General features: G+C 45.6%; 1 protein-coding gene across 1 annotated transcript; it reads left to right on the top strand.

Annotated features, from left to right (window-relative positions):
* The first annotated feature begins 27,501 nt into the window (after positions 1 to 27,501).
* LOC147109624 (uncharacterized) lies at positions 27,502 to 131,080 on the top strand. The gene is made up of 21 exons (XM_086003698.1): positions 27,502 to 27,564; positions 27,803 to 27,845; positions 35,012 to 35,049; positions 40,575 to 40,627; positions 40,997 to 44,500; positions 45,568 to 45,712; positions 78,967 to 79,025; positions 79,509 to 79,607; positions 82,329 to 82,444; positions 92,081 to 92,171; positions 92,561 to 92,677; positions 96,471 to 96,558; positions 109,868 to 109,963; positions 115,992 to 116,031; positions 117,318 to 117,398; positions 121,197 to 121,297; positions 122,784 to 122,852; positions 125,082 to 125,191; positions 126,723 to 126,841; positions 127,428 to 127,550; positions 129,166 to 131,080. The coding sequence occupies exons 1-21, from the start codon at positions 27,534 to 27,536 to the stop codon at positions 129,302 to 129,304; spliced, it is 5,262 nt and encodes a 1,753-aa protein (XP_085859824.1). The 5' UTR covers positions 27,502 to 27,533; the 3' UTR covers positions 129,305 to 131,080.
* Positions 131,081 to 144,179: the final 13,099 nt, after the last annotated feature.

Here is a 144,179-nt window from a genome sequence, read left to right as displayed (position 1 = left end):
TCCATGGAAAGGATGGGCACATGCATGGAGCAGCTAATGCGCCACTCACATGAGCACATGCTATCTATGGAGAATAGATGGCAGAGGCTCATAGACCTCCTCTGCAGGAGGGATGTGAACATAGACATGGGTCCTCATGGCTCCACTGATGTGCAGCAAGGCGCTCTCTAGGGTGGCCCATGAGAGGGATGATGGTGAGAGGGGACATGGAAGTGTGGGCTCCTCTCAAAACGCTTACACTTCTCCCCCGTTGCCATCTCCTCAGTGTAGAGCCCCAGATGCCTCCTCGGACAGCGATGGCCGTGTCTGCCCCTGCACAGTCGCAGGAGGAGCAGACTTTGGCAGGGCCATCAGAGGCTCCAAAACCCAGAGGACAGCCGCCAAGAGTGTCTAAGCAGTCGCAGCAGGGAAGTGAGCAGGCTGCCACTACCTTGGCTGAAGCCACAGGGTTAGCACCTCATAGAAGCACGCGGAAGAGAAAGATGACACACAAGTAGATTCACAAGGGTAGTCACTTGGGTGTTTAAGTCAATGTTAATGTCAAGTTTCCGTTAATCTGATCTCAACCATAAAACTCTATTTTCACTACTTTCTGGTCTTGGACAAATTTGTATGCACTTTTGGAAGTGGCTTAGTGAATTGCAGTGAATGGTGAGATATAACGGTACCTCCAGCAATGGTGGTCAGTGTGAAAAGAATGGCTTGATCATTGAAGGGATCCTTTATGGTGCTGCTGTGGGATGGTGCCAACCTGGCGCAGCATGTGGCAGCCATATGGGTGTACTGCGTAAAGTTAAGTGAATCTGGCCATGATGAGGCCATCCCTGGCCTCCCGGGCAGCAATGTGCTTGGGTGCTGGTGGGATGTGGGCCATGGGTTCCTCCTGCTCCTCCTTCTCCTCGTCTTCCAGCTGATGCTCTGCTTCCTCCTCCTCTGAAGAGGCTGTGCACTGAGAGCCTTGCTCCTCATGCAGCGCTAATCCTCACTGCCGCGCTATGTTGTGCAGGGCGCAGCTGACCATGATGATTCTGGAGACCCTGGTTGGTGCGTACTGAAGGGCTCCTCCAGATCTGTCAAGGCATCTGAAACGCATTTTAAGCATTCCTATTGTCTGCTCTGTGACACATCTGGTGGAAATGTGGCTTTCACTATATCTCTCAGTACTTGGTCTCCTCAAGGGTGTCATGAGCTACATCTTCTGTGGATAGCCCCTGTCACCAAGCAACCAGCCGGTAAGTCTGTTAGGAGGAGCGAAGAGCTGAGGGAGGGTGGACTGGCGAAGGATGAAAGAGTCATGGCAGCTGCCAGGGAATCTTCCTATGGTTGCAGACCAGCTGCACATTGAGGGAGTGAAAGCCCTTGTGGTTGACAAAGACTCCTGGGTTATGATGGGGTTCCCTGATGGCCACGTGTGTGCAGTCGATGATGCCCTGCATCTGTGGGAAGCCAGCCAGAGTGGCAAAGCCGAACGCTCGCTCAGTAACACTGGCTTCATCAGTGGCAAAGTTGATATAATTGGCTGACTTGTCAAAGAGGGCATCGGTGACCCGTGTGATGCATCTGTGGGCGGCCGATTGCGAGATGCCGCAAATGTCTGCTGCAGATCCCTGGAAGGAGCCAGAGGCAAAGAAGTTGAGGGTGCTGGTGACTTTGACAGCCACTGGTAAGGCATGTCCACCCACTCCTCTGGGCTGCAGGTCTTGCTCCAGCAATGTACAAATGTCTGCGATGACCTGGGCCCCCTTTTGCACTGTTGCTCAGTCATGTTGAGGAAGCTCATCCTCTGCCTGTGTTGGGAGTGTCACTACCGGCATGGTGCAACCCTGCACTGATGCTCTCTGTCCTGTGCAGCATAAGGTGGTTGAGGAGAAGGTTGGTGGTGTTGATGGCATGCCTGGTGCTGCTGGTGTTGGGGCTCATTGTGGTCCGATTCTGATGGAATAGATGGCAGGTAAAGCAGAGATGAGAAAAGCAATCTGTCAATGGAGTGATAGGTTCTACCAATGAGGTGAGACTGGATGGCAACTTTGCTGGAAACACTTGAAGCTTGTAGAAAGCTAAATCTGTGCTGGGAATGCAGTCAGCAACAGCTTCTGCCTGAGGATAGTGATCAGCTGTGAGGTGGGAGCTTTTATAGTACATTTGATGCTGTCAACTAATCAGCTGGATCAATGGCAACTCAACTTCCACCTCAGGCTGACAGACGTGGTTCCCGAACTGTGTGAATCCCGTGGGCAGTCAGGGAAATTTGAAAGGTAGGCTGAAAAAGGAGCTTAAGGGTCTGACAACAAGCTGATAATCATTTATATTAGGTCGCCCACCTCTGCCGTTCGGATCGCTGCCGCACCAGCAAATGCGCCCGAGGGAAAGGCGTGTGGGAGCCGGATGACGTCGGGTTCCCGACCCACTCCAACTTATTTCAAATTTCCCACCCGACCCGCCTCTGCTCGCGCCCGCACGGACCCCAGAAAATTCCGGCCCATGAATTCAAATCCCATTATGGCAGTTTGAAAATTTGAGTTCAATTTAAAATAAATAAATAAGTGGCCATGCAGGATTATTCTAAAAACTGGTTCACTAATGTCCTTTAGGGAAGGAAACGTGCCGCCTAACCCTGCCTGGCCTATATGCAACTCCAGACCCGCACCAATGTGATTGACTCTTAACTGCCCTTTGAAGTGACCTAGCAACCCACTTGGTTGTATCAATTGATGGAAGGAGCATCACCACAGACTTCAGTGGTTCAAGAAGGCAGCCCACCACCACCATCTCAAGGACAGCTAGGACTGGGCAACAAATGCCAGCCTTGCCAGCGATGCCCACATCCCGAGAATGAATTAAAGACTATCCTTTATTTTGCAATGACAGTATGCGTTAGCTCCAGCCTCCTTCAGAGGACCATGCGACATTTCCATTTACTGCACCAGCTGATTTGTGCCTCATATTGAGACGTTTTGGCTGTGGAGTTGTGCCGACTAGGATGCTGAAATTACTGTGTTTTATGCCATTGCTTTGAGTCAGTTCCCTCGCAGCACGTCCACAGAACAGTGAATGCCAGATTTGGGTGTGTTTTTTTAAACTGCTTCAGTTGAGTAGCTATTTTCAGAAAACACTTTTTGTGGGGTTGGTGGAGCAGAAGGAACAAGCATGACCATAGAGTGATCAGTTAACAGACTGTCAACAAACAAATGGCCTAGTCTTAACACAGATTGGACACAGTGGGTAAATTTTCAGCTTGCCAGCTGATCATAAAACTGACGTTCGTTGCATATCGGGATGCAAGTCGGAAGGTTTGTATAACAGCAGCCAATCCGCAATGCCAGTTTTACGCCAGGGTGGCAAGTTGAAAATCTACCTGAACAAATAGTAGTCCTTGTGCTGGATGGTAGCTCCACTGAGGTGGATGTTCAGCCAGGCTGTACTTAGGATCATATTAAAGCCCAAGAAAAAATGAAAAAACATCACTGACAGATGAGGGACAGCCCACTCCTACACTAATGAACCTTAGCTATCCTTTTTGTCGCTATATCCTTTTAACATAAGAACATAAGAACATAAGAAATAGGAGCAGGAGTAGGCCAATTGGCCCCTCGAGCCTGCTCCGCCATTCAATAAGATCATGGCTGATCTGATCCTAACCGCCAATCCACTATGACAGGACTATCTCCTGAATCTAACAGAATTAGACACACGAAACAGGAGCAGGATCAGGCTACACGGCCCCTGGGCCCGCTCCGCTACCCACAGGGCCATGACCGATCCGCACCTAAACTCATGTCCAAATTCCTGCCCGCTCCCCGTAACCCTTAATTCCCTTTTCTTCTAGGAAACTGTCTATTTCTGTTTTAAATTTATGTAATGATGTAGCTTCGACAGCTTTTTGGGGCAGCATATTCCATGGACCTACCACCCTCTGAGTGAAGTAGTTCCTCCTCATCTCAGTTTTGAAAGAGCAGCCCCTTATTCTAAGACTATGCCCTCTAGTTCTAGTTTCACCCATCATCTGGAACATCCTCCCCGCATCCACCCGATCCAACCCCTTCACAATCTTATATGTTTCAATAAGATCGCCTCTCATTCTTCTGAACTCCAATGAGTAGAGTCCCAATCTACTCAACCTCTCCTCATATGTCCATCCCCTCATCCCCGGGATTAACCGAGTGGACCTTCTTTGTACTGACTCGAGAGCAAGTGTGTCTTTTCTTAAGTATGGACACCAAAACTGTATGCAGTATTCCAGGTGCGGTCTCACCAATACCTTGTACAACTGAAGCAATACCTCCCTATTTTTATATTCTATCCCCCTAGCAATGAAAGCCAACATTCCATTGGCCTTCTTAATCACTTGCTGCACCTGCATACTAACCTTTTGAGTTTCGTGCACCAGGACCCCCAGATCCCTTTGTACTTCAGTACTTTCCAGTTTCTTGCCATTAAGATAATAACTTGCTCTACGATTTTTCCTGCCAAAGTGCATAACCTCACACTTTCCAGTATTGTATTCCATCTGCCAAGTCTCTGCCCACTTACTTAGCCTGTCTATGTCCCCTTGCAGGTTTTTTATGTCCTCCTCTCTCACTACTTTCCCTCCCATCTTAGTATCATCTGCAAACTTTGATATGTTACACTCGGTCCCCTCCTCCAAATCGTTAATATAGATTGTAAAGAGTTGGGGACCCAGCACTGACCCCTGCGGAACACCACTGGTTACTGATTGCCAGTCTGAGAATGAACCATTTATCCCAACTCTCTGCCTTCTGTTAGATAGCCAATCCTCTATCCATGCCAGAATATTACCCCCAATCCCGTGATTTTTTATCTTAAGCAATAATCTTTTGTGTGGCACCTTGTCAAATGCCTTTTAGAAGTCTAAATACACTACGTCCACTGGTTCACCTTTATCCACCCTGTATGTTACTTCCTCAAAGAACTCCAGCAAATTTGTCAAACATGACTTCCCCTTCATAAAACCATGCTGACTTTGTCTTATTAAACTATGATTATCCAAATGTCCTGTTACTGTCTCCTTAATAATGGACTCCAAAATTTTACCTACCACAGATGTTAGGCTAACCGGTCTATAGTTTCCAGCCTTCTGTCTACTGCCCTTTTTAAATAAGGGTGTTACATTAGCAGTTTTCCAGTCTGCTGGGACCTTTGCTGAGTCCAGGGAGTTTTGGAAGATTATTACCAATGCATCCACAATCCCTACCGCCACTTCCCTCAAGACCCTTGGATGTAAGCCATCAGGTCCAGGCGATTTATCCGCCTTGAGTCCCATTATTTTACCGAGTACCACTTCCTTAGTGATTTTGATTGTGTTTATCTCCTCCCCCCCTATAGCCCCCTGCTTGTCCAGTGTTGGGATATTCTTGGTGTCCTCTACTGTAAAGACTGATACAAAATATTCATTGTGTTTTTGCCATCTCCATATTTCCCACCATTAATTTCCCGGTCTCATCCTCTAAGGGATCAACATTTACTTTAGCCACCCTTTTTCTTTTTATATAACTATAAAAACTCTTACTATCTGTTTTTATATTTTTTGCTAATTTACTTTCATAATCTATCTTCTCTTTCCTAATCAATCTTTTTGTTATTTTTTGCTGTCTTTTAAAGTTTTCCCAATCCTCTATCCTCCCACTAGATTTGGCTACCTTATATGCCCTTGTTTTTAGTCGAATACTATCCTTAATTTCTTTACTTAGCCACGGATGGCTGTCTTTTCTTTTACACCCTTTTCTTCTCAGTGGAATATACTTTTTTTGGAAGTTGTAAAATAACTCCTTAAATGTACACCACTGATCATGTATCGTCTTACCCTTTAATCTATTTTCCCAATCCACTTTGCTCAATTCTGCTCTCATACCTTCATAGTCTCCTTTATTCAAGCTTAGCATGCTTGTTTGAGATACAACCTCCTCACCCTCTACTTGAACATGGAATTCAACCATGTTATGGTCACTCATTCCAAGGGGATCCTTTACTAGGACATTTTTAATTAATCCTGTCTCGTTACACAGGACCAGATCTAAGGTTGCTTGCCCCCTGGTCGGTTCAGTTACATACTGCTCAAGAAACCCATCCCTAATACACTCAATGAACTCATCCTCAAGGCAGCCCTGCCCAATTTGATTTGTCCAATTAATATGATAGTTAAAATCCCCCATAATTATAGATGTTCCCTTATTACAAGCCTCAACTATTTCCTGATTGATACTCCGTCCAACCGAGTTGCAACTGTTCAGAGGCCTATAGACTACGCCCACTAGTGTTTTTTTCCCCTTATTATTCCTTATCTCCACCCAAACTGTTTCATTATCCTGATCTTTTGACCCAATATCATTTCTCTGTATTACAGTGATTCCTTCCTTTATTAACATAGCCACCCCACCTCCCCTTCCTTCCTGCCTGTCCTTCCTGATCGTTAAATAACCTGGTATGTTTAATTCCCAGGCATTGTCACCCTGCAGCCATGTTTCTGTAATGGCCACAAGATCATACCCATATGTAGCTATTTGTGCCATTAACTCATCTATTTTGTTACGAATGCTACGTGCATTCAGATAGAGAACTTTCAAATGTGTTTTTTGGCACTTAGTTCCTGCTTTTGCCCTTTTTATTACTTTACCTTTTACTCCATACCTTCTGCCCCTTCCTGACACGCTCTGGTTTTTCATTTCCCCACTGCTACCTAAGTCTATGACCTTCTCTGTTGTCATTTTTATTATTTGTTCTCTAGGAACCTCCCCCCCACTAGTTAGTTTAAAGCCCTCTCTACAGCCCTAGTTATATGATCCGCCAGGACCCTAGTCCCAGCACTGGCCAAGTGCAGCCCGTCCCAGCGGAACAGCTCCCTCCTGCCCCAGTACTGGTGCCAGTGTCCCAGGAAGCAAAACCCATTTCTCCCACACCAGTCTTTGAGCCACGCATTCAACTCTCTGATTTTTTGTCCTAGCCAAATTCGCTCGTGGCTCAGGTAATAATCCAGAGATTATTACCCTTGAGGTTCTGTTTTTTAATTTGACCCCTAGCTGCTCATACTCCTTTAACAGAACCGGCTTCCTAGTCCTATCTATGTCGTTTGTACCAACATGGACCACGACGACTGGATCCACCCCCTCCCACTGCAAGTTTCTTTCCAGCCCAGAGGAGATGTCCTTAACCCTGGCACCGGGTAGGCAACACAGCCTACGGGACTCTCGCTCTTGGCTGCAGAGAACTCTATCTATCCCCCTAATAATACTATCCCCTACCTCTACAACATTTCTATTTACTCCCCCCTCTTGAATGGCCCCCTGTTCCACGGTGCTGTGGCCAGGTTGCTCATCCTCCCTGCAGCCCCTGCTCCCGTCCCCACAGGAAGAACCTCGAACCTGTTGGTCAAGAGCAAGGGCTGCGGCTCCTCCAACACTACCTCCTGGTTCCCCGTACCTGCCTCACTCGCAGTCACACCGTCCTGACCCTGGCCATGGGCTACATCTGAATTAATTAACTTCATAGGTGTGACCACCTCCTGAAACACAGAGTCCAGGTACTTCTCCCCCTCCCTGATGTGTCGCAGTATCTGAAGCTCAGACTCCAGCTCATCAACACGGAGCTGGAGATCCTGTAGCAGCAGACACTTGTCACAGATGTACTCACCGTTAGCCTCAATGGGGTCTACCGGCTCCCACATCTCGCAACAGTAACACATCACCTGCTCCATTTTATGTAATTAATTTAAAAAAAAATTATTGTTAGTTATGGACACCCTCTTCCCGATTATAGATGCTAGTATCCCCTTTAATTAATTGGATTTAAATTAAATCAATCCCTCTAATTACACCAGTTAAATGGTTTACCAACTGTCTCCACTACAGCACAGAGACCCTAGAAAAAAACTGCAGAATTTAAGATTGTAATAAAAAGAAGAAATACTCACCAACCAATCCAACCAATCACTTACCTCCTTCCTGGTGACGTCACACTTCGATTACTTTTTACCTCTCTCCCCTGCTGTTGAATTGGTATGCCTCGCCTCGCCCCTCCTTTTAAAGTTGCCGCGCTGCCTCTACCTCACGCAGTTCCGCTCTGGTCGGGCGTCGCTGCTCACTGCACTCCCAGGTCAGTCGCTGTGGTCGGGCCTCGCCTCGCCCCTCCTTTTAAAGTTGCCGCGCTGCCTCTACCTCACGCAGGTCCGCTCTGGTCGGGCGTCGCTGCTCACTGCACTCCCAGGTCAGCCGCTGTGGTCGGGCCTCGCCTCGCCCCTCCTTTTAAAGTTGACGCGCTGCCTCTACCTCACGCAGGTCCGCTCTGGTCGGGCGTCGCTGCTCACTCTCAAGAAACTCCCCATATCACCTCTAGAACCAATTTTATATTGTGGGCTCTCCTGGTAACTTATACCGCAGGTCTATTACCCCGTGGGGCTAAAAGTTCCACTGGACATTCTTTCTTCTTCCTAACTTACTCAGTTTTTATGTGTGTTCCCTGGTATTTGAACTGAAGGAGGAAAAATCAAAGGGAAAATAGCTCAACTCAAGACTGAGATCGCTAGATTTTTGTTAGGTAAGGGTATCAAGGGATATGGAGCTATGGCGGGTAAATGGAGTTGAGGTACAGATTAGCCATGAACGGTGTTCTAATTGAATGGTGGAGCAGGCTCAAGGGGCTAAATAGCTTACTCCTGTTCCTATCTTCCTAGCTCCTGTCCAGAAACTGCAAGCAACATAGGCAGGGGCTTGGGGGCAGCTTGGCCATGAAAAGTGGGAAAGCAAATTTCTCTTAAGGGTAAAAGAGTCTTGTACATCCCATTATGCTCACTTTTAATCTTTGTCATCTTGAAACCCTCCATTTCTTATACTTAAGACAGTTAGAAAATCTTGACTTACTTCTGACGTCTCATAATCAGTGAGCTTCAACCTCGCATACTAGATACACCGTGTTTTACTTGGCATTCAGGCCAGTTATCGTTATACCTCCTTTACCTAGTATTGTCTCAGAATTCAATCTTGGATCTAGTGGTATAAATTCTATCTGCCTCTGCAGTTCTCAGAGATAAAACATTGGGCCGTATTTTCCGGTCGGAGGCTTCCCGCGTGCGGAGGCCTCCGATCTAGAAAAAATCTACGGACTTACCTGAGGGCTACTGAGGTCCGGACACTTCCGCTCCTGGGCCTCTCCAAACTGGAAATGCGCAGGGCCCACGTATCCCAGAGGCGCATGCGGTTCACAAGCGTCCGTGGGATCATGTGTGCCATGGGGAGCCAATAGCAGAAAGGAATCTCCCTTCATCCACTTGACAGATAGACCTGTCAAATAGATGAATGGAGATCACCCCAAAAACACTGTAAAACATTAAATAATAAAAAAAAAAATCACATTTTTAAGATTAGTTGAAATTACAATAAATTAAATATTTAAAAAAATTTAATTTTTTGAAAAAAATAATTCGTTTTTTTACAGGGCTAGAAATAAACACCTTTTTTAAAAAGTATTTTAAAATGATAAATGACTGAAATTAAAAAAAAAAATGTTAAACTGTTTTTCAAATCTTATGCTGGTAAAAGCAGGCCTTACGCCAGGCGTAAAATTTCTAAAGGTTTTCTGCGGGCGGAGGTTCTCCAGAAGGCGGAACTGTCCGCCCGCAGAGGCCCTTCTCCAGGGCAGGCGTGCAATCTGTCAAGAGGATTCTTGACAGATCAGAAATGCCGGTTTTCAGCGCATGCCTGAAACCGGCATTTCCGGTGTCCCTACGCGTGTGTACACAGCTCGTACACACCCGTAGGGATTGGAAAATCCGGCCCAATGTTAACTGCTTAGATGTTTCCAGAAATCTGGCATACTGCACCAATAGGACTGAGACATTTGCATAGGCCCCATACAGTTATTTATTTTATTTGGTGATTGCACTTTTGTGTAATGCACCTCAATGATTCAGTCTGTAAAGGCACTGCTGAGCCAGTAATAAGCCAGACAGACCTGGGATGCCCCAGATTTGATGCTTGGTTTGTGCTGCGACAGCTTATCTCAACCAGGGTGGCAATGAAGCATCGTATTTAGCCCCAGTGTCCTAGGATGGGGAAGGGAAAGGAAGTTAGCCAGGTTTCATGTGCAGATATTGGGCAAGGGCAGGATTGGGTGTGGTGATGATGCCCTCCATGGTCGAACAAACTGACAAGACACATGGTTGAGTCTTGCCCGTAAAGAATGGTCATTTGGGCGAGTTTCTGGAGGGCACCTGGCACCTTTGGAGTTGTATCTCGGGTCTAAACAGCCCCTTCAGGACAGAAGGGGTGGCAGCGGCATTACACAACAATGCCCAGTTATGAAATGTACATCTTTACACAATGATCAGGCTGATCGATAGCCACCAGATTCCAGTCATTCTATGGCTACTTCTTGAGCCAGCGCAAATGGAGTTGGTCTGGATTCCATTTGTACAGCACGAATAAGGAATAATCTTCGCGCCTTTTACTAAACAGCACCTGGACTTAAATTCTAAAGACGTTGGGCTTTAATATCAATCTGAATTATCTAATCCCAATACACTTCCGCAGGTGTATGGGCAATAAACACATGGGGAAGAGTATAAGATTGCCTATGGTACAGTCTTCCTCATGTTTGCAATGCAGTTCTTCTGAAAGCAATGACTTTTGCTGGGTGGCAGCCCACTAACTTGTCATTGTTCAAGTGTGAGCATTGATGGCAAACTTTGGCAGGTTGTTTCACCAGGAGGGTCCTAGCTGCAAAGGAAAAAGTTGCAAGGCGTTGGGGAAAGAGCAGGGGAGTGGGACTAATTGGATAGCTCTACCAAAGAGCCGGCACAGGCACGATGGACCGAATGTGCTGTAAGGTTCTGTGATTGCCGCTGAGCCGACATTTAAATGAAAAATCAGAATTGGCTGGGACCAATCTCTGGTTCCAAAGATAATTAAGCTGTATAATGACTGCAGCACTCAGTCCCTACTCTGCATTTAATGAAACAGTTCTACTCGGACCGCCGTGAGAAGCAGAAGAATACGATAAAGGACTGGCCGTAAATCTGAAGGTCTAACCCAGTTCTCATTGCCAGTTTACAAATTGACCGCAGTGAGATCAGATCGGAAACAATAAATACGACTGCACAATGTTAGTGTCAATGAATCCACTCAGACTTTAGCTCAGCTTAGCGTACGTGTTTGTCTACCATAAACTGATATTTAAAATAAATAGCTAATTCCTCTCCCCAGCTGCTTACTGTCACCCTTCACACTGCACTTTCCTTTCCTCCCCTCTTTGCAAGCAGCTGTTTCATGTGATTTTAATGGATGCAAAGTTTCCTGACTGGAAAGTTGGAAAGCATAATATCCCCAAGTTGACGCAAAATGGTCAGTGGTTTACTCTGTCCAGCTTGTTCCTGTACTCATTTACAAGAGCAATGCAGCCCAGCTGCCGGTGTTGTGCGGGTTCCCCTCACCTTCCATCCTTTGATGTCGATTCAATGGTCCGATTTTGCTTTCTGAATTGTAGTTCATGGCGATATGATCAGCTGGCTAGTACCCAGCCCTTAGTACAGAATTAGTGCATCTGCCAGCACTCCCTCATATGAGTGTGTTGTCCGCATGCCTGATACGAGACTCCCAAAACAAGCACTCTACTCGGAGCTCCGACACCGCAAGAGAGCCCCAGGTGGGCAGAGGAAATGCTTCAAGGACATCCTCAAAGCCTCCTTGAAAAAGTGCAACATCCCCACCGACACCTGGGAATCCCTGGCCCAAGACCGCACAAAGTGGAGGAGAAGCATCCGAGAAGGCGCTGAACACCTCGAGTCTCTTCACCGGGAGCAAGCTTCTCCCAAGCGCAAAAAGCGGAAGGAGCGCATGTCAACCCAAGCACCCCACCCACCGTCTGCCCCACCTGTGACAGAGACTGTAGGTCCCGCGTTGGACTCATCAGTCACCTGAGAACTCATTTTTAGTGTAGAAGCAAGTCATCCTCGGTTCCGAGGGACTGCCTAAAAAGAAGATATGAGTGTCCCTCCCCAATACACCTTCATATCTGTAGAAAAGCATGCAATAGGTGGGCAGCTATTGAAGTGGATTGACAACACATTACATCAAGTGAGACAAATGTTGGTCATGCATGGAGTTGTGTTGGAGTTGTGTTGGAGTGGCAGAAGGTGACTAGCAGGGTGTTCCAGAGATCAGTGCTGGGATCTTTTGCAATTCATGTTGTATACAAATAATTTGGAAGTGGGGACAGAGGCAAAATTTTAAATTCGCTAATGATGCCGAGGCAGGTGGCGGGCAGGGAGTTGCAAAAAACTAAGACCAGGAGGATCTGGGACACTGTCTACCTTGACCTGAGAACAATGAGGGGGGCATGGGATGAAGCACAGAAGAGGGAAGCTGAATGGACAGATCAGATAGAATTACTTCACACACGGTTGCAATGGGCATCCCAGGGAGGTGACTGAGCCAGATAACTCAGTCATTTTAAGAAGTTGGTGAAGCATTTGGTGAGAAAATCAATTGCTATAGGTTGTGAACAGTGTATCATGTTTTTTAGACCTCTGGGACCAGGCAGGTGGTCCTAAATGACCTTTTCCAGTACATTCCCATGTTCCTATTTATTCATTTGCTGTTTGTGGGACCTTGCTGTGTGCAAATTGGCTGCTGTATTTAGCTATATAACAGTGATTGGACATTGAAAAAATAATCTATTGCCTGTGGAGCACTTTGGGGCATTCTGAGGATGTGATAAGGCTGCTTATAAATAAATGCAGGTTTGTCTTCTCATTCTTTCCTTCCTTTCTTTCTCTTTAGCACTTGGAGATATTAATAAGACTGATTGCAATTGTTTGCATTCAATATCACAGCCTGCTTACTGTGAATCTTTCTGGGAAAACACCTTCAAGCCAAGTGCCAGGACATTCTTGGAGTTGCCTAGCGATATAAGAAAGGACAGAAAGAGGAATAGTTGTTTGGCCCACTGGGGTGACTCCTTCCCAAAGGTCATGCGCTCTGTATGCTCTCATGAAACCTCCACAACTTGTTTAATCTCCTAATGGAGATAAGGAACACAGGTACAATCTCCAATAAAGAGAATAAGCACAACCTCTAAGATGTTAATAGGGAATATTCAACCCTGTCGTGCACCAATGACATTTCTGTGGTTCCAATAGGACGATAGAGCCACATCTTCCATGGAGTTTTTGATCTGTCATGGCCTCAGGACATCCCAAAGTGCTTTACGGCCAATGAAGTACTTTTGAAGCGTAGTCACTGTTGCAATGTAGGAAACCCAGCAGTCAATTTGGGCATAGCAAGGTCACATAAACAGCAATGATATAAATGTCCAGATAATCTGATTTGGATGTTGATTGAGGGATAAATATTGTCCGGGACACTGGGGAGAACTCCCCTGCTCTTCAAATAGAGCCATGGGATCTTTTACCTCCACCTAAAAGAGCAGATGTGGCCACGGTTTAACATCTCATCCAATATATGGCACCTCTAACAGTGCAGCACTCCCTCAGTACTGCCAGCCTGGATTATGTGCTTAAATCACTGGAACGGGCTTGATCCCACAACCAGAGGTGAGAGTACTACCAGTGAGTTGAGGCAATTTTAGATCGGTCCATTGGAATACTACACCACGGAGTGAAGGGGAAGTGCTTTGAATAATCGAAGTTCCATGCACAATGTTCGGATCTCAATTCTATGAGGATATTGGACACAACCTGGCTGCATAATGAATGAAAAATGCAGCAAAAACAATATATGTTCTGCAAAATGGAGTTAGACACTATTTTTTTTAATGTGTGATGGAAATTATAAGCCACAGACTTTGTGATCTTACACAACAGGGAATCTTATCTCTCACCAAACTGCCCAGCAGCTCCCAAAAATCCCCTTAAAAGGACAAAGCTCCTTTTGCTTGTCTTCTCAGCTGTCTGGAGAGTTGGTGTTTTATATTTAGCATTCCTCCACACATGGAATCCAAGGTAGAGGAGTTTCTGACAGTTTGGCAGGAGATTGTGCTTCCCACACTGACTCTCTCTCAGTTTTAAGCGCCTGCCACACTCCATTCATCCTCTCCAACAGCGCTGCCCTGTCAAGCTCCATGATATGTTTGCACTCCTCTGCATGAGAAAACATGCTACATTCTTGTCTGATGGATTTTGGAGACTGTTATTTCTCTACTATCAGCCATGCTGTTGTCATTTGCAATTCACTGTCAGATTATAAAACGTTTCCCAGGCGACTGCAGTTTTCAAGAATCTCAACAAGTATGCCAGTCAGGTTTTCTTTTTTAACTGCCGCACACACACTGCCCCCCCACCCCTGCCCCACTTACTTTCCTGTAATGCATTGCCCCTGTGCTCCCCAGATACTCAGACTGTAAAGCAGACAGACAGTTTCTGTACATAACATCACAAGTGCTCCTTAGTTATCCATCCAGGAAAAATGATTGAGCGATTCGGGAAGAGACTGTCTGCTTCGCCCTGGAAGTGTTGGTTAGCTCCCTTCCCCCGCAGATGATGTTATGGAAACCCCCGACCATTAAGTGTTGGCTATGGCTGAGTCAGGAGGTTGTGGGTTCATAGTCCCACTCCAGAGACTTGAACATATAATCTAGGTTGACACTCCAGTGCAGTGCTGAGGGAGGGCTACACTGTCGGAGGTGCCGTCTTTCAGATGAGATGTTAATCTGAGGCCCCGTCTTCCCTCTCAGGTGGACGTAAAAGATCCCATGACACTATTCGAAGAAGAGCAGGGGAGTTCTCCCCGGTGTCCTGGCCAATCTTTATCCTAACATCACTAAAACAGATTATCTGCTCATTGTCGCATCGCTGTTTGTGGGAGCTTGCCGTGCTTAAATTGGCTGCCACGATTCCTACATTACAACAGTGACTGCCCTTCAAAAGTACTTTGCTGGCTGTAAAGCGCTTTGGGATGTTGTGAAAGGTGCTACAGAAATGCAAGTCTGTCTTTCTTCTATCAGGGTCATTAGCACAGAGTTGTAGCTAAGGCACTCTCACTTATTCCTTTCCCAAAGGAATCTAGCGTGGCCTCTGTTTTCATGTGTGAATCTAGACTGCAAAAAAAGTATTTACTAAATGTTTAATTAGTGTTTTTTAATTAACCCTACATTCTCATAGGAGGGGAAGTAATTTCTGATCTGAAATCAGCCGAAACTGATGGAAACACCCTAATCACGTTATTGAGCAGTGTATAATTTTTTAGGTGAAAAAGTGTTTCATTCCTCAGGCCTGGCATTCCTCACACCTTGTTGAGCACAGAATTAACCAACCTCCAGAATCACAGAAGGCCCCAGGTTCATTCTAATCTCCCGGCTGGAGTGGCAGTGGGCGTGTCACAAATGGCCTCAGCATCCTGAGTCTGGGAGGGAGGCCTCTGATCCTTGAGGTTTATGCAGTGACCCTCTCCAAAGGAATGGTGGAAGGGAGGACAGACCTGTGCAGAGTGGTGACGCCCAACCTTGACATTGACTGTCTGGGCTTGCAGAAGAGAATAGCCCCTTGGGCAAAGTGGCAACTGAGGGAACGTACCTCGGCAAACATCAGTGCCTTCAGGCAAGGAATGTAAAATAAAGGCCAAACCTAGGTCTCAATCTATCAAAAACAAAAGTTCCTATAAATTGAAAAGTACAGCACTAGATTTATATTCACTTTAAGTGAATAGAAGGTAATTGTGGTTTCTGCGGTATACAGGCCCTTTAAATTAGTGCCATCTGCGTAACTGGTGCGTTAAGAGGTTTGCAAGTTGAGATGTTCAGTAACTGCTCGTCAATTGAATAAAACAAATAGGAGGCGGCTCACAGTGAAGCAGGCAAAATACCTGACCGGGAGGGGGAGAGAGAAGACAGCAATACCCCTAAGGACTGCAATACGAGGAATGTTATTAGCGTGGAGTCTGCAATGAAAGCCCTGTGGGTGAGTGTTGAATACCCAGTGCTGGATTGGCTCCATAACTACATGGTGACCGGAACCCCAGAGGACAGAGAGTCGACCTGATAAATTACATGTGTATAATACGGTCCAAAATATAACAGTCTCTCAGCAGCCAGCCAGAGTAAAGATTCGCACAGGCAGTCTCCACCAACTCTTTAAATCCTTTTTATTTCCTGTCCAGTATTATCCCCTCAATAACAATAACAACATGCATTTATATAGCACCTTTAATGTAGTGATATGTCCCAATGCGTTTCACAGGAACGTAAATCAGACAAAAATTGACACGGACCGAAAGGAGGAAACATTAGGGCATGTGACCAAAAGCTTGATCAAAAAAGTAGGTCTTTTAAGGAGCAGCTTAAAAGAGGAGAGGTACAGAGGCAGAGGGGTGTCGGGAGGGAATTCCAGAGCTTAGGTCCTCGGCAGCTGAAGGCACGGCCACCAATGGTGGGGCAAAGGAAATCGGGGATGCGCAAGAGGCTAGAATTGGAGGGGTGCAGAGGTCTCAGAGGATTGTAGAGCTGGAGGAGGTCAGAGAGATAAGGAGGGGCGAGGCCATGGAGGGTTAGAGCTTCCATGGATGCTGGAACCCTCTTTTGCATCCAGTACCTCCCCATCTTTAAGTCTGAGGCTAGACCATAGGTCTTCGGAGAGTATTTGACACTCAGCGAATTAGAGTCTGATCAGCCCTCACCTGGAGCATACACGTGCTGGATAATGTTGAGGAGCCAGATCACTAGCTCATTTATTTTGCCCCCTCTAACCCAAAGGGCTAGAAATTCATTATAGCCCAGGAATGGGCGGTATCATTAGAAAAGTTGTAGAATTAGCACCAGGCGCTAATGCTTAACACTGCATGCAAAATTCATTCTCACTGCTCAAAGAAATGATTGGAGCGCTAATTCAGTCCTTAAAGCCCAAGCTCATTGGTGTAACACTCAAAGGGTGGACCAATATTGTGTGCAGTCTAATCGCAAGTCATCCTTGCCACAGTCTATTTCCAGTTCTTAAAGGGCAGGTTCGTTGATGCTACAGACCCTCATTCTCAGCTTTGCTGGCTGTGCAGCTGCCTCAGCAAGTAGCAACAGGACAAGGAGAAGGAGCCGGACGACTGAAGCAGCTGTACTCATGGCAGATCCACGCCCCAGGGAGAAACCTCGCAGATTCTGCGATCAAGCATTGGAGGTGTTGGTGTTCACTGTGGCGAGACGGAGGGCGGTGATCTACCCAGCAAGTGGCAGGAGGCCCTTGCCGCAAGTCTTCCGCACCATGTGGAGGGAAGTAGTGCAGCACGTCTCGGGCAGCACTGTGGTCCCCAGGACACCCCCCACAGTGCAGGAAGAAAGTTAACAACCTCACTCGGGTGGCCAAGGTGAGTCAATGCCTCAACAAATGCTACATACCACCATCTGAACCACAGTCTGCACACACTGCCCAAAGCACCACACCCCCAGCACTCACTCACCAACAATCTCTACCTACCACACTCACACCCACATCTCACACCTTGCACACAATGACAGCTATTCAACTATGGCAGGCACATCACCCAGACACATTGCTCCACACTCACTCACACACTTTCCTTTCTCTTGCAGGCCAAGGTGGCTCACAACAGGAGGGAGCAGGAGTGCACAGGCGGGGGACAAGTCGACACCCAACCATTGTCTGAGCTAGAGACTCAAGTGCTGCAGGTTATTGGGCGCCAGGTGGTGGGCGCTGTCCCCCTTGGGGACAACAATGGTAAGTTCATCCCTACTCCTTCTCACATCCCACTTCCTCCTCACCCCACAAGCATTTCGCACTTTCCAGCTAATCATGCTGTATGCAGCATTTCTTCCTTCCTGCCCCCTTCCCCTCACCTTAACCCGACTCTTCTGCCTTTATGCTTTCAGATAATCAGCAAGCACCTGAGCAGCCTGTCCCTGAGGGCACCGTAGAGAGTGAGGTGGGAGAAGAGGAGGAGGAAGAACACACCGCGTCACTGCACCACTCACCCGCAGGCACCAGCTCAGATACTGACGCTACGCGTTCTTTAGAGGCTAGTATAGTAGCGGGGTCTGCACAGGGTGATGTACCTCATTGATGGATTAAACCCATATCTGAGCACCAAGATGTATTGTTAGGTTGATGTATGTGCAAATTAATAGAAACATGTGTTTAAACTATATATGTGGTCTGCAGAACGCCATGGTGTGCACAGACAAAGTTTGAACACTCCTGGATTAGTATAAGTGTGCACTGGGTTATGATATGGAATTGTCCCATAGCAAAAGTAAAATGCTGGTATATTTCATGTCATTTTCAAATAAATGTTTTTCTCCACGTATTTGAAAAAAAAATTTACTCCGATTTTCTGAGTTTCATAAAAATTGCATGCCTCAGTGTATCAAAGCTTCTTACTCCACCTGTGATACTGTAATGCATACTCAGTGCTTTGAGTTGTCCCGAGTATCTATATGCATCAAAAAATATTGGATGCCAGGATAAAGGAGCACAAGATGGATTTTAAGCCGACACATTCTCATTTAATCAGGATGGCCCTGACTGAGTCAATTGTCAATTCCCAATTCCATCAGGTTAAATTGTTTGTGCAGGCTGTACAAAGATGTACAATGACTGAAAACTGCTCCATATCAAAGGCTTAAAAAGCAATATTGTTTAGAATTGCTAAAACTTTAGTGACTTAATGCATAGTTACTCCCTAACAAATGTTGACCCGTGTCTTATACGGTTTGTGCCAAAATAATTACCATTTTTTTTACTCAAGATTTTGAAAGTTTCCAGGAGTCCACTTAGAACTCTGAAAGAAGCTGAAATCAGCAAAAAGGTAACAAAGAATTACTGAAATAAGTAACCTTTTAGAACTGTTTAGACTACAAATAATACAAAACCCAACAATATATGCTATGTGTCCAATGCATCGCAGATGAGGATTGTAGGCAGGTCTGAGCTTTATGCAAAGGGTGACTGAATGGGTAAATTGGGAAAGGAGATATCAGCCCTACATGTACCAATTAATTGATTGTTGAACAGTTTGAACAGTTGGACAGGAAACTGTTCAACCTCCGTCGCCTCCAGTCCAGGTCCAAGGTCGTCCCATCCTCTGTCGTTGAATTACAGTATGCAGATGACGCTTGCATCTGCGCACTTGGAGGTCGAACTCCAAACCATCGTCAACACCTTAATCGAAGCGTACGAGAGCATGGAACTTACACTAAACACCCGTAAGACAAAGGTCCTCCACCAACCTGCCCCCGCCACACAGTACTGCCCCCCGATTATCAAAATCCACGACAAGGCCTTGGACAACGTGGACCACTTTCCATACCTCTGGAGCCTACTGTCAACAAGGGCAGACATCAACGACGAAGTCTAACACCGCCTTCAGTGTGCCAGTGCAGCCTTCGGTCGCCTGAGGAAGAGAGTGTTTGAAGACCAGGACCTCAAACCCGGCACTAAGCTCATGGCCTACAGAGCAGCAGTGATACCTGCCCTGCTGTATGCCTCAGAGACATGGACCATGTACAGCAGGCACCTCAAAGCACTGGAGAGCTACCACCAACGCTGCCTCTGCAAGATCCTGCAAATCCATTGGCAGGATAGGCGCACCATCATCAGTGTTCTTGCTCAGGCCAGCATCGAAGCTTTGACCACGCTCAATCAGCTCCGATGGACGGGTCACATTGTCCGCATGCCCGATACGAGACTCCCAAAACAAGCGCTCTACTCGGAGCTCCGGCATGGCAAGAGAGCCCCAGGTGGGCAGAGGAAACGCTTCAAGGACACCCTCAAAGCCTTCTTGAAGAAGTGTAACATCCCCATCGGCACCTAGGAATCCCTGGCCCAAGACCACACAAAATGGAGGAGAAGCATCCGGGAAGGCGCCGAACACCTCGAGTCTCTTTGCCAGGAGCAAGCGGAAGCCAAGCGCAAACAGCGGAAGGAGAGCACGTCAACCCAAGCACCCCACCCACCCACCGTCTGCCCATCTGTGACCGAGACTGTAGGTCCCGCATTGGACTCATCATTGACCTGCGAACTCATTTTTAATGTGGAAGCAAGTCATCCTCGGTTCTGAGGGACTGCCTAAGAAGAGAAGAATTGATTGTAAGAGATAGAAGGTGTTACGAACCATACTGAAACCCATCTATAGTGACTATAACAGGTGCTGAAATACAAATGTAAGCCTGATTTAATTTTATTGTTGGGAGAGAGGCATAGTTTTAAGCTGGACTAAATGACAGATAGAAAAAAAAATGACTGGATATATTTGCTGATGCAGTATTTTTTTGAGATTTTATTTTGAAAATAAGAATGGGCAGAAGTGGTTTCAGTGCTTCACGTATGGCAACATGCTAATAATGAAAATGCGAAATATAGAGGTGTTGTAAACCCTGGATTCTGATCATTTTTCTGTTTGTTCTGCTTGGAGATGGAGCCGGTGGGAATACTTCGCAGGAGCTCTCGCAGAGTCAGCTTTGCAGAGACCAAAGAAGCCAAGTAAGTGAAAGAAGTAGAGCTTCATGTATTAGAATTCCACTTAACTGGAGCAGAGTGCAGGAATGTGCTTCTCGGTGATCCACTTGGGTCTCGACAAATTGAGCCCTAAGGCTGTCTGTTGAGACCACCTGGCAATGGTTAGAGGGAAGGGGAAAGAAATGTTGTCAGTTGTTGGGATTATTACTGTTCTTTTTGTTATTATTGGAGAAGCAGGTAAGTTGTTAAACTTAATTAAGTTAATAAAAACAGAAACCGCTTGCGCTTGTGTGTTCTGTGATTTAAAAAAAATAATTAATTAACGGGATATGGACATCGGCGGCAAGGCCAGCATTTATTGCCCATCCCTAATTGCCCTTGAGAAGTTGGTGGTAAGCCGCCGCCTTGAATACAACTGAGTGTCTTGCTAGGCTATTTCAGAGGCCAGTTACGAGTCAACCACATTGCTGTGGTTCCTGGTGGTGGTCTCCTGCCGCCCGATTTTTACCAGCCAGGCAACTGATTCCGGCTCTTTTACCGCGGTTCAAGATTCAATTCACCCAAATCAGGCCCCGACCACAACATTGGCCAGGCCCCCAGGTCAGAATTGCAAGATTCTGCCAATGTCGGAAGGCTCTTCAAATTGCACTCATTTTCTTAGGCATGTGAGCACCAGTAGACATGTTTATTCATATCAAAAATATTTAATTTTAAATGCTGCATTTTGTCATTTTCAGTTATTTTAAATCAGTTTACTCACAGATGAAGAACTGGACACCCTTATTAAAATGCTTATTTTTTTGTAATAAACCATTTTCAGCTGCATTAATAAAATTGCACCAGGTTACCACTGTTAAATACGTCAAGGAATACTTTTGAATGGAAAGAGAAAAAAGAAACTATTGCCTTATATTACGTTGCTCGATTGCGCTGGTTCACGGAAGATTTTAAGTTTGTGGTTATGCCAATATATTTTAGTGGAAACTTGAAACCTAATCTAACCGGTGCAATTTAAGAACCTTTTTGGCGCAATTTCCTGAAAACTCTACCAGCGTGTTTGTCGGTTAAGGAGAGGGTTGAGCTCAGCTGTGATGCCCTTGATTGTTGAATAGCCTTTGCTGACTTTCCTAAGCTCACATGTGAAGAATTGACTTGGACCAGGTACTGGAGCGCTGTAGCCTAGCAACAGTTGGCACCTTCAGGAGAGGCAGGTGAGAAGATTGTGGGGTAGAAGACAACCCTAAAACTCCTTGACCCATCCAACTTGTATAAATACAGTCAGGCAGTGGGAGTAATTTTAAATCTCCACCCCCCCCCCCACCCCCTGTCTCCAGGTTAGTGAAAACCAGGTGCAGGGGGGTGGGTGGGAGGTAGTTAAAATAGAGGGGGGGGGACTTAGCCATTCCTTTCCCATCCCGATCTGGCAGACTGCAAATTATAATTGCAGATGGCAAGGACATTGCTCCAAGCCAGCTGGGTCCTCTTTAAATATGCAGGTTGCGCTCCGATGATTTCATCAGGGCCCGATCTGCTATTTTAGCCTGATGCCTGTTTGGGGGAGCAGTGGTAGTTTTCCAAACCTGCTGGGAACTGTGGCTGGGCCAGATGAGGCCCAGAATGTGGGTGTTTTTTTTCAATTATTTCTTTTTATCAGGTTTCCTTGTGGGGTAGGAGGAGCAGGAGTCCTCTAGTCCCCACCAAGAAACCTTTTGACCTCCCCTGCAACAGAATTCCCCTCTCTGAGCGCTTGTCCTACTGGGGACTGTTCCCCATGGTTCCTGATTGCAGTCCCCTGCAGTCTGATTTTTTAACAGCCAGACAACTGATTCCGCCTCTTGGTCGTAAAGTTGGCCAAGCCTGCCTGGTGCCTCGCCTGGACGCCCATGGCACTCGCTTTGCTGTGTTCCTGTCTGGGAGTTAAAATTGATCCCAATGTTTCTGTGTTTCCTTTCTGTTCAAAGGACTCACTTCAACCAGGTCACTGTGACCAGGGTCAAAAGTTGTTTTCAGACTTCTGCTACATTCACCTGTTTATCAGATAACTTTAAATTGAACAAGTGCAGTAGACATAACATTGACACTTTATAATGTGAGGTAGTTTTCCAGTACGTCTCAAAAATGTTTCATTATCTCTGTCTCTTCCAACCATAGCACGTATCTTTTTCATATCCTTCCAATCTGTCCCAGGATTTAATGACCGCCACTTATATTTAAAAGATTCTCACGTTAACAGTTAATGGCCCTGAAATTAGATCGGGGGCTTGCCGCGCGTGCAAGCCCCCGATCTGCACTCACCCTGCGCGCCGACATCTGAAGCCCGGGCCTGCTTGCATTTCCTTTCACAGGCCCGGTTCAGCTGTCGGCGCGCTGTGCTAACCTGATCCAGCGGCATAGTTAGTGCGATGTGCCGGCTGGGATCAGGTGAGCTCTGTGCAGCCAATCAGGGGAGGGGAAACTCATTCATGAGTTTGACAGTAAGAGCTGTCAAACTCATGAAAACTACGGGGGCCCAAAACACACTTTAAACTTTAAATAAAAATTTAAAAAACATCCCAATCATTAAATTAAGTATAAATAAGTTTAAAAAAATAATTTAAACAATTTTTTTTTTTGAAGAAAATAAATTTTTAATAAAAAGGGTCTAAAACTAAACTTACCTTATTGTAGATTCTTTAAAATAATAAACCTGTGGAAATTTTTTTTCTAAATTGCACTAAAACACCACTTACCTGTAAAAATAAATACTTACGTGTGCTTTTTACAAGCGTTAAGACCGGAGGCCTTTACACATGCGCAAATCCCCCAAAACAGAGGAAATCCAAGACGCATGCGCTGCCCCCTACAGCGCACACGCTAGCCTCTTCACCTCTTGGGTTAGAGGAGAGGAAATGCCGGTTTTCAGCGCATGCACTGTGCATGCTGAAAACCGGCATTTCCTCCGGCCAGACGCACGAGTACCCCTTCCATGCTAACGTGTTTGGGGAGGAATTACTGCCCCAATGTATAATGCTGAGTTAAAGGTGCTAACACAACCTGGTGGTGCAGAGGATAGTCACAAATTAAGTGTGAAATATAAGATTTTTAAGCCTTCAACTCTGTCAAGCCTTGTAACATGAAACAGTCAAATATTTTATTGGGGAACTTGAAGCTGAGCAAAAAAAAGAGATAATTGACAAAAAATTAGATGATGATGTAATGTCCAGAAAGTCTGTCTGGAATGAACCTATTTATTATACTTCCAAGTGCCATGCAACTCCTTTTAATGATTATGGTAAATAGCTCCCTTGGAAATGCAAAAGGCACAAAGAAATCTGAAGGCTTGATGGTGCCTGTAATTTAGCTGTCAGCTTCAGGAGAACGCAGTCAGAAACAATTGGGGGAATGGATGTATCAGTTTAGGAATGTAAACTTCTGTGTAATGTTTTGTAGAGTTGAGAAAGTCTAATCTAATAGTGGTGTTGGTTGAGGAATAAATGTTGCCCAGGACACTGTTCTTCCTTGAATAGTGCCATGGGATATTTTACATCTACCCAGGAAGGCAGACAGGGCCTTGGTTTAACACCTCACCTGAAAGACAGCACACCCTCAGTACTGCACTGGATTGTTCACCTAGATTATGTGTTCAAGTCTCTGGAGTGGGACTCTGAACCCACAACCTTTTGATGCCGAGGCGAGAGTACTACCACTGAGCCAAAGCTGACACTTAACAAGGATCATGTTCTGGGGTTATTCGTTTTGACATTGATTTTTTTAAATTTGTTTTTATGGGATGTGGGCGTCGCTGGCAAGGCCAGCATTTATTGCCCATCCCTAATTGCCCTTTAAAGGTGTTCATGAGCTGCCGCCTTGAAGCGCTAAAGTCCATGTGGTGAAGGTACTCCCACAGTGCTGTTAGGTAGTGAGTTCCAGGATTTTGACCCAGTGACGATGAAGGATCAGCGATATACTTCTAAGTCAGGATGGTGTGTGACTTGGAGGGAAATTTGGAGGTGGTGGTGTTCCCATGCGCCTGCTGCCCTTGTCCTTCTAGGTGGAAGAGGTCACGGGTTTGGGAGGTGCTGCCGCAGAAGCCTTGGCGAGTTGCTGCAGTGCATCTTGTAGACACTGCAGCCACGGTACGCCGGTGGTGGAGGGAGTGAATGTTTAAGGTGGTGGATGGGGTGCCAATCAAGCGGGCTGCTTTGTCCTGGATGGTGTCAAGCTTCTTGTGTGTTGTTGGAGCTGCAGTCATCCAGGCAAGTGGAGAGTATTCCATCACGCTCCTTATTTGTGCCTTGTAGATGGTGAAAAGGCTTTGGGGAGCCAGGAGGTGAGACACTCACTGCAGAATACATAGCCTCTGACCTGCTCTTGTTGCCACAGTATTTATGTGGCTGGTCCAGTTAAGTTTCTGGTCAACGGTGACCCCCAGGATGTTGATGGTGGGGGATTCGACGATGGTAATGCCGTTGAATGTCAAGGGGCGGTGGTTAGAGACTCGTTTGTTGAAGATAGTCATTGCCTGGCACTTGTGTGGTGTGAATGTTACTTGCCCCTTATCAGTCCAAGCTGATCAGGGCATGGACTGCTTGATTATCTGAGGAGTTGTGAATGGCGCTGAACACTGTGCAGTCATCAGCAAACATCCCCATTTCTGCCCTTATGTTGGAGGGAAGGTCATTGATGAAGCAGCTGAAGATGGTTGGGCCTAGAACACTGCCCTGAGGAACTCCTGCAATGATGTCCTGGGGCTGTGATGATTGACCTTCAACCACCACAACCATCTTCCTTTTTGCTAGGTATGATTCCAGCCAGTGGATTGCATATTAGTGAGTCTGGGCTACTGAGCATCCCTATGGATTCAAAGAATGTAGCCTAATTCCACATTTAGTGTGTGCACGAAGATTAAAATTAATTAACTAAAGCCAGTGTGCCCATATAATTAGTTTTACTTTTATGTTGCACTATTAATTTGTAACCATGTGCACAAATATTTGCTATATTCTAGTTTTCTGGTTGAAGTATGACATCGGAATGATTTTCTGACGTCGGAGAAGGTGGGAAAATCAGAATCTAAGAGGTCCGGTTCGGAACCTGCCTCCACGGGATTTTTGCCGGTGCCGGTTTTGGAGGTCAGGAGACGCTCCTGCCTCCAGCTGGCCATTGCGCTATTAAAGATCCTTAAATGCTCATTAAGGGCCTATCTAAGCCTATTTTGAGAGGCCCTCGTGATTTTTCCAGCTTTTCGGTGTGATCCACGCACCTCCTAAACCACGCCAGGTAAACCTGACAGGTTGACTCGTGGGTGGCCTCCTCACTGCTGCAGGTCTAACAAGACATTGTTTATTGCAGCAAGGATTACTTGCAGGTGCCAGGCCGTGGCTTTGAAAGGTCTCTGAGCACTTTTAGAAGACCTTCCGAAGTCGGAGGTGCTGCAGCTTGACTCCATCAACTGTGGGACCTCCTTGGAAGACCCTCTCCCCGCTTACAATGAGCGCTTCCCCAAAGGAGGCATCTACAAGCAGCATGGGAACCATTCATTTTCTTTCTGCATGGACCTCGGATGAGGAGGATCTGGAGGAGGAGGAGCAGGAGGAGGTCGAATTGCCGATGTATCGAGCAGTGGCAGCATGTGAGCACATGGCTGCCTGGGATGCAAGGGATGAACTTATGGCCAGATTTGCATAGGTTCCCCAAGTTGGCACATGTCCTTGGCTTCATCCTAGGACATCATTGACAAAGGACATGACTCTCTGGCTTCCTTTCACTAAGGCCAACAACCTGACAACGCAAGTGTGGTGGTGCCTGCAATGTGGAGCTGCCTAAGGCGAAAGAACAGATGGCATAATGCCAACATTTTAATGCTTTCCAACAGGGATGGCATTTCATCAATATACAGAAACAGTCTCCCAATCTGCACACCGATCTGGAGGTTATATCCCTTGCCAGCTGTACCCACGCAGCCTTGGTTTCTTTGGCAGGCCTCTTCCTCCGAGATGAGTGGAAGAGCACCTCTATGCCAGCTGTCACCCCCCTCAAACAACATTTGCAGCGCCTCATCCGAGAGCCTTGGGTAGGCCCTTTCCTTGGAATTGGACATAGTGGTTTCTCAAAAGATGTTGGTGGTGGTGCAGGAGATGCAGAAATGCTGTGGAATGAGCCAAAGGAGCAAGAAGCCAAAAAATCAGACTGGCAAAGTGCTGTCAACAGAAGCGAGTTTCAGCCCCAAAACACTAATTGAGCAATGGCATCTAACACCTCTGGAAACAAGTGGCCAATCACTGGTTTCAAAAATTTCGATTTTTCCCATCAGTGGAGGCGAGTTTGAAACCCACCCAAACTGAAACTCTCCTCCAGTGGGTAAATCCCCCCCATGGTGTCTGATAGCTTTAGACTGGGAGTCATTCCACCTGAGAAACTCTCTGGTACCTGATGCACTATCAACAACACCAAAGACTACGAGTTGAACTTATACGAAGTAGGCTTTTATTGACTAAGAACTGGAGCATGCCTCTGCTAGTGGATCCATCCTAAGAGCTCCCGGGGGAAGGGTGGTGAGTCACCTTTATACCCGGGCTTAGGGGTGGAGCCAGGGGAGGAGACATGCCCGGACTTGTACAGAGTTAACAGTGGTTTACCACACAGACATGTACAGAGTTAACAGTGGTTTACCACAGTACCTAATTCTGTTTTCCACTTGAAGTCAATCTCTTGTCTGTGGAATCTCTGGTGTTTGGGTCTCATGGCTGTGCAGATTTGCTAGGTACCTGCTAGAGACCAAGAGGCCCACACTTTTTCAGGTGCTAGTAGGCTCCTTATTGTTTTTGTCAGGATAGAAAGTGGTAGGTTTTCAAAATGACCTGAAGGTCTAGCTGGCCTGGAGTCATTTATGCTCATTGAAACTTCCATTTATAGAGTACATTTGTAATGAAACTTCATTGCTTATAATAGTGAAGATGCTTGCAAGCAGTGAAAGAAACACTTTTAAAGGATAGAAGGGACAGACATTATATTGAATGCAAAGATTGGTTTGTACGATTAGATCAGCAGCTGACAGGTTTGCAGCCTTCGCACTTCAATGTGTTTTGAATCTCACTTTTTCTTTTTTCTCTTCAGGGAGTTTGTGACTGATAAAATGATGATAATGCAAGATGATGTGGAAAATGGTAAATATAATTGCATGTCAACACACGTAATGTGCAGATTCATAATTCAATTATGTGGCTTAGTTGACTTTTTTCTTTTACAAGAGAGTTCAAACAAAAATGACTAGGAACAAGGATTTTCCACTCTTTGCATGAAATATTTTCTGTTAAATATTCGAAATTGAAGTAATTTTGGAAAAAACTTCACATGGCCATTGTTCATTTTGATTTGTAATTATTGAAATATTTTAATTTTTAGGGAAAGACAGCCAAAAGGAGAACCAGCAGGAAGAGTTAGAAAGGTAAAGTGCTACTTTTATTTTTAAAATTTTTTGTTAATTCATTCATGGGATGCAGACGTCACTGGAAAGGCCAACATTTATTGCCCATCCCTAATTGCCCTTGAGTAGGTGGTTCCAGGATTCTGACCCAGTGACTATGAAGGAATGGCGATTTATATTTTCAAGTCAGGGTGATCTGTGACTTGAAGGTGGTAGTGTTCCATGTGCCTGCTGCCCTTTTCCTTCTAAGTGGTAGAGGACGCAGGTTTGGGAGGTGCTGTTGAAGAAGCCTTGGCAAGTTGCTGCAGTGCATCTTGTAGATGGTACACAATGCAGCCGTGTGCACAGTGGTGGGGGAATGAATGTTTTAAGGTGCTGGATGGTGGGTGGGGTGGCGGTCAAGTGGGCTGCATTGTCCTGGAAGGCATCGAGCTTTTTGAGTGTTGTTAGAGCTGCACTCACCCAGGCAAGTGAAAAGTTTCCATCACACTCCTGACTTGTGCCTTGTAGGTGGTGGCAAGGCTTTGGGGAGTCAGGAGGTGAGTCACTCGCTGCAGAATACCTGGCTTCTGACCTGCTAGGAACATAGGAACAGGAGTAGGCCATTCAGCCCCTTGAGCCTGTTCTGCCATTCAATGAGATCATGGCTGATCTGCGACCTAACTCCATATAACAGCCTTTGCCCCATATCCCTTAATACCTTCGGTTAGCAAAAAGCAATCAATCTCAGAATCATCAATTGCCGTTTGCAGAAGAGAGTTCCAAACTTCTACCGCCCTTTGTGTGTAGAAGTGTTTTCTAATTTCACTCCTGAAATTTTTAGACGATGCCCGAGTCCTAGAAACCCCAAACAACGGAACGAGTTTCTCTCTATATACCCTATCTGTTTCCCTTTAATGTCTTGAAAACTTCGATCAGATCACCCCTTAACCTTCTAAATTCTAGGGAATACAACCCTAATTTGTGTAATCTCTCATAACTTAACCCTTGAAGTCCGGGTATCATTCTGGTAAACCTTCGCTGCACACCCTCCAAGGCCAATATATCCTTACCAAGGTGTGGTGCCCAGAACTGCTCGCAGTACTCCAGGTGTGGTCTAACCAGGGTTTTGTATAGCTGCAGCTAAACTTCTATCCCCTTGTATTCTAGCCCTCTAGATATAAAGGCCAGCATTCCATTCTTTTCTGTCCCTGTTCATGGCATTTTAATGATCTATGTACTTGGACCACAAAGTGTCTTTGGACCTCCACTGTTTTTAGCTTTTCACCATTTCGAAAGTACCCTGTTCTATCCATTTTAGGTTCAAAGTGGATGACCTCACATTTGCTTACATTGAAATCTATTTGCCACAGTTTTGCCCATTCACTTAATCTATATCCCTTTGTAATTTTATGCTTTCATCTACAATGCCGTCTGTCTTTGTGTCATCGGCAAATTTGGATATATGACTTTCTATGCCATCATCCAAGTTATTAAAAAATAGTGTGAATAGTTGAGGCCCCAACACAGATCCCTGCGGGACACCACTAGTTGCATCCTGCCAACTTGAGTACCTACACATTATCTCTACCCTGTCTCCTGCCACTCGGCCAGTTTCCTAACCAGGTCAATAATTTGCCCTCGATTCCATGGACTTCTCCCTTAGTTAACAGTCTCTTATGTGGGACTTTATCAAATGCCTTCTGGAAGTCCACATAAATAACATCCATCGACATGCCCCTGTCCACTACTTTAGGCACCCCTTCAAAAAATTCATTCAGGTTTGTCAGGCATGACCTACCTTTCACACATCCATGCTGGCTCTCTCTGATCAACTGAAAATTAGAGGTGTTCAGTCACTCTATCCTTAATTATAGGCTCTAGTAAATTTCCCGACAACAGATGTTAGGCTAACTTGTCTAAGTCCCTGGTTTCCCTCTCTCACCATTCTTAAAAAGTGGAGTGACATGTGCAATTTTCCAATCTAAAGGGATGGTTCCTGAATCTAGAGAACTTTGGGAGCTTATAGTTAGGGCATCTGCAATGTGCTCACCTACTTCCTTTAAACCCTGGGATGGAAACCATCTGGTCCTGGGGATTTGTCACACTTTCGTGCCATTATTTTCTTCATTACTGTTGTTTTGATTACATTAATTTTATTGAGTCCCTGTCCCTGATTCAATATTAGTTTCCTTGGGATTTCCGACATGGTGTCTGTAAAAACTGAGACAAAGTAATTATTCAACATGTTTGCCATTTCCTTGTTATCATTGACAATATCACCGCTTTGTTTTTAAGGGGCCAACATTGCTCCTGACTGCCCTCCTTTTCCTAATGTAATTGTAAAAATTCTTCAGATTGATTTTGATATCCTTTGCAAGTTTCTTTTCATACTCCCTTTTTGAGGCTTTTACTATTTGTTTTGTGACCCTTTGCTGTTCTTTGTATCTTTCCCATTCGCCAGAATCTGTGCTATTTTTTGCATTTAAAAAAAATGCTTTTTCTTTGTTTTATGCTGTCCCTTAGCTCATCCCAGGCTGGGTTTTTTTGGCAAGTAGAACTCTTGCCCCTCGGGTATAAACTGGTTCCGTATCACATTAATTTTTTTTTAAACAACTCCCACTTGATCTCCTGCCATTTTACCCATTGACAGATTTGCCCAGTTTACTGTGGACAGTCTCTGCCTCATCCTGTTGAAGTTAGCCTCACCTAAATCTAGAATGTTAGTAGCTGTTTCGCTTTTCTCCCTTTCAAATGCTGCGTTGAACTTTATCATGTTATGATCGCTGTTAGATAAATGTTCAACGCACAATTAGGCTGTTAACTAAATCTGCCTCATTACTCATTACTGATTTAATATGGCTTGCCCCCTTGTTGCCTCTAGGACATATTGTTGTAGAAAACTATCCCGGACTATCACTACCTTTCTGACAGGTGTTAGTCTGCTTATCCCAATCTATATGAAAGTTAAAATCCCCCATTAAAGCCACTCTGCCTTTGCTACACACTTGTCTAATCACTGTATTTATACAATCTAGCACTTCACAGCTGCTACCAGGGGGCCTATACACAACTCCCACTACAGTGTTAAATCCTTTCTTATTTCTTAATTCTCCACTGCCTGCTTACCTCTCTTTACATCTTCTCTTATCATTGAAGTAATTTCATCCTTAATCACTAAGGCTACTCCTCCCCTTTGCGATTTTCCCTATCTTTACTGTCGACCTTCTAACTTGGTACATTTAGTTAACAGTCCTGACTGTCTTGCAGCCATGCTTTTGTAGCCACAGTATTTGTGGCTGGTCCAGTTAAGTTTCTGGTCAATGCTGACCACCCCGCCCAGGATGTTGATGATGGGGGAATTCGATGCTGGTAATCCCATTTCATGTCAAGGGGAGGTGGTTAGACTCTCCTGTTGGAGATGGTCATTGCTTGGCACCTGTTTGCCGTGAATGTTACTTGCCATTTATCAGCACAAGCCTGGATGTTGTCCAGGTATTGCTGCATGCGGGCACTGACTGCTTCGTTATCTGAGGAGTTGCGAATGGTACTGAACACTGTGCAAACATCCCCACTTCTGACCTTACATTACATAGGATATACAGCACAGAAACAGGCCATTCGGCCCAACCAGTCCATGCCGGCGTTTATGCTCCACTCGAGCCTCCTCCTGTCTTTCCTTGTCTAACTCTATCAGCATAAACCTCTATTCCCTTCTCCCTCGTATGCTTATCTAACTGGCCCTTAAATGCATCTATACTATTCGCTTCAACCACTCCCTGTGGTAGTGCGCTCCACATTCTCACCGCTCTCTGGGTAAAGAAGTTTCTTCTGAATTCCCGATTTGATTTCATAGAATTGTTACAATACAGTAGGAGGCCATTCGGCATGTCGAGCCCATACTGGCTCTGCAAGAGCACTTCAGCTAGTCCCAATTCCCCCACCCTTTCACCGTAGCTCTGCAAATTTTTTTCCTTCAGGTACTTATCTAATTCCCTTTTGAAAGCCACGATTGACTCTGCCTCCACCACCCTTTCAGGCAGTGCATTCCAGATTATAACCACTTGCTGCGTAAAAAAGTTTTCCCTCAGGTTGTCTTTGGATCTTCTGCCAATCACCTTAAATCTGTGTCCTCTGGTTCTCGACCCTTTCGTCAATGGGAACAGTTTCTCTCTCTCGTCTCTGTCTAGACCCCTTGTGATTTGTGACCACCTCTATCAAATCTCCTCTCAATCTTCTCTGCTCTAAGGAGAACAACCCCAGCCTCTCCAGCCTACCCATGTAACTGAAGTCCCTCATCACTGCAACCATTCTTGTAAATCTTTTCTGCACCCTCTCTAAAGCCTTTACATCCTTCTGAAGTGTGGTGCCCAGAATTGGACACAATACTCCAGTTGTGGCCGAACCAGTGCTTTATAAAGGTTCATCATAACGTCATTGCTTTTGTACTCTATGCCTCTATTTATAAAGCCTGGGATCCCGTATGCTTTTTTAACCTCTTCCTCAACCTGTCCTGCCACCTTCAATGATTTGTGCACATGTACACCCAGGTCTCTCTGTCCTGCACCCCCTTTAGAATTGTACCCTTTAGTTTATGTGTCCTCTCCCCATTCTTTCTAACCATCACTTTGCACTTTTCTGCGTTAAACTTCATCTACCACGTGTCCGTCCATTCCACCAGCCTGTCTGTCCTCTTGAAGTCCATCCCTCTCCTCCTCACTGTTCACTATACTTCCAAGTTTTGTGTCATCCACAAATTTTGCGAGTGCCCTGTACACCCGAATCCAAATCATTTAATATATATCAAGAAAAGCCGTGGTCCTAGTACCGACCCCTGGGGAGCACCACTGTATACATTCCTCCAGTCCGAAAAACAACCGTTCGCCGCTGCTCTGTTTCCTGTCACTTAGCCACCTTTGTATCCATGCTGCCACTGTCCCTTTTATTCCATGAAAGTTTCTCACCATTTAAAAAATATTCTGTTTTTCTAATCTTCTTACCAAAGTGAATAACCTCACATTTCCCTACGTTATACCCCATCTGCCACCTTATTGCCCACTCACTTAGTCTATCTATACCCCTTTGCAGACTCTTTGTGTTCTCATCACAGCTTACTGTCCCACCTAGCTTTGTATCATCAGCAAATATGGATACATTACACTCTGTTCCTTCATCTAGGTCATTAATATAGATTGTAAATAGCTGAGAACCCAACACTGATCCTTGCGGCACCCCACTAGTTACAGCCTGCCAACCTGAAAAAGATCCGTTTATCCCTACTCTCTGTTTTCTGTCCGTTAACCAATCCTCTATCCATGCTACAATATTACCCCAACCCCATGAGCCCTAATCTTGTGTAATCTTTCATGTGGCACCTTATCGAATGCCTTTTGGAAATCCAAATATACTACATCCTCTGGTTCCCCTTTATCTACCCTGCTAGTAGAGAGGTGTTCCCCTGATTCCCATTGACTTCAATTTTACTACAAACCCCATCAGTGAGAATATTGAAACTAAATTGCCACCCTCTGTCCCATCACAAAACAAAAAACATAAATATATATGTTTAATTGTATAACTAATTTTTATACAGAAAAAATACTTCTGTTGTGTTACAGGGGGGGTTGTGGATTTTTTATAATATGGGAGGGGGTCCTCCGAAGCAAAAAGGTTGAGAACCCCTGGTGTGGTTGATGTTGTGTATATGGACTTTCAAAAGGCATTTGAAGAAGTATCGCATAATAGACTTGTTAGCAAAATTGAAGGAGTGACAATATAAACGAAATGGTACAATTTTGAAGTGGGTGCAGGAACAGAGACCTGGAAGTGTACGTACACAAGTCTTTGAAGGTGGCAGGAAAAGTTGAGTAAGGCTCTTGGCTTTATAAATAGAGGCACAGTCAACAAAAGCAAGGAAGTTATGCTAAACTTTTTATAAAACACTTGTTAGGGCCCAGCTTTAGTATTGTGGCCAATTTTGGCGACCACACTTTAGGAAGGATGGCAAGACCTTTGAGAGGGTGCAGAGGAGATTTACTAGAATTGGACCACGGATGAAATACTTCAGTTATATGAAGCGACTAGAGAAACTGGGATTGTTTTCCTTGGAGCAGAGAAGGTCAAGAGGAGATTTGATCGAGGTGTTCAAATTATTATGGGTTTTGATCGAGTAAATAAGGAGAAGCTGTTTCCAGTGGCACAAGAGTTGGTAACCAGAGGACGCAGATTTAAGGTCATTGCAAAAGAACCAGAGGCGACTTGAGGGGAAAAAAGTTTTATGCAGCGAGTTGTGATGATCTGAATGCACTGCTTGAAAGCGTGGTGGAAGCAAATTCAATAATAACTTTCAAAAGGGAATTGGATAAATGATTGAAGGGAAAAAATTTGTAGGGCTATGGGGAAAGTGGGACTAATTGGATAGCTTTCAAAGAATCAGCACGAGCACAATGGGTTGAATTGCTGCCTTCTGTGCTGTATCATCCTATGATTCTTTGGGGGTATTGGTAGGGTATGGGCCAACAGGTGATTGGTCATTCTGTCTCCAATTTTTCAGGCATACTGATTGGATGCAAGTGAATTCAAGGATGTTTACTTCCACATGTTTTGTGCACATCATAAATTGGTGAGATTTTATATTCTGGGGAAAACTACTTGTACAAAGTATTCCCTTTTGGCCTCCGATTTACAATTGAAATATTCGCAGGACACTTAGGTGCTCCAGCCACAATTAGTCATGTATATCACTATTCAGACAATTAACACCATATCTTCCTGAGAAACCACAAAGCCTGGAATCTCAACAAGTTCTCCTCATAGATGAATGCCTTAACGTTTCTCATCTGTTCTGAGGATTGTGACCAAAGCAGGACTTGATATTTATAGACTGCTGCCTTTGGACGTCTCTGAGGCCTCCTTTGCTGTTTTCTTGCATTCCAGAGTATGACAGCCTCCTGTGTTCATCACAATGGATATACCATAGTGAAAGTAGTAGGTAGTGTAATGTTCTTTAAAGGCAGCACAATTCTGGGCTTTCTGGTAGCTTGGTGATGTGCAACTTGACAATTTAAAAAGCAGAATATTGAAGACATTCCCAATTGTAACAATTAAAGCTAAAACTAAATTTGGTTGCTTAAAAATGATGCTAAACGTTGTCAGGCTGGCACTGAGTGTGTAAAGTAACACAACAGGAGCATGTTTTTATTCCACAGGGACATGATGCCACTAAATGCAAATTTCAGCATTGCTGGTGAGTAAGAACATCCACTTTCAGTCATTCCTTTGTGTTGTATACTTATAATAGATTATCCTTTCTTTTGGAAGGGCTGTTGTATCTGTCTCCATTTTAAGGTGACACATTATATTCGGATACAATGGAGAAAGCTCCACAGAACAAAAAAAAACTATAGAACCAGAAAAAAACCAATTCAACTTGTGCTTTTTGCATTCTACTTTCAGGATTTCCATTGACTTGACTTTATTTCCACTTCTCACCTGCCCTTATTTCAAGTCCATTTTTCTCTACTTTTGTGCTGCACATATCCTTGGCATGTGTCTAATCCCAAACCTCTATGCTCCTACTACTGCACAGTTATGACTTGATTTTAATTTGTCCTTTTGGACCCTCTGACCAACATCTTTGACCAGTTAGCTGAATACACCTTTCAGCAATTGTAATAGGAATCTATCTAGCCACTTGGTAAATATGGGAAAACACATTTGTTTATTAAGCAAGATTGTTGCACTTTGTTGCTTACTACATGGTAGTAGTGGATGTGTTACCCTCCGGTTGCCACAGATAAGATAAACAAGCAAATCGGATGTTTTGTCTCAATTGGCCAAAAAAAAAGTATTTGGAGTCTGAATTTAGTCTACTGCAGATTAACTTTTAGGGATGTGGTTTCTATTGTCAACTGTCTGCAGTGTTTGTCCTCTACATAGTATCTGTTGTGACCATGTCTTGATTTTGTGCTTGTTGACTGATTCATTGGCCCAGAAATTCGGGTCGGAGGCTTCCCGCGGGTGCAAGCCTCTGACCTGCACTTACCTAGCGCGCCGGCTGTTGAGCTGTGGGCCCGCGTGGGATTCCGATCTTGGGCCTCCTCCAACTGCCGGCGCGCAGTGCTTGCGTATCCCAGGGCGCAGTTAGTTAGATGTGTCCCCTGGGATCACATGGGCCATGCAGAACCAATAGTAGCAGGGAATGCTTCATTCATAAGTTTGACAGGAAGAGCTGTCAAACCTATAAATACTATAAGCCCCACAACATCACTAAAACTTCAAATAAAGTTTAAAAATCACATTTTTAAAGTAACTATAAATTATATAAAATAACTATTTTAAACAATAATTTAAATTTTTGAAAATTAATTACATTTTCTAACGGGACTAAAAATAAACTTACCTTTCTTTAAAGTATTTAACAATAATAAACCTGTGGAAAAAATGTTTTAATTTTAATTAATTCACCACTTACCTTGTTAAAAGCAGGCCTTGCGCCTGCTTTTTATATGTGTAACTCCTGGAGACTTGTGTTTTTTTCCCAGTTTTTTCCGGGAGGGTAATTTCAACGCGCACGCGCTGCCTCTCCGGTGCACGCGTTTCACCTCTGAACCCCTTCTTTCAGGGGAACGGAAGTGCCGGTTTCCCGCGCATGCGCAGTGCATGCACAAAACCGGCACTTCCAATGGCCTTACGGGTGAGTACCTCGTGCGTACTCACCCGTGGAGACCCGAATTTCTGGGCCATTGTGTTTCATTGACATTGCTGTGAATCAATGAGGTGAAAAACACGAGCCCAACCAATGGGGATGGATGGGGCAAAGCATATTTATAACACTACTCAAATTTATAGGGTTCATATTTAAGACATCTGTTTGAGAGGCTTTATCCTGAAGAAGCCTGCCATTGTATTTTTGACTCTCAAGTTGTCAGCTAACATGTTTCATTCATACCTCTGATAACCAGTGAACCGTCTGATGTCAGAGGGCCCAAGCAATATCTCTGCTTTCTAATCCATCCGACTTATTTCATTGACAGTTGGAGCTGGAACCTACGTCCCGAAGTGTGTAATAATAGCCCGTAATTTGTGATCAGTGGCGAAGCAAAGGCGCTTGCCGCTGGCCCTGAAGAAAGCTGCCCAATCTCTTTGGCGAGAAGTTTGCCTTTTTTGACGTTCAATTGATTTCAGCGCTCTAATGGGAATTCCTAGTGCGATGCTGCAGTGACGGCAGCAAGCTGTTTAAGCAGCCAATCACATTACAGAATTCTCAGACAGGAAATGAGAAGCTGCTTTTAGCCGGATTTTTATTTTAATTTTATGGAGAACGAAATAAAGATTGGGACCCTCAGGGGGGATAAGGTAGAAACTGAAATATCATGAACAAACTTTTTTGTTTAAAGTTTTTTTAAATTGTAAGTTTTATCATAATGGAGAAATTTGACACTCCACAAATTTAAAAATTAGTTTCAGGGCCAGAATGTTTACCAGTAAATACGCTGTTATAACCCAAGTTACACCTATTCCAACAAGGCTTAGCATTTATTGGGGTATTTAACAGCAATATTACTGCAGAAAAGCCCAAGTTTTCATCAGTTTCACTGATTACGCTGATTGCCGGCTATGGCGGGGGTGGGTGGGTCCACTGCACAGCCAGTGTCCGAGCAGTGAATGACTGACCGCAACTTCAGGATTTCCTCGTTTAGATGCGCATGCGCCAAATCTTGAAGTTGCGATCAGTTTCAAACGGATAATGACGGCCAACGCTGTTAGTTCGCCGTCATTACCTGCCACAAATTCCGGGCCAATGAGGGGAAAGACGAGCCCAATAAGTGGGGAAAAAAATATATACCATTAGACTCTAAACTACATTCAAATGCTGGTGACTATTTAAAATAACATTACAAACTCTAGTTGAATCTGAACTTTGGGCTGTTTTCTCATATAACCTTGTTCTGTGCTGTATGATTATTCGATCCATCATGCCTGTGTCGGCTCTTTGAAAGATCCAGTGAGGACACGAACATTGTGTATTCTAAGCCATTTACCTGTTCATGGCCTTCCTTTTGCATGTTCAGGGCCACACCTTCTGTTTCTGTTCTTCTAACTGCCGAGCTAAATGTTCTTTACAATAACAAATATGGTGGGTGGTGTGATGGAACCCTGACAGGACTTCTATCTTCACTTCAAACCATTCTGCCATTTTTCCTTCAAGTGTCTACCTTGACCCATTACCTTCTTCCCTCTGAATCTGAAGGTAATGGGTTCAAATCCCACTCCAGGGGCTTGAGCACATAATCTAGGCTGGCATTTCAGTGCAGTACTGAGGGAGTGTTGCACTGTCGGAGGTGCCGTCTTTCGGATGAGACGTTGAACCGAGGCACCGCCTGCCCTCAAGTGGGTGTAAAAGATCCCACAGCACTATTCAAAGAGCAGGGGAGTTCTCCTCGTGTTCTAGCCAACATTTATCACTCAGCCAACATTTTTAAAAGAGAACAGATGATCTGGCCATTTATTTCATTACAGTTTATGGGAGCTTGCTATGTGCAAATTGGCTGCTACGTTTCCTACACTTCAAAAGTGGGACGTTCTGAGGTCATGAAAGGGGCTATATAAATGCAAGGTTTTTTTTCATACAAGCTTATATTCCTTTCTCTCATAGCAGTCTGGTCCTTTTTCCAGCAACACTGAGTCATTCCAACCTGAGTTATACGCTTGCTTAAGGTCTATGTAACCGTGGTCTTCCTGCAGATTGTTTCCATCCCACAGCACTTCTGAATTGTATGTTGGCCTGAATATCTGATCGGTATTTCCATGTTAACTCTAGCTACATGGAGTTTCCTGCACCCTTCTGTTTAGGGGTGTCCATCACTCCAGTAAACATGTTCTGCCTGGCACACTAAGCAGAGAATCATAGGAAGTTACAGCACGGAAGGAGGCCATTTCGGCCCATTGTGTCCGCGCCGGCCAACAAAGAGCTATCTAGCCTAATCCCACTTTCCAGCTCTTGGTCCGTAGCCCTGCAGGTTAGAGCATCCCAAGTGCACATCCAAGTACTTTTTAAATGTGGTTAGGGTTCCTGCCTCTACCACCCTTTCAGGCAGTGAGTGCCAGATCCCCACCACCCTCTGGGTGAAGAAATTTCCCCTCAAATCCCCTCTAAAACTTCCACCAATTACTTTAAATCTGTGTCCCCTGGTTTTTGACCCCTCTGCTAAGGGAAATAGGTCCTTTCTATCCACTTTTTCTAGGCCCCTCATAATTTTATACACCTCAATAAGGTCTCCCCTCAGCCTCTGTTCCAAGGAAAACAGACCCAGCCTATCCAGTTTTCCCTCATAGCTACGATTCTCTACTCCTGGCAACATCCTTGTAATTCTCCTCTGTACCCGCTCTAGTGCAATCACATCTTTCCTGTAATGTGGTGACCAGAACTGCACGCAGATTAATGGTTCTGAAATTCTTGTACTCCAACCCATCCCCTTTCCAGTATCAGCATACTATTGCTGCCAGTTTCCAACTAGTTCCATTCTCTAGACTATTTTCATGAAGCATTTTCACACCACCTTAGCCCATTCTCCTTTTAAGTAATTCTGCAAGTGCCCCAGACCGTTCTTTCCATATGCCTCACTGTTGTTCTGCCATCTCCTTCTCTGTTTCTCTTGAAAATTCAGCGACCTCTAGAGTTAACTTTCTTGTCCTGCTGTGAGCTCAAGTCTGGATTTGAGTCCTCCATGACTAGCAAAGTTTACACTTTTAAGTAAAGGAGTACAGAAAGGACTATAGCTTATTTATGTATACTGTTGTATCCCGAAAAGTGGACCTGGTGTTGTCAGGTCGACACTTAACCCTTTCCCCCTCAGAGCGGACTAAGTGATATACAAAGTCGACGCTTAGCTTTGGTACAGATGACAGACTTCGAGTGAAGGATGGTTCAAAACGGTCTTTATTCACAGGCCTGGGGAGAACCTTCCGAGACCCCTCTCAGATCCGACTCCACCGATTCCCTAGCAACAATCACAGTTATACAAAAATCAAACTGCCCTCCCTAGGGGTGGGGATAAAGCTTATCAGCATATACAGAGTTGTAGCTAAATGGCAATTATAAACCGTGACATTTCATCTTCCTGCACTCTCAATCCCACATTTCTGTTATCAGTTAGTCCTGTCACCTCCTGACTATGGGTCTCATCTTTATTACTTTACAACCAGCCATTTTGCCCATAGCCAGGTGGTTTTGCTTGTTGAATGTTTTCTTAAGATAACAGACTTCGTTAAGGGTGCGAGGCCCATGCATTCGGCCTCGTCTCGAGTTACCTTCTGCAAAGCAAACACATCCTAATTAGACTTTGAAGACTGGAACCCTGTTGTTGTGATTTACTATCAGCCAGTTCTTTGGTGCGTTATCTGCATATGTGTTGCCTCGCCTGGCCAACCAACTCCCCCCCTAATCATCCTTCTGCAGTTTAATCTCTCAGCCTTGAAGTCATTTAATCATGTTTAAACCTTTAGCTGAATAAAGGAAATACAGACCTCTATATCGTTTAACTCAGGGTAGGGATTAACCCATTATCTCCACCTTGTACATTGGTGCTGCATTATACATATTCTAACATTAAAACTAAATTATGCCTATGGCTAACATACAAACTAAGGTATAATAGTAATTTGGCTACTTCATATACTGTACTTCTGTTTGTTTTAGTCTGACTAATTAGATATATCCATGTTAAGGGATGATGCAATACTAACTTGTAGTATTCTTTCTACCCAAAGGAATGGATGCACTGCTTCATGCACCTCTCCGAACCCCTTTGCAACAATTTGAGGTAAAGCAGCGTGTGTCTGTTGGTGCAAGTACTGAAGCCTGGTTCTTACAAATAATATGGGTGGTACTTAAATTGTGAAATGTAAGGCTTCCCTTCACTTCAACAAGAAGCGCTATGATCATATGTTTTATGTCAGAGACAAAATTTCCAAATGGATTTAATGGAAGTGTGGCTGTTTTAATTTGGCTTGTTTCTGGTATGCTGAAATTACAGGCACCAATTTTCCGGAAAGTAGGATTATTTTTTTTTAAATGGCAAATAATGTGTTCCATTTCCATTTTAGTACTTTAAATATAAGAAAAGCATTAAAACAAATTATCTGATCGTCACAGTGAGTTGTAATGTATTTATCTTCCCATTTTTAAACAGTCCTGTGAACACATTGAGACTGTCGGGTTACATCAAATCTTCCCCATCTCTGGGCTTGAAGTGCGAAGGGAAGGTCTTGAAGAGACGGTCATGACTTCTGAAACAAAAGTTACATCTGGGCTTCAAAAAAAAATTGACTTCAAATCTTTCTTGGCTGGACTTGATTCTCCAGAGCCAGCACATTCCAACCTGTGCCTTGACACTGGGGAGGAGGGTGTTGATAAGTCCTTCAGCTCTATCAGACAAAACAAGGTTCCTAAACCGCAAAAGACACTTGATTTTAAATCGTTCTTAAATAACATAAAGCAGAGTGAGGCAGATGAAAATAAGATGGTGTCCACGTCCTCCATCTTTGAGGAACAGGTATTTAAACAGACAGACTTTGTTACTTCAGCTTGTGGAGCAGGTAAAGACATTGAGATGACAAATAAATTGGTGCTGCAAAGAAACTCTATCGACAATCTGGATCCAAACAGAACTGTGATGTTTCTGGACCAGGACAATGATATGGAGTTCACCAGAAGCCACACTATTGCTATTGACCATTTTGCCGTGGGAAAAACTACCACTCTTCATTCATTAACAGAGCCTAACAATGTAGAGAGTCTAGATACTGGCGGGTCAATTCATTCTTCCATTCTTCAAGATAAAACTGTTGTGTTTTCTGGAGAAGATTGTATGGACATGACCAGAAGTCATACTCTACCTATTGATGTCAGGAAGATAGATCACATAACAAATCAAAATCAACTAACAGCTGTCACAATTCACAAAAATGATAGACCAAGGCTGCCCTCTTTTACCCCTGATGAACACAAGATATTCTCAGATGATGGCTATTGTAATAAAGTCAACCAAAATGAGGTTTTGTGTGCAACTAAATTGACCTCCAGATCAGTGTCTATTCTGTCATGCTTTCCCAGTGATAAGACCACAATATTTTCAGAAGCAAACGATATGGACATCACCAAAAGTCATACAGTTGCAATTGACAGTGGGAGCCTTGGACAAGTTACAAATGAAGCATTGAATTCAACTAGAATGACCTCCAGAGGGAGTGTACCTGGGTCTATACAAGCATCGTTTCCCAGTGATAAGACCATGGTGTTTTCAGAAGCAAATGACATGGACATGACCAAAAGTCATACAGTTGCAATTGACAGTGGGAGCCTTGGACAAGTTACAAATGAAGCATTGAATTCAACTAGAATGACCTCCAGACTGACTGCTGGGTCTGTTCGGTCGTCATTTCCCAGTGATGAGACCAAAGTGTTTTCGGAGGAAAATGATATGGATGTAACCAAATGCCATACAGTTCCAATTGACAGTGGATGCCTTGGGCCAATTGTAACTTGGACAGTGGGTTCGAGTACATCCTTTCCTAGTGATAAGACCACGTTTTTTTCAGAAGCAAATGATATGGATATAACCAAAAGCCATACAGTTGCTATTGACAGTGGAAGCCTTGGGAAAGTTACAAATGAAGCATTTGGTTCAACTAGAATGACCTCCAGACTGACTGCTGCTGGGTGTACTCTATCATCTTTTCCCAGTGATAAGACCATGGTGTTTTCAGATGCAACTGATATGGACATAACCAAAAGTAATACAGTTGCGATTGAGAGTGGAAAACTTGGGCCAGTTGCAAATCGTACAATGAGTTCAAATAAGATGACCTCCAGACGGAGTACTGCTGGGTCTATTCTGTCATCTTTTCCCAGTGATAAGTCTATGGTGTTTTTGGAGGAAAATGATATGGACATAACCAAATGCCATACAGTTCCACTTGACAGTGGATGCCTTGGGCCAGTTGTAAATTGGACAGTGGGTTCAAGTAGAATGACCTCCAGTGGGAGTGTACCTGGGTCTATACAAGCATTGTTTCCCAGTGATAAGACCATGGTGTTTTCAGAAGCAAATGATATGGACATAACCAAAAGTCATACAGTTCCAATTGACAGTGGAAGCCTTGGCCAAGTTACAAATGAAGCATTGGGTTCAACTAGAATGACCTCCAGACTGAGTGTAGCTGGATCGATACAAGCATCTTTTCCCAGTAATAACTCCATGGTGTTTTCAGTCGCAAATGATCTGGACATAACCAAAAGTCATACAGTTGCTATTGAGAATGGCAGCCTTGGGTCCACTGCAAATGAGGCATTGGGTTCAGCTAGAACGACTTCCAGATTGACTGCTCCTGGGTCTGTATCGTCATCCTTTCCCAACGATAAGACCCTGGTTTCTGAACAAGTTACACCAATTACAAAAATTAATCGAGTGCCCATTCGCAGTAAGCATGACGTATCCAGTAATCAGAAAATTACCCAGTTGGTGCTTGAAAAAGGGCAAAAGTGTTTTAATAACCATTCAGGCAATGTAGAATTTACCAGCATTCAAACCACTGTAGGAAACCCAATTTGTAACGTCAATCGTGGTGTCCATACACTTGGTACTTCTGCCCCTTTCACTGGGAGCACGGAGATTCCTCCAACAGTGGGGTTTGACGGTGATGCGGAGCACAAAGCCGAACCTGTTAGTTCTACATGTGTAACTGGGACATATGGAAAAGGAATGGAACAATCTGTTCTATACACAGAAAACTGTTTGGACTCGATTCTGACATGTAAAAATGACAAAACTCAGGAGAAGAGGACTCTGATCGATCAGAGCAGGGAGGCAGCTTCTGAAGAGTTTCTTCGATATCAAGGTAATGATGCTCAACCCGAATGTACTGCTAATGCTGCAAGAACTGAACCTGTAAGTACAGCAAATATAAATCTGGGATGTAATCAATCCAGAAACTCAAGTCTTGCTAATATGTCATCACTTCAAAAATTGAACTCCATGACCAATGTAACTTATGACACTGCATTAGAAAGGCCTCCGTTGAGTGGCAAAGGTCCTGCAGATGGTCAAACATGGGATGCAAAGACATGGTTCTCAAAACAAAATTCACTTATTAAGGATACATTTAAATCCAAAATATCTCTAGGCATCTTTCCTCCTAAACTGCCGAGTAGAGAAAATCTATACAAAGCTGTAAATTCAAATCAACAGGATGCAATAAAAACATCAGTAGAGCATCTCCGCTCTGGTTCACTTCTGAGTACCATGTACAAATCAAACAAACTTGAGGAAGATTCAAATGTATTTGAACCTAACGCTGACCCTCAAAAAGAACCAGATATCGAAAGCCAAGTAACTGATCGTGACCAAGTAGAAAGCAAAATGTTTGATCAAGTGGAGGCGTCTCACTGCTTGAAGTCTAGTGAAGTGGACTCTCTCGCAATCAGTCAACAGCCTGAAAAAGAAGCATTACTTACTGCTGAACAAGATGAGAACGTTACAGGTTATAGAGAGCAAGTTCTTGGAGGGTCAAAAATGGAACAAAGGCTTTACCAAAAACAGGCATGGAGTGAAGAGGAGGAAAATGGAAATGCATGCAGTAAAAGAAAAATGAGTAGGAATTTGAAGCACAATGTCACTGATTCTTCAAGACAAAAGGTAAGTGAAAGAAAATGTGCACACGAGCATCATAGGCAATTGTGAATGTGTTCATAATGTAGCATAACAATGATTGTACTAATAGTACAGTCCGTGTCCTAGACTTGGTTTTATCAGCCAATAAATTGGGTGAAAGGAAGAAGTGTTTAAACTCCAGACTGGAAATTGACCTTAAGCCTGTGACTGAAGCCACTGAACTGAAAAATGGACTTTCTGGTATATATGGGTTTAGCTGAGATCAACTTGATGTAGGTGGTTATCATTTTGTTCACCTTGTCTGCTCCATACAAGTCTGAGGTGGAATATAGACTCCACAATAATTGTTTGTAAATAGGGTTATTAGGAAATCCTGACAACTTCATCCCTGTGGTGTCGATATTTTGGCTTTTGGTCAAGGGGTTGTCGTATATTTTTTCCAGCAGTAGACACATTGAGGTCTAGGTTTATTGAGTTGTCATTTAGATTGTATTGGCAATACAGCTGCCTGGAATAGTTATCTCTGAACACCATGATTGCCTGGACTTGTATGAAAACAGTTGATAGAGGTGTAAGTTCCATCATGATGCTGGCTGCAGCTTGAGTGACAGCTCATCCTCCCTCCTGTCACCTTCCCCCTCCCCCAATAAAGTAGCATGAGAGATTGTGTTATGGTACTTATTGGAGTCCTCCTTAGTTGAATAAAGTTCTCTACATAGCAACTTTTGCTCTGTCTTGAATTGTTTATTTCCCCATGTACACAACCTTTTTACTTTTGTTTTGTGAACTCGGACTCCCAAATGCGGAATCCTTTCCTTAAGTTCCAAATGAGGGAGATAAGACAGTGAGTGCTTTGAAGAACTAATTCCTTTGAAAGAAAGATTAGGATTGCTGTTGCTCATGAGCAATCTACTCATTTAGTCAAGCTCCCTCAACTGTACACTCAGTACAATAATAGAGGAATTTCTACTGTTCTTTGAAATTAATATTTCTAAATATTTGTGGCATCAAGTTGACTTTTGTTCAGGGCCTATTATAGTTCAAGTGCTTAACCAGCATATGCTGTAATTTTGAAAGTATTTTTAACGTAGGTCAGCAATGCTCCTGCCGTGCAGTGTGAAGGCGTAGGGCATGGAATCATGGAAGAGAACCTATTCAGTATGACAACAAAGAGCCTGGATAGCAACAGCTCCTTAGATTCAACCAAAGGTGATGGGACCTCTGCTCATACTGTCGGTAAGTTGAGGCCTATCACTTTGTTCCATTTGCATAGGAAACATTTAGTTAAAAGGGGGGAAAAGCCATTTTAGACAAATGGCCTGGCCCACTTGACTCCAGTCCCACACCTACGTGGTTGACTCTTAATGCCCTCAGGGCAACTAGGGATGAGAAATAAATACTGCCGTGCTAATATTGCCCACATCCCAAGAACAAATCAAATAAAACTCTGCAACCGTAGACATCGATTATCCTGTCGATACCAATTTGTTCCCATGTACTCTATGCAAGAAGAGTTTCCGTATGTTTTGAAGCAATTTGATTTGTACCTTAGTGAAATCTCCCCAAGAGTCATGAACTATTATTCCCAGAAGTGATCATATCCTCTGTGGTTAAATAGCCTGGTGATGCTCACGCTTGAACAGCTGCTTGGCACTCGTGGTACAGTACCCCAACATGGGCTTGTACCTTCTGTAGAGAGCAGGGCGGGGAACCTTTGACTGATCTGGAGATCAAGTTATTAAACTTATATAATATTATATTCCATCTGTCAGGTCTTCCCTGTACCAAGAGTTTAATATGATCAGTGCTATAGACAGAAGCTCTTTTTTTAAATGCTTTTCAGTAGCCTTGTACCCATTATTGATATTGCTACAACTACTTATTTCTGTATCACTGTCGATACCAATTTGTTCCAATGGACTCTACGCAAGAAGAGTTGAGAATGTTTTGAAGCAATTTGATTTGTACTGTAGTGAATTCCTCAAGAGTCATGAACTATGGTTCCCAGAAGTGGCAGGTTTCTTGTTTGCTGAATAACCGATTCAAAATTTCCATGGGTTACAAAAGAGCAGTTTGCAAATTGGGCACCATCAGTCAATGGTTTTTACTGTCTGTGCTAATGAAATAGGCCATTGGTTTAACATTTCCATGCAGAAAAGAGACCTTGCCTTGGAATGCAATCGCCAAAGCACCAGAAAAAGTCTCTGAATCTCGTGTAATAAAACAGAATATGACCTATTTGGATGCCACATAGTTTAAAGGGTTCAATTATGAAGACATGTTGCATAAACTTAGCTTGTATTCCTTTGCATATAGAAGATGAGTGATCTAATCGAGGTGTTTAAAATGGTAAAAGGATTCGATAGGGCAGATACAGAGACTATTTCCTCTAATGAGGGAATTCAGAACAAGAGGGCATAATCATAAAATTAGGGCTAAGTCATTCAGGAGTGAAATCTAAAAACGCTTCTTCACACAAAAGGTAATGGAATTCTGGAACTCTTCCACCAAAAAGGTCAATTGAAGCCTTCAAGACTGAGATTGATTTTTTTGTCAGTTAATCTTTCCTGCCTTCCACCCTATCACAGACCTTCCTTTTCCTTCTTTCTTCCCCTCCCCACTTTCCCTGCCTCTGCACTTGCTCAAAATCTGTATATTTCCAACTTTTTCCAGTTCTGATGAAAGGTCATCAACCTGAAATGTTAAATCTGTTTCTCTCTCCACAAATGCTGCCTGACCTGCTGAGTATTTCCAGCATTTTCTGTTTTTTATTGCAGATTTCCAGCATTTGTGGTATTTTTTGCTTTGGATTTGATAGATTTTTGTTAGGTAGGGGTGTCAAGGAATATGAAGTCGAGTTACAGATCAGCCATGATCTAATTTTTTTAAATTCGTTCCTGGGATCTGGGCGTCGTTGGCAAGGCCAGCATTTATTGCTCATCCCTAATTGCCCTAGAGACGGTGGTGGTGAGCCACCGCCTTGAACCGCTACAATCATTGTGGTGAAGGTACTCCCACAGTGCTGTTAGGGAGGGAGTTCCAGGATTTTGACCCAGCGACGATGAAGGAACGGTGATATATTTCCAAGTCAGGATGGTGTGTGACTTGGAGGGGAACTTGCAGATGATGCTGTTCCCATGCGCTTGCTGCCCTTGTCCTTCTACGTGGTAGAGGTCGCGGGTTTGGGAGGTGCTGCCGAAGAAGCCTTGGCGAGTGCAGTGCATCTTGTAGATGGTGTACACTGCAGACATATAAGAACATAAGAAGTAGGAGCAGGAGTAGGCCATATGGCCCCTCGGGCCTGCTCCGCCATTCAATAGGATCATGGCTGATCCGAACCTAGGCTCACGTCCTCTTCCCTGCCCGCTCCCTGTAACCCCTAATTCCCTTATCAGCTAGGAAACTGTCTGTCTCTGTTTTAAATTTATTTAATGTCGCAGCTTCCACAGCTCTCTGGGGTAGCAAATTCCATAGATTTACTACCCTCTGAGTGAAGAAGTTTCTCCTCGTCTCAGTTTTGAAAGGGCAGCCCCTTATTCTAAGATTATGCCCCCTAGTTCTAGTCTCACCCATCAGTGGAAACATCCTCACCGCATCCACCCGATCAAGCCCCCTCACAATCTTATATGTTTCGATAAGATCGCCTCTCATTCTTCTGAATTCCAATGAGTAGAGGCCCAACCTACTCAACCTTTCCTCATAAGTCAACCCCCTCATCTCCGGAATCAACCGAGTGAACCTTCTCTGAACTGCCTCGAGAGCAAGTATATCTTTTCTTAAATATGGAAACCAAAACTGTACGCAGTATTCCAGGTGTGGCCTCACCAGTACCCTGTATAACTGAAGCAAGACTTCCCTGCTTTTATACTCCATCCCCCTTGCAATAAAAGCCAAGATTCCATTGGCCTTCCTGATCACCTTCTGTGTTTCATGCATCAGGACCCCCAGATCCCTTTGTACTGTAGCACTTTGCAGTTTCTCTCCATTTAGATAATAACTTGCTCTTTGATTTTTTTCTACCAAAGTGCATAACCTCACACTTTCCAACATTATATTCCATCTGCCAAATTTCTGCCCACTCACTTAGCCTGTCTATGTCCTTTTGCAGGTTTTTTATGTCCTCCTCACTGCTTTCCCTCCCATCTTTGTATCGTCGGCAAACTTGGATATGTTGCACTCGATCCCTTCCTCCAAATCGTTAATATAGATTGTAAAGAGTTGGGGTCCCAGCACTGACCCCTGCGGAACACCACTAGTCACTGATTGCCAACCCGAGAATGAACCATTTATCCCAACTCTCTGTTTTCTGTTAGATAGCCAATCTTCCACCCATGCCAGTATATTACCCCCAATCCCGTGATTTTTTATCTTGTGCAGTAATCTTTTGTTGGCACCTTGTCAAATGCCTTTTGGAAGTCCAAATACACCACATCCACTGGTTCCCCTTTATCCACCCTGTTTGTTACGTCCTCAAATAATTAGAGCAAATTTGTCAAACATGACTTCCCCTTCATAAAACCATGCTGACTCTGTCCGATTAAATTATGCTTATCCAAATGTCCTGTTACTGCTTCCTTAATAATGGACTCCAACATTTTACCAACCACAGATGTTAGGCTAACTGGCCTATAGTTTCCAGCCTTTTGTCTACTTCCCTTTTTAAATAAGGGCGTTACATTAGCAGTTTTCCAATCTGCTGGGACCTTTCCTGAATCCAGGGAGTTTTGGAAAATTACTACTAATGCAGCCACAATCCCTACCGCTACTTCTCTCAAGACCCTAGGATGTAAGCCATCAGGTCCAGGGGATTTACCCGCCTTTAGTCCGATTATCTTACCGAGTGATACGCCATCAATTACTCAAAAGACTGAGGTTGAGCGAGTAACAACCAGGCTTTTATTAACTAAAGAATGAAGGTCTAGTCTTGAGTGGTCGACCCGTCCAGAATACTAAGGGACTGGGAGGTAGTCACTTATATACCTGGAATAGTGGGAGGAGTCAGCCGAGGCATGTCCAGACCTGTACCTAGTGGAATACACATACACGTACAGACAGGTATAACAGTGGTTTACCAGATTCACCCCTTGTTTAAAAATGAGTCCGGCGGGGTGAAGTGTATTTAAAAATTCGTGTATTGGAGCCTCTCCGGAGGTCTTGTCTGCCGCTGTGATCGACGTGGCGACGGCAGGGGTAGTGGAGCTTCCGGCGTCGCGTCCCGTGTAGGCTGGGGCACTGGAGTGTAGTCCTCGTGGGTGACGGTCCAAGGCGAGCCGGCTGCTGGGGTTGGATATCTGGTCGTGGCGGGGGGTGGTAATGGGTAGTGGGTTACAGCGGTCCCCGAGGGTGTCGTGGGGGGGGGTGGTAATGGGTAGTGGGTTACAGCGGTCCCCGAGGGTGCGAGGTCTCGTATGGAGACTGTGTCCTCCCGCCCGTCCGGGTACGCAATGTAAGCATACTGGGGGTTGGCGTGGAGGAGGTCGACCCTCTCGACCAGGGGGTCCGTTTTATTGGTCCTCACGTGTCTTCTCAGTAGTACCGGCCCTGGGGACGTCAGCCATGGCAGTAACGCTGTCCCCGATGTGGACTTCCTTGGGAAGACAAACATTTTCTCGTGAGGGGTGGCATTGGTGGCAGTGCAGAGCAGTGACCGAATCGAGTGGAGCGCATCGGGGAGCACCTCTTGCCAGCGGGAGGTCGGAAGGCCCCTAGACTTTAAGGCTAGTAGGGCGGCCTTCGAAACTGTTGCATTCTCTCTTTCCACCTGTCCGTTCCCCCGGGGGTTGTAACTGGTGGTCCTGCTTGTGGCTATACCCCTAGCGAGCAGGTACTGGCGGAGTTCGTCGCTCATAAACGATGAGCCCCGGTCGCTATGGATATAGCTGGGGAAACCGAACAGGGTGAAGAGGCTGTTCAGACATTTAATGACCGTGGCACTGGTCATGTCCGGGCAGGGGATAGCGAACGGGAAACGGGAGTACTCATCAATGATGTTGAGGAAGTACACATTGCGGTCGGAGGAGGGGAGAGGCCCTTTAAAATCGACGCTCAGGCGTTCGAAAGGGCGAGTGGCTTTTATCAGGTGGGCTCTGTCTGGTCTATAAAAGTGCGGTTTGCACTCAGCGCAGACTTGGCAGTTCTTGGTCATGGTCCTGACCTCCTCAATGGAGTAAGGCAGGTTGCGGGCCTTGATGAAGTGGAAGAACCTGGTGACCCCTGGGTGGCAGAGGTCATTGTGGAGGGCCCTCAGCCTATCGATCTGCGCGCTGGCGCAGGTGCCACGCGATAGGGCATCTGGGGGTTCATTGAGCTTCCCAGGCCGGTACAAGATCTCATAATTGTAGGTGGAAAGTTCGATTCTCCACCTCAAGATCTTGTCATTTTTGATTTTGCCCCTCTGCTTGTTGTTGAACATAAAAGCAACTGAACGCTGGTCAGTGAGCAGGGTAAATCGTTTTCCGGCCAGGTAGTGCCTCCAATGACGCACAGCCTCCACAATAGCCTGGGCCTCCTTCTCGACCGCGGAGTGTCTGGTCTCCGGGCCCTGGAGGGTTCGTGAGAAGAATGCCACAGGTCTCCCCGCCTGATTAAGGGTGGCGGCCAGAGCGAAGTCGGACGCATCACTTTCCACCTGGAAGGGGATGGATTCGTCCACTGCGTGCATGGTGGCTTTGGCAATGTCCTCCTTGATACGGTGGAAGGCCGAGCGGGCCTCTGCCATCAGGGGAAAAGAGGTGGATTTGATCAGCAGATGGGCTTTGTCTGCATAGTAGGGGACCCACTGGGCGTAGTAGGAAAAAAACCCTAGGCACCTCTTCAGTGCTTTTAGGCAGTGGGGCAGTGGGAGTTCCATAAGGGGACGCATCCGGTCCGGGTCGGGACCGATGACCTCGTGTTCCACAACACAGCCAAGGATGGCGAGGCGGTCTGTGCGGAATATGCACTTCTCCTTGTTATATGTCAGGTTCAGGAGTTGGGCGGTGCGGAGGAATTTCTCGAGGTTTGCGTCATGGTCCTGCAAGTCATGGCCGCAGATGGTCACATTGCCTAGGTAAGGGAAAGTGGCCTGCACGCGTTTTGATCGACCATCTGGTCCATCTCCCTTTGGAAGACGGAGACCCCGTTGGTAACGCCAAAGGGAACCCTAAGCAAGTGATAGAGGCGGCCGTTTGCCTCAAAGGCAGTATACTGGCGGTCTTCGGGGCGGATGGGGAGCTGGTGGTACGCTGATTTCAGGTCAATGGTCGAAAATACGCGGTACTGCGCGATCTGGTTGACCATGTCAGCTATGCGGGGGAGTGGGTAGGCGTCCAGCAGGGTGTAGCGGTTTATTGTTTGGCTGTAGTCGATGACCAGGCGTTGTTTCTCGCCGGTCTTAACGACCACAACCTGGGTTCGCCAGGGGCTGGAGCTGCCCTCAATAATCCCCTCCTTCAGGAGCCGCTCCACTTCGGTTTTGATGAAAACCCTGTCCCCGGCACTGTATCGCCTGCTCTTTGTGGCGATGGGCTTACAGTCGGGGGTGAGGTTAGCAAACAGTGGGGGGGGTGGGTCTCTGAGTGTGGAGAGGTTGCATCTGGTGCACGGCGGGCACTTTGGAGGCTGCTGGCTGCGGACTGTGAGTGGGGGGAGGGGGCCACCGTACACCATCGTAACGCTTTTGAAGTGGCACTGGAAATCCAACCCCAGTAGAACGGCAGCGCAAAGTTGGGGCAGGACCAGCAGTTTAAAATTATTGAACACAGTCCCGTCTACTACTAGTGTCACCACGCAGTAGCCGCCAATGTCCGCTGACTGGGACTCGGCGGCCATAGAAATCCGCTGGTGCGCAGGCAGGACTGGGAGAGAGCAACGCCGCACCATGTCGGGGTGGATGAAGCTCTCTGTGCTCCCGGAGTCAAAAAGGCAGTTTATTGCATGGCCGTTTACCTTAAAGTCCATTTTGGACCGAGCTAGTTGGTGCGGTCTCGTTTGGTCCAGCGTAACAGAGGCCAGCGTAGGGGTCGGTGTGTCGCTGTGGGTATCAGATGGGGGGGGGTTGGCGGCCTGCTGCGTCCCGGCTGGTGTCCAAGATGGCGGCGTCCATGATTCCCATGTGGCTGGAGTCGTCCAAGATGGCTGCTGCTGCGGTGGTTCGCACATGGCTGGGGAGGCCCAAGATGGCGGCCCGCACGGCCCACACGCGGCGCTGTTGGTGGCCCAAGATGGCGGCTCGCACGGCCCACACGCGGCGCTGCTGGCGTTCGGGGTGGCTTTGGCCTTGCAGACGCTAGCGTAGTGTCCCTTTTTTCCCGCAGCCCGAGCAGGTCGCATTCTTTGCCGGGCAGCGCGCTCTGGGGTGTTTGGCCTGGCCACAGACGTAGCATTTCTGGCCTTGGGATACTGCTGTCTGGCTTTGGGACACTGCTGCGGTGGTTGGGCTGTTGTTGGGCTGTGGCTGGGGTGGCACGGTGCTATGGGGCTGTCCTACCGTGTCCCAGGTTGTCGTTCCCCGCGGCGTCCACGGTGCAGAGGAGTAGGCATCCATGCCCCGGTAGGCTGCGTCCAGCGTTAGTGCGATTTCGGAGGCTTTGTCGAGGGTGAGGTCACTCTGCTCCAGCAGTCGCTGTCGGGTGTAGTTGGACCTGTGGCCCGCTACGAAGGCATCCCGGATCAGTTCCTCCGTGTACTTAGTGGGCGTTACCGCCTTACACCCACAGGCCCGGCCAAGCACGGACAGTGCTTGGAGGTATTCCTCAGTCGATTCCCCAGGTTGTTGCTTGCGACTCCCCAGGAGGTGCCTGGCGTAAACTTCGTTCACAGGGCGCGTGTACTGGGTCTTGAGGAGCTGGAGGGCGGCTGTGTACGAGGTCGCGTCCCGGATGACTGAGTACACTCGGTGGTTCACCTTGGAGATCAGGACAGACAGTTTGTCCGCATCCGTTGCGACTGCAGTGGAGGCAGTCAGGAATACCTCGAAGCACATGAGCCAGTGAGCAAACTTGGTGGAAGCGTCCGCTTCCCGACTGTCCAGGTCCAGGCATGCTGGTGTGAGGATCTTCTCCATTATAAAAAATTTAGTTAATAAAATTCATGCGCCATCAATTACTCAAAAGACTGAGGTTAAGCGAGTAACAACCAGGCTTTTATTAACTAAAGAATGAAGGTCTAGTCTCGAGTGGTCGACCCGTCCAGAATACTAAGGGACTGGGAGGTAGTCACTTATATACCTGGAATAGTGGGAGGAGTCAGCCGAGGCATGTCCAGACCTGTACCTAGTGGAATACACATACACGTACAGACAGGTATAACAGTGGTTTACCACACCGAGTACCACCTCCTTAGTGATTTTAATCGTGTTTAGCTCCTCCCCCCCCATAGCCCCCTGTTTGTACAGTGTTGGGATATTTTTAGTGTCCTCTACTGTAAAGACTGATACAAAATATTTGTTCAGCGTTTTTGCCATCTCCATGTTCCCCACCACTAATTTCCCGGTCTCGTCCTCTAAGGGACCAACATTCACTTTAGCCACCCTTTTTCTTTTTATATAACTGTAGAAACTCTTGCTATCTGTTTTTATATTTTTTGCTAGTTTACTTTCAAAATCTATCTTCCCTTTCTTAATTAATCTTTTAGTTATTCTTTGGCTTTTAAATGCTTCCCAATCTTTGATCCTCCCACTAGATTTGGCTACTTTATATGCCCTTGTTTTCAGTCGGATGCTATCCTTTATTACTTTACTTAGCCACGGATGGCTGTCTTTTCTTTTATGCCCCTTTTTCCTCTGGAATATATTTTTCTTGAAAGTTGTGAAATATCTTTTTGAATGTACACCACTGTTCATGTACCGTCTTACACTTTAATCTATTTTCCCAGTCCACTTTAGTCAACTCTGCTCTCATACCTTAATAGTCTCCTTTATTTAAGCTTAGTACGCTGGTTTGAGATCCAACTCTCTCACCCTCCAACTGAATTTGGAATTCAACCATGCTATGGTCACTCATTCCAAGGGGATCCTTTACTAGGACATTTTTTATTAATCCTGTCTCATTACACAGGACCAGATTTAAGATTGCCTGCCCCCTGGTTGGTTCAGTAACATACTGCTCAAGGAACCCATCCCTAATGCACTCATAAGAACATAAGAACATAAGAAATAGGAGCAGGAGTAGGCCAATTGGCCCCTCGAGCCTGCTCCGCCATTCAATAAGATCATGGCTGATCTGATCCTAACCGCCAATCCACTATGACAGGACTATCTCCTGAATCTAACAGAATTAGACACACGAAACAGGAGCAGGATCAGGCTACACGGCCCCTGGGCCCGCTCCGCTACCCACAGGGCCATGACCGATCCGAACCTAGACTCATGTCCAAATTCCTGCCCGCTCCCCGTAACCCTTAATTCCCTTTTCTTCTAGGAAACTGTCTATTTCTGTTTTAAATTTATGTAATGATGTAGCTTCGACAGCTTTTTGGGGCATCATATTCCATTGACCTACCACCCTCTGAGTGAAGTAGTTCCTCCTCATCTCAGTTTTGAAAGAGCAGCCCCTTTTTCTAAGACTATGCCCCCTAGTTCTAGTTTCACCCATCATCTGGAACATCCTCCCTGCATCCACCCGATCCAACCCCTTCATAATCTTATATGTTTCAATAAGATCGCCTCTCATTCTTCTGAACTCCAATGAGTAGAGTCCCAATCTACTCAACCTCTCCTCATATGTCCATCCCCTCATCCCCGGGATTAATCGAGTGAACCTTCTTTGTACTGACTCGAGAGCAAGTATGTCCTTTCTTAAGTATGGACACCAAAACTGTATGCAGTATTCCAGGTGCGGTCTCACCAATACCTTGTACAACTGAAGCAATACCTCCCTATTTTTATATTCTATCCCCCTAGCAATGAAAGCCAACATTCCATTGGCCTTCTTAATCACTTGCTGCACCTGCATACTAACCTTTTGAGTTTCGTGCACCAGGACCCCCAGATCCCTTTGTACTTCAGTACTTTCAAGTTTCTTGCCATTAAGATAATAACTTGCTCTACGATTTTTCCTGCCAAAGTGCATAACCTCACACTTTCCAGTATTGTATTCCATCTGCCAAATCTCTGCCCACTTACTTAGCCTGTCTATGTCCCCTTGCAGGTTTTTTATGTCCTCCTCACTCACTACTTTCCCTCCCATCTTAGTATCATCTGCAAACTTTGATGTGTTACACTCGGTCCCCTCCTCCAAATCGTTAATATAGATTGTAAAGAGTTGGGGACCCAGCACTGACCCCTGCGGAACACCACTGGTTACTGATTGCCAGTCTGAGAATGAACCATTTATCCCAACTCTCTGCCTTCTGTTAGATAGCCAATCCTCTATCCATGCCAGAATATTACCCCCAATCCCGTGATTTTTTATCTTAAGCAATAATCTTTTGTGTGGCACCTTGTGATATACCTATCAATTCATCCAATGAAAAGCGACGAGTTAAGAAAGTAACTATAGGTTTTTATTGGCTAAATAACAGAGCCCACCCTCGTGGGTGATCGGGTCCAACAAGGAGGAATACCAGCCAGTCGACCACCTTTATACCTGGGCAAGCAGGCGGAGCCATGGGCGGAGTCAGCTGAGGTCAGCCCAGGTATAACAGCGTGACAAGAGGTGACCTTGTGTAGTGATACAACAGTGTAAACAGTGATAACCATAGTGTAACGATATAAACAGTGATAACCATAGTGTAACGATAGTGAACGATAAAAGTGGTTTACCACATTCACCCCTTGTTTAGATTAGAGTCCGGCGGGGTGAAGTGTACTACCAGTTCGGGTATGTCAGTCTGTCCGGAGGCCTCGGAAGTCTTTCTGATCGTCGCAGCAGCGGCGGCGGTGTTGCAGTATCCGATGTTAATGCTGGTGTCTGCGTGGTCGGCGAAGGCTCGTGGGGTTCCGGCATGCCGTCTACCTGGGCTGGAGTAGGGGGGGTGGTGGGGGGTAACGGTGGTGTCTCAGGGGTGCCCGAGGGTGCAAGGTCTCATAAGGAGACTGTGTCCTCCCGCCTGTCTGGGTATGCCACATAGGCGTACTGGGGGTTGGCGTGCAGGAGGTCCACCCTCTCGACCAGGGGGTCCGTTTTATGGGCCCTCACGTGCTTTCGCAGCAAGACTGGCCCCGGAGAAGTCAGCCATGTTGGTAGCGAGGTTCCCGTAGTCGACTTCCTGGGGAAAACAAACATTCGTTCATGGGGGGTGGCGTTAATGGCCGTGCAAAGCAGTGACCGGATGGAATGCAGCGCTGCCGGGAGGACTTCCTGCCAGCGAGAGGTTGGGAGGCCCTTAGACTTTAAGGCTAAGAGAACGGCCTTCCATACAGTCGCGTTCTCTCTTTCCACCTGGCCGTTCCCTTGGGGGTTGTAGCTGGTGGTCCTGCTTGCAGCAATACCTCTCGCTAGTAGGAACTGGCGAAGTTCCTCGCTCATGAAGGATGAGCCCCGGTCGCTATGTATATAGTTCGGGAACCCGAACAAGGCGAAGAGGTCGTTCAGGCATTTGATGACCGTGGTACTGGTCATGTCCGGGCAGGGGAAGGCAAAGGGGAAACGGGAGTACTCATCAATGATGTTGAGGAAGTACACATTACGGTCAGAGGACGGGAGGGGCCCCTTAAAATCGATGCTCAGGCGCTCGAAGGGGCGGGTGGCCTTGATCAGGCTTGCTCTGTCTGGCCTAAAGAAATGCGGTTTGCATTCGGCACAGGTTTGGCAGTTCCTGGTCATGGTCCTGACCTCCTCGATGGAGTAGGGCAGGTTGCGGGCCTTAATGAAGTGGTAAAGTCTGGTGACCCCGGGGTGGCAGAGGTCGTTGTGGAGGGTCTGCAGTCTATCAATTTGCGCGTTGGCGCATGTACTTCGTGATAGAGCATCTGGGGGTTCGTTCAGTTTACCAGGCCGGTACAAGATATCATAATCATAGGTGGAGAGCTCGATTCTCCACCTCAAGATCTTGTCGTTCTTGATTTTGACCCTCAGCTTATTGTTAAACAGCAGAACCTCCTTCCTTGTCCTATCTATGTCGTTGGTACCAACATGGACCACGACAACTGGATCCTCCCCCTCCCACTCCAAGTTTCTATCCAGCCCAGAGGAGATGTCCTTAACCCTGGCACCGGGTAGGCAACACAGCCTACGGGACTCTCGCTCTTGGCTGCAGAGAACTCTATCTATCCCCCTAATAATACTATCCCCTACCACTACAACATTTCTATTTACTCCCCCCTCTTGAATGGCCCCCCTCTCCACGGTGCTGTGGCCAGGTTGCTCATCCTCCCTGCAGCCCCTGCTTCCGTCCCCACAGGGAGTAAGAAGCTCGAACCTGTTGGACAAGAGCAAGGGCTGCGGCTCCTCCAACACTACCTTCTGGATCCCCGTACCTGCCTCACTCGTAGTCACACCGTCCTGTCCCTGACCATGGGCTACATCTGAATTAATTAACTTCATAGGTGTGACCACCTCCTGATACACAGAGTCCAGGTACTTCTCCCCCTCCCTGATGTGTCGCAGTATCTGAAGCTCAGACTCCAGCTCATCAACACGGAGCTGGAGATCCTGTAGCAGCAGACACTTGTCACAGATGTAATCACCGTTAGCCTCAATGGGGTCTACCGGCTCCCACATCTCGCAACAGTAACACATCATCTGCTCCATTCTATGTAATTAATTATAATTTTTTTAATTTAATTAATTGGATTTAAATTAAATCAATCCCTCTAAATTACACCAGTTTAATGGTTAACCAACTGTCTCCCTTACAGCACAGACCCTAGAAAAAAACCACCGAATTTAAGCTTGTAATAAAAAGAAGAAATACTCACCAACCAATCCAACCAATCACTTACCTGTTTCCTGGTGACGTCACTCTTGGATTATTTTTTACCTCTCTCCTCTGCTGTTGATTTGGTATGCCTCTGGTCGCTGCCGGGTTATAGCTCCTCCTCCTGACCTCGCTGCTCACTCCTAGGTCCGATGCTGTACTCGGGCCTCTGGTCGCTGCCGGGTTATAGCTCCTCCTCCTGACCTCGCTGCTCACTCCTAGGTCCGATGCTGTACTCGGGCCTCTGGTCGCTGCCGGGTTATAGCTCCTCCTCCTGACCTCGCTGCTCACTCCTAGGTCCGATGCTGTACTCGGGCCTCTGGTCGCTGCCGGCTCCTCCAACACTACCGCCTGGATCCCCGTACCTGCCTCACTCATAGTCACACCCTCCTGTCCCTGACCACGGACCACATCTGAATTAGTTAATCTAATTGGTGTGACTACTTCCTGGAACACAGAGTCCAGGTAACTCTCCCCTTCCCTGATGTGTCACAGTGTTTGAAGCTCGGACTCCAGCTCATCAACACGGAGCCGGAGTTCCTCGAGCAGCCAACACTTGCTGCAAATGTGATCAACGTGAAGATCAATGGTGACCACCAGCTCCCACATATTGCAGCAGTAACACATCACCTGCTCTGCCATTCTATGTAATTAATTAAATTTATTATTATTTTTAAATACCCTCTGTCCCAATTCTAGATGATGAATATCACACCTCTATTTAATTGAACTTACCAACTTATAAAGGTTTAAAAGGGAAGGAAAAGTACTCACCAACCAGCCAATCACCTACCAGTTTGGCTGTGATGTCACTTTTGAATTCTGACCTCCCTTTGGAATGTTGCCTGTGGAGCCTGTTTAGGCTGCCTCGCCTCGCTGCTCCGACTTGACGCCCACTGCTGCTCCCGGCTGCCTCGACTGGGCCTCACCTCGCTGCTCTGCCTCCGCGATGTTTGCTAATCCTGAGGCTGGCAGGAAGAACAAACATAGAAACATAGAAGATAGGAGCAGGAGTAGGCCATTCGGCCCCTCGAGCCTGCTCCGCCATTCAATGAGATCATGGCTGATCATCCAAATTCAGTACCCTGTCCCTGCCTTCTCCCCATATCCCTTGATCCCTTTAGCCTTAAGAAATATATCCAAATCTTTCTTGAATATACTTAATGAACTGGCCTCCACCGCCCTCTGTGGCAGAGAATTCCACAGGTTCACCACTCTCTGGGTGAAGAAATTCTTCCTCATTTCAGTCCTAAATGGCTTACCCCTTATCCTTAGACTATGACCCCTGGTTCTGGACTCCCCGGCCATCAGAAACATCCTTCCTGCATCTAGTCTGTCCAGGCCTGACAGAATTTTATAGGTTTCGATGAGATCCCCTCTCAATCTTCTAAACTCCAGTGAGTATAAGCCCAATCGACACATTCTCTCCTCATATGTCATTCCTGCCATCCCAGGTATCAGCCTGGTGAATCTTCGCTGCACTCCTTCCATGGCAAGAACGTCCTTCCTCAGATAAGGCGACCAAAACTGCACACAATACTCAAGGTGCGGTCTCACCAAGGCCCTGTACAACTGCAGCAAGACATCTTTGTTCTTGTACTCGAACCCTCTTGCTACGAAGGCCAACATACCATTTGCCTTCTTAACCGCCTGCTGCACCTGCATGCTTACCTTCAGCGACTGGTGCACAAGAACACCCAGGTCTCTTTGCACTTCCCCTTCTCCCAATCTATTGCCATTCAAATAATAATCTGCCTTCTTGTTTTTGCCACCAAAGTGGATAACCTCACATTTATCCACATTATAGTGCATTTGCCATGTTTCTGCCCAATCACCCAACCTGTCCAAATCGCACTGGAGTGTCACGACATCCTCCTCACAGCATACCCTCCCCCCCAGCTTTGTGTCGTCTGCAAATTTGGAGATATTACATCCAATTCCCTCGTCCAGATCATTAATATATATTGTGAACAGCTGGGGTCCTAGGACCGATCCTTGCGGTACCCCACTAGTCACTGCCTGCCACTCGGAAAACGACCCGTTTATTCCAACTCTTTGCTTTCTGTCTGCCAGCCAGTTCTCTATCCAAGTCAATACCTTGCCCCCAATCCCATGTGCCTTAATTTTGCACGCTAATCTCTTATGCGGGACCTTATCGAAAGCCTTCTGAAAGTCCAAATACACCACATCCACTGGTTCTCCCTTATCTATTTTACCAGTTACATCCTCAAAAAGTTCCAGTAGATTAGTCAAGCATGATTTACCTTTTGTAAATCCATGTTGACTTTGTCCGATCCAGTCACTGCTTTCCAAGTGCTCTGCTATTACATCTTTTATAATGGACTCTAGCATTTTCCCCACTATCGATGTCAAGCTTACCGGTCTATAATTCCCCACCTTTTCTCTACCACCTTTTTTGAATAGTGGGGTAACATTAGCTACCCGCCAATCCATGGGTACCGTTCAAGAGTCTATCGAGTTCTGGAAGATGACCAGCAATGCATCTACTATTTCTAGGGCCACTTCCTTAGGTACCCTGGGATGTAGATTATCAGGCCCTGGGGATTTATCGGCCTTCAGTCCCATCAATTTTCCTAACACCATTTCCCTACAAATACTGATTTCTTTCAGTTCCACCCTTTCATCAGACCCTATGTTCCCCGGCATCTCTGAGAGGTTATTTGTGTCCTCCTTTGTGAAGACAGAACCAAAATATGTATTTAGTTGGTCTGCCATTTTTGTTTCCCATTATAAATTCCCCCGATTCTGACTGCAAGGGACCTACGCTTGACTTCACCAATCTTTTTCTCTTCACATATCTATAAAAGCTTTTACAGTCAGTTTTTATGTTTCCTGCAAGCTTACTCTCATATTCTATTTTCCCTTTCTTAATTAATCCTTTTGTCAGGGGAGATGTGAGGAAAAACTTTTTTACGCAGCGAGTGGTGAGGACCTGGAACTCGCTGCCGACGGAAGTGGTGGAAGCGGAGACACTCTATGTTTTCAAGGGGAGACTGGATAGGCACTTGAGGGAAATAAACTTGCAGGGTTACAGGGATAGAGTGAGGCAATTGGAGTGACTGGATTGCTCTACAGAGAGCCAGCACGGACTCAATGGGCCAAATGGCCTCCTTCTGTGCCGTTATGATTCTATGTCTCTAGGATGTTGATGCTGCAGTCGAACAGGGCCTTGGTGAGACCACACCTTGAGTACTGTGTGCAGTTTTGGTCGCCTTATCTGAGGAAGGATGTTCTTGCCATGGAGGGAGTGCAGCGAAGATTCACCAGACTGATACCTGGATTGGCAGGAATGACGTATGGAGAGAGATTGGGTTGATTAGGCTTATCACAGAATCACAGAAACCCCACAGTGCAGATAGAAGCCATTTCGGCCCATCGAGCCTGCACCGACACATATCCCACCCGATCCCCGTAACCCCTACACCAACACATATCCCACCCTATCCCCGTAACCCCACGTATTTAATCCCCCTAACACTAAGGGTCAATTTATCATAGCCAATCAACCTAACTCGCACATCTTTGGACTGTGGGAGGAAACCGGAGCACCCGGAGGAAACCCACGCAAACACGGGGAGAATGTGCAAACTCCACACAGATATTCGCTAGAGTTTAGAAGAATGAGAGCGGATCTCATTGAAACTTATAAAATTTTAACAGGAGTAGACAGACTAGGAAGGATGTTCCCGATGGCGGGGAAGTCCAGAACCAGGGGTCACAGTCTAAGGATAAGGGGTAAGCCATTTAGGACGAGATGAGGAGGAATTTCTTCACTCAGAGAGTGGTGAACCTGTGGAATTCTCTACCACAGAAGGCAGTTGAGGCCAACTTATTAAATATATTCAAGAAGGAGTTAGATATATTTCTTAAGGCTAAAGGGATCAAGGGATATGGGGAGAAAGCAGGGACAGGGTACTGAATTTGGATGATCAGCCATGATCTCATTAAATGGCGGAACAGGCTCGAGGGGCCGAATGGCCTACTCCTGCTCCTATCTTCTATGTTTCTATGTAACTGTATAAAACACTAGTTAGGCCTCAGTTAGAGTACTCCGTGCAGTTTTGGTCACCACATAACAGGAAAGATGTGATTGCACCAGAGAGGATACAGAGGAGATTTACAAGGATGTTGCCGGGAGTAGAGAATCTTAGATATGAGGAAAGACTGGATAGGCTGGGTTTGTTTTCTTTGGAACAGAGGAGGCCGAGGGGAGACCTTATTGAGGTGTATAAAATTATGAGGGGCCTAGATAAAAGTGGATAGAAAGGACCCAGTTCCCTTAGCAGAGGGGTCAAAAACCAGGGGGCACAGATTTAAAGTAATTGGTGGAAGGTTTGGAGGGGATTTGAGGGGAAATTTCATCCAGAGGGTTGTGGTGGTCTGGACCTCACTGCCTGAAAGGGTGGTAGAGGTAGGAACCCTAACCACATTGACAAAGTACTTGGGTGTGCACTTGGTCCATAGCCCTGCAGGTTAGAGCATCCCAAGAGCTGGGAAGTGGGATTAGGCTGGATAGCTCCTTGTTGGCCGGTGCGGACACGATCAGCCGAAATGGTCTCCTTCCGTGATGTAACGTTCCATGATTCTATGATTAAGATGAGCCAGAGGACATGTGGGATATATCACGGGATTTGGTTCTGAAAATTCCTCGAGAATCACTCATCAGCATGAGCACAGCACTCATTTCCTTATTTTTGGTATTCGTTTATGGGATCAGGGCATCGCTGGCAAGGCCAGCATTTATTGCCCATCCCTAGTTGCCCTCGAGAAGGTGGTGGTGAGCTGCCTTCTTGATCCACTACAGTCTGTGTGGTGAAGGCACTCTCAGAGGGGAGGCGGTGGAGTAGTGGTTATGTCATTAGACTATGTAAGCCAGAGGCTCAGTCAAATGCTCTGAGGATATGGGTTCAAATCCCACCACGGCAGCTGGTGGAATTTAAATTCAATTCAATTTTGGAATTAAATGTTAGTTTTAGTAATGGCGACCATGATACCATTGTCAATTGTTGCAAAAACCCATTTGGTTCACTAATGTCCTTTAGGGAAGGAAATCTGCTGTCCTTACCTGGTCTGGCCTACATGTGACTCCAGACCCACAGCAATGTGGTTGACTCTTCATGCCGTCTGAAATGGCCTAGCAAGCCACTCAGTTGTAAACAACCGCTACGAAAAACAATAAGAATAAAACCGGACGGACCACCCAGCATCGACCTCGGCACCGGAAACAACAACGGCAAACCCAGCCCTGTCGACCCTGCAAAGTCCTCCTTACCAACATCTGGGGGCTTGTGCCAAAATTGGGAGAGCTGTCCCACAGACTAGTCAAGCAACAGCCTGACATAGTCATAATTACCGAATCATACCTTACAACCAATGTCCCAGACACCACCATCACCATCCCTGGGTATGTCCTGTCCCACCGGCAGGACAGACCCACCAGAGGTGGTGGCACCGTGGTATACAGTCGGGAGGGAGTAGCCCTGGGAGTCCTCAACATTGACTCATGGTCTCATGGCATCAAGTCAAACATGGGCAAGGAAACCTCCTGCTAATTACCACCTACCGCCCTCCCTCAGCTGATGAATCAGTACTGTTGGAAGTACCAATTGGAAGAAGCGCTGAGAGTAGCAAGGGCACAAAATGTCCTCTGGGTGGGGGACTTCAATGTCCATCACCAAGAGTGACTCGGTAGCACCACAACTGACCGAGCTGGCCGAGTCCTAAAGGACATAGCTGCCAGACTGGGTCTGCGACAGGTGGTGAGGGAACCAACAAGAGGGAAAAACCTACTTGATCTCGTCCTCACCAATCTACCTGTTGCAGATGCATCTGTCCATGACAGCATTGGTGGAAGTGACCACCGCACAGTCCTTGTGGAGACGAAGTCCCGTCTTCATGTTGAGGTTACCCTCCACCGTGTTGTGTGGCACTACCACCGTGCTAAATGGGACAGATTTCGAACAGATCTGGCAACTCAAAACTGGGCATCCATGAGGCGCTGTGGGCCATCAGCAGCAGCAGAATTGTATTCAACCACAATCTGTAACCTCATGGCTCAGCATATCCCTCACTCTACCATTACCATCAAGCCGGGAGATCAACCCTGGTTTAACAAAGAGTGCAGGAGAGCATGCCGGGAACAGCACCAGGCATACCAAAAAAGGAGGTGTCAACCTGGTGAGGCTACAACACAGGACTACTTGCATGCCAAACAATGGAAGCAACATGCGATAGACAGAGCTAAGCGATCTCACAACCATCGGATCAAATCAAAGCTCTGCAGTCCTGCCACATCCAGTCGTGAGTGGTGGTGGACAATTAAACAGTTAACAGGAGGAGGAGGCTCCAAAAATATCCCCATCCTCAATGATGGTGGAGCCCAGCACGTGAGTGCAAAAGACAAGGCTGAAGCATTTGCAACTATCTTCAGCCAGAAGTGCCGAGTGGATGACCCATCTCGGCCTCCTCCTGAGGTCCCCAGCATCACAGATGCCAGTCTTCAGCCCATTCAATTCACTCCACGTGATGTCAAGAAACGGCTGAAGACACTGGATACTGCAAAGGCTATGGGCCCTGACAACATTCCGGCAATAGTACTGAAGACTTGTGCTCCAGAACTAGCTGCGCCCCTAGCCAAGCTGTTCCAGTACAGCTACAACACTGGCATTTACCCAGCAATGTGGAAAATTGCTCAAGTATGTCCTGTCAAGAAAGAGTTGGATATGTTTCTTGAGGCTGAAGGGATCAAGGGATATGGGGAAAAGGCGGGGACAGGGTACTGAGTTTGGATGATCAGCCATGATCACATTGAATGGCGGAGCAGGCTCGAAGGGCCGAATGGCCTACTCCTGCTCCTATCTTCTATGTTTCTATGTCTACAAAAAGCAGGACAAATCCGACCCGGCCAATTACCGTCCCATCAGTCTGCTCTCTATCATCAGCAAAGTGATGGAAGGTGTCGTCGACAGTGCTATCAAGCGGCACTTACTCAGCAATAACCTGCTAATTGACGCCCAGTTTGGGTTCCGCCAGGGCCACTCAGCTCCTGACCTCATTACAGCCTTGGTCCAAACATGGACAAAAGAGCTGAACTCAAGAGGTGAGGTGAGAGTGACTGCCCTTGACATCAAGGCAGCATTTGATCGAGTGTGGCATCAAGGAGCCCTAGCAAAACTGAAGTCAATGGGAATCAAGGGGAAAACTCTCCATTGGTTGGAATCATACCTAGCACAAAGGAAGTTGGCTGTGGTTGTTGGAGGTCATACATCTCAATCACATGACATCACTGCAGGAGTTCCTCAGGGCAGTGTCCTAGGCCCAACCATCTTCAGCTGTTTCATCAATGACCTTCCCTCCATCATAAGGTCAGAAGTGGGGATGTTCGCTGATGATTGCACACTGTTCAGCACCATTCGAGACTCATCAGATACTGACGCAGTCCGTGTCCATATGCAGCAAGACCTGGACAACATTCAGACTTGGGCTGACAAGTGGCAAGTAACATTCGCACCACACAAGTGCCAGGCAATGACCATCTCCAACAAGCGAGACTCTAACCATCTCCCCTTGACATTCAATGGCATTACCATCGCTGAATCCCCCACTATCAACATCCTGGGGGTTACCATTGATCAGAAACTGAACTGGACCAGCTATATAAATACTGTGGCTACAAGAGCAGGCCAGAGGCTGGGAATTCTGCGGCGAGTGTCTCACCTCCTGACTCCCCAAAGCCTTTCCACCATCTACAAGGCACAAGTCAGGAGTGTGATGGAATACTCTCCACTTGCCTGGATGAGTGCAGCTCCAACAACACTCAAGAAGCTCGACACCATTCAGGATAAAGCAGCCCGCTTGATTGGCACTCCATCCACCACCTTCAACAGTCACTCCCTCCACCACCGGCGCACTGTGGCTGCAGTGTGTACCATCTACAAGATGCACTGCAGCAACTCGCCAAAGCTCCTTCAACAGCATCTTCCAAACCCGCGACCTCTACCACTTAGAAGGACAAGGGCAGCAGACGCATGGGAACATCACCACCTACAAGTTCCCCTCCAAGCCACACAGCATCCTGACTTGGACCTGTATCACCGTTCCTTCACTGTCGCTGGGCCAAAATCCTGGAACTCCCTTCCTAACAGCATTGTGGGTGTACCTACACCATATGGACTGCAGCGGTTCAAGAAGGCGGCTCACCACCATCTTCTCAAGGGCAATTAGGGATGGGCACTAAATGCAGGCCTAGCCAGCGACGCCCATATCCCATCAATCAATTTTTAAAAAGTGCTGTTAGGTAGGGAGTTCCAGGATTTTGACCCAGCGACGATGAAGGATCGGCGATATACTTCTAAGTCAGGATGGTGTGTGACTTGGAGGTGGTGGTGTTCCCATGCGCCTGCTGCCCTTGTCCGTCTAGGTGGAAGAGGTCGTGGGTTTGGGAGGTGCTGCCGAAGAAGCCTTGGCGAGTTGCTGCAGTGCATCTTGTAGATAGTACACACTGCAGCCACGGTGCGCCGGTGGTGGATGGGGTGAATGTTTAAGGTGGTGGATGGGGTGCCAATCAAGCGGGCTGCCTTGCCCTGGATGGTGTCGAGCTTCTTGAGTGTTGTTGGAGCTACACTCATCCAGGCAAGTGGAGAGTATTCCATCACACTCCTTAATTGTGCCTTGTAGATGGTGGAAAGGCTTTGGTGAGTCAGGAGGTGAGACACTCGCTGCAGGATACCTAGCCTCTGACCTGCTCTTGTTGTCACAGTATTTATGTGGCTGGTCCAGTTAAGTTTCTGGTTAATGATGACCCCCAGGTTGTTGATAGTGGGGGATTCAGCAATGGTAACGCCATTGAATGTCAAGGGGAGGTGGTTAGACTCTCGCTTGCTGGAGATAGTCATTGCCTGGCACTTCTGTGGCGCGAATGTTACCTATCACTTATCAGCCCAAGCCTGAACATCGTCCAGGTCTTGTTGCATGTGGGCATGGACTGCTCCATTATCTGTGGAGTTGTGAATGGCGCTGAACACTGTGCAGTCATGAACCAACATCCCCACTTCTGACCTTATGTTGGAGGGAAGGTCATTGATGAAGCAGCTGAAGATGGTTGGGCCTAGGACACTGCCCTGAGAAACTCCTGCAGCGATGTCCTGGGGCTGTGATTACTGACCTTCAACCACAGGTATGATTCCAGCCCGCACCCCCACCCCCCCGCCACCCCCATTGACTTCAGTTTTACTAGGGCTCCTTGATGCCTGACTCGATCAAATGCTGCCTTGATGTCAAGGGCAGTCACTCTCACCTCCCCTCTGTAATTCAGCTTCTTTGTCCATGTTTGGACCTTGGCTGTAATGAGGTCGGGAGCCGAGTGGTTTTGGCGGAACCCAAACTGGGCATCAGTGAGCTGGTTATGGGTGAGTAAGTGCCGCTTGATAGCACATCGATGACACCTTCCATCACTTTGCTGATGATTGAGAGTAGACTGATGGGGCGGTATTTGGCAGAGTTGGATTTGTCCTGCTTTTTGTGGACAGGACATACCTGGGCAGTTTTCCACATTGTCAGATAGATGCCAGTGTTGTAGCTGTACTGGAACAGCTTGGCTAGAAGCGCAGCTAGTTCTGGAGCACAAGTCTTCAGCACGATAGCCGGGGTGTTGTCGGGGCCCATACCCTTTTCTGCATCCAGTGCGCTCAGCTGTTTCTTGATATCACGTGGAGTGAATCGAATTGGCTGAAGACTGGCTTCTGTGATGGTGGAGACCTCGGGAGTAGGCCGATATGGATCATATAGAATTTTGGAAGATGACCAGCAATGCATCTACTATTTCTAGGGCCACTTCCTTAAGTACCCCAGGATGTAGATTATCAGGCCCTGGGGATTTATCAGCCTTCAATGCCGTCAATTTCCCCAGCACCATTTCCCTACAAATACTGATTTCATTCAATTCCTCCCTCTCATTAGATCCTATGTTCCCCGACATCTCTCTGGAAGGTTATTTGTGTCCTCCTTTGTGAAGACAGAACCAAAGTATGTATTTAATTGGTCTGTCATTTCTTTGTTCCCCATTATAAATTCCCTTGAATCTGACTGCAAGGGACCTATGCTTGACTTCACCAATCTTTTTCTCTTTACATTTCTATAGAAGCTTTTATGTTCCCTGCAAGCTTACTCTCATATTCTATTTTCCCCCTCTTAATTAATCCCTTTGTCCTCCTTTGCTGAATCCTATCTTCTATGTTTCTAAACTGCTCCCAATCCTCAAGTTTGCTGTTTTTTCTGGCCAATTTATATGTCCTCTCCTTGGATCTTAAGCTATTCCTAATTTCCCTTGTTAGCCACAGTTGAGTCACCTTTTTTGTTTTATTTTTATGCCAAATAGGGATGAACAAATTCTGTAGTTCATCCATGCGATCTTTAAATGTTTGCCATTGCCTATCCATTGTCAACCCTTTAAGTAAAGTTCCCCAATCCATCCTAGCCAACTCACGGCTCATACCATCGTAGTTTTCTTTATTTAAATTCAGGACCCTAGTCTCTGAGTCAACTACTTCACTCTCCATTTTAATGAAGAATTCTGTCATATGATCGCTCCTCCCCAAGGGACCTCGCACAACAACATTGCTAATTAATCCTTTCTCATTACATAATACCTAGTCTAAGATGGCCTGATCTCTAGTTGGTTCTTCGACATATTGGTCCAGGAAACCATCCCATATACACTCTCGGAATTCCTCCTCCACAGTATTGTTACTAATTTGGTTAGCCCAATCTATATGTAGATTAAGTCACCCATGATAACTGCTGTGCCCTTACTGCACGCGTCTCTAATTTCCCATTTAATGCCATCCCCAACCTCAGCATTACTGTCTGGGGGTCTATATACAACTCCCACTAACGTTTTCTGCCCCTTGGTATTTCTCAGCTCTACCCATACAGATTCCACATCATCAGAGCGAATATCCTTCCTTATTATGTTCCTATTGTGTTAATCTTCTCTTTAACCAGCAATGCTACCCCATCTCCTTTTCCTTTTTGCCTGTCCTTCTTAAATATTGAATACCCCTGGATGTTGAATTCCCAGCCTTGGTCACCCTGGAGCCATGTCTCCGTAATTCCAATTACATCATATCCGTTTACATCTATTTACGCAGCTAATTCATCTACCTTATTACGAATGCTCCTCGCATTAAGACACAAAGCCTTCAGGCTTGTTTTTTTAACACTTAGTCCTTTTAGAATTATTGTTTACTGTAGCCCTGTTTGATTTACACCCTTGATGTCTCTGCCTTCCACTTTTGCTTTTTTCCTTCCTGTCTTTTGTTTCTATCCTTGCTTCCCTTTCCTCTGTCTCCCTGCACAGGTTCCCAACCCCCTGCCATTTTAGTTTAAACCCTCCCCAACAGCACTAGCAAACACTCCCCCTAGGACATTGGTCCTGGTCCCGCCCAGGTGCAAACCATCCAGTTTGTACTAGTCCCACCTCCCCCAGAACCGGTTCCAATGTCCTAGGAATTTGAATCCCTCCCCCTTGCACCATTCCTCTAGCCACGTATTCATCTGAAATATCCTTCTATTTCTACTCTGACTAGCACGTGGCACTAGTAGCAATCCTGAGATTACTACCTTTTGAGGTCCTATTTTTAAATTTACCTCCTAACTCCCTATATTCAGCTTTTAGGACCTCATCCCGTTTTTTACCTATATCGTGGGTACCTATATGCACCACGACAACTGGTTGTTCACCCTCCCCCTCCAGAATGCCCTGCAGCTGCCCCAAGACATCCTTTGACCCTTGCACCAGAGAGGCAACATACCATCCTGGAGTCTCGTTTGCTGCCGCAGAAACACCTATCTATTCCCCTTACAATAGAATCCCCTATCACTATAGCTCTCCTATTCTTTTTCCTCCTGTCCTGTGCAGCAGAACCACCCATGGTGCCAGGAAGTTGGCTGCTGCTGCCTTCCCCCGATAAGCCATCTCCCTCAACAATATCCAAAGTGGTATATCTGTTTGAGAGTGGGATGGCCACAGGGGACCCCTGCACTACCTGCCTGCGCCGACTACTCTGCCTGGTGATCACCCATTCCCTTCCTGCTTGTGCTGCCTTTACCTGCTTTGTGACCAACTCCCTAAACGTGCTAGCCACGATGTCCTCAGCATCGCGAATGCTCCAGTATGTATCCATTCGCAGCTCCAGCGCCGCAATGCAGTCTGTCAGTAGCTGCAGCTGGATACACTTCCCGCACACATGGTCGTCAGGGACACAGGAAGTGTCCCTGATTTCCCACATAACGCAGGAGGAGCATGCCACGGGGCCGAGCTGTCCTGCCATGACTTACCCTTTAATTAATTTAAATTAAATCAAATCAATACCACGAATTACACTACAATTAAATGATATACTCAAGGGCCCTTGGTTACTAGCACTCCCCGATACACAACAGAGACCTTAGAAACTATAACCACAAAAATTAAGACCTTCTAAATTTTGTAAACTATTAATCTTAACTGTCAAACTATAGAGTAGTATAAATACTTGTTAGATCCATGTGTTAATGGAGACATGGAATGCAGGAGTTGATTTAACAAGTGTTTACTGAACAAAGTCTGGAGGTGAACTAACAACACAAGACGCTACACAGGCTTATCTACCCGAGTGGTCACTACTGGTACTACAGTATACAGGGGCTTCAAAAACATAGTTCCTCTTAAAGGTACATACACTACAATTCCTCCCCTTTTAGATAAATAGTACATAACATTTTAAGTAATCATTAAATAACATTTTTACAAGAACAATAATATACACATTTGCTGAAGTTAATCAATTACAAATTCAGTCTCTCTGGAGGCTTCCTGACTCGGTCCGGATAACGCCTCGGTGGTGTAGTAGGTTCTTTTGGCAAGGTCGATTCGGCTTCAATGCTAGTGTCAGGTTCATCTGGTTCCAGTATCACCGGATCGGAGGTAGTTACTATGGGTATCTCTGCTTCATCACTAGGCGTATAGAGTTGTGGTGTAGGTTGTCCTTTTTCGGATGACTCTATGATCTGGTCAGCATGGCGCCTTATTATGCTTTCTCCAATGTCCACGGTATACATCAGCGGTCCTAGTCGTGTGCAAATAGTTCCAGGCTGCCATTTCTCGGTACGGTAGTCCCGGGCCAAAACTGGTTGACCTATCTGGAAGGTTCTAGTTGACCTTTCATTCATGCTTTGAAATTGCCGGTTCTCTACGTCCCTTCTGACGTTTGGCTTGACCAAATCCAGCCGGCATCTTAGTCTTCTATTGAAAAACATCATGGCGGGGGTTTGGTTTGTAACCACATGTGTTGCATTCCTGTACGCAAACAAGAAGTTATCTACCTTATGTTGTAGATTTATGTCTTCATTACCCATGGCCTTTATGGCCTTCTTGAAGGTCTGGACAAACCTTTCAGCCAATCCATTGGTGGCGGGATGGTATGGGGCGGACGTGTAGTGCTTAACCCCATTGTTTTTTAAGAACTTCCTGAATTCTTCGGATACAAATTGCGGTCCATTATCAGAACAGATCTGTTCAGGCAGCCCATTCCTGGCGAATATGGTCCTTAATACTGTGATGGTTTTTTCCGTGGTGGTGGAGGACATCTTTATTACCTCCGGCCACTTGGAGTGTGCATCCACCGCGACTAAGAACATTTGAGTCCATAAATGGACCAGCAAAGTCGATATGTACCCTTTGCCATGGAGATGAGGGCCACTCCCATGGATGTAGAGGGGCTTGTGGTGGGGCGTTTTGGACCTTCTGGCATCCTAGACAGCTCTTGGTCATTTCTTCGATGTCTCCATCGATACCTGGCCACCACACAAACGCTCTGGCTAAGCTCTTCATTTTCACTCCACCCAGATGCCCCTCGTGAAGCTCCTTTAGCACTCTATCCTTGAGTTTGGGTGGAATCACCACTCTGGATCCACACATCAAGGTTCCTCGGCACACTGACAGCTGTTCTCTTCTTTGCGAGAATGCTGGCAACAGTGGTTCGCCATGTGCTGGCCATCCCTTCACCGTTAAATCGTAGACTCGTGAGAAAGTCGGGTCATTTCGCGTTTTCTTTTCAATGGTAGAATTTGTCACCGGTAGATGATCGAGTGGAATATCTCCACTGGGTCCACTGTAGGCGCCTCTTCCACCGTTGGCAACGGTAGGCGCGATAACCCGTCAGCATTCCCATGCTGTTTTGATCCTTTGTATTCTATGTCATATTGGTGTGCCCCTAGGGAAAGGGACCACCTCTGTAGCCTTTGCGCTGTCATAATGGGAACGCCCTTTTTAGGGTTGAATATGGAGACGAGGGGTTGATGGTCAGTCAACAAGGTAAACTTTTGTCTGTGTAGGTAATGGTTGAATTTCTTCACCCCACACCAGGCTGAGTGCCTCCCTGTCGATCTGGGCATAGTTACGCTCAGCTGAGTTCAATGAGCGTGACGCAAAAGCTATCGGCCGCTCCGAGCCATCAGGGAATCTATGCGATAATACCGCTCCCACGCCGTAAGGGGATGCATCGCACGCCAGTCTGATTGGCAGTGATGGGTTGTAATGAACCAACACTTCCCTGGACGTGATCAAGCCTTTGCATTTATGGAAGGCACATTTACAGTCTTCGCTCCATTTCCAAACTACTCTCGTTTATAGCAGTGCGTTAAGCGGGTGCAGAACCGTCGACAAGTTTGGTAAAAATTTATGATAGTAATTTACTAATCCCAGGAACGACCTTAATTGTGAGACATTTTCAGGCACTGGGGCCTTTATGACCGCTTCAATTTTTTCAGGTGACTTATGCAACCCTTCTTCGTTAATGACATGGCCACAATATGATATTTGTTTCTGGACAAATTCGCATTTGGGGCGATTTGCTCGTAGGCCCCATTCTCTCAGCCTCGTGAGCACCTGCTCCAAGTTGGCAAGGTGCTCGTTGTCGTTTTCTCCTGTTACAAGGATGTCGTCTAGGTAGCATTGAGTCCCCGGAATCCCTTGCAGGACGTGCTCCATAGCTCTTTGCCAGATAGCCGGAGCTGATGCCACTCCGAAAACCAGTCGATTGTACTGGTACAGGCCTTTGTGTGTATTTATCGTGAGATACTTTTTAGAGGCCTCCTCAACCTCCATCTGTAGATATGCCTGTGCTAAGTCAATTTTGGTGAAACGTTTCCCTCCGGATAGTGAGGCGAAAATATCTTCTATCCTCGGAAGAGGATACTGTACCGTGTGAAGAACCGGGTTTACAGTCACCTTGAAGTCCCCACAGGTGCGAACTTTTCTCTGTTCTTCAGATTTATCATTATTCAATGCTTTTTTCATGATTGGAACGATGGGTGTTGCCCACTCGCTCCAATCTATTTTGGATAATACGCCTGCCTTTTCCAAATTCTCCAGCTCTGCCTCGACTGCTGGACGAATTGCGTATGGCACCGGTCTTGCCTTAAAAAATTTGGGAATTGCCGCATCTTCCACTTTTATTGAGGCGGTAGCGCCTTTCAGGGTTCCTAGTTCCTGTTGAAACACTTCTTTGGCGTTAGCCAAGATTTCTTTTAATCGTCCAGGTATGACATCATCATCGTTTTTCTTCTTACTAGTCACCGTCAGTGCCTGAATGGAGTGCCAGTCTAAACGTATCTTTCTGATCCATTCACATCCCAACAACGGCGGACCACCATCTTGCAGAACGTATAAATACAACTTCTGTATTTCCTTGCCGTTGTATACAACAGGCACCCTTATTTTCCCTCTGGGGTATACTTTCTGCCCCGTATATGCCTTCAAGACAATGGATGTGTCTTTCAAAGGTATATGCGGAAATAGCCGCTCGTAATCCCGTCGACTCATGACGGTCAGAGCTGATCCTGTATCTAGCTCCATTTTGACTGGGGACCCCGCTATCGTGAGGGTAACCCAAATGGTCTGGTAATCTTCTTTGGCAATTACATTATGTAATTTGAGACAGTTTAGTCTCTTGTTTCCGGAGTCGCTATCGCTCTTCTGGTCTTCGGAGCTACTGTCCGTCATCATTTGTACCTTTCTGTACTTTTCCTTATTGACCTTTTTACTGTCAGCGGATTTCTTTCCAGATCTGCATACACGTGCAATGTGTCCCATCTTTCCGCATTGCCTGCATGCTTTGTCCTTGAACCAGCAGTCCTTCTGGTCATGGGTGGATCTGCCGCAGCGATAACATCTCTCGAAACCCCGTGTCATTTCATGGGTGCCGAAGTCCTGTGGCTTTTGCTGTATCTCTGCAGCTCCTCTTGCTGCTGCTTCGTATGATACAGCCACACTGAAAGCCTTGTCCAGTGTCAAATCTTTCTCAGAAAGTAGTCTTTTCTGTGTTCCTTCGCTTAGGAGACCGCAGACGAATTTGTCTCGTAGAGAATCTGCCAGTCCTGCCCCGAATTGGCAGTGCTTTGACAGCTTTCGTAATTCGGTGAGGTAATCAGCGTTACTTTCATTCTTGTGCTGATTCCTCCTGAAGAATTTGAATCGTTCCGCTATCAGCAGCGGTGTTGGGTTTAAGTGCTCCTGTAAGGTATCAACAATCTCCTTAAAATTCTTGTCCATCGGTTTGGCTGGAGTGATCACGTTTCGTAACAGCCCGTATGTCCTTGCGCCCATCAGATTTAGAAGTACCGATGCCTTTTTATCATCCGCTACTTCATTCGCCTTGCAATATACCTCCACTCTTTCCACATATGTGGTCCAATCTTCTATATCACTATCGAAAGCAGTAATATTGCCAGTCTTCGGCATCTTGAAAATCTAAAATGGCGCTTCCCGAGCTTTTCTTTCTTCCCCACCGAGTTAAGATGGCGCCTCCCGTGCTTTCCTGCTGCTGCCGCTGCTGCCAACGCTGTTCTCCGCGGTTCCCGTTGCGACCTGCAGCTTTTCGAGGTATTTCTATTTTTTTTTATATATCGCTTCAATAGTTTCTCCGTTACTTGGAGAACCGTTCCCGTCGTGGAGCGGACCCTCTGGGACTTTCCCCTCCCTCTGCTCGGTCCAAACGCCGACCTGCTTTGCAGCACCGGCCGCGCCCTGAGTGCTCCACCCTCTCTCTCTCTTTGCTTCTGCTTCCCGACTCGCTGCCCGGCCCCGTTGCAGAGCCACCCGATCGAGCTCTAGCCCGCCGCAGCCCAGGAAGGATCAGTGCACTACCTGCCACCAGCCCGTTTAGCTGGGGAAACCACAGACTGGAGACCAAGCCTGGCCCTCGTTTTCGAGTTTCTTCGAGTTATTTTATTTTTTATTTTTTTTCTGGCTTCAACCTTCGTCTGAGGAATCGATCCCCTTGAGGTGCTGCCGAATTGCAGCTAAGTTCATTTCTAACTCGTCGCCACTGTTAGATCCGTGTGTTAATGGAGACATGGAATGCAGGAGTTGATTTAACAAAGTCTGGAGGTGAACTAACAACACAAGACGCTACACAGGCTTATATACCCGAGTGGTCTCTACTGGTACTACAGCATACAGGGGCTTCAAAAACATAGTTCCTCTTAAAGGTACATACACTACAATACTCACCCAGTCAGCTGCTTCCTCTTGCCCGCGTCACTTTTTGAATCGTGACGTGGCTCCGGAATGCCACCACCGGTCTGAGATTGGTAAGCCTCTGAAAGAAAGCCCGCAAAAGTGAGTTTAAGTACTCATTGTACCGCCGCTCTCTGCTCCTCCCGACACTGGCCTCTGTTGAAGCATAACCCCCCTGCTCTTGTATTCTCTGCCTCTACTAATAAAGGCAAGCATTCGTATGCCGCCTTAACCACCTTATCTACCTGGCCTGCTACCTCCAGGGATCTGTGGACATGCACTCCAAGGTCCCTTTGTTCCACTACACTACTGTGTCCTACCATTTAATGTGTATTCCCTTTCCTTGTTAGCTCTCTCCAAATGCATTACCTCACACTTCTCCGGATTGAATTTCATTTGCCACTGTTCTGCCCACTTGACCAATTTATTGATGTCTTCCTGCAGTCTACAGCTTCCTTCTTCAGTATCAACCACACAGCCGATTTTAGTATCATCTGCAAACTTCTTAATCGTACCCCCTATATTCAAGTCTAGATCATTGATATATACCATAAAAAGCAAGGGACCTAGTACAGGAAACTTTGTGATATCCGGCACCAACGGGACCGAGCTGTTGCCGTCCCATCAAAACTGCCGGACAAACCAGCGGTAATGTTAAAACATACGGAGCTCTGGCTCCGTATCTAGCAACAAACCCTACAGCTTCTAAACAGTCGGCCGTAGCTTGCAAGCGTCTCTGTAGCTAAGCAACAGCTTTAGCTAGACCTTGCAGAGCCTGACTGGTGAAAAAAAAGCAACGAAAAGAAAAAAAAACTTACTGAACCGACTCCTGAATTTTGCCGGTGGATCGAGCATTCCGGACAGTTAACCTCCGGATAAAACAAAGTTTCCTGTACTGAGCCCTGCGGAACCCCACTGGAAACAGCCTTCCAGTCACAAAAACACCCATCAACCATTACCCTCTGCTTCCTGTCTCCGAGCCAGTTTTGAATCCAACTTGATGCTTTGCCCTGGATCCCATGGGCTTTTAACTTTATGAACAGTCTACCACGTGGAACCTTATCAAAAGCCTTGCTAAAGTCCAAATACACTACATCAAACACACTACCCTCCTTGTTACCTCCAAAAATTCAATCAAGTTTGTCAGACACGACCTTCCGTTAACAAATCCGTGCTGACTATCCTTGATTAAGCCGTGTCTTTCTAAATGAAGATTTATCCTGTCCTTCAGAATTCTTTCCAATAATTTTTCCACCACCGAGGTTAGGCTGACTGGCCTGTAATTACTCGGTCTATGCTTTTCTCCCTTTTTAAACAAGGGTACCACATTAGCAGTCCTCCGGCACCACACCTGAAGCCAGAGAAGATTGGAAAATGATGGTCAGGGCCTCTGCTATTTCCTCTTTTGCTTCGCTTAACAGCCTGGGATACATTTCATCTGGGCCTGGGGATTTATCCACTTTTAAAGCTGCTAAACCCCTTAATACTTCCTCTCTCACTGTTTATTTCATCTAATATTTCACACTCCTCCTCCCTGACTGCAATGTCTGCTTTCCCCCTCTCCTTTGTGAAAACAGACGCAAAGTATTCATTAAGAACCTTACCGACGTCTCCCGCCTCCACACACAATGTGCCTGCATGTCCCCTAGAGTTTGCAGAGGTAGAGAAAGAACAATTACTTTTGTTTTCGGCAGAATGGATCTTTCTAAAAGATCATTACCTGGCAAAAGTTTGATCAAAAGGAACGTAAAGGCAGATAAATCGAGCAAGTCTGGCTATGAGCTTCCCCTCACTATCATACATTTGAGCTCGGGAATACCAGTGTGCTCTAGACCTTCAGAGGAAAAGCATTGTGCAGTTTGTTTTTCAATATCAGGGTTTTCAACACATGCTGACTTGGTCCTGTACCCTAGCTTAATCACCTGTCAATCTGTCACAAGCATGGTGCTGCATTCCATCGCAGGGCTATTCTTGTGGTTTTACCCTGGCTAACTTAACCAGAATATTTATTAAACAACGATCCAGTATTCACGAGAACAACCACGAGTATTCTACTCAATGCAGTTTTAAATGGGACAGAATGTGAACTGATCTTTTTAAATTAAAAGGTCGGGAAAGATGTTTGTCCAAATTATTTCATTTTAGCAGTTGAAGACTGAGCAGGAGCAATAAAACTGCATTTCCGCTACTATTTAAAAAAAAAAAAAAAAGTTTTCTCTTCCTCCTCTTACGGCACTGACTCCTTACTCCAATATGGTTGAACCAACATTCTCTAGTACCTCACTCAAATGGTCATTATTCATGAGTTAAACCATGTGGGATATTACAGCTGAAACCAATAACCATTCTCCCCCAATTGCCCTATGAGTCCACTTCCAGCAGGGATCACTCTCCAATCCCAAAGTGTTGAAGCCAATTGTGGCACCACTTTGCTGGCAGAGATCAGTTAACTCAGCACAGGACATGGATCAAATCTGGGACTTTCTGGTCTATCTCAGCCTGCTTAAACTAGGACTGCCATTACTTTAATATCCAACTTCATAACTAGCTATATTACTTTAGTTCTAGTGGCTTTAAGTGCTTATGGTACTTAGTGATGTACATATAGCATGTGAGAATCTACGATGTGCACGAAGACCATAGAAAATGAGGACTATTTTCCAATCTTATTTTAATAGTCTGTCATTTGTTTTGTTGGAACAATGCTTTTAAAATGCCACATTTTAATATTTTATTGTACATAAAGTAATTTTAGTCTAGCAGTGATGGGACGCATCCATGATTATATAGATTTGACCAGACTATCTTCTGAATCCGATTAGATTGATTGTATCACTTAAATAGTATTAAAAGTACTGCTCATGTGCTATCACTGCATGCAGTTAATGTAGGCGGGGGGGGGGGGAAGATAAAGAAAGCTTCAATTGAGGTAACGGCAGCCAGCTGAAAGCTTTAGAGGGTCTTGTAAACCAGTCACGTTGAATAGCTGTGTTGAAAGGAACATTGAGGTTCTGTTGGAAAATTCAAATGGCTGACCAATCTGGAGCTTCACTGTGCAATTTTTATCTTTTTTCAGCTCCGAAATGTAACCTGAATACATCCCTAGTGATTTTAGAAGAGTCTGAGTTGCATGAGGTATGCTCATTTTATTCTCTTGTTTGATCCATGACTTAAAATATAGTGATTTGAGGAGGGGATTTGGATATATGGCTATTGATCTACTGTGCCAACTCCTGTGTTCAGATAAATGTTAAAACTTTGCTTAGGTGGAAAGTTTCAAACTATATACTTATTTAACAATATTCTGCTACTTCACATACCTCAAGGGCACCCTGCAAGGGCTCATAACGTGAGCGTGTGTCCTTTATAACTTACTGTAGTTTAACAGACTAGAACAACCCAAGTGTTGCAACATGATCTACAGAATGGGGCCATACGTAATTTGGTTACAAATGTGAAAAATTGAAATTTGGCACTTAAATGTGAAAGGAATGTAATGGATGTGTGCTAAGGGGAGGTATAATTTCATATACTGGCTGGATCTGGTATGTGTTTATGTAGAATCTCTTGTAGTCAGTACAGTTCTGTACAAACTGACATAAGAACAATTTTTTGTAGAAATTGATGAATGGCCAGATTACAGTCCGAGAATTTTTCAAACTCTTGAAAGTTCAAACGCATGTTCAGAAATCTCGCCAGAGTGAGCTACAAGTCGATGTAAGAATGCAGCTACAGATATTCAGACTTTGATCTCGTAACATACTGAATGTCCTTCTAAAGCAGTGTTTCACAATTAAAATGTCAACCAATGAGTTGCCATTTTTGTGTGTTTTAAACCTTTGAATGCATTTTTGTTTTATTTTGTCTTGGTGGCTGTCCCTTTTTTAAAAATATCAATCACCGTATACAAGAATTTGAAATAGCTGCAGTTAAATGCCCCCGTCTAAATTGATATAGGTTGCAAGATTTTTACGGTTTTGTTGTCTCCAGGGTTATAGGTTTGAAAGAGGAGCCAAGCCGCATAATTCAAATATAAATAGTACCAGTCATGTGGTTTCCCAGCAGCCAGTGAGAGATGAAATAGTGCATGATCTGGTTGCCCAGCTTGGCAGTGAATAATAATAGGTGAAACATAGCAGTTATTTGGTTTGCTAATCAGACAATTGGAAATGGACAGTAAGCATACAGGTTTCTAAATAATTACACATTTCATTCATGTCAAATGCCGTGGCTAAAATGTTAATGCCACACTTTTATCAACAGTTTGGAAGCTGTTGACTGGTGGTTATAATTTCCCCATCTCCATCATTCCCAGGTGCAAGCCTGGTGGTTTCTCGATAGGTAGCCGCACTGATTGTGGGAGCAAGTGTCCCGGTATCAAAAGCAGCGACCAGTTTTTAGCAACTTCTAGACTGTGCTCCACACTCCACTTACAAAATTCTATTTGTAAAATATTTTATTATGGCCACATTTTAAATTGTACAGTTATATTTCCCCACACAATGTCAAATTCAAGCAAACTAAACTTGTTTTTAAAAAAAAAAAAAAAAAAAAGTTTTAAAAAAATTGGACAGCAAATTAGAGTATTTTCACCAGTGTATTGGTACCACTTACTGTAGGAAAAAATGTACTTGTGTGACATTCTTAATTCAGTAACTGAAATTGCTCCCACCTGCAGTGGCAGACCTGTAACTGCCAGTACTTCAACCCCCAGAGCTACTCAGCTCTAAAGCTCTCTCTCAAGTTTGGAAAGTGTAAAGCTAGAATTGTATGGCTGGATTTTTTTGCAGTTCAAATAGATAGAAAGACTTTATAGTTTCTTTTACAACTTCAGGACATCCCAAAGCGCTTTACGATCAATGAAGTACTTTTCATTGCTAGGGGGATAGAATATAAAAATAGGGAGGTATTGCTTCAGTTGTACAAGGTATTGGTGAGACCGCACCTGGAATACTGCGTACAGTTTTGGTGTCCATACTTAAGAAAGGACATACTTGCTCTCGAGTCAGTACAAAGAAGGTTCACTCGGTTAATCCCAGGGATGAGGGGATGGACATATGAGGAGAGGTTGAGTAGATTGGGACTCTACTCATTGGAGTTCAGAAGAATGAGAGGCGATCTTATTGAAACATATAAGATTGTGAAGGGATTGGATCGGGTGGATGCGGGGAAGATGTTCCTGATGATGGGTGAAACTAGAACTAGGGGGCATAGTCTTAGAATAAGGGGCTGCTCTTTCAAAACTGAGATGAGGAGGAACTACTTCACTCAGAGGGTGGTAGGTCCATGGAATATGCTGCCCCAAAAAGCTGTAGAAGCTACATCATTACATAAATTTAAAACAGAAATAGACAGTTTCCTAGAAGTAAAGGGAATTAAGGGTTACGGGGAGCGGGCAGGAATTTGGACATGAGTCTAGGTTCGGATCGGTTATGGCCCTGTGGGTAGCGGAGTGGGCCCAGGGGCCGTGTAGCCTGATCCTGCTCCTATTTCGTGTGTCTAATTCTGTTAGATTCAGGAGATGGTTCTGTGATAGTGGATTGGCGGTTAGGATCAGATCAGCCATGATCTTATTGACTGGCGGAGCAGGCTCGAGCGGCCGATTGGCCTACTCCTGCTCCTATTTCTTATGTTCTTATGTACTTTTGAAGTGTAGTCATTTATTGTAATGTAGGAAGCACAGCGGCCAATTTAAACATAGCAAGGTCCCACAAACGGCAATGAAATAAATGATCAAATCATCTGTTTTAGATGTTGATTGAGGAATGTTAGCTAGGACATCAGGAGAACTCCCCATGTCGTCTTCAAATAGTGCAGTGAGATCGTTCACGTCCACCTAAGAGCTTTAACGTCTCTTACAAGAGACGGCACTTTGGACCGTCGAGCAGTCCCACAGTACTGCACTGGAGTGTCAGCCTAGCTTATGTGCTCCAGTCTCTGGAGTGGGACTTGAACCCACAACCTTCTGACTCTGGGGCAAGAGTGCTAGCAACTGAGCCACAGCTGACACAACAGACATAATACAACTATTTCATATGCGCACCACTACATTAGTGACAGTACGTTGTTGGGTTAGTACTTCCAGTAAATCCAAAGCTTAACTCGGCAGTTACAAAGGCTTATGAAGTTACACTTTCTCCTCTAGGTGAAATGCAGGCCATTAACTTAAGACTTGGCAGAAAAATTGTTTTGAGATGTGGAGAGAATTATAGTAGGGACTCATTAATTCAGTGTAGCATTGTTTCTTGGAGTTGGTATGGTATGCTTTTTAGGAGGGGTGGTGTGTCCTTGCATTAAATCACCAGAATGGACCATTACCCCAGTGGTATTTTTCACTGTTTTACTAATACTTGGATCAGTTCTGTGAAACTATTTAAATTGTGTTTCACAACATTTCTTTGCCTGGTTATTAATGTATTTTGTTGATTTCTTGGTCAGCTTGAATTGGACAAGGCCTCAGCACTTGAAAATTGGCTGGCAGTGAAGTTTGTTCACCGACCAAAGCGGGAAGTCTATGAAGAGGACAGCAATGCTCTCTCTGCAGCCATAGCTGAGTAAGACCCTTGTAATGTTTAGATCACATGAAGGCTAAAAACTGTGGTCTGTGATTTATCATTGTTTCTACTTTGTACAGAAGTGTAATCCAGAAAGATCAAGTCTGTATACTCTGAGAATACGTCTTTTATTTTGCTAACCTAGTTATCACTGAAACATCTAATTAATAAAAAAAATTGAAATTCTCACATTTCAAAAAGTGGCGTTGCTAACGGAAGATATAGTTGAATATTTCTTTATCCTACTTGAAGCGCATTATTATTCATATACAGGAAACTTTCGTTTAACCGGAGGTTAAATGTCCGGAAAGCTCTATCTACCGGCAAAAGTCAGGAGCCATTTCCTATAAGTTTTTTTACTTCTCGTTGCTTTTTTTTTCCAGTCAGGCTCTGCAAGGTCTAGCTGAAGCTGTTGCTTAGCTACAGAGACGCTTTTAAGCTGCGGCCGACTGTTTTGAAGCTGTTGCTAAGCAACAGGGTTTGTTGATTCACAGAGCTCAAAAGCTCCGTATGTTTTAACATTAGCGCTGGTTTCTATGGCAGTTTTGATGGTACGGCACCAGCTCGGTCCAGTCAGTGCCAGATACCAGAAAGTTTCCTGTAGCTATATTAGACTGGTAACAAAAATGGATTGATCCAGATTACTCTACTATTTAGCATTAAAAGCTAATGTTGCTGATAACTCTTGACTGCTCTACCAGAACTGAACTAGTATGAATTTAGATGTCAGAATTGGGTTAATCTAACAGCCAGTAAATGTGACCTATTAATTGTAGGACTTTTCTGGTACAGTCGCCACCACTTTGAAAAGTCCACATTTAAAACAGGCAGTCACTTATTACAAAGAATTTACAGCACAGAAACAGGCCATTTGGCCCAACTGGACTGTGCTGGTGTTTATGCTCCACACGAGTGTCCTCCCACTCTACTTCATCCAACTCTCTCAGCATATCCTTCTATTCCTTTCTCCCTCATACTTATCTAGCTTCCTCTTAAATGCTTCTATGGTATTATCTCAACTACTCCATATGGTAGCAAGTTCCACATTCTAACACACTCTGGGTAAAGAAGTTTCTCCTGAATTCTTTATTGGAATTATTAATGACTAGCTTATATTTATGACCCCTAGTTTTTGACTTCCCCCCCCTGCCCCCCCACACAAGTGGACACATCTTCTCTACGTCTACCCTATCAAATCACTTCATAATTTTAAAGACCTCTATCAGGTCACCTCTCAGTCTTCTATTTTCTAGAGAAAAGAGCCTCAGCCTGTTTAGTCTTTCCTGATGGTTAAAACCTCTCAGTTCTAGTATCATCCTTGTAAAGCTTTGTTGCACCTTCTCCAGTGCCTCTATCTCCTTTTGTAATACAGAGAACAGAACTGTGCACAGTATTCTAAGTGTGACCTAACCAGGGTTCTATATAAGTTTCACATAACTTCTCTGCTTTTCAATTCTATTCCGATAGAAATTAACCCCCAGTGCTTTGCTTGCACTTTTTATGGTCCTATTGACCTGCATTGCTACTTTTAATCATTTGTGTATCTGTATCCCTAGATCCCCTTGTTCCTCTACCCCATTTAGACTCTTGCTTTCCAAGGAGAATGTGGCCTCCTTATTCCTTCTACCAAAATACACCACCTTGTGGCGTTGCCACATTGGGGAAACACTGTGTGCATGTAGATAAACCTGTATAATCCCCTTTTAACTGCTGTATTCCCCTCCCCCCGCAAGACAGTTGCAAGCTGAGAGGAATAAGGCACGTTCAGACTTGCCTGCTGCTGATTGGTTTTCCTTCTATCAGGTTCCAGCAGGTGACCAATCCGTGAGTCATCACAGGTTCGCGGGCTTCACGAATTCAGTACTGTATTGTGAGAGTTGGAGTAAAGACCTATTTCTTGTAGCTCGCTCTGTTGCCTAGTTCTTTACACGGGAGACCGTAGTCCCCCACATTGGTGACCCCGAATGTCGGCGGCCGAAGCCCCCGACTCACGCAGCCCTACAGAGGCCAGCAACGACCCGATGGCAACCAGCAGCAGCCTGATGTTGGCTGGCGCCGCGTCCTTGAAGCTCCCCACCTTCTGGGAACACCAAGCACCAGCTTGGTTCGTGCACTCGGAGGCCCAATTCACCCTTCGCAGGGTTCAAGACGATGAAGAAAGGTACCTCCACGTAGTCTCAGCACTAGCAAGCTCTACCGCCGAAGTTCTCGACCTGCTGGGGAACCCACCACAGACCGGCAAGTACTCAACCATTAAGGGCCGCTTGCTGCAGGCTTACGGCCTGTCCAAGGAGGAGAGGGCCCGCAGGCTTCTCTCACTACCAGGCCTCGGCGATTCTACCCCGACCCAGTTGATGAGCCGGATGCTTGTGCCCCTGGGCTCTGAACCGCAGTGCTTTTTGTTTCGGGCCCTTTTCCTCAGCCTGCTTCCTCAGCAGGTACAGACTGCCCTCGCGGGGTCCCCGATCACGGACTGCATACAACTGGCAGCCGCCGCGGACAAAGTTTTCGCCGTCGCCCAACTCGGCTGTGCAGCCGCGAGGCTCCCCGACACCACCGAGCGCGTGCCGCCACGCCAGGCCGCAGAACTATGCTACTACCATGCGCGTTTCGGCCACAAGGCCCAATGCTGCAGAGCACCCTGCTCTTTCGATCAAACCAAGATGGCCGCCCGGCCCTACGCACCAGCCCTGCGCCGCCGCCGAGGCCCGCTCGACCGCCGCCACGATGGCCATCGGCACTGCAGGTAAACTGCTGTACATAACCGACTCTCTTTCAGGGCGCAGATTCCTTTGCGACACCGGAGCCCAATACAGCATAATTCCTGCCTCCCAGCTCGACATCCAGGCAGGCCGCAGCGGCCCACCCTTCGTGGCGGCAAATGGCGCAGCCATCGCTACTTTCGGAAAGCGACGGGCCGAGGTTTGTTTCAACGGCCAGCGATTTACTTGGGATTTCGTGACGGCCTCGGTGGCACATCCTTTGCTGGGCACCGATTTTCTTTGCGCCCATGAACTCCTGGTCGACGTCCGCGACAGGCGCCTGATCGACGCAGCAACTTTCGCTTCACTGGCCTGCCAGCAGAGCAACAGCCCGGCCCTCGTCTGGTCCTGCTCTGCCCCGGCGCATGACGACTACGCCCGCCTACTCGCAGATTTCCCGAGGCTCACACAACCGACCTTCTCAGCCGCGGCAGCCAAGCATGGGGTCGAGCACCACATCGCCACTACGGGACCACCAGTGTTCGCTCGAGCCAGACGCCTGGACCCAGCCAAGATGGCGGTGGCCAAGGAAGAATTCGCCACGATGGAAAAACTGGGCATCATCCGCCGCTCGAACAGCCCTTGGTCGTCCCCCCTCCACATTGTGCCCAAGCCGGGCGGTGGCTGGTGCCCCTGCGGCGACTACAGACGGCTCAACAACGCCACCACGCCCGATAGATACCCCATTCCGCACATCCAAGACTTCTCGGCACATCTAGCAGGAAAGTCCGTCTTTTCCAAGGTCGGCCTGATTCGTGGCTACCATCAGGTCCCCGTCCACCACGCAGACGTCCAGAAGACGGCAGTCATCACCCCCTTCGGACTGTTCGAGTTCCTGCGCATGCCCTTTGGGCTTAAGAACGCCGCACAGGCCTTCCAACGGCTCATGGACTCCGTCCTACGGGACCTGAGCTTCCTGTTCGTCTATCTGGATGATATCCTCGTGGCCAGTACCAGCAAGGCCGAGCACATCGCGCATTTGCGCTCCCTTTTCCAGCGCCTCAGCCAACACGGGCTAATCGTCAACCCGGCCAAATGCCAGTTCGGAGCAGCCCAAATTGACTTTCTCGGCCACAGAATCTCGCCAAGGGGAGCCATTCCCCTACTTTCCAAGGTGCAGGCGGTGGCGGACTTTCCCCAGCCCACCTCGGTTAAGGCGCTGCAGGAATTTTGGGGGATGGTCAATTTCTATCACCGGTTCGTGCCCAAGGCCGCTGCACTTATGCGCCCCTTCTACAAAGCCACCAGGGGCAAAACGGGCAAAGAGCAACTCACCTGGTCCAGCGAGATGGCGACAGCCTTCCACCAGACCAAAAGCGCCTTGGCCAACGCCACACTACTGGCCCACCCCATCCCGGGCGCCAAGACCGCCCTTACCACGGACGCCTCGGATTACGCCATCGGCGCCGTCCAACAGTGGGTCGAAGGCGCGTGGCAGCCACTGGCATTTTTCAGCCGACTGCTGCGCAAGAATGAGCAGGCCTACAGCACGTTCGACAGAGCTTCTGTTCCTGGCAATCCGGCACTTCCGTTTCCTTCTGGAAGGCCGGCCGTTCACCGCATTCGTGGACCACAAGCCGCTCACTTTCGCCATGGCCAAAGTAACCGAACCCTGGTCCGCGCGCCAACAGCGCCAACTCAACTTCATCTCGGAGTTCACCACGGACATCCGCCACGTCGCCGGCAAGGACAATTTGGTGGCCGACTGCCTCTCAAGACCCTCGCTCCACGCAGTGCACCTGGGCGTCGACTACGCCAGCATGGCAAGAGACCAGGCTGCCGACATGGAGATCCAGGCCCTGAGGACGTCAACTACCAGCCTCACCCTGGCCGACATCCACTTCCACGCAGCCGGCACAACCCTCCTGTGCGACGTCTCAGTCCCCTCGCCTAGGCCGGTCGTTCCATCCGCCTGGCGCAAGCGAGTTTTTGACACCATCCACGGCCTTTCACATCCAGGGATGCGTGCGTCTCAAACTTATGTCCGCCAAGTTCGTCTGACCTGGACTCCACAAGGATGTGAGAGACTGGACCAACACATGCGTGCCGTGTCAGCACGCTAAGGTCCAGCAGCACATCAAGGCGCCATTGGAGTGTTTCCCGGTGCCCGAGAGGCGTTTCGACCACGTCCACGTCGATCTGGTAGGCCCCTTGCCGCCGTCGCACGGTTTTACACACCTCACGATCGTCGACCGCACCACCAGATGGCCCGAGGTGGTTCCCCTCGCCTCCACCACCACGACCGACGTCGCGCGAGCATTCGTCTCGACATGGGTGGCCCGGTTTGGCGTGCCGACCGACATATCCTCGGCCAGAGGCCCCCAGTTCACCTCCCACTTGTGGAATGCCATCATTGCCGGCCTTGGCACCAAGTTGCACAGGACAACAGCCTACCACCCGCAGGCCAACGGGCTATGCGAGCGCTTTCATCGTTCTTTGAAAGCCTCCCTCCGCGCCAGCCTGGCCGACACCAGCTGGATCGACAAACTACCCTGGGTTCTCCTGGGATTGCGTACCGCGCCCAAAGAGGACCTCCGCGCCTCTGCGGCCGAGATGGTCTACGGCCAACCGCTCAGAGTACCAGGCGACTTCCTCCCCCTGACAACGGAGCCGTGGTCGGCCGCCAGACAGCTTTCCCTGCACCAGGACGCGGCCCAGCAATTCCGTCCAGTGCCCACTTCGCAACACGGCCCACAGCCGTCCTACGTGCCTCGAGACTTACGACATGCGGAGTTCGTCTTCGTGCGCCGGGACGCGCACAGAGGCCCGCTGCAGGCACCATACACCGGCCCCTTCCCAGTATTGGAGACGGGGGACACAGCTTTTCTTATCGATGTCGGCGGGAAGCCGGACCTTATTTCAGTAGATCGCCTCAAACCGGCGCACCTGGACCTCAGCTTCCCGTTTCGGCCGGCTCTTCCCCCACGGCGGGGCAGACCTCCCGCGTTGGCGGCGGCCCCACAAGAGGACCAAGACACGCCAGAACCTTACTTCCCGGCCGCCGCCCCACCTTCGGCAGCCCGTCCAGCCAGCCCACCGGCAGACCAGCCGACGAACCAACCGGCCGACCTCCCAGGCAGCCCCCCTCGCACGCCAGATGGCTACTACAGCCGCTACGGCTACTACAGCCGCTACGGCCGCTTGGTCAAACCTCCGCAGAGACTGACTTTTACAGTTAACGAGGATTCTGGGGGGGGGGGGGGGGCGTATGTGACGTTGCCACATTGGGGAAACACTGTGTATGTAGATAAACCTGTATAATCCCCTTTTAACTGCTGTATTCCCCTCCCCCCGCAAGACAGTTGCAAGCTGAGAGGAATAAGGCACGTTCAAACTTGCCTGCTGCTGAGAGAAGGAAAACCAATCAGGTTCCAGCAGGTGACCAATCCGTGAGTCATCACAGGTTCGCAGGCTTCATGAATTCAGTACTGTATTGTGAGAGTTGGAGTAAAGACCTATTTCTTTACACGGGAGACCGTAGTCCCCCACAACCTCACACTTATCTATATTGAAATTCATTATCGGCCAAAAAGCGCTAACCATAATGCAAATGTATAAACGGCAATTTCAAAGTTGTCTGTTATAGCGTCTTACGGTTTATTTTGGTCAAACAACTGTGCTTACTCAACTAGTTCGCACCTCATTTAAGCTGAAGAACAAACATAAGTAAATAACATCTGTTAATGTTCAATGACCTTTATGTATTTAAACCCTTCTAATGCCCTCCAAGTGGTGTGGGGTTACAGTTTGTACTAAACACTGACACAATTTAAATAAAGCTGCAGGTCAGCGTGGAGCTGGAAATTGGGCAAAAGGTTTGTTATTTAGTAGAATACTGTAATAACACTACCATGTTCTACCAGCCATCGCATACAGCAGGCAAATCATGTTCGCATAAGCAGTGGGGACTGTATTAAACTAGTTTGTGTTTTGTGTCCTACTAACTAACATTTTGTTTTAAAGGATTACCCTACAAAAAAGACACAAAGACTTGCATTTATATAGCGCCTTTCATGACCTAAAGGAGGTCCCAAAGCACTTTACAGCCAATGAAGTACTTTTTAAGTAACTGTAATGTAGAAAACGTGACAGTCAATTTGCGCACAGCAAGCTCCCACAAACAGCAACGTGATAATGACCAGATAATCTGTTTTAGTGATGTTGAGTGAAGGATAAATATTGGGCAGGACACCATGGATAACTTCCCTGCTCTTCTTCAAAATAGTGCAATAGGATCTTTTACATCCACCTGAGAGAGCAGACAGGGCCTCGGTTTAACGTCTCATCCGAAAGACGGCACTCTGACAGTGCAGCACTCCCTAAGGACTGCACTGAAGTGTCAGCTTAGATTTTTGTGCTCGGGTCTCTGGAGTGGGACTTGATTCACGACCTTCTGACTCGGGCGCGAGTGCTACCAACTGAGCCACCGCTGACGCACACACAAGATAAAGAACATTTTATTACATTTACTTCCTGTCGTTAGATTCAAGGGATTATAAGAGTAGAATAATCTTGTCACAATATCATTGTACAAAGAACATTAATTTCAGACTATCCTGTATGTAAAGAGTTTTGCCAATAGGACATTTTTGATGAATTGTGCTTGCATTTGAGAGTGAGGATGTCCGTGCCATTTTGGGTAACCAGTATCAGCATCAAGTACTCCTATGTTTAGTATCACGCTGATTAGAATGCGGAGTTGAGATCCCTCTGCCACAATGCTGTGCCTTAATGCTGACTCCAGAATAGCCCTTCCCACTACCCTAATTTGGCATTCCCATTTCACAGCATCCACCCTGGGACCGTCTTGAAAAATGTTGCCAGTTGGTACTGAGTTGAGGGGCATTTACTGCTGTGCCTATTTGGTACTGGATTGAGGCTGCTCAAAACTTGTTTCCTGTAGGACCCCCAGATATTTTCCATTTCCAACATCTCCTGTGCTTTTGACCTCTCTGATTGTGATTGTTATTTAGATATCACAAACTGACCACTTTGTGCTATTTCCTCCAACTAATTATTGGGAAGACCAAAGCCATTGTCTTCAGTCCCCGCCACAAACTCCGTTCCCTAACCACCATCTCCATCCCTCTTCCTGCAACTGTCTGAGGCTGAACCAGTCTGTTGGCAACCTTGGTATCATATTTGACCCCAAGATGAGCTTCCGACCACACATCCATGCCATTACTAAGACCGCCTACTGAGGGAGTGCTGCACTGTTGGAGGTGCTGTCTTTAGGATGAGACATTAAACCGAGGCCCAGTCTGCTCTCAAGTGGACGTAAAGGATCCCGTGGTATTATTTCGAAGAAGAGCAGGGGAGATATTCCTGGTGTCTTGGCTAATATTTATCCCTCACTCAACATCACAAAAAAACAGAAACCATCATTATCACATTGCTGTTTGTGGGAGCTTGCTGTGTTTAAATTGGCTGCTGCGTTTCCTCCATTACTACAGTGACTACACTTCAAAAGTACATCATTGGCTGTAAAGCATTTGGGATGTCATGAGGTCGTGAAAGGTGCTAAATTAATGCAAGTCTTTTTTACTTCCACCTCTGTAACCTCACCCGACTCCACACCTGCCTCAGCTCATCTGCTGCTGAAACGCACATCCATGCCTTTTGTTACGTCTAGACTTGAGTATTCCAGCGCACTCCTGGCCGGTCTCCCAGCTTCCACCCTCCGTAAATTTGAGCTCATCCAAAACTCCTCTGCCTGTATCCTAACTCTCACCAAGTCCCGTTCACCCATCACCCCTCTGCTCGCTGACCTACATTGACTCCTGGTTGAGCAACACCTTGATTTTAAAATTCTCATCCTTGTTTTCAAATCACTCCATGGCCTTGCCCCTCCCTCTCTCTCTAACCTTCTCCAGTCCTACAACAATTTCTGTGCTACTCCAATTCTGGCCTCTTGTGCATCCCCGATTTTAATCACTCCACCATTGGCGGCCATGCCTTCAGCTGCCCAGGCCCTAAGCTCTGGAATTCCCTCCCTAAATCTCTCTGCCTCTCTACCTCTCTTTCTTCCTTTAAGACGTTCTTTAAAACCTACCTCTTTGACCGAGCTTTTGGTCATCTGCCCCAGTATCACCTTATGTGGCTTGGCGTCTAATTTTGTTTGATGCTCCTGTGAAGCGCCTTGGGATGTTTTACTACGTTAAAGGTGCTATATGAATGCTGCTTGTTGTTGCTGCGCCTCTGCCTCCCCCACCCAGAAGGAACTGGATTGAGTATACAAACTTATTTCACGTTGGATGCTTGCAGCCAGCAAGAGGAGACTTTCATCCCAGTAGTGTGGACTCGCTTCAAATCCATGAGCCAGAAGTAAAAGGACTGTTTTAGTCCACTGTGCCACACAGCTTCCCAGGAGTCTCTTTAAAAATAAATACATTTTGTTTCAGTTTTTATTTAATGATGAATATTCTTGACTCCATTGGGGTTACAACAATATAAACAATAGACAGGAGGTTATTTGGCCCGCCACACCAACGTACTGACCCTTCAGCTGGAGCTATCTACTCTAATCCCATTCCCCTGATTGGCAGAAGAACTAAGGAACATCTGAGACGAGAAAAGGCTAATTCAGCTCATCAAAGTTCACTGGCCCTAACAAGTTCATTCTACTGGTACATTATGGAGAAGCCGGCACTTTCTGTTGAAACATTTTAAGAATGGATTTGTAAGTTGCAGTTGTGCCTAAGGTTATCATTCAGCAAGAAGAGCCAATTGAATAATCTTTCTTAAGAAAATAAACTTTCACATTTTAAAATGATCAAACTTTAAAATGAAGACTTGTATGGGGGCGGGGGGAAGGCTGGATAAGCTAACGTTTAGTCCTTATTGACTAATGTTCTGGTTTCCTTTATCTTTACAGACTGAAGGACCAGTTGTTAGACCTTGATAAACTCCTGTCAGAGGTGAACCTTCCTCTGTGGAAAGAAGTGACGCAAATGACACAAGAGGAGGTAAGAAATTAATTAAAGTGCTTAAATTGGCCGATGTTCAGTTATTTATTCTTTCCTAATTAAAATTTGTAATTGCTGTTTCTTGCTCATTTTTCTTCGCTCCTGAAGAAGATAACTCATGTTGAAGTTCAGTTCCATGGCTGCCCTCAGCCCTCCATCATTGATGGTCAGTTCTGGCCTAAATTAGATTAGTTGTACCAACACATTTTTGCTGCATTTTAAGATGAGCTGTTGCGTTCGATTTGTTAAATTAGTAATCTCTGCAAAAAGAGGCTCATCTGAGGTTTACGGCAATGGAAGTAGATGAGCCTCGGAATAACTTGCAACAATGGAAAATGGCTCGAGAATCTTTAACTTGGCTTATAGTGACTTGTTCTTTTTCTTTTCAGTTGCAACAGTTTCGTTCTTGTCTGAGTGCCAAGAAAACCACTTTTGTGACAAGGACCAAACTGATCTGCCATGAACAAAAAGTTCAACTGTATTCGGCACAGTTGAATATGTTGAAGGTAAATGTGCTTTATGGAACTCTGTTTCAGCAAGATTAATGGTACAAGGATCTGGGTATGCAGAGTAAAGTTTGATTCTCCGATCCGCTGAAGCCAAATGACTCTCTAACTCAAATTCTTCCTCACAAACTAAGTTTTCTGTCAAACAATTAAATCTGGCATGGCTAACTTGGGGCTTTAATCGGCAAGTTGGGTTTCAAGGAGCAGATTGTTAAGTCATGGTTTAAACTTCCAGAAATCATGTTCTCTAAAGGAATGTAATTCCTGGTTTGACCATCACTTTGTGGCTATTAATTGGTGTATTCTAATGGTTTTGCTTTGCAGCAATTTGGTTAAAGTCGCAAACCTGGCTCCATTAGACTTAATGGGCTGGATATTTACTGGGGTGGGTTGCATAGGCGGGGAGTTGCGGAATTTCGGACAGGAAACCCAGAAGTCTTGGCTTCCCCACATGCCGTGGGGTTTTAACTCCACAGCATGTGACTTTTGGCCCTGACTGATTTCCTGCCCAGAAGTCAGCCTGATTGACAGGCTTGGCTTCCAGTCGGGCGGGGAGCACTCTGGAGGATGCCGCAGGACCAAGTAGCTCTGATCCCCGAACCCGCGTGGGGGTGGGTGGGAGTTTATTGGGGGAGGGAGGTCCGATGATCGGGAGCTTGGTGGAGCCGGGAGGAAGCACTCCTGGCTCACGAGGAGTGCTCCCTGAGGTTATGCTCGCCTCACTGCAGCTGCCGGGTTTCCGGAGGAAGGAAAACCCGGCTGGTTGCATTAAAAGCTGCTAAAGCAGGTTAAATCTGAGGCTTCCAGCCTCATTAACGTATTTAAAATGCCAACCCACCTCCTGCGAGCGTGTTGGCTGCCTGCCCCTTGTCCCGCCTCAGTAAAACCCGGAAGTCGGCGGGTTGGAGCCAGCTTCCCGACGCGGTCAGAATTTTTGCCCATTTAACCCCCTCTCACCTGCTCCCCCCTTGTTAAAATTCCCCCTCCCATGTAATGACCATATTGTAGGAACGTGGGTTCCTAACTAAAAGTCTGAGTTCTACTCAGGCGATCAAACAAAACGAACTTTAATGAAACAAACAGGCTTTAACAAGAAACTGCAGGATAACATCGAATGTAGGTCTGCTCTCTCTGGAGGCTCCACGAGGACTGCCCCTGCAGTCCCGTGGCTGACGTCATCACGTTTTAGCCACGCTGTTAAAGTAACCACACTCTGTACAGTTAAACAGCATAAATAAAGATACAGACTCAGACTGTAGCTAACATGTTGTTAAAGGAATTATATACAAACGATCCGAGTCCTTTGGTGGCTCCGCCACAATATCAGCTTTTCTTTCATTTGTGCACGCAGTGTATTAAGTTCATTATGGAAACGAGCAAGATTATGCCTTTTGTCTGACCCTCAATCATTTTATGGTGTCATTGTCTTCATTGATTCATTTGTCTTTAGATACTTTTGATCTTTGTTTTGGCATATTTGAGTGCATGAGTTTCAGGCTGTTGTCATAGATCTGATGTATTTTGTATGTCGTTTGCACAAAACTACCCTTAAACTTCATCCACAGTTTTTAACAAAATTATTTTGCATTCTCTTATTTTCCAAGAAAATAGTGGTCAGTTCGCATCTACATTCCTCTGATAGAATCGTGTTATGGATGTTACCAAACTAGACCAATAGATCTTAAATCACCAAAATAAAATGCAATAAAACTTTAGGCACCATCATCAAGTATATTGCTCAGTAGATCAACAACCATCAGAACATAGCATCTCATAATTATCTCGAGTTACTCTGGACTTAATTTATAAGGCAGCTAAGTGGAGCAGTTTTTGCAATTTTACTGAATACTGCTGTTTCTTGCAAAATTGTTCTTTTCAACAGATCAGTCCTCAAAGTCAAACTGTAGGCAGCTTACCCTATTTTAATAGTTGGCACTATGGTGACTCGAACCTATGTGAGGAATGAATAATCACAGTGTTTAAAATGTTTTTTAAACATTGATATGGTACATAGAGAGAAACTATTTCCTCTGGTGGGAGAATTGAGAATGACGTGACATAAACTTAAAATTAGAGCTAGGCCATTTAGGAGGGATATCGGGAAGCAGTTTTTCACAAAGTGTAGCAGAGATCTGGGGGTCGCTGTCCCAAAAGGCAGCGGATGCTGGGACAGTTGGAGCTTTCAAGACTGCGATTGATAGATTTTTGATAGCTAAGGATATTGGGATTTGTACATCTAAGTTTGCTGACTATCAAGTTATTTTAAAATTCTCATCCTTGTTTTCAAATCCCTCCATAGCCTCGTCCCTCCCTATTTCTGTAATCTCCTTCAGCCCCACAACCCCCCGGGATATCTGTGCCCCTCTAATTTTGGCCTCTTGAGCATCCCCAATTTTAATCGCTCGACCATTGGTGGCCATGCCTTCAGCTGCCAAGGCCCTAAGCTCTGGAATTCCCTCCCTAAACCTCTCTGCCTCTCTACCTTTCTCCTCCTTTAAGACGTTCCTTAAAACCTACCTCTTTGACCAAGCTTTTGGTCATCTGCCCTAATATCTCCTCGTGTGGCTCGGTGTCAAATTTTGTTTGATGACCCTCCTGTGAAGCGCCTTGGGACATTTTACTACATTAAAGGCTCGATATAAATGCAAGTTGTTTTGTTGGTGGCACAGTAAATAGTGTAGATGGGACTCATGGGAGCAGAAAGTTTTCAAGGAACATTGATTGATAGTTTGGGTGAGTGGGCAAAACTGTGACAGATGAAGTTTAATGTGGGAAAGTGCGAGGTCATCCACTTTGGACCTAAAAGATAGATCTCTTGGTATTTTCTAAATGGTGAGAAGCTAGGAACATACAAAAAAAAATGTTTTAAAGGTTAATGGAATGTTGGCCTTTATCTCAAGAGGGTTGGGATACAAAGGGGTGGAAGTTATGTTCCAGCTGTACAGAGCTCTGGTTAGACCCCATCTAGAGTACTGGGTTCAGCTCTGGGCACTGCACTTCAGGAAGGATATATTGGCCTTGGGTGGGGTGCATTGCAGATTCACCAGAATGATGCCAGGGCTAAAAGGGTTAAATTATGAGGACAGGTTGCATTGACAAGGCTTGTATTCCCTTGAGTATAGAAGATTAAGGGGCGATGTAATTGAAGTGTTTAAGATGATTTAAAGGAGTTGATAGGGTAGCTAGGGAGAAACTATTTCCTCTTGTGGGGAAATCCAAAAAACAAGGGGGCATAACCATAAAATTAGATCTAGGCCATTCAGGGGTGACGTGATGTCAGGAAGCACTTCTTCATACATAGGGTAGTGAAAATCTGGAACTCGCTCAAAAAGCTGTTGAGGCTGGGTCAATTAATAATTTTGAAATTGATAGATTTTTGTTAGGCAAGGGTAGTAAGGGATACAGAACCAAGGCGGCTAGATGGAGTTGAGATACAGATCAGCCATGATCTGATTGAATGGCAGAACAATCTCGAGGGACTGAATGGCCTACTCCTGTTCCTGTGGTAACCTGCCAACACGGGGTTACCAAAAGTGTTCCATTCCCTGCTGCCCCCATCTCTCAACTTGAGCACGAAACCTTAATACATTTATTTGCTCTATCTTTTATGGCGTAGTGTGTATTCTATACAATACACCAAGGCCTTGAAATTATACTGTGGGATACTCCCACACATTCAACTGAAATTCCCCTCTCCACTACCTTAAACAGAGACATTATTCATTACAAATAAGTTCAGGGCCATAGTTTTGTGCTGCATCTCGCATTTCCTGAGACGTTCCTGTTCTTTTAGGCACAACGTCAGCAGAGGAACGAATATGAGGATTCCTTGGACGATGTGCTACACAAAATGGACGACTGTCTTGCCTCACTAGATCTTGGTAAGTAATTGTACACTTATGGCTGAGAATCATTCCTTTCCCCCCCCCCCCCCCCACCCCCCACTCTAGCACGTAATATACGGCGAGGTCTTGTACATTATTTAAGAGGATAATTTAGTGCATGGTTTTTCGTAATTAATGGAAAGGTGTCTCCGTTCTCCAATATGGTGGTGACCTGAGAGACTTTTTCAAGCAGCACACCAGAACAATGTCCATCTCTCTGGACAGTGTCGGCTTGGCTCAGTAGTAGTTAGAAGGTCACAGTGGGAGACACAAAGTATACCAAAAATAGTGGGGAACCAGGGGGCTAATGAGAGTGAGGAACTTAAAGTAATTAAGATCAGTAGAGAAAAAATACTTGAGAAACTAATGGCACTAAAAGCTGACAAATTCCCTGGACCTCATGGCCTACATCCTAAGGTTCTAAAAGAGGTGGCTGCAGAAATAGTTGATGCATTGGTTGTGATTTTCCAAAATTCCCTACGTTCAGGAACGGTCCCAGCAGATTATAAGGTGTCAAATGTAACCCCGCTATTCAAGAAATATAGCGAGAGAGAAAACCGGGAACTACAGGCCAGTTAGCCTGACATTAGTTATTGGGAAAATGCTGGAATCCATTATTAAGGAAGTGGTAACAGGGCACTTGTAAAATCATATTAACAGAGTCAAAATGGTTTTATGAAAGGGAAATTGTGTTTGACAAATTATTCATTTTTTGAGGATGTAACTAGCAGGGTAGATAAAGGAGAACCAGTGGATGTAGTATAATTTGGATTTCCAAAAGGCATTCGATAAGGAGCCACATGAAAGGTTGTCATGCAAGATAAGGGCACATAGGGTTGGGGGTAATGTATGAGTATGGATAGAGGATTAGTTAATGGACAAAAAACAGAGAGTAGGGATAAATGGGTCATTTTCAGATGGCAGGCTGTAACTAGTGGGGTGCCGCAAGGATCAGTGCTTGGGCCTTGGCTATTTACAATCTTTATTCATGACTTAGATGAAGGGACCGAGTGCAACGTATCCAAGTTTGCTGACATACAAAGCTAGGTGGGAAAGTAAGCTGTGAGAAGTACATGAAGAGCTTGCAAAGGGATATAGACAGGTTAAGTGAGTGGGCAATAAGGTGGTAGATGGAGTGAAATGTGAGGTTATTCACTGGTACGAAGAATAGAAAAGCAGGATATTTTTTAAATGGTGATAAACTATTAAATGTTGATGTTCAGAGAGATTTTGGTGTGGTAGTGCAAGAAACACGGAAAGTTAGCATGCGGGTACAGCAAGCACTTAGGAAGGCAAATGGAAAGTTGGCTTTTATTGCTAGAGGGTTGGAGTATAAGAGTAAGGAAGTCTTGCTACAATTGTACAGGGCCTTGGTGAGACCACGCCTGGAGTACAGTTTTGGTCTCCTTATCTAAGGAAGGATATACTTGCTTTGGAGACTCACTAGATTGATCCCTGGGATGAGAGGGTTGTCCTATGAGGAGAGATTGAGTAGATTGGGCCTATACTCTGGAGTTTCAAAAAATGAGGTGTAATCTCATTGAAACATATAAGATTCTGAGGGGGTTTGAGACAATAGATGCTGAGAGGTTGTTTCCTCTGGCTGGCGAGTCTATAACTAAGGGTAATAGTCTCAGGATAAGGGGTCGACCATGTAAGACTGATGAGGAATTTATTCACTGAGGGTTGTGAATCTTTGGAATTCTCCGCCCCCAAAGAGCTGTGGAAAGTCAGTCGTTGAGTCTATTAAAGGATGAGAGAGATAGATTTTTGGACTTTAGCAGAATCAAGGGATATGGGGATCAGGCAGGAAAGTGGAGTTGAGGTCGATCAACCATGATCTTATTGAATGGCAGAGCAGGCTTGAGGGGCCATATAGCCTACTCATGCTCCAAATTCTTATGCTTATTTCTTAAGGTCATTGGTTCAAGCCCCACTCCAGGACTTGAGTGCACAATCTAGGCTAACACTTCAGTGCAGTACTGATGGCGTGCTGCATTGTCTGAGGAGCCATCTTTCAAATAAGCTGTTAAACCAAGGCCCCACCTGCTGTTAGGTGGATATAAAAGACCCCAGGGCACTGTCTTGAGGAGGATACGGGAGCTCTTCTGATGCCCTGGCCAACATTTATTTCCTGTGAAGCTAGGTACCCTCAACACAATGCAGTACTCCAGATGGGTCTGACCAAGGCTCAGAACAACTGAAGCATAACTTCCTTCCCAATGTATTCTAGTCCTGTTGAAGTAAAGGCTGACATTCCATTACCCTTTTTGATTACTTTTTCTACCAATGGACACCTTAAATCCCTTTTGCTCCTCCACAGTTCCTCTTTTGCCATTTAGAAAATGTTCTGATTGGTCATTCTTGGATCCAAGATGGATGACCTCACACTTCACCACATTGACCTCCATGCCACAAGTTTGCCCGCTCACTTAATCTTGAAACTTCCTGCTCCAATCTACACAATTTGGTGTCATCTGCAAATTTGGATATATAACCCTCTGTTCTTTCATGCAAGTATATGGCGAAAAGCTGAGGCCCCACTACAGATCCCTGGGGAACACTACTTGTCACATCCCGCCAATCAGAGTACATTCCCTATCCCTACTTTCTGGTCCTACCTCCAAATTGCAAACCCATGTCACAGATTTAACACAGAATAATCTCTTGTGCAGACTTTTATGCAATGCCTTCTGGAAGTCCATATAGACAACATCCATAGGCACACCCCTGACCACCAAGTTAGTCCGACACTATCGACTCTTCAAAAATCCACGCTGACTTTCTTTGTTCAGCTCATACTTGTTCAATTGCTCAGCCACTCTGTCCCTAATGATGGACTCCAGTAACTTCCCCACAACTGATGTTAAACTGACACGTCTGTAGTTACCCGTTTTCTCCCTCCCTGCCTAAGTAATCAAGTGGCATTTGCAATTTTCCAATCCAAAGTTACAATTCCCAAATCTAGAGCGCTTTGGAAAATTATGACCAACACATCGACAATTTCCTCACCTATTTTTACTTGGGGTGGAAACTATCCGGTCCTGGAGATTGTTTATCTTGTGTCTCATTATTTTCTCAATTACCATTTTTTTTAAACTTGTATTAAATCCCCTTAACTTATTTTAGGTTCACTTGTACCGCTGGTATTTTGTCCTTTTCCTCCACAATTGAAAACTGATGCAAAGTATTCATTTAACAAGCCTGCCATTTCCTTGTTATCCATTATAGTATCTCCTGAATCTGTCTTTAATGAGCCAACATTTCTTCTTGCCACACTCTCTGCTGTTAGTTTTGATATTCCTTGCAATTTTTGCACCTGTTAGTACTTTCTTTGTATCCCTTTGTTGTTTTTATAACTCTCCCTCCCTGATGAATTTCCACTTTTCCTTGCATTTGTGCAAGTCTTTTCTTTTCTTTTAGTTTGGTACTGTCTCTTACCTCGTTTGTTGACCAAGGTTGCTTATCTGAACAAGTGGCAAATTTTGCCTTTTATGGGGTATGTACTGCTTTTGTGTCTGCAGGTTTACCCTTTAACTGTTCAGCCCAGTTTACTGCGGTCAATTTATTTCTCACCTGTTCAAAGCTTGCCTCACTTAAATTTAAAACCTTAGTTTGTGACTCCCTTCTCCCTCTCGAACCTAGTATCAAATTCAGTCATATTATGGTAACCTTTCACAAAATGTTCCCTTACCGTCAACAAGCTAATTGTCGTATCATTGACTCTGCCATCCATCCGTTAAGTTTAGATGGTATACTCAATATAAACGGATGAAGTTCTACATAAGAACATAAGAAATAGGAGCAGGAGTAGGCCAATCGGCCCCTCGAGCCCGCTCCGCCATTCAATAAGATCATGGCTGATCTGATCCTAACCGCCAATCCACTATCACAGAACCATCTCCTGAATCTAACAGAATTAGACACATGAAATAGGAGCAGGATCAGGCTACACGGCCCCTGGGCCCGCTCCGCTACCCACAGGGCCATGACCGATCCGAACCTGGACTCATGTCCAAATTCCTGCCCGCTCCCCGTAACCCTTAATTCCCTTTACTTCTAGGAAACTGTCTATTTCTGTTTTAAATTTATGTAATGATGTAGCTTCTACAGCTTTTTGGGGCAGCATATTCCATGGACCTACCACCCTCTGAGTGAAGTAGTTCCTCCTCATCTCAGTTTTGAAAGAGCAGCCCCTTATTCTAAGACTATGCCCCCTAGTTCTAGTTTCACCCATCATCGGGAACATCTTCCCCGCATCCACCCGATCCAACCCCTTCACAATCTTATATGTTTCAATAAGATCGCCTCTCATTCTTCTGAACTCCAATGAGTAGAGTCCCAATCTACTCAACCTCTCCTCATATGTCCATCCCCTCATCCCTGGGATTAACCGAGTGAACCTTCTTTGTACTGACTCGAGAGCAAGTATGTCCTTTCTTAAGTATGGACACCAAAACTGTACGCAGTATTCCAGGTGCGGCCTCACCAAGACCTTATACAACTGAAGCAATACCTCCCTATTTTTATATTCTATCCCCCTAGCAATGAAAGCCAACATTCCATTGGCCTTCTTAATCACTTGCTGCACCTGCATACTAACCTTTTGAGTTTCGTGCACCAGGACCCCCAGATCCCTTTGTACTTCAGTACTTTCCAGTTTCTTGCCATTAAGATAATAACTTGCTCTACGATTTTTCCTGCCAAAGTGCATAACCTCACACTTTCCAGTATTGTATTCCATCTGCCAAATCTCTGCCCACTTACTTAGCCTGTCGATGTGCCCTTGCAGGTTTTTTATGTCCTCCTCACTCACTACTTTCCCTCCCATCTAAGTATCATCTGCAAACTTTGATATGTTACACTCGGTCCCCTCCTCCAAATCGTTAATATAGATTGTAAAGAGTTGGGGACCCAGCACTGACCCCTGCGGAACACCACTAGTTACTGATTGCCAGTCTGAGAATGAACCATTTATCCCAACTCTCTGCCTTCTGTTAGATAGCCAATCCTCTATCCATGCCAGAATATTACCCCCATCCCATGATTTTTTTTATCTTAAGCAAGGTTCCCCTTTATCTACCCTATATGTTACTTCCTCAAAGAACTCCAGCAAATTTGTCAAACATGACTTCCCCTTCATAAAACCATGCTGACTTTGTCCTATTAAATTATGATTATCCAAATGTCCTGTTACTGTCTCCTTAATAATGGACTCCAAAATTTTACCTACCACAGATGTTAGGCTAACCGGTCTATAGTTTCCAGCCTTCTGTCTACTGCCCTTTTTAAATAAGGGTGTTACATTAGCAGTTTTCCAGTCTGCCGGGACCTTTGCCGAGTCCAGGGAGTTTTGGAAAATTATTACCGATGCATCCACAATCCCTACCGCCACTTCCCTCAAGACCCTAGGATGTAAGCCATCAGGTCCAGGTGATTTATCCGCCTTGAGTCCCATTATTTTACCGAGTACCACTTCCTTAGTGATATTGATCGTGTTTAGCTCCTCCCCCCCCCCCCCCTTTAGCCCCCTGTTTGTCCAGTGTTGGGATATTCTTAGTGTCTTCCACTGTAAAGACTGATGTAAAATATTCATTCAGTGTTTTTGCCATCTCCATATTTCCCACCATTAATTTCCCGGTCTCATCCTCTAAGGGACCAACATTTACTTTAGCCGCCCTTTTTCTTTTTATATAACTATAAAACCTCTTACTATCTGTTTTTATATTTTTTGCTCATTTACTTTCATAATCTATCTTCCCTTTCTTAATCAATCTTTTTGTTATTTTTTGCTGTCTTTTAAAGTTTTCCCAATCCTCTATCCTCCCACTAGATTTGGCTACCTTATATGCCCTTGTTTTTAGTCGAATACGATCATTAATTTCTTTACTTAGCCACGGATGGCTGTCTTTTCTTTTACACCCTTTTCTTCTCAGTGGAATATATTTTTTTTAGAAGTTGTAAAATAACTCCTTAAATGTACACCACTGATCATGTATCGTCTTACCCTTTAATCTATTTTCCCAACCCACTCTACTCAATTCCGCTCTCATACCTTCATAGTCTCCTTTATTCAAGCTTAGCACGCTTGTTTGCGATCCAACCTTCTCACCCTCTAATTGAATATGGAATTCAACCATGTTATGGTCACTCATTCCAAGGGGATCCTTTACTAGGACATTTTTAATTAATCCCGTCTCGTTACACAGGACCAGATCTAAGGTTGCTTGTCCCCTGGTCGGTTCAGTTACACACTGCTCAAGAAACCCATCCCTAATACACTCAATGAACTCATCCTCAAGGCAGCCCTGCCCAATTTGATTTGTCCAATTAATATGATAGTTCAAATCCCCCATAATTATAGATGTTCCCTTATTACAAGCCTCAACTATTTCCTGATTGATACTCCGTCCAACAGAGTTGCCACTGTTCGGAGGCCTATAGACTACGCCCACTAGTGTTTTTTTCCCCTTATTATTCCTTACCTCCACCCAAACTGTTTCATTATCCTGATCTTTTGACCCAATATCATTTCTCTGTATTACAGTGATTCCTTCCTTTATTAACATAGCCACCCCACCTCCCCTTCCTTCCTGCCTGTCCTTCCTGATCGTTAAATAACCTGGTATGTTTAATTCCCAGGCATTGTCACCCTGCAGCCATGTTTCTGTAATGGCCACAAGGTCATACCCATATGTAGTTATTTGTGCCATTAACTCGTCTATTTTGTTACGAATGCTACGTGCATTCAGATAGAGAACTTTCAAAGATGTTTTGTGACACTTAGTTCCTGCTTTTGCCCTTTTTATTACTTTACCTTTTACTCCATACCTTCTGCCCCTTCCTGACACGCTCTGGTTTTTAATTTCCCCACTGCTACCTAAGTCTATGACCTTCTCTGTTGTCATTTTTATTATTTGCTCTCTAGGAACCTCCACCCCACTAGTTAGTTTACAGCCCTAGTTACATGATCCGCCAGGACTCTAGTCCCAGCACTGGCCAAGTGAAGCCCGTCCCGACGGAACAGCTCCCTCCTGCCCCAGTACTGGTGCCAGTGTCCCAGGAAGCAAAACCCATTTCTCCCACACCAGTCTTTGAGCCACGCATTTAACTCTCTAATTTTATTTGTCCTAACCAAGTTCGCTCGTGGCTCAGGTAATAATCCAGAGATTATTACCCTTGTGGTTCTGCTTTTTAATTTGGCCCCTAGCTGCTCAAACTCCCTCAGCAGAACCTCCTTCCTTGTCCTATCTATGTCATTGGTACCAACATGGACCTGTAGAAGTGCATCAGCATAGAAATATATATCCACACATATTAGTATAAAATAAGCACACATACTCTCTTATATTAAAATGGAGTCTGGAACTGTTTCAACAGCCCAAAATGGCTTCACACAGTATAACATAAGGGGAAACGGGCAGGCCCATATTAGGAAGCGGTTTAAGGAAGAGGATGTGACTCCTTTGTAGCTTGCAGGCTAAGCAGTTCCAGTAAACAAGATAAGCCTAGTAGAACAAAAGCATGATAACCGAAGGACATTTACTGTAAACATTCATATGAATGTCCAGAACCAAAGTGAGAGACAAACCGTCTCCATTGTATAAAATTAATTAACTTTATCTAACGGTATTCCTGCATCATGACTTTTGATTATCTATGGGCTAACCTTATCTTAAGACACCGAGGCTCTGCTGACCCTTTAGTCATCTTCTTGTTGACCTTAAACATTTCTTACTCATCTCTTCCTTAATGTTATTTAGTTGTGTCTCAATACCGTACCATGTGATAAAAGGTTTTGATCTTTGTGTATAAAAAGAGGTGTTTTTGACCATGTATTCGGAGAAGTCACGATAGCCTTTGCCTACGTGAAGCTCCCCTTGCTAGCAAGTAATTAAATAAAGTCTGCCTTTGACAATCACTTTGTTTCACAGAGTCTTATTGAACAGTCGAAACTTCGACAGTTTCTTGGAGGTTCCGCCGAGATCGCTTGCTGCCTTTTGGTAAGTCACGGATGAGGACACCATACTTTGCTAACGACAAATCCTGAATGGCCATAAGTGAGGTTTTCTCACAGAAAAGGATTTCTCTTTAGATACATAGTTGGTGTAGTCTGTTACTTCTGACGGGAGCACTGCGATCTGTTAAGACTCATGTGTGTTTGGAACTTGAGTTATCTTGACATTAAAAGGAGGAGGATACTGCCGGTTCAGGTTTCAAAACTATCGGACAAAGGGAGACAACAGAAAGGTCGCGACCAGGTTGAGTTCCGGAATATATGTGAGTGTACTGTGAAGGGATTAGCCTGAAGGATAGACACAAAGAAAGAAATAAGGGTACCAGAGGGCCTGTGAAGAGACTAGCTCGAAGGATAGGCAGAGAGTGCACAGTGACGTAATCTGTGAAGGGACTACCTAGTAATCCCGAAGGATAGATAGGCAGTTAGAGTAAGGATAAGTATAGAATAAGGATTCAGAAATAAAACACAACTGTTTTGTAAAATAACGCTTATATGCATATGTAAAATTTGTAAAGATTTAAAGGAAAACTGTTAGTGACTGAGTTGATCGACTAGGACAAGGAAGTGCCTGTCTCAAACGCGCAGCCTTAGACCGGTTGTTAAGAGGGGAAATCCCCCACGCGAAGGTCAGGACCCTGAAGTGGGCGGAGAGGCATAAAGGCACTTAGGATCGTGATACTCAGTCATTAGTTGTTAAAAGCTTGTAAAATAAGGCCTCGATCTGTAGAGCGTACCACGCAGATCGAGAAAACTGTCGGATTGTAATTTAGCTTTTGTAGAAAGCCTGCATAACTGTACTTACCCTATTTTATGTCTGAGTTGTTTTGTGTACCTGTTTGGACCTTCAAGTTATTCCTTAGTATTTTCTTGATTGTTATTATTGTATGTTAGTGTTCATCGCTCTCAGCACTTTGGTCAGCCTGTAGGGGTCGTAAGAGGGTTGAGGGTAAAACTTGCGACCCAGAACAAGTGCAGCTAGTGGAAATTGAAAACTAACTAGGATGGGAGTTGCACAAAGCAAGGTCCCCGAAAGGGGAACCCCAGCTTTCCATATTTTTCAAAATTGTGGCCGATCATCCACAAATGATTTACCTAAATGGTCTAATTGGACCAAGAATGACAAATACCCATTCCCTATAGACGGAACCTTTAATTTAGACAGAATAACATGTCTAGAGAATTGCCTAGTAACTAGAGACCCGCAGAGAAAAGGGAAAAAAAAAGTAAATTGGTCAGCCTTCTCAGATTGGAAAAAGGAAGCAGAGAGGCGACGCGAACGAAGTATAGAAGTTAGTAAACATAATAAAAAGAGGGATGAGATTAATCAGGAACAGAATAAACAACAAAAAGTTAAACAAATCAGGGTTGGCAGGGTCCACAAAATTTATCTGGAAACAGAAATACCCAAGCCCAGGTTCACACTCGTCCACAGACTAATTGGACAACTAGCAATCCCTGGGGAAATCAAAGTGGCCCAAACGAAGAGTTTGGACAAAATCCAAATTGTTCAGCATGACGTTACTTCGAGCCTACCCCAGACATTGCCCAGGAACAACAGGCTGTGGTACAATTGCCTGCAGTATCATTAAATTCTAAAGAAGAGCCATTTATAAATTTAAATATGAATGGAACACAAGTTCCATTTTTTGGTAGACACTGGAGCAACTAATTCGGTCTTGACTAAACAATATGCAGTAGGAGCATCTTGTACCAATCAGAGTGTCAAGTGTGTAGGACTTTCAGGAACAACCCAGACTATGGTATGGCCAACTCCATTGGATGTACAGATGAAAGACTTTCATGAACAGCATGCATTCTTATTATCTGAAGACGTTCCCATCAACTTATTAGGAAGAGATTTGTTGTGTAAAATGAAAGCAGTGATATCATGTATGGAAAAAGGACTGAAGGTATATGTTCCAACTGACAGATGTGGGATGTACCCATTGCAGGTCCACAATTCTCCTATTTTGTATTGTTGAACTAATCATGATGACAACCTCAGTAAACAATTACTGATGGCTGTGGGAGCATTGCAGTATGCCACAAGATCAGTATCAGAATACCAGAAGCAGTTTAATTTGGGACATTGGCATGATAAATTGCATTGTATAGCCTATTATGACAAAACGGGAGAAGATCTAGAAGTGGCAATTAATTACAAGCCCTTTCTGCATCAGAAATATTCACTTAAAATCCGAAGAATTTTAATTGGGCAAGAAGGAATAGCGTCACCAATCTTGTTGACCCAAACAGCATGGGAATTATTCAGGGTAAAAGACTCTAAGCCACACTGTACACTAGCAGTGGCGCATGAATTCAAACCTTCTGATCTAGGACAGATGGTCCTACGCCTATCAAAAGCTGCAGTTCAACAGGAGTGGAGAATAAGTCAGGGTTGGTTCAAGACCTAAGAGCAGTTAACGAGTCTGTTCTCCCTGCCTACCCGGTGGTCCCAAACCCAGCCACCATTCTGACCAGTATACCTCCTAATTCAAGGTATTATATGGTCATTGATCTCTGCTCCGCCTTCTTCAGCATTCCTATTCACCAAGATTCCCAGTTCCTGTTTGCCTTCACGTTCAAAGGAACCCGATACACATGGACCAGGCTGCCACAAGGCTATACAGAAAGCTGAACTCTCTTTTCGCAGTGCCTCAAACATGATTTACAGAACATTGTCTTAACCGATGGGTTAACCCTCATACAGTAAGTAGACGACCTGCTAATTGCATCACCTACCCAAGAGGCATTGTGAATCAGTGACTCAGCTTATCACTAAGCCTCGTATAGACATTGTAGAAACTCCTCTGGAGAATAGCGATTTTATATTTTATGTGGATGGATCAGCCCTCAGACGAAAAGGGCTCGCCAAAAAGTGCATATGCCATTTCCGATGATCATTCAATTATCCAAGTATGCTGACTACCATCTTTCTTTTCAGCACAACAAGCAGAACTGTTTGCCGTTACAAGAGCATGTATTTTAGCTACAGGAAAATCAGTGAATATTTATATTGACTCTCGGTATGCATTTGGAGTCACTCATAATTATGGTCAAATTTGGAAACTTAGAGGATTCCTGACTTCATCAGGATCTACAGTTAAAAATGCTGAACAAATTGATAACCTTTTAAAGGCTCTCCAGTGTCCTACAAAAATTGCTGTTATTAAATGCAAAGCATATACAGGCAATCAAGACCAGGCTTCTTTGGGCAATGATAGGGCGGATCGAGCAGCTAAGGCTGCTGCTCTTTCTGATACAGGGTCACAAGTGTCTGTATATGTTCTTAGAAATCAAGATCCAGACAATCCCCCACCCACAATTGATGAGGTTTTGGCCTATCAATTACAGGCCAGTCCGGACGAAGTGTTAGCTTGGGTGAATAACAGGACAACCGGACTATCGCCACAAGAGATTGTTATGGGACGACCCCTAAGACTGCCATTTTCAGCGTCGCTTACGGTTAAGCAAATGGACATCCATAAAATGGATGAGAACATGTTAAACTATTGTATTGCATTAACTAGATGTATTTCCAGCTTTCACCAGCAGGTAAAAGAGGCGCAAACGGAACCAGTGGAAGGAAGGTGCCATAACTTGGAACCAGGAGATAACGTATACGTAAAGGTCTTCAAAAGAGAGAACGGACTACAACCACACTTTGAAGGGCCATACCAAGTACTCCTGACAACGAACACAGCTGTTTAAAAACAAGGAAAGACCGACTTGGATACACGCATCCCATTGTAAGAAGGCACCAGATGGGGACATTTATATTAAAAAAAAAGGGACTTGAAACGATGACATTATTGTTTACGCTGTATGTAATCATCGAGATGGTATGCGTAAGCTGTCAGAGAGATAACGAAGAACCCCGAAAGAAACGAGGACCGACAAAAGGGACTGAGAGAATTAATGTGGGCTATATTGTCCTAGGTAGGACAAAATGGGGGAATGTAGAAGTGCATCAGCATAGAAATATATATCCACACATATTAGTATAAAATAAGCACACATACTCTCTTATATTAAAATGGAGTCTGGAACTGTTTCAACAGCCCAAAATGGCTTCACACAGTATAACATAAGGGGAAACGGGCAGGCCCATATTAGGAAGCGGTTTAAGGAAGAGGATGTGACTCCTTTGTAGCTTGCAGGCTAAGCAGTTCCAGTAAACAAGATAAGCCTAGTAGAACAAAAGCATGATAACCGAAGGACATTTACTGTAAACATTCATATGAATGTCCAGAACCAAAGTGAGAGACAAACCGTCTCCATTGTATAAAATTAATTAACTTTATCTAACGGTATTCCTGCATCATGACTTTTGATTATCTATGGGCTAACCTTATCTTAAGACACCGAGGCTCTGCTGACCCTTTAGTCATCTTCTTGTTGACCTTAAACATTTCTTACTCATCTCTTCCTTAATGCTATTTAGTTGTGTCTCAATACCATACCATGTGATAAACGGTTTTGATCTTTGTGTATAAAAAGAGGTGTTTTTGTCCATGTATTCGGAGAAGTCACGATAGCCTTTGCCTATGTGAAGCTCCCCTTGCTAGCAAGTAATTAAATAAAGTCTGCCTTTGACAATCACTTTGTTTCACAGAGTCTTATTGAACAGTCGAAACTTCGACAGTTTACGACAACTGGATCCTCCCCCTCCCACTCCAAGTTTCTCTCCAGCCCACCTCTTTGGATGTGGCTCCCGTAGCCTGGGTGTCCTGCAGCAAAATGAGCATAAAACTACAAGATTTTGTTACTGGAAAATGCTTGCAGATTGTGTTGTTGCCAGTACAGTAGTGGGCAGAGTTAGACAAACAGGGACGTTTTTATCAAAATCTGGTAGTTTTATGTTCCTTTGGCTGCAGGACAGCCAGGCTATGGAAGCCAGCAATCATCTGTTTATTCCCCTTGCCATAAGCAAGCCTTCATATAAAGCATTGTATTTAATAAAATTAAGTATGCTATTGGAAAAGAGCATTTGGCCCAGGGAGCCAAAAGTCCGTGTACAATTGTGAACTGTCCCTGATTTTTAACCTTTGGATGATGAATAATCGCAATTGGAAAAACTTGTTCCAAGATGATGAAGCTCAGCTTTTTCTTGACCCCTGAACATAATCCAGCAAAATGCCCGCCCATTCTCGGAGAGTCCTCTTACTGGCGATTGATGGCTAAATATGTATCTTGAAATATTTCTGCACTTAATATTTATGATATAACTTGCTGTTTCACAATGGGAACTGTGAAAATGAATGATGTGTCTTGTCTTGAATGCAGCAAATTTGGATCATCTGGAAGAGTGCAGTGTGGATGTCATTGATAGCGATGAGAGTCTGACGCAGCTGGAGCAGACTGTGGCCAACAGACACGAGGGTAAGAAACTGCACGGCAAAAGTGGCGGGCCTGAAGGAAGTTTCCCAGAAATCCTCATGGTTAGCTGGTTATCTAAAATAATTACAACATTTGTGTGGGTAGTTCTGATTTTAATATTTGGAAACTGGCATTAAAAACGGAAGTGTGGCGTGGGTACAAATCACAAACACTTCAGGTCTAGCAAGTTTAAACAGACCCTGTAGTAGCAGGAGTCGAAATATGTGTCTGTTTTGATCACTTGAATTTCATTCTTTTGGGAAGCCAGTCTAACATGGTTTCAAGCAGCTTTTGGCTAAATTTGTATTTTTAATTTAGTTGCACTTTTTTTAAACCCAAAATGTTTCTTAATTGGTTGAAATACTCTTAATACTTGTCTGACACAATTAAGTTTTATGCTGTGTGGAGTTGAAGGGGTAATTTTAATCTGACCTCTCTGTCCGTGTGTGTGTGTCTCTCTCTCTCTGTCTGCCTCTCTCTCGCTCTGTCTCTTTTCCTTCATCGACCTACAGTTTTTTCCCTTGGGGACTTGGTGGCCAGCTGCACTCGAACACATCTAAAACCTGGGTTTGAATGGAGTAGAGACTGATGGAAATTAAGTCTCTTCATTGGTTGAAAGCGAGCCACAACAAAATTCATAATTGCTGGTCCACAGCACACAAATAAACTGCTCCTAATGCAGCATTAAATTGGGGCCCTAAGTCAGATGCTGCAAGGACGTGAGGTAGGAAGCAAAAAGTTTACTGATGTGATTGGAGATGCTTTTGAGACTGGTGTGGCGGAGCCACCAAAGGACTCGGATCGTTTGTATATAATTCCTTTTAACAACATGTTAGCTACAGCCTGAGTCTGTATCTTTATTTATGCTGTTTAACTGTACAGAGCGTGGTTACTTTAACAGCGCGGCTAAAACGTGATGACGTCACGCCGTTCATCACGTCATTCCCCACTGGCGGGAAAACGTGATGACGTCATGACGTCAACCACGGGACTGCAGGGGCAGTCCTCGTGGAGCCTCCAGAGAGAGCAGACCTACATTCGATGTTATCCTGCAGTTTCTTGTTAAAGCCTGTTTGTTTCATTAAAGTTCGTTTTGTTTGATCGCCTGAGTAGAACTCAGTCTTTTAGTCAGGAACCCACATTCCTACATTGGTGACCCCGACTTTCGTGAACGGTTTTCGCGGAAGATCTTCAGCATGGACACGAACGCCGTGACTCTGAAACTGCCACAGTTCTGGGAGCAACAACCAGCCACATGGTTTATCCAGGCTGAAGCCCAGTTCGCCATCAGGAACATCGTCGCGGATCAGACCCGTTATTACTACGTGGTCTCCGCCCTCGATAGCGCCACTGCCTCGCGGATCGTCAGCCTCCTCGGTAGTCCTCCTACTGACCGCAAGTATGATACGTTAAAGGCATGATTGCTACAAGTCTTCGGGCTCTCGAAGTCACAACGCACTCGCCAGCTCCTCGCTATGCCCGGCCTCGGGGACCCAAACCGTCCAAGCTCATGAGCCAAATGCTCACGCTCTTGGGTGCTGAACCGGAATGCTTCCTCTTCCGGGAGCTATTCCTCTGCCAACTGCCGGAGCAGGTGCAGGCTGCCCTAGCCAGGTCCGAGATCACAGACTGCGCCGAGCTTGATGCCGAAGCACATAAGATTTTCACAGTAACCCAGCAGTGCTGCACGGCCACGAGGCGCCCATCCCCCACAGGCGCGGCTCCAGCTCCTCTTGCTGTGGGCTGGTGCACCTACCACGCCCGTTTTGGCGCAAAAGCACGACGCTGCTGCTCTCCCTGCAGCTTTTCGCCCCCAAAAAAAGACAAAGCTCCTGCAGCGTTCCTGGCGAAGGAGGACCAGGTCTAACGGGCGCTCTGCGGCTGCGATGGCCATCGGATCTACGGGGAAACTTCTTTACATCACCGATACCCTATCGGGTCGATGTTTCCTTTGTGACATCGGGGCGCAGTGTAGCATCCTACCTGCGTCGAATCTCGATATGCAAGCTGGGAACCACAGCTTTTCCCTCGTGGTGGCTAATGGCGCAGCCATTCGAACTTTCTGAAAGCAGCGGTCCAAGTCTGTTTCGGCGGTCAGCGCTTCCATTGGGAATTCGTCACGGCCACAGTCTCGCAGGCCATCCTGGGGTGGATTTTCTGTGTGCCAACGGCCTCTTCGCCGATGTCCAGCACCGCCGGTTGATCAACACGGCCACCTTCCACTCGATTCCGTGCCACCACGGTACCACCGTGGCGCGCTCTATCGCCTGCGCGTTCCCTTCTCCGGATGACTTCACTCGGCTCCTCAGAGTTCCCGGAGCTGACAAGGCCCACTTTCTCCTCTTCGGCCACGAAGCATGGTGTTGCACATCATATCACCACTACTGGCTCTCCGGTTTATGCACGGGCCAGAAGGCTTGAACCTGGCAAGCTCGCGGCTGTGAAAGCGGAGTTCGACACGATGGAGCGGCTGCGGATTATTCGCCGGTCGAATAGTCCCTGGTCTTCGCCTCTCCACATTGTTCCGAAACCGGGCGGCCATGCGGTGACTACCGACGCCTGAACGACGCCACTACTCCTGATCGATACCTGATCCCGCATATTCAGGATTTCTCGGCCCATTTGGCGGGAAATTCTATCTTTTCTAAAGTCGACCTCGTCCGGGGGTATCACCAGGTTCCCGTGCACCCGCAAGATGTCCCGAAAACCGCAGTCATCACCCCTTTCGGCCTTTTTGAGTTCCTGCGGATGCCGTTTGGTTTGAAGAACGCGGCACAGGCTTTCCAGCGCTTAATGGACTCCGTGCTCCGAGACCTAAACTTCATCTTCGTCTACCTTGACGACATTCTCATCGCCAGCGCTAGCAAGGAAGAGCACATCTGCCATTTGCGTACCCTCTTTACACGCCTCAGCCAGCACGGTTTGATCATCAACCCGGCCAAGTGCTAGTTCGGCCTGCAGCGGATCGATTTCTTGGGACACCGCATAACATCAGACAGCGCCGTCCCCTTACTGACGAAGGTGGAAGCTGTTACCTCTTTCCCGCGCCCGCCAGCCGTCGAGGCCCTGCAAGAGTTCCTGGGGATGGTCAATTTCTATCACTGATTCGTCCCTAAGGCGGCTCAGCTAATGCAGCCTTTGTACGGGGCCCTCGAGGGCCAGTCCGGTAAGGATCCAATCAGCTGGACGGCCGAGATGGACCAGGCGTTCGTCAACACCAAGAGCGCTTTGGCCAACGCAACCATGCTGGCGCACCCACTTCCAGGTGCCACCATCGCCTTTACCACAGACGCGTCAGACTACGCCATCGGAGCAGTGGGTGAACGGCACGTGGCAACCGCTGCCGTGTTTTAGCCGTCAACTACGGAAAAATGAAAGACAATACAGCACCTTCGATCGAGAGTTGCTGGCCCTTTTTCTAGCCATTTGCCATTTCCGGTTCTTATTAGAAGGACGTCCCTTCTCGGCTTTTGTCGACCACAAGCCTCTAACGTTCGCCATGGCCAAGACCGCCGAACCGTGGTCAGCTCGTCAACAACGTCACCTGACGTTTATTTCTGAATTCACCACGGACATTCAACATGTGTCTGGTAAAGACAACCTGGTGGCGGATTGCCTCTCCCGCGCGACAGTCCATGCGGTTCACCTGGGGATTGACTACGCCCTCATGGCTGCGGATCAGGCCTCGGACCCAGAGGTCCAATCATACAGAACCGTCCCTTCTAGTTTCCAAGGGACCGACGTCAGTTTCCAGGCCGCAGGCACCACGCTCCTTTGCAACGTCTCCATGGGCGTTCCCCGACCTATCATGCCAGTCGCATGGCGCCGGAAGGTGTTTGACGCCATACACGGGTTGTCGCACCCTGGTATGAAGGCTTCACAACGGCTAATGTCGGCGAAGTTTGTCTGGAAGGGTATGCACCTCGATGCCCGTGACTGGGCCAACACCTGCGTGGTCTGCTTGAAGGCCAAGGTCCAGCGTCATGTAAAAGCTCCAGTGGCTACGTTTGCTGTTCCGGAGCGTCGTTTCGACCACGTGCATGTGGACCTTGTGGGGCCACTTCCGCCTTCTCATGGTTATACGCATCTCCTCACCATGGTGGACCGCACCACTAGGTGGCCAGAGGCAATTCCTTTGGTTTCCACCACTTCGTCAGAGGTCGCTAGAGCTTTCATCTCCTGTTGGGTTGCTCGTTTCGGGGTACCGGCAGACATCTCTTCCGATCGTGGGCCACAGTTTTCCTCTGAGCTCTGGAACGCTGTAGCTCAGGGGCTCGGCACCAAACTTCATCGCACCACCGCCTATTATCCACAGGCGAACGGCCTTTGCGAGCGATTCCACAGGTCGCTTAAAGCCGCCCTACAGGCCAGTCTTCAAGGTGCGGGATGGGTGGACAGACTCCCATGGGTCCTTTTGGGTCTTCGTACGGTGCCCAAAGAAGACCTGCAATCGTCCTCGGCCGAACTCGTTTATGGCCAGCCGCTCCGAGTACCAGGGGATTTCCTCCCTTCTCCCATGGAGCCATGGTCCGCCTCCCAGCAACTCGTCAGCCACCAGGAAGCGGCCAGATGCTTCGCTCCGGTGCCTACATCAAATCACGGCCTACAGAGCTCCCATGTGCCAGCGGAGATGAAGAACGCCGAGTACGTATTTATCCGCCACGACGCTCACCGGGATCCGCTCAAGCCCCCTTACGCTGGTCCTTTCCGCGTCATCGAATCAGGAGACAAATCCTTTTCGGTCGACATCGGAGGAAAGCCGGATCACATTTCGGTGGACCGGTTGAAGCCAGCTCACCTGGACCTGGGCCGCCCAGTCGTCGTCGCTCAACCGCCAAAACGTGGCCGACCGCCTGCAGCCGCCGTGCCAGATCAACCACAGCTGCCCGCCAGCTCAACCACAACCGCCCGCCAGCTCGACCACCGTCCATCAGCTTCCTCTGCAGGGTTACCGAAGTCGCTCGGACAGACTTGTCAGGCCTCCTCAACGTCTCACTTTTGCTGTTAAAAACAATTCTGGGGGGGCGCATGTGGTGGAGCCACCAAAGGACTCGGATCGTTTGTATATAATTCCTTTAACAACATGTTAGCTACAGCCTGAGTCTGTATCTTTATTTATGCTGTTTAACTGTACAGAGTGTGGTTACTTTAAAAGCGCGGCTAAAACGTGATGACGTCACGCCGTTCATCACGTGATTCCCCACTGGTGGGAAAACGTGATGACGTCATGACGTCGGCCACGGGACTGCAGGGGCAGTCCTCGTGGAGCCTCCAGAGAGAGCAGACCTACATTCGATGTTATCCTGCAGTTTCTTGTTAAAGCCTGTTTGTTTCATTAATGTTCGTTTTGTTTGATTGCCTGAGTAGAACTCAGTCTTTTAGTTAGGAACCCACGTTCCTACACTGGATTTAAAGGCATGTTGTTGGGCTAGAGTAGAGGGAGCTGTACCCCCTGCTGTATTGTATCTAGTCTTGGTGTGCTTGGTGCTGACAGTGGGTACCCAAAGGAGTTTTATTCCCAAGCATTGGCTTCCTTCACATTTCGGTACAGAAAATGTTTTTCACTTGTTTTAACTGTGTTCAGTGTGAACGTCTTACTCTTGCACAGCTTCTAGAGAAACACGAGTAGTCTTGTGTGTGCAGAGTTGTTTTCAGTTTGTGTTCAGAGTGCATTTTATTGCTTTGTAAACCGCACTGTGATAAATCTTTTTGGTCTTGGGCAATTCTAGAACTGTGAAAACAGCTAACCGAGTCAATCAGGAAAAGTTATCCTTGTGCCTGGATTTGTAAATGATCAGAATGAATGGAAGTTTCACATTTTTATCTAGATTTAGCTGTGCCTTTTTTGTCACTGTCTCTTCCAGATTTATACTCTGGTGGCCATGGACTCTTATTACCACAGTAATAATTTTGGCTTGACAGCCCCCAGGAATAAAAATGCAAAAAACCGGCATGTTAACTTTACATAACGCAAATGTTATAATTCTCAACACTGCTCTGTATAACTTTGTGTTGTCCCTTTTTTCTGCAGAGCTGACGAAGCTTCAGGCAGAACACTGTGACGTGGAAAGGTATTTATTTTTTCATTAACAGTTGTTGATTTGTATTTTCTCTCTCTCTTTTGGTGCAATATGTTGAGCTTCTGTTGTCCCAGCAGAATGTTCCATAGTTCAGTTCTCAGGAACTGACATGAGTGAGGCTATATTTCCCAATGTTTCTATAGCTGAATCTTTAATTATGTCTACACATTTTGTATGTTCAATGTGTATATTTGATCATTTTACGGAGATATAAAGTGACTGATTTTCAACTTCAGATGTAAATCTGTTGTAATTTTCCTTGCACTGTTTTAGGATCCGCTTGAATCTCAAGTGCTAATAGCGCTTAAATTTTCAGTTTAACCTCATCTACATAATTATTCACAATTCTAGGTGCAAATTCCGGTAGGTCTAGGAATGATAGCACTGGTAGGAGAGGAAATTTATGTGTAAGTCATATTTAGAGGATGAGGCAATCGAAGGAGAGTGTAACAAAGAAGGGGACAAAAATTAGAAAGCTTTTGGTGAGCATTATAAGATATCTTAACCCATCAGCAGCCTTTACCAAGGCTGAAGGAGCAGGGAACTAAGTGGCAGGCCAGCATGAAGAGAAAGGGACCCCTAGATGCAGGGATGCATCTGCAGAAAAATGATCGGGTATCCCAGCACCTCGTTTCCTCTTTCTTAAATGCTGAAGTTGAGATGGTGCATGAGATGCTTGCAAGGAAGATTTTTCTTGTGCTACTCCACAGCACCATTCCATAGGTCAGCACTGCAGCATGCCCACAAGAGAATGCAGGCAGGTTCTCGGCCACAACTGACTGTTATCGTCCCTACACATGTACAAGCGCCATGCTGCACTGTCGTCATAGTTGTATTTGCAGAAGACGACACAATGCGGCATCTGCCTCTCTGCTGACCCTGAGAAGACAGGTTACTTAGTCATTCCCAGGTAAACTTGCCAGAGATCACAGATATGGTTGGTGGGATCTTGGCTAGTGTAACCAAAGGGTGATGCTGACTATTGATCACCCTGGCCTGCCTTCTTTCATGTAGCATGACATGTTGACCTAGAAATTAGTCTCGGACGGTATCTATTCGGCCGCCCATTAGATATCCAGCATGCTCATGGGCACCCTTCCCTGCCCCATTCTGCATAGGCCAGTGAAGGTGTGCCCACCATGTAAAGGTAGCACTCTTTCACCCGAGCTGCCCAGCAGCCCTCCAACTCAGTTTATCTAATATTTCAGCTAATTTTCATCCTATGTACTTTTCATTTTCCTCGTGTTTTATTTAAACCATTTTTTTTTCTTCCTCAGTCAACTCGCCAAAGTTCTTGCTGAAAAAGCACTACAGGAAAAAGCTGCCAAGTTGTGGGATCTTAAAGAAGAATTCCAGGAGTGAGTATTGAAACACACGCACCTCATTCACTTTTTAGTAGCTGATGTTCATGCAACAGGCTTGAAATGTATTGTGTACACCGAAGGGTGTGGGGCTTGAGGCGGAGAGTTGCAAATCTCTGCTGTGCTGCCAGAGGGCGATGCAGGGTGGCAGTTTCCTCCCTGATAGAAAACCTCCTCTGGCTGTGGGGCAGAGACCTGGAGCAGCTCTTCTCCTTGTCATCTTGGTACAGAAGGGGAGAATCAACTTGCAGAAAGTTTTCAAATGAGGTATGGGGGTCTTTGAGTCAATGCCTGAGTTCTGGAAGACTGTGCTTAAAGGGAAAGAATCACTCTAGATAAGTACTGCTGTTACATGTGTAGTCCCCACCACTTGTCCATGTTTAAAATGGCCAGTCACTTATATCAGCCAGAAAGCAATAATCATTATCTATTTGCATCAATGTCAATTTCAAAGTTGCCAGTTATAGTGTCTTAAGTGCTCAATTGATTTCGGGCAGAAACATCTGTGCTTACTCACTAATTCACACCTCATTATGGTTTCTTTTTCTTTAAATCCACATCCATAGCCAGTCCTTTCTTCTAGTTTGGCATACTTTGGAGTGTTGCACTCTGATATTTTTGCCTAATTCACATTCCCGCAGGTTTTACACTACCAGTCGTTGGCACTGAAAAGGCCATAGCTTTTTTTCCTGCAAGAGTCTTTCTAATTTCTGTTCCTCCAGCCTTCATTAGCTTTGTTGCGATGTGGAAAGAATTGTATTGTACAAATGGCGACCCCTGATGTAGTATAATGGCCGGTAAAAGCTTCTTGAAAGTTTCTTTTCTTTTTCTTTTTCTCCCTGTAACAAACCGCCCGCATCTCCTTGATTTCCAGCCCCTTCAGTGGGAGCAGATCAGATGTCAGCGAAAAGCCTTTGCGTCTGCGTGACCGGATATGTCCGGATTAAAAATGGAAATGTCAACTTTGCAAGAAGAACAAACTAACAGATGTGGAAAGAACATGTGACGCAAAACCAACATCTGTCTTCTTGCAAAGTTAACATTTCCACTTTTTTTTATCACCTTGATTACTTGCATAAGCCCAGTTAATGCAGAAATCACCCTTGGTTCACGACAGGCAAATTCTACACCTTCCTCTGCTGGCACCAGACTTTATTGTCAAAGAGCCAGTCTGGTTGCTCTTGCGTTTTGTTCCTTTGTTTGTAAAATTTGGATTCCTGTTGAATTGATATTTAGTTTATCCTGCATAAGGTGGAACTTCTGTTCGATATGTAGGAAACATTTATATTTCTGGTCCTAAAAGATGTGAATGGGTGGCGTGTTACACTGACACGCCAAGCTAACACTAACCATCCGTGTTTTTTTTTAAAAAGTAAAAATATTTCTGTTGATTTGCAAAAAAAAGTGCAAGATTAATTCTGCGACTAATATCAGATAAAATCAAGAAGCCTTTCAGCCAAACTCTTACAATGAAAGTAAACATGTTATTAATGACAGCAATATAATTATCTCCAAGATTCAAAAAGGATGTGCAGTTTAAACATAACTCTCCTTAATCCCCATGGTGTGCTCCTTTCAATAGTGATGCCTGTCATGAATCTTACCATCATGTAGAAATGACTCATGAGGTAACACTGGGCGGCCAGCTGGTGGCGCCGTCCAAGGAAAGTATAAATACTCGGGCGTGGGCCCAGCTTGCTCAGGACGTTTTTGTAACCAGGAACTAGTGATGTAACTAGAACTCATGATTGTGAAACAGTTGATTAAAGCCTTGTTTTATACTCCAACCATGTGCTTAGTAGTCTTCTTACGTCAATTCCCTCTTCTGTTTTGTATCAAAAGGCTTTCTCTTTAGAAATGAATACAATGCAGCAATAGTCACTAGTGTCATCTGGCAATGATTCTGTACAAACAGGGAATGGGATCCTCGCGCTAAAACAAATGGCTGTGTTTTCGTCCTATTTGCCGTTCAGTTGGCTGTAGTTCCCAATCACTGGGTTAATTTCACTCTCTAACCTGGGATACATGTTGCAGTTTTACAAACAAGGTTATGCTTCATAATTTAAAAAAAGACCTTTCATGAAAGCGTCTGAGGGATGTATGTACCTATTTAAACAATTAATCTCAGTGCGTCGGATGTTTCAGTCTAGTTTCGATACAGTCCGCACATGTTTTCAGACAACGAAAATGGGGCTTGTTACAGAGAGAGAGGAAAATAAATTTTCTTCAGATGTTCTATTGGTGATTGCATTTGCACGAACGTGCCTGCGAAAAGCAGTGGGGGGACTGTACGTCCCATTCTTTGTTTTTGCTAGTAGTTATTTGGCAGAAAGGCCCATTCTGTTGTGATTGATCTCGTAAACCACCAAAGATCGATCCCTGGTCTGTGTGGTGTAAGTACTGAAGGAGACCCCTCTTTCCCTGGCAGTATGTCCAGTCTATAGCAGCTCCCAGCAATGGTTGCTATCAGGAATCTGGAGAAGGATATAAATGGAGAACACTTTTGCTAGTTTTCTGCTGGTCATTATTGCAATTGCTGGGAGTTCTCCTAGTAAGAATTATTAATGATGGTACTTAACCAGTGGAGTTGCACTCTTTCAAGGTGGCACTTTATTCCACACTAGAATTTTATTATTCATTATAATATGACCGACTTATTTTCCTTAACACAGAATCTGACCTGATTCTCTTTCAGACCTGTTAAAATCTGTACAGGAATTATTCTCTTGACCACTGATTCAGTGAAATTATTCCAAGCTAGTGAATTATTTTTGTCCCTGGGCTATCTTTTACATTATAATGGAAGAGACAGAGACTGGGAGGTGGCAGTGAGGTGTTTCCTGAGAGTAGCCCTAGGAGGCATGGTCCGATGGCTGTGAGTAAATGCTCTAAGCTGTGTGGTACTGAGCCATTCAGACTAGGAAAGTCCCAGGTTCAATTCTCAGTCTGTGCTCAGTTAATTGATCTGGACCAGAGCACCAGTGAGGCACTATAATTGTTCTTGGTGCCTTGGCTAAGGAGGGAAAAGTCAGCCAGGAATCACATTCCTGACCACTGGCCAAGAGTATGTTTGTATGGATTTTGGGCAAAAGCAGGATCTGGCTAAGTTCTCCTGTGATGTCGCTCTCCGTCAAAGAGCCTGCTGCCACTCTGCCCAGCATTGCATGTAAAGAATGGATGAGATGTTGGAAGACCAATGGCATCAATGGAACCATACTCTGTCAAAAACTAGGTCAATAGTGGACAAATGGGAAGGAGGAAAGCAAATCATTGATCTGAAGCACAGGGATCTATATATTATATTTATTTTATGGTAGTTACCAAAAGAGGGAATCCATAGTAGTGCAACAGACCACCATCTGCATAGATGGAGGTTAATATATACAGGGAGAAATTGTTGGTAACAAAATTGAATTTTGTAATTATTCTTGCCAAAATGTTCCAATATAGGGGGCTAATTAACCTGGGAAAGAAGAAAATCTGAAAAATATATATGTACAGTATTACAGTAATGATTGAAAGATAAACTGGATATTCTTGCACTAATCCGAGTTTCCGTGCAAACATTTCATCACATTTTCTAATGTCTTGGATTTTTTTTTCAGCCAGTAACAGGAGACTGCAGAAGACTTTATTTATTTCAAATTTATCTTAAACTGCCTGCAGTCTTGCACATCTGAATGTCTGTTCTCTTATTGCTCCAATACTGCTCCTCTAAAAGGGGTTTATTTAAAACTCGGAATGTTTAATATTTGTTCTCGTAGTCTTATATGTTAATGTATTTTCTCTTCTCAGGCTGTTGGAGTGGACATTGTTCCTCTGCCAGGATGATCAGGCTGTTTACAGATTCCTGTACGAGTCCCTAGAGCTCACCTTGAAGTTTGGAGAGCCTGAGTGTAAGCATGTTATTTAATTACATGGAAGTACAAAGATATAAATCCATTAGTCTTTTACCAGTGCAATAGTAATTACTGAGATACAATTTTAACGTAAGCCATTATGATTTAGTGTGTTGGGTATGCTCCTGTGTGACTGTCTGCATTAATTGCCTCAGATTAGTACCACCAGTTGCAGACTTGTAACTACCAGTCCCTCACCCTTGTGTTATGCAAGACTCAACCCAAGTTTGGAAAATCAAGTGCTATAATCGTACTGCAGGTGTGTGTCTCGCAGTTACATCAAGTTACATAGAGTCTACAGCACAGAAAAAAACAGGCCGTTCGGCCTAACTGGTCTATGCTGGCATTGATGCTATACACGAGCCTCCTCCCACCCCTCTTAATCTTAATCTAACCCTATCAGCATATCCTTCTATTTCTTTCTCACTCGAGCTTATCTAGCTTCCCCTTCAATGCATTGTTCAAGTGGACTTGTGTGAAAACTCACATACCAACCATTGTGCTCCACTGAGGTCCTACTGACAATACTTGACTCTTGATCCTAAATGCATAAAGTAGTATAGCTGTACCTTTTGGTTTGTTCTGTTGTCAGCTTAACTCAATTGGTAGCAATCTCCCCTACAGGTCAGAAGGTTGTGGGTTTGAGCTTTATGCCAGGACTCCAGTGCAAGGGACTGCTACCTTGTCGGAGGTCCCGTCATTTGGATGAAATGTGAAACCGAGCTCCTATCTGCCTGTTGTCAAATCTGTGTCATGGGAAATGGTAGTGGGCTAAAGAACCTTATTCTTCTGAATCTATCTAATTTCTTCTATTATTTTTATGTTTTAGTAGAGCTAGTCAGAGCAGAGCTTATGTAATCAATCCTCTGTCCAGCGATGGGTCCTCCAGTGATATGAATTAGAGAGCAGTGTACTCCTCTTCATTAATGATTTTACTAATGAGAACATGATCTCACTGAGACTAATCGATACAAAACATTTGTTCTCCCTTCCCCCCACACCCTGGTTTACTTCAGCCAGCAGTACAAAGCTGTAAACAATAGCGGATTTGAAAATGTCAAAACTGAGCTTGATAATTTTTTGTTCGATAAGGGTTACGGAACACCAGTGGTGAATGGAGTTAAGATACAGATCAGCCAAGGTCTAATTGAATGGCGGAACAGGCTCGAGAGGCTGAATAGCTAACTACTGTTCTTGTGTACCAATTGAGGGTGCGAGCTCCGATTTTCCTTCTTACCTGCCCCCCACCGTCTCCAAATGTAATGCCAGGCCACGCTGATGGCTGTACTATCGGTAGTGTAGTCCCACTTCCAGGGGTGCACTTCAAAGGCAAAGGAGAAGATACAATGCAGCCCCGTTGTTTCAATTATAATTTTCAGTGGGTTATTTAATAAAGTTACTATTCTAAACTATTTCTGTTTTTATTTTAAGACCTGTTTTCCCCAAACTACTTTATTGACTTTTGTTTTGTTTTTAAATGCAGGTGCTGGTCTCTCTCCTGGTGAGAAGTGCAGGAGAATCCTTGACATTAAACTTGTATCTGAGTTGGACGGTGAGTTAAAAGATTGTGCAGTTGGACCTTTAAATGAGCATCCCAAAGATTTTCTGCTTTGAATTTCTATAAAATGACCAGTTTAAAACTAAATTTAGTTTGTGCCTTGGCCCCAATCTCCACTTAAAGCAATTCCAAGTTTTATTATCCTAGAAAAAATAATCATTAGTTTGCCATGGATGGCTAGTTTGTCCTGGCAACTTGGTGTGGCTTGAGGCAAAAGACTGATGGTTACTGAAAAAACAGGAATGTTCGCGGTTAGAATGGAAAGGGATGTGATGCACTGGAATGCTGTCATCAGTTGAAAGTTCTGCTTAAATTGGATATGGCTGCAGGATTAATTGTAGGAATCCAATGCAGTTGGTTTTAAAACCAATAATTGAAGTTATTTGGAACTATTATATGTGCTTTTTGATGCAATGGACAGATTTTGCAGTTAAGGAAAGAGAAGGCTGAGGGGTGACCTGATAGATGTCTTAAAGATTATGAAAGGGTTTGATAGGTTGGACGTGAGAAAATGTTTCCACTTGTGGGGGAAGATCAAAACTGGGGGCCATAAATATAAGATCATTAATAAATCCAATAGGGAATTCAGTAGAAACATCTTTACCAAGTGATTGGTGAGAATGTGAGACTCGTTACCACAGGGTGTAGTTGAGACGAATAACATAGATGCATTTAAGGGGAAGCTAGATAAACAGCTGAGGGAGAGAGGAATAGAAGGATATGCTGAGAGGGTTAAACGAGGAGTGGGAGGAGGCTCGTGTGGAGCATAAACATTGTATAGACCAGTTGGTCCAAATGTCCTGTTTCTGTGCTGTACATTATATATAATTAAAACATCAAAGCGCACAGAAACAGCTCATGGATGGCAACCTCCAGCACACATTCATGTAATACTAGCTGCTCAAGCAATCTTTAAATTATTACAAAGCAGCATTCAGACGTTTAGTGGTAACCTGGTTTTGCTTATAGCCTGTATACTTCAGGGAAAAAATCTCAACAAGTAAGTTAATTCAATTCATAAATTTTATCAAGTTCTTTGTGCTGTTAATCCTGGTTTGAAAACGAAACAGTGGGCCTGAATTTGCGATCGGATGCTTCCAATCATCGAATTTTCTAAGCATTTACCTGGTGGTCCAGGAGATACGGAGGCTTGCGATCCTGGGCCTCTCCTGGTAGAAATGCGTAGAGGCCCGCGTATCCCAGGGGCGCATGTGGTTCGCAAGCGCCCCTGGAATCACGTGGGCCGGCCCAACCAAAGAAAGAAGGGAATCCCCATTCATACTTTTGACAGGTCCGTACGTACGGAACTGTCTAAGTATGAATGGCGATGACTTAAAATACAGGAAACTTTGTGTTATCCGGAGGCTAAATGTCCGGCAAGCTCGAGCCACCGGCAAAAATCAGGAGCCGTTTTGTTAGGTTTTTTTTCTTCTCGTGGCTTTTTTTTTTCAACAGTCAGGCTCTGCAAAGTCTCTGTAGCTTAGCAACAGCTTCAGAGAGACGCTTCCAAGGCACGGCCGACTGTTTAGAAGCTGTTGCTAAGCAACAGTGTTTGTTGTCAGGTACGGAGATGAAAAGCTCCGTATGCTTCAACATTAACGCTGGTGTGTCCGGCAGTTTTGAGGGAACGGCAACAGCTCGGTCCCGTCGGTGCCGGATAGCACAAAGTTTCCTGTACATGAACACATGAAATAATTTTTTTTTAAACATTGCATATATAAAATTAATTAAATATTTTAACCTTTTATTTGGGGGGGGTGGAATTATATGTTTTAACGGGGCTAAAAATAAACTTCCCTTATTGGACAGGGATTTTAATGTATAAGTGAATGATAACATTTCATTTTTTAAACTCTTATGCTGGTAAAAGCAGGCCTTACGTCTGCTTTTACCAGGCGTAAGAATTCCACAGCCTTTCAGCAGACGGAAGTTGGACAAATAGCGCAACTCTCCACCCACAGGCCCTTTTCCCGGGGATGCGGAGGAGCTGTCGAAGATTCTTGACAGATCGCAGGTGCCGGGTTTTAGCGCATGCGTTTTACATGCCTAAACCTAGCACTTGCGCGGCCCCTACGGGCGTGTGCGCACCTCGTATGCACCCATAGGGGTCGCAAAATATGGCCTTATATTTCCAGTCGGATCTGCATGAAAAGTGTTCCTCTGTATAACGCACTGATTGCTATTCAAAAACACTCATTTTTAGTTTATTGATTTATTTTTCAGAGGAAGAAGCACCTTCACACTCTAAGCTTGTTCATGAGTTGATTATGACGTACTGGAAGAGTCGAGGCAGTTGGCATAGCATAGACCCAAATGAATGGCAGCTCCCTATGGTACGGATACAAGATCTGACTGGAGTGTATTGCACTATCATCCCTTTTATCATTTAATCACTCCTGCCCTCCACCCTATCACATATCTTCCTCTTTGTTCTTTCCTCTTCTGCTCCCACTTCTTTTCCCTGCCTCTGTACTTATAAACTGTTTAATCTCTAACTTCTTCCAGTTCTGATGAAGGGTCATTGACCTGAAACGTTAACTGTTTCTCTCTTCACAGATGCTGCCTGACCTGCTGAGTATCTCCAGCATTTTCAGTTTTTAATTTCAGATTCCAGTATCTGCAGTATTTTGCTTTTTTTGTTCTGTAGTTTATCAGCGGCTTAGTGGCACTGCCATCACTACAGCTTCCTTTTTTGAGGGGGAGGAAGCAAGTAGGTAGAATTCTTTGAAAAAACAGAAAGTGGAGCAATCTGTTACCTGTAACCCCAAAGGGTCAGTAGTTGAAATTGTAGTCTGGTCTGACTTTCATACTTGGCCTCCCCTCATTGGATGAGTTTTACCAGTTCTTGGGCAGAGTTCTTGTCAGAGCACTCTGCTGTTGGTTTGCAATTTATCAGAGGAGAAGGAAAGCCTTTTGCAATCAGCATGTTGCTGTGGAAGTGTACCTGGTGTCAGCTGACCAGGGCAACATGTTGGCAGCTATAGTGAAGTCTGTGACTGAACTGTCCCAACTTTTCAGATGGGGGGAGGGGGTGAGCACAGTGAGAGACTGCAGAGAAGGGTCTACGAGAGTACATATGTATTTTGATGAATTGACATGTTTCAGTAGTTTTCAAATATTTCCACTGGCTGTTTCATATCCAAGAGCGTAAGTTTAATATTCACCAAAAGAACAAAGAGTGGTTAAGAGACTTTTTTCATGCAGAAGGTATTTAGAACCTGGAATACTCTAACAGACAGTGGTAGAAAATGAATCTATAATAAGTTTATCTATAATAATTATCTATAATAATTATCTATAAGGGAGGTAAATAAATAGGTAATGGTTTTTTTTAAGGGTGTGGAGAAAGGATAGCGGAATAGGACAAGTGGATAGCTTTTTCAGACAGTCGGCACAGGCATGATGGGCCAAATGGTCTCCTCCAGTGTTATAACATTGTGATTCAGAAATGTCCCAAACCCTGATATAGCTGTTAATTGCTGAACCTTCAACTTGGTTTCTTGGTTAAACAAAAATCTTGTGTTGTAAACAGCAATTTAGGTGTAAAGTGTTCGTAAACCAATTTGATCAAGGACAGATTACCTCTTTCGTAAGTTTCATTTTGGCTATATTCTAGAAAACCTTAACCAGTAGGACGGAGTCTGAAGTGTGTCTGATTCACCGTATAACATACAGGGTGAAAACTATAATCTGTAGTGTGGCTGTTGGATTACTGATCTGTCTTCAGCTTTCTGTGCTTTAATACAGTTCACAGCCCAGGGCTCCTGAGTTTTTCCAGCCCTGTAAGAGATGAAGCACTCTGGAAAGGCTTGAGCAGTCCTTTCTGGTTTGGGTTACATTCTGCTTCTCTCTTTGCCTTTCTAGCTTTTACTTGACGTCTCGCTAGTGGTGAGTCCATGTCGGTTGCTTGGTGATGAACTGGAATATTTGCTGAACTGGGGATCAAAATTTGACCTTCTGAAGACTGAGATTCAGCACACCGAGTAAGTGTAGCGGTTACAGACTGCTTGGAATTATCTAGTAGTGGAATCATTGGGGGAGGGGGAGGTGGGAATGGAAGAGTCCAGATTTTGAAGCCTCTAACTTTTCTCTATCTCCCACTCCCTTTCCAAAGTGATTGGGCATTGTATTTATATCTGCCCCTCTAGAATTTAATGTGATTTAACTTTGTGTCCACGTGTGATCCCAGTCTGTCTGTGACATTATACATGGGTAAATGTCTGTGTTCCCAGGTCATGCTTAGACTTGTGCACCATATACTCCTAAATCTTGCCCCCCCCCTCCTCGACTGAAGTGACTGACCGACTGCACAGAGCAAAAACCGTATTCAAAAGAAAAATTGGGGCTAGGAGTAACATTTGAAAGCTTGACAGGAAATTGGCAACACAAAGTTTTGTGTATTAACTCAGGTTCCCATTTGCCTCCTTAAATACAGAAATCATCCCTAAATGTGGATTCACTGTTAAGGGGTCAGTCACAATCCTGTGTAATGATTTGAATTTGTGTTGTCTTTGCTGTATTCAGATTGGTCTCACTCCGTAATTGTTGCTTTTCCTTTGCCTTTCGCAGCGTGAAGTATCTTTTCTCAAGTTATGATGCACTGTCGAAGTTTGAACTTACATTTCATCTAAAGCCAGGCTATCCATGGCTCCCTCTACAGTTCACATTTAACTCTTGGTTTGGAAACATCAGGTGGGTCCACGAACTCTAGAAAATGTCTAACATTCCTGGCCCTGCTTTGGCAGAGCTCTCGGAACGGAACTAATAACCCCAGGGCGGGAACGCGGCCTTGGAGGAAGGTTGCACACCCTTTCCACAGGACCCGGGGGAAAGCATCAATATTCTTGGTGCACAAGGCCCGAAGAATTCTTTATCCAGCTCAGCATGGAATACAGTTCCACAGGTACTGACACCCAAGGAACAATCCAATGAAGAGTCTTGATGGTGGGTTTTGGCTGCCTATTTAACCATATGGGGCATCACAGCAAAGCCTGGTCCTGTCCTCGCTCAACATCAACACATGCGCACTTCATGCTGGGGTAATTTCCAGGCAGGAGCAGGGCCCTGACTTTTTTTTCCTTTCCCCCTTAAACCCTCCACTCCCTTTCACAATGCCCGACTCCGATGGGACTTGTAGTACCACTTACCATAGACTGGGGATCAAACCTGGACTGTGCGGCTTAGCTAGATAAAATCATTGCGCTATCGGGATTGCCCCAACTAGCCATTATTCAATGACGGAGAGACTTGGCAGGCTACATAAAGATGGAAGACTTTATTGCTGAGTACAATTCTAACCACACCCAGCATATGTATATTTCACACTTTACAGCCTGAGGTCACTTTAAAAAATGCTCAGGAGTGGGAATCCTGACTGATTTCACCCATTTTGTAGCCCAGCTATGTTTGGGCTGTTTTATAGTACCTGTACCATTGTTCTGACTGGGGATCAAACATAGGATCTTCTGGGATGTGTGGCTTAGTGTTACATGTCATGCCTTTATCTTCTAGGCCATTGTCATACAGACCATAAAAGGTTCCACATATCAAGTTAGCTGATCTTACCCAGAGTAACAGATCAGCCAAGGTTCTCTAACGTGGTCACTACCCAGCATCTCCTGCTGGAAAGTGCACTTGAGGACAGAGTTAGGCTTTGTGGTGATGCCTCCTGTGATTAATTAGCCTTCCAGCATTCACTGTCCAGTCTCTCAAACAAAGAATGACCAATTTGGTTGAGGTACTGCAGGGTGGCTGGAAACTGTGGAACTGTACTGCAGCAGAGTTATCACCTGCAGGAGAGAAGGAGACGAAGGGAAATCATGAGCAAGCAGTAATTTTGCAAGTGTTGGTTTCTGCAGTTCCTGTGACCCGTTCTGTAAATGCTGATGTTTAATTAAAGGAAAAACAACTTCTTAATAAAGGTCTGTAACTATTAAAAGTATAATACAATATTTCATGTGAATAACCTCTTAATCAAAAACTACATATAAAATAGTTCTATTCAAGAAAAAAATAAAGAACTTGCATTTATACAGGACTTCGACGTTCCAAAGCATTTTACAGCCAATGAAGTACTTTTGAAGTGCAGTCACTAATGTAATGTAGGAAACACGGCAGCCAAAATACGCACAGCAAGCTCCCACAAGCAGCAATATGATAATGACCAGATCATCTGTTTTAAGTAATAAAATAGTTCTATTAGAGAACTTATTATAGTTGCGAAGTTACTGACAGTAAAAGTTCACATTTCATGCTGCTGGTAAATTAATATTAAGGAATAATGTTTTAACCTTTTTTTTAATTGTAGCGATGAACATATTAATGAAGTCCTGCTGACCGTAAAACCAGGACACAAATACCTGACCAGGATCGTGAAGAGTCTCTTCCTGACGCTGCTCATCATACCAGGAGCGAACAGATTCAGGCTACGGCATGCATCTCCCTAACCAGGATAGGAAAGAATGAGCATTCAGCCATCTTTCTCAAATCGAGAACAACTTCTAATTATCATTCCTGTCTAAACTATTAGGCCTTTCGATGAGCTTTGTATAATAAGACAACAATGGATGGGAACTGGAAGTTGCAGTGAGTTAGCACCCAGTCCTTTCACCTCAGTGGGAGCGGGGGGAGACTGCATTTGAATACAGCTCAGACTGAAAAGATGAAAGTCTCCCTTCTTTGGCTGCAAGGAGTCTATGTAAATTGGGCAATTCCTAGTGGCCCTGGGTCAACAGAACAAAATCTGCCTACAGAGTTGGCCATCTTGTTCTAAGGCTGTAACGATGGCTTCAGTAACACTGGTGATGAGGTGCTTTTCTGGGGTTGGGGATTAAGTATGTTGGGGGTATTTTTCCCTGGTACACTGGTATAAATAACAGTTTTATGATGTTACATGCAGCACAGAAGGCGGCTTCTCCCATTGTCAGTACAGAGTACAAGGACACGTACCCCAGCACTTGCTTCTTTCACCTCGACTAGCACAAAATATAGTTTCTCTGTCTTTACAAGTGTGTAAAGTGTTGGTATCTGTCTTTATGTTTATCTTTTCTATTATAATTAAAGAATTTATATATCAGCCACTGATCCTGATACTTGTATTTTTAAATTCATCTCATAATGCAGTCACTGTTGTTATGTAGGTAGACACTGAGATAAACGACCACATAATCTGTACTTTATGGAGTTGGTTCAGTGATCAATGTTGCCCAGCGCACCGGCGGAAATCCTTTGTTCTTCCTCAAATAGTATCATGACATCTTTTCTATCCACTTGAACAGGCAGACTGGGCCCCAGTTTAATGTCTCATCCAGTGACAATGCAGCACTGCACCCAAGTGTCTGCCACAATTATGTGCTCAAGTTCTGGAATGACGCTTGAACCCACAACCTTCTGACTCTGAGCTGAGGCTGCTGCCAAATGAGTGAAACTGGAACTGGCATATGAACCCTTAAGTGAAAGGCAAAACGGATGGTCAGATCGATTTTCAAGAGATAATTTGAGTGATGTCATTGATTCCTCTTGTTGTATTATTGATGGCTGATGCTGACTTTTGCTTGGCTTTTTACATATCTCCTTGGTGGTACTTAATTCTTAGTTTTCACACCTGTCTGCTCATTGTTCATTGGTAAGTTCCATATCCGTTCCGTTGTGACCGTTTTTTAATAAATGATATTTAAGCCAAGAATGACACAATGGCACGTGTGAAGATCATGTGCTAGATGCAAGGTTTTTATATGCAAAGATCTAGATGAATGCTGCCATTATTAATATAACTATCAGGAAAAACTGAACAGGCTGGTGCTCTTTTCTGTCGTAAAGAGAAGGCTGAGGGGTGACCTGATAGTTCTTCAAAATTATGAAGGGCTTTGATAGGGTAGATGTGTAGAAGATCTTTCCACTTGTGGGAGAGTCCAAAACTAGGGGTCATAAATATGATGGTCACTAATAAACCCAATAAGGAATTCTGGATAAATGACTTAGTTGATTAGAATGTGGCACTCGCTACCACATGGACCAGTTGAGGCGAATAACATAGATGTATTTCAGGGGATGCTAGATAAGTAAATGAGGGAGAAAGGAATAGAAGAATATGCTATAGGGTCAGATAAAGTAGAGTGGGATGAAGCTCATGTGGAGCATAAACACCAGCTGAATGGTCTGTTTCTGTGCTGTACATTCTATGTAAAACATTGTATAAATATTAATAACAGCACTTAATTCTTTATTCCTGCATTCCTAATTATTTGTTACAAACTCCCTCTTTAAATCAAGGTAACTTTGTTGCTCCTCACTCGGGTTTTTATTCGTTCCTGCGATGTGGGAGTCACTGGCAAGGCCAGCGTTTATTGCCCATTCCTAATTGCCCTTGAGAAGGTGGTGGTGAGCTGCCGCCTTGATCCGCTGCAGTCCATGAGGTGAAGGTACTCCCATAATGCTGTTAGGGAGGGAGTTCCAGGATTTTGACCCAGCGATGATGAAGGAATGACTATTTCCAAGTCCGGATGGTGTGTGACTTGGAGGGGTACTTAGCGGTAATGCTGTTCCCATGTGCCTGCTGCCCTTGTCCTTCCAGGTGGTAGAGGTAGTGGGTTTGGGAGGTACTGTCGAAGAAGCCTTGGAGAGTTGCTGCAGTGCATCAGCCATGGTATGCTGGTGGTGGAGGGAGTGAATGTTTAAGATGGTGGATGGGGTGCCAATCAAGCAGGGGCTGCCTTGGCCTGGATGATGTCAAGCTTCTTGAGTGATTGTTGGAGCTGCACTCGTCCAGGCAAGTGAAGAGTATTCCATCACACTCCTGACTTGTGCCTTGTAGTTGGTGGAAAGGCTTTGGGGAGCCAGTCTCTCGCAGCTTGAGTGACTCTAGTTTAGTTCTTTACATATTATTTACGACTTTGCAAATAAAAAGAAAGCTTGATCACTCTTCTGGTAACAGCATGTATAGTCGGGGATCGATACTGTTCTCTGCAGCTGTGAAAGTGTGTCCCGAAGACTGTTGCCTGCCCAGTGCCAGGGTTAAGGATATCTCCTCATGGCTGGAGAAGAACTTGGGAGAGGGAGGATCCAATTGTCGTGGTCCATGTAGGAACCAACGACATAGGTGGAACTAAGAATGAGTTTCTGCTGAGGGAGTTTGAGGGGCTAGGGTCTAAATTAATGAGCAGAACCACAAGGGTAATAATCTCTGGATTACTACCTGAGCCATGTGCAAATTGGCATAGCGTCAAGCAGATCAGAGAGTTAAATGTGTGGCTCAGAGTGGTGTGGGAAAAAGGGGTTTCAATTCATGGGGCACTGGCACCAGTACTGGGGAAAGAGGGAGCTGTTCCGTTGGGAAGGGTTGCACTTAAACCGGGCTGGGACCAGTGTCCTGGCGAATCGAATAACTGGGGCTGTAGATAGGGCTTTAACTAAAAAATGGGGGGAGGGAGGGGTCAGGTGGGGGGAAATTTAGAAATCTAAAGAGAAAGGTCAAGGCAATAGAGCAGTATTGCGATTTGGGTAAAAATAAGCAGAGTGACGGGAAGGGATAGAGAGTTTAACGGTAGTGCAGCAGAGAATAAGATCAAGGTAGGGAATAATGGTAAAAAATTTAAAGGAAATGCTCTTTATCTGAATGCATGAAGCATTCGTAACAAGATAGATGAACTAGTGGCACAAATAGAGACGTGGTTGCAATGTGGCCAAGGTTGGGAACTAAATGTTCCAGGGTACTTGACGTTTTGAAAAGTCAGGTAGAATGGAAAAGGAGGGGGAGTAGCCCTGATAAGGATGACATAAGGACAGTAGCGAGAAAGGATCTCTGCTCGGAAGATCAGGAAGTAGAATCAGTATGGGTGTAGATAAGGAATAACAAGGGGCAGAAAACACTGGTAGGAGTGGTATATAGGCCCCCTAACAGTAGCTGTACCATTGGACAGAATATTAATCAAGAAATAGTCGGAGCTTGCAACACAAGTAATGCAATAATCTTGGGAGACTTTAATCTTCATATAGATTGGACAAATCAAATTGGCAAAGGTAGTCTGGAGGCTGAGTTCATGGAATGCATTCGGGACAGTTTCCTAGAACAATGTCATGGAACCAACCAGAGAACAGGCTATTTTAGATCTTGTACTGTGTAATGAGACACTTTACTAGCAATCTCATAGTAAAGGATCCTCTGGGGCAGAGTGATTATAATATGGTAGAATTTCACATTAATTTTGAGTGTGACTTGCCTAAGTCTAAAACTAGAGCCTTAAACTTAAATTAAAGCCAATTACAGAGGTATGAGGGGCGAGTTGGCTAAGGTAGATTGGAAATATAGATTAAAAGGTATGGCGGTAGATAAGCAGTGGCTAGCATTTAAAGAAATATTTCATAATTCTCAACAAAAGTACATTCCATTGAGAAACAAAAACTCCACAGGAAAAGTGATCCAACTGTGGCGAACTAAAGAAGTTAAGGATAGCATTAGATTGAAAGAAGAAGCTTATAATGTTGCAAAGAATAATAGTAAGCCTGAGGATTGGGAGAGTTTCAGAAACCAGCAAAGGTTGACCAAAAAATTGATAAAGGGGAAAAAAATAGAATGAGCGAAAACTAGCAAGAAATATAAAAGCAGATTGTAAGAGCTTCTACAAGTATGTAAAAAGGAAGAGTAGAAAAAGTTAATGTTGGTCCCTTAGAGGCTGAGACGGGAGAAATTATGGGGAATAAGGAAATGGCAGAAACATTAAACAAATATTTTGTATCTGTCTTCACAGTGGAAGACACAAAAAGCATACCAAAAATGGTGGGGAACCAAGGGTCTAATGAGGGTGAGGAACTTAAATGTAATTAATATAAGAGGAAAAGTACTAGAGAAACTAATGGGACTAAAAGCCGAAAAATCCCCATGACCTAACGGCCTACATCTTAGGGTTCTAAAAGAGGTGGCTGAAGAGATAGTGGATGCATTGGTTTTGATCTTCCAACATGCCCTAGATTCTAGAATGGTCCCAACGGATTGAAAGGTTGCAAATGTAACACCTGTATTCAAGAAAGGAGGGAGAGAAAAAACAGGGAACTACAGGCCAGTTAGCCTGACATCAGTCATCAGGGAAAATGCTGGAATCCATGGTTAAGGAAGTGGTAGCAGGGGACTTAGAAAATCATAACATGATTAGGCAGAGTCAACATGGTTTTATGAAAGGGAAATTGTGTTTGATAAATGTATTCATTTTTTGAGTATGTAACTAGCCAGGTAGATAAAGGGGAATCAGTGGATGTAATATATTTAGATTTCCAAAAGGCATTCGATAAGGTGCCACATAAAAGGTTATTATACAAGATTAGGGCTCATGGGGTTGGGGGTAATATAGTAGCATGGACAGAGGATTGGTTAATGGACAGAAAACAGCAGGGATAAATGGATTTTTTCAGGTTCACGGGCTGTAGCTAGTGGGGTGCCGCAAGGATCAGTGTTGGGGCCTCAGCTATTTACAATCTATATTAATGACTTGGATGAAGGGACCGAGTGTAATATATCCAAGTTTGTTGATGATACAAAGCTAGGTGGGACAGTAAGCTGTTAGGTGAACACTTAGTCTATCTATACCCCTTTGCAGACTTTGTGAGTGGGCAGTAAGGTGGCAGATGGAGTATAATGTAGGGAAATGTGAGGTTATTCACTTTGGTAGGAACAATAGAAAAACAATATTTTTTGAATGGTAAGAAACTTTCAAATGTTGGTGTTCAGAGAGATTTGGGTGTCCTCGTGCAAGAAACACAAAGTTAGCATGCAGGTACAGCAAGCAGTAAGGAAGGCAAATGGCATGTTGGCCTTTATTGCAAGGGGGTTAGAGTAAGGACGTCTTGCTACAATTCTACAGGGCCTTGGTGAGACCACACCTGGAGTACTGTGCACAGTTTTGGTCTCCTTATCTAAGGAAGGATATACTTGTCTTGGAGGCGGTGCAATGAAGGTTCACTAGATTGGTTCCTGGGATGAGAGGGCTGTCCTATGATGAGAGATTGTGTAGAATGGGCCTATACTCTGGAGTTTAGAAAAATATACAAGATTCTGAAGGGGATTGACAGGGTAGATGCTGAGAGGTTGTATCCCCTGGGATAATGCACCTTAATACATCCTCAGGATGTTCCAAAGTGCTTCACCTCCAATTAATTACTTTTGAAGTGAAGTCACCATTGTTTTGTAGGCAAACGTGTAAGGCTCGCAAAATTGCTCAAGTTCCCCCCAGAGTAAAGAAAAGAGATATTGGACTGTTTGAAGGAAATATTGGGCCAAAGGGATTTAAAAATCAAAACCCCAGGAAGATTTTGGCTGGTTTAAAAGGCATGTTCAGACCTGCGAAAAGCTGTGACAGAGGGGAGGTGGGATGGGCCCCCGAAGCAGACAGTTTGAGTATTGGGCCATCTGGGAATGTCCCTGGGCCATCTCAGCCTTTACATAAAGACAATAAAACCTGTTGCTGCCGAAACTCGCCAAGCCCCAAATAAAACAGTACATGCCCACAGCAAAACAAAAGAGAACATGGCCCAGCAGGAAACAACAATCAAACAGCAGTTCAAAACCAATCAGAGAGATTTCCAAAACGATTTGCATTTTTAAACTGGTTTCAAGGCAATCCCCAAACCAGTTAAAGGCCAATTAAGAATAGATGGGCCATCCCTGAAGCTTGTTAAAGTTTTAAAACATCTTAAAAATAACGAGCCCACCAAAACTTAACAAAGAAACCAGAGATTTGGCGGTCAGATAAGCCAAGCCTCAAACCAGTATAATTGAGGCCTGCTTGTCCAGTGAATCAGTTCAGTGCAGTTGGCTCAGTTGGTTCCTGTACTGAATGTACCTTTAAGGGGGGAACTACTTTTTACAGCTCATGTATACTGTAGTACCGGCAGTGACCACATCTGTAAATAGCCCTGAGTAATCTGTACAGATCAGTTGCAGTCTGAGCCACGTTGAATAAACACCTGTTCTACCGTTCTCCGCAGTCTGTGTCTCATTATACACAGACGTAACATTGGCGACGAGGCAGGTTCGAACCTACCTGCAACTCTGCATCACCTCCCGGGGATTCGTTCCTGGAGATCAATGGATTGGAGGTCAAGGCCAGAGACTCGGGCGTCGACCACGGGCAACCGCCCAGTCATCCAGCAGAGACTCGAAAATTGCAGGGGAGGCTGTCGAGAGCCGGGCTTGGCTTTCCAGTCGAGGTGGTCCAACGAAACGGGCTGGCAACAGGTAGTGCGCAGACCCTTCCCGGACAGCGGCGGGCTAGAGCCCGACTGAGCGGTACAGCAAAGGGCCGAGCAGCATCGACGGGAGAGAGAGAGAGAGGGCAGAGCGCACAGGGCGCAGCCGGTGTTCAGGGGCCGAGCAGCGTCGGAGAGAGGGAAAGAGAGACGCGCAGAAACCCGCGAGGCGCCGCCATTGCCATGAGAACCGCCGGGAGCAGCATTGGCAGCAGCGGGGGAGGAAGGAAAGCGCGGGAGACGCCATTTTAAACCACACCCAAAATGCCGAAGAGTGGCAGTATCACCGCATTAGACAATGAAGTCGAAGATTGGACTACATATGTCGAACGAATAGAGGTATACTGCAAGGCAAATGAGGTGTCAGATGACAAGAAAGCGTCGGTATTGTTAAATTTAATGGGTGCAAAGACGTATGGTTTATTACGAAATCTAGTAATCCCAACGAAGCCAATGGAAAAGAGTTTTGAAGACATAGTAACGATACTAAAGGAACATTTAAACCCCACACCGCTGCTGATAGCTGAAAGATTCAAGTTTCACAAACGGAACCAGCATAAAGATGAAAGCAATGCTGATTATTTAACAGAACTGCGCAAACTATCGAAACACTGCCAGTTTGGAGCGGGACTAGCAGATACCTTAAGGGACAAGTTTGTGTGGGCTTCAAAGTGAAGGAACCCAGAAACGGCTTTTATCTGAAAAGGACCTTACGCTGGAAAAGGCTTTCAGCATTGCGGTATCATATGAAGCAGCAGCACGGGGCGCTGCAGAGATACAACAGAGACCGCAAGAATATGGCACAAACGAAATGTCATATGGAACAGAGAAGTGCTATCGCTGCGGCAGAACAACACACGACCAGAATGATTGCTGGTTCAAAGACAAAGTGTGCAGACAGTGTGGAAAAGTAGGACACATAGCACGAGTCTGCAGGTCGGGAAAGAAAACCAGCAATAAGAAACCTACCAAAGGAAAGTACCAGAAGGTACATAAGATGACGGAGAATAGTTCAGACGAACAAAAGAGTGGTAACGACTCCGAAAGCAGGGAACTGAGTTGTCTGAAACTACATAATGTGATCACAACGGAGGATCACCGAACCATTTGGGTCACTCTCAAGATAGCAGGAGTCCAGGTAAAGATGGAATTGGACACCGGATCCGCCCTAACAGTCATAAACCGACGGGACTACGAGCGGCTATTCTCACACATACCCTTGAGAGACACAAAAATTATTTTGAAGACGTACACGGGGCAAAAAGTCTACCCCAAAGGAAAAATAAGGGTGACCGTTATATATAACAATAAGGAAACACCAAAACTAGACCTGTATGTATTGCAAGATGGAGGACCACCATTACTGGGATGTGAATGGATCCGGAAAATACAACTGGATTGGCATTCCATACAGGCACTGACTGTGGCTGACAAAAAGGATGACGACGTCACACCTGGGCGACTGTCAAAGATCCTAACTGACGCAAAAGAAGTGTTCCAGCAAGGACTCGGAACACTAAAAGGCATGACAGTGACGATTAAAATTGAAGAAAACGCAAGCCCAAAATTTTTTAAGGCCAGACTTAATACGATACATTATGCGATCCGCCCAGCCGTCGAAGCAGAGCTGGAGAGTCTCGAACGTTCAGGTGTACTGTCCAAGGTAGACTGGAGCGAGTGGGCTACACCCATCGTCCCTGTGATGAAAAAGTCGTTGAGCAGCACGCCTGGCGAACCAAAGAAGGTTCGCATCTGTGGGGACTTTAAGGTAACAGTGAACCCGGTCCTTCACACCGTACAATATCCACTTCCGCGGACTGAAGATATTTTCGCCTCGCTCTCTGGGGGGAAACGCTTCACTAAGATTGATCTGTCCCAGGCGTATCTGCAAATGGAGGTAGAAGAAGCATCAAAAAAATACCTCACAATCAACACCCATAAAGGTCTCTACCAATACAACCGGCTGGTATTCGGGGTAGCATCAGCTCCGGCTATTTGGCAGAGGGCAATGGAACAAGTCCTGCAAGGGATCCCAGGGACCCAGTGTTATTTGGACGACATCCTGGTCACGGGCGAAAATGACAGTGATCACCTTGCCAACCTGGAGCAGGTGCTCACTAGATTGCAGGAATATGGGCTCCGAGCTAATCGCCCCAAGTGTGAGTTTTTTAGAAAACAGATCTCGTATTGTGGCCACGTTATCGATAAAGAGGGGTTACATAAGTCTCCAGAGAAGATTGAGGCAGTAGTCAAGGCTCCAGCACCGGAAAATGTGTCACAACTGAGGTCGTTCCTCGGGCTGGTAAACTACTACCATAAGTTCTTGCCAAATTTGTCTACAATACTACACCCACTGAACACCCTACTGCAAACTGGGGTGCCATGGAAGTGGAGTGACGAATGTAGACGAGCTTTGCAGAAGAGCAAAACACTAATCACATCGAAAGAGGTATTGGCCCATTACAACCCAGCATTACCAATTCGGTTGGCATGTGATGCGTCACGCTACGGCATTGGAGCGGTGCTGTCGCACAAATTCTCGGACGGCTCAGAGAGGCCAATAGCCTTTGCGTCACGATCACTAACCTCAGCCGAGCGTTACTACGCCCAGATTGACAGGGAGGCCCTCAGCCTAGTGTGGGGAGTGAAAAAGTTCAATCACTATCTGCACGGGCAGAAATTCATTTGCTGACTGATCACCAGCCTCTTGTCTCCATTTTTAATCCGAAGAAGGGCATTCCGGTGATGACTGCGCAACAACTACAAAGATGGTCACTTTTTCTAGGGGCGCACCACTATGAGATTGAATATAAGGGCACGAAACAGCATGGAAATGCTGATGGGCTATCACGCCTGCCACTGCCTACTGCGGAGGAAGCACCAGCAGTGGATCCTGTCGAAATATTCCATTCGACTATAGTTGAATACCTACTGGTAACTAACGCTTGTATCGAAAAGGAAACCCGAAATGACCCGACACTGTCTCGGGTATATGATTTGACGGTGAAGGGATGGCCAGCACATGGTGACTCTCTGTTGCCAGCATTCTCGACAAGGAGAGAACAGCTGTCAGTGTGCCGGGGGACTTTGATGTGTGGATCCTGAGTGGTAATTCCACCCAAGTTAAGGGATAGAGTGCTCAATGAGCTTCATGAGGGTCATCTGGGAGGGGTAAAAATGAAAAGCCTAGCCAGGGCTTACGTGTGGTGGTCGGGAATCGATAAACAAATCAAGGACCTGACCAAGAGCTGCTCAGGATCCCAGAAAGTCCAAAATGCACCACCACAGGCCCCTCTACACCCATGGGAGTGGCCCTCATCTCCATGGCAATGGGTGCATATTGATTTTGCTGGTCCATTCATGGACTCAATGTTTTTATTAGCCGTGGATGCGCACTCGAAATGGCCTGAGGTCATCAAAATGTCCTCCACCACCACGGAGAAAGCTATTGCAGTCCTACGGACCATTTTTGCCAGGAATGGCTTGCCAGAACGGATTTGCTCCGACAACGGACCACAGTTTGTGTCCGAAGAGTTCCAGAGGTTCTTGAAAAAGAATGGGGTAAGGCATTACACATCCGCCCCGTATCATCCAGCCACAAATGGATTGGCTGAGAGGTTCGTACAAACCTTTAAGAAGGCAATAAAGGCTATGTACAATGAAAACATTCCGCTGCAGCACAAGGTGGACAATTTCCTGTTCGCCTACCGGAATGCGACACATGCAGTCACCAACCAGGCCCCAGCCATGATGTTCTTTAACCGAAGGTTAAGATCTCACTTGGATTTGCTCAGACCAAACGTATGAAGAGATGTTGAGAGTAAGCAATTCCAGCACATCCATGAGAAGCCAACAAGGAGCTTCAATGTAGGGCAACCAGTCTTGGCCCGCGACTACCGAACAGAAAAATGGCAGCCAGGAATGATATGCACACGGCAGGGCCCATTAATGTACACAGTGGACGTTGGGGAGAGCATCGTGAGACGCCATGCTGACCAGATCCTAGAGTCACAGGAACAAGTCAACCCCATTCCTCGCCCATATGTACCTGGTGATGAACCCGACATACAGGTCGCATCTACCCCAGAAACCGTAGCATCGGAAGCTGATGAACCAACCGACGACAGGGGGCCAGAATCACCTCCGCACCAAGAGCAAGACACTCGGGAAAGGCGCTATCCAGAAAGGATCAGGAAGCCTCCCCAAAGACTGAATATATAAATAGACTATTTTCAGCTAATGTTGCATGTTAAAAGTGTTAATTGTAATTAGTTTGATATTTTATTGTTAAATGAGTGTTATGGTACTGTTAATCTAAAAGGGGAGGAATTGTAATGTATGTACCTTTAAGGGGGGAACTACTGTTTACAGCTCATGTATACTGTAGTACCAGCAGTGACCACACCTGTATATAGCCCTGAGTAGTAATCTGTACAGATCAGTTGCAGTCTGAGCCACGTTGAGTAAACACCTATTGTACCGTTCTCCGCAGTCTGTGTCTCATTTTACACGGACGTAACAGTTCCAGTAAGATCGGAGAAGAAGTTCAGTTCAGTCATCCAACAGTAAGATCATCATCAGAGCACGAGTTCAGTACAGGAGAGAAAGTCGGAGAATCGGAGACTTGAAGGAAGAAGGAAAAGAAAGTTGCGGCAACGAAAGAATTCAAGAAACCAACAACTACCAATATTACCACCAACCAGGTAATATTGGGCCACCGCGACCAACAAGAAACCAACCATTGAAAATTCGCAAATCAAAACTTGTTTCCAGTCTACAGGCTAGTCTGACTTACCCCTGGGTAAGATTTTGACACAAAAGACCCTAAAAACTTTACCTAGCCAAAAAAATTGGGTACTTTCCCGATACATCCAACTACGCAGCTAACCGCCTCAGCGGACAAACCCAAACTGAAGACCCAATGCAGGTGCAGTCATCTACCATGTCCAGGGTACAGCAGGCCCCAACCGCCACAACTAAGGAGAACCCCAAAATCGCGAATCTCTACAATGTCAAGAAAGTCATTTGGTGAGCATTTCCTGGTCCTCTGGATTTCAACCTAGTTAGGATAGTGGGGTTGGGAGGGTAAAGGATTTTGTCTATTGTAATTCTCCCTTGCATATTCTGAGTGTTCCCCACCCTTTTAGAGCATAAGTTTTATTGTATTGTATATTTTCCTGTCTCAAAATAAAGATCTCAATTCTTTTGACCAACCCAGGTGTCCATTGCAAGTTCATTACAACCCCCAAATAAGTCCAAAGTCAAGAACCAAAGGAGTGGGAGCGATTCGAACCGGTCAGGGAGTCAGAGGTGAAGCTGGCCAAACCCACACACCACCCCTTACAGAATGGCGACCACGGCAGGACTTTGGCAAAAGGGAAGTAATGCAATAGACCCTGTGTTTGATGAAAGAACGAAGATGGAAGAGAGGATTTCCTCTTACGTTTTTGAGAAGGTGAATATCACAAAGAAGTGGGTGACCAGTCTGTTGCGTGCTGGGCGTCCCATGGACGTTGCAGCCAAATACACTGAGAGCAAGGATCATAAGAAGTCGGTAGAGAAGGCCATCTGGTTGGTCTGTGCCCTACGGCATATCCAGCTTTTGGATCAGCATGTGAAAGCATTGACAGCAGAGCTGCAGGAGGCAGCCAAACTGTCTCAGGCAAGAGCTATGGCAGGTGAGGAACTATTGCAGGAATTACAAGCCCAAAATCAAGAGAAATTAAAGCTGGTAGAGAAACACAGGAACAGGCATGAGTATTTTCGGTGTCAAGTCATCAAAGCAATGAGCTAGTACTAAAAGAGGAGAACGCTTGCCTAACCAGACAGTTAAAGGAACAGGAGGAAAAGTTCAGAGATGTGAAGGCAGCTTATAAAGTAGCAAGCACTAGGGATTTTGAAGCGGGAGATCACGGCCCCTGTCAAAAGCAAATAGACAGTTTAAAACTTGCTCTGTCCAGGGCAAAAGGCATGGTATGCCTAATGGGCCCGGGTAGACCTGGAAGTAGAAGTAGAAACTGTGCAGACGTCACTTGTGGCACTGGGGAACAACTCGGTTGGGCAGCAGGAAGGACAAGCAATCTGTAGGGAGGACAGGGAGGAGTGCACACCACCACCTGTGGTGCCGGGTTTTGACTCAGTTTGGCAGCAGGCAGAAGTGGGCAAACAAATGCAGGAAAGGTTGGAGGCGGGGCCGATGTGCCCAACTCGACAGCAAAAGTTTGGCCCATCCGGGGTTGGTGGGGGTCAGGGGCCCCTTGAAAGCCAATTTGTGATTCCCCATGGGACCCAACAGCTTAGGGCTATGGTAAGCCACCTGAGCAAGCTCACCCACAAGGGAGACCCCTCAGTCCACTTTATGGAAGTGGAACAAGCAGCAGGCATTAACGAGTGCGACGACTCAGAAATGGCCAAGATGCTCCTGTTCACCTTGGATGGCAAGCTGTACCAGTCCCTCTCTGCTGAGTGCAAGAAGGGACAGGGAGGGTACGCTGCCATCCAGGATCAAGTTCTGGAAGCGATGGGGATGAATGATGGTAGTCCTTTCTCCCAGGTGGAGAACACTACACAGTTAGCAGGGGAGACCCCACAGGCTTTCGCAGACAGGCTGTGGCCTGTGTACAGGAGTCCCTGTAATGGGGATCTCGACCAGGTTAACTTGAACCAGGATGAGCTGGCTCACTGGCTCCGAAGTCTGGTGGCAAACAGCTTGCCACGATCAGAGCCAAGGCCGAGCTGTAGTTCGACCCAAAGGGCCCCCAAGTCACCGAGGAGACAGTGGTCAGACAACTGACCCTAGCTTACCGTAACGGTAGGGGGGTAGAAGAACCACAAGCTAAAGGGAAAGTTCACGAGTTAAAACCCAGCCAGGGTAAGAAGGAATGGCACCAGGAAGTGGGTAACCCTTCCGATACGAGGCGTAACTGCTTCGGGTGCGGGAAGAGTGGGCATTGGAGAAGGGACTGTAGAAATCCTTGGAAGGATAGTGCAGGAACGAATGCCCCAGCTCCTGCCCCAAAGACAGAAACACCAACCTCTCCCACAACAGTTGATTCGTTAGTAGCTGCACTTCGAGTTTTGTTGGCTGGCCCAGGGAGGGTAGCCACAGCCACGGGTGCTTTAACTCTATCTGCCCCATACAACACAGACTTATGACTGGAGCCAGCGCAGCCTGTCTATCTGTGTCCCCTTGAGTACAATGTATGGAAAAGACCGCTTGTTAAGATGGATGTGGAAAAGGTGAAAGGGGACACGGGAGCTTCGCGCACCATAGTCCACTCAGATAACCCCGCTGCCTCACCTCTGTCTAACTGTCCCGTACAGCTTAGTGGGGTTCACAGGTAACGAGCAGGTTGGCTCGTTCTCTATCCCGCTGTCCATTCATTTAGGAGCACCCCACACTGTGGTGTATGTAACCTGTTCCACCTTAAGAGAACTACTTTAAGAGATGTACTACTTTCTCTTGGCTGCTGTATACTGTAATACCGGTGGTGACCACACCGGTATATAAGTGTTGTATAAGGATTTGCTGGGCAGTTCAGCCCTGACCTCCGAATAGTAAAGACCTGTTAAAAGTTATTCTTGTTGTCTGTGTCAGTGATTGATCCTAAACATAACTGGGACACACAGACTCAACAGTGGCGACGAGTCCGATCTTACCCTGTGGCAGTTTTACATCCAAGGCAGCTTTGTCCTCAGAACGGGCGTCGAGAAGAGGCATCCGCCCTCATCATCCTGCTGAGCACCATCGCACGGGAGGCATCGAGAACCCGGGTTAAAAAGAAAAAGAATTCTGACCACGAAGCCCTCCATCAGCGACAGGCAGTGATCATCCCTTCTACCACGGTGGTGGGTAAGCCGATCAGCGACACGAGCAGAAAGTCGGCCGCGTTGGCTGTGGAGTAGGGGAGGGAAAATGGAGGAATAAGGGCGGAGAGCTCGACCACGGCCGGTAGAAAGGGCCGGGCTGCAATCGAGGCCGAGAGGCGCAGCGACTGGGGCAGCTTAAGGCTCGAGAGCCGTGGAGAACTCAAACGCAGCCGGTGTAAAGGACCGGGCTGCAAGCGGGGCTGCGAGGCAAAGCAG

The sequence above is a fragment of the Somniosus microcephalus genome, chromosome 12 (assembly GCF_052327205.1).
Source record: "Somniosus microcephalus isolate GS21.2 chromosome 12, FLI_Smic_1.0, whole genome shotgun sequence".
Taxonomy (NCBI): domain Eukaryota; kingdom Metazoa; phylum Chordata; class Chondrichthyes; order Squaliformes; family Somniosidae; genus Somniosus; species Somniosus microcephalus.
The sequence above is the reverse complement of the archived record's forward strand: the minus strand, read 5'-3'. Positions and strand labels throughout refer to the sequence as shown.

Bases quoted from the DNA above. Each gene is read 5' to 3' on its own strand.
- LOC147109624 (XM_086003698.1), top strand. From the start codon at position 27,534: ATGATGATAATGCAAGATGATGTGGAAAATG. The intron at 27,846-35,011 runs GTAAAGTGCTAC...TTTATTCCACAG, and splicing joins CAGCAGGAAGAGTTAGAAAG to GGACATGATGCCACTAAATG. The intron at 96,559-109,867 runs GTAAGTAATTGT...TCTTGAATGCAG, and splicing joins TCTTGCCTCACTAGATCTTG to CAAATTTGGATCATCTGGAA.